This window comes from Lonchura striata, chromosome 1 (assembly GCF_046129695.1).
Source record: "Lonchura striata isolate bLonStr1 chromosome 1, bLonStr1.mat, whole genome shotgun sequence".
Classification (NCBI taxonomy): Eukaryota; Metazoa; Chordata; class Aves; order Passeriformes; family Estrildidae; genus Lonchura; species Lonchura striata.
Window position 1 is genome coordinate 129,345,410 of NC_134603.1, and position 140,048 is coordinate 129,485,457.

At 38.9% G+C, this 140,048-nt stretch overlaps 2 protein-coding genes and 1 long non-coding RNA gene across 3 annotated transcripts; all 3 read right to left on the reverse strand.

The window, feature by feature from the left end:
- Window positions 1–22,923: 22,923 nt before the first annotated feature.
- On the reverse strand, window positions 22,924–25,803 carry ARL4A (ARF like GTPase 4A). Its single transcript, XM_021538332.3, has 2 exons — window positions 25,655–25,803; window positions 22,924–25,456 (listed from the first exon to the last, which is right to left on the reverse strand). Exon 2 carries the CDS (start codon window positions 25,388–25,390, stop codon window positions 24,788–24,790), a length of 603 nt encoding a protein of 200 aa, XP_021394007.1. The 5' UTR covers window positions 25,391–25,456; window positions 25,655–25,803; the 3' UTR covers window positions 22,924–24,787.
- A 15,677-nt stretch (window positions 25,804–41,480) lies between these two features.
- SCIN (scinderin) lies at window positions 41,481–87,768 on the reverse strand. The gene is made up of 16 exons (XM_021538334.3): window positions 87,550–87,768; window positions 83,765–83,919; window positions 82,158–82,319; window positions 71,869–72,018; window positions 56,619–56,711; window positions 54,742–54,874; window positions 52,950–53,038; window positions 52,552–52,767; window positions 51,373–51,494; window positions 51,100–51,190; window positions 48,511–48,681; window positions 47,843–48,020; window positions 47,237–47,358; window positions 45,479–45,556; window positions 44,147–44,207; window positions 41,481–43,196 (listed from the first exon to the last, which is right to left on the reverse strand). Exons 1-16 carry the CDS (start codon window positions 87,746–87,748, stop codon window positions 43,063–43,065), a joined length of 2,154 nt encoding a protein of 717 aa, XP_021394009.2. The 5' UTR covers window positions 87,749–87,768; the 3' UTR covers window positions 41,481–43,062.
- Window positions 87,769–102,866: 15,098 nt separating this feature from the next.
- Window positions 102,867–107,782, reverse strand: LOC110474707 (uncharacterized). The gene is made up of 2 exons (XR_002466149.2): window positions 107,611–107,782; window positions 102,867–104,492 (listed from the first exon to the last, which is right to left on the reverse strand). It is a non-coding gene; the product is annotated as an uncharacterized LOC110474707 (long non-coding RNA).
- Between the last annotated feature and the right edge of the window lie 32,266 nt (window positions 107,783–140,048).

The window sequence follows — 140,048 nt, forward strand, 5'->3', positions numbered from 1 at the left end:
TAACTTCATAAAGATTAGTGTTCATTAAATCTTACTCTGAAACTGTTTAAGGCAGTCATTGCTTGTACACATGCCACCACATATTCAAAATCCATTTCCCACAACTCAGAAATACAGTGGTCAGAAGTACAATAGATAAAAACCATCTTTCGCTTTTGTTAAACTTGCTGAGATGCCACTATGAAAATAAAAAGGTAGGAAAAAGATTAATCAAAAGCCACAGTTGGTGGCTGAAACTTAATTTAGGTTTTCAAATGGAGGTCCAGAATATGACCTAGGTTTGAAAAAAAAATAAAAAAGAAGGAAAAAAAAGCTCTGGACAATAAATCTTTTGTTTGAGGAATCCTTAATGAAGAATTTTTCTTTGGTTTTGACAGTGTTCACAGGGCTCACAGCGTTGAGCCCCAAATTACATCTTCACTAAGCATTACACCCTTAAGTTGTACCCTTCCTCTAAGATTTCTAGTTTGTTATCCTACAAGGGATGACAAAGCAGGTCAGCAGGCATGACTAAGGGCAGCACATGCTAGACATAATACACTCCTGGCTAGAAACTGCCATAAATTTAAGTAATAGGCACACACCAATGTTTAATAAAAATATTGCTTCAACATTGGAAAGTACAACACTAAACTAACATGACTTTAAATTAACAAAGCCATACACTGCAAACACTTTCACTATAGCTCATATGAGATGGGTAAAGTTCACATGAACTTTTTCAGTGGTTTCATCCATTCTGTGTTGAAGTAACATCTCTCTGAGAGCAGGTTAATTATAGCAGGATTTGACAAGATTAAAAAAAGGACAGAAGACAATGAGCATAAAACAATTTAAACCAAACACCACCCAACCTACACACTGCAGGGAGACCTGTGTAGACAAGAACCCATGGAACCAGATGTCAAGTACCAGTCCAGGACAATAAGCCAGTTTAAAACAAATCTGACTGCATCCACTTATTTTAGCTCCAAACTAACATTGTGTGTGACCAATTCATTATCGCATGCTGTTTTTAGTTCACTGTTTTTCAGAATTAATGTGAAATGGAAAGATTCTCCCACAAGCCCAGTAGCCATCTGGTGCTATTGCTATACTTCATGAAAAATTCATTGCCTTTTTATCATAGTCAGCTATTTCAGCGATTGTAGAGATTTATGTTTTTAAGTAGAATATTTTATTCACTATTGATGTTTGCAAATCTGCTTCAGCATCACAGTTCAACAGATTATGTTCTTTCTGGCTTCATCCTGGGGATTTCTAGTAGCCTTGAAGGCAACAGAAGCTATAAAAAAGTCAGTTTTAGTAATAGATTTATAAAATGGACATCATAGTGTTGCCTGTGTTCCCAAGCTAAATAAAGCTAAACTCAGAGCCAGTGAAACATGCTCAAGCACTAAGAGCCTCCTTACAGCTCCAAGCTCTCATTCAGCCATTCATCTCCAACAGAGCTATCTGTCAAGTAACACACAACTGAGTCTGATAGCCATTCTAGCTCAGAGAAATTTTATATTTTTCCTTCATGCTCTACTTGCAAGAGATGCTGCAGCCAGAAGAGTTTCAGCAGGCTGTACAGAGACCAAAATCGAGTTAGTGGGTTAAGGAGTGCACAGGCTAAACTCCTCCTGCTGAGTGCTGAGAGAAGCATCAGCAGTGCAGTCATTGCTTCCTGGGCTTGTAACCTGTCCTTGGGAGCTTAGCTGTGACACCCTACCTTGATCCTGTCCTGTACAACACCAGAAGGAGCTGCCTGTGCTGTGGCTTTTGAAGCCTTTAAAATTTGGCTTTTCCTTCCCTCCTCCTTCAGGCTAACATGAATAAGGCCAAAAGAATTCAGATAATAAAACCTGGCAATTCCTTTAATCAGAAGGAATGCTTCTGAGAGTTGGCAACACCTGAAGAGTAGGTATAGAACACCCCCAGCAATTCAATACACAACAGGCTGCAATAGGAAATAGCTACTAAAACTGAAAAGGAAGCACGTGAATATTCATAGGTTCTCATCGAAAATAAGATCACCTTTAGCAGTCCCTTTACATACCTACAAATATTTTATCAGCCAACACAATACTTCTGTCTCAAGCACTGCAAGTTACCTCAGCCCTGGGCATTCATATATGCTGTCAGGGTACTATTTCTGAGTTTTAATCTTAAAAATATTTCTTTTACTCAAGCAAAGATCCAAGCAGGTATTTTACTTTGTTCCCTTTGAAAAAAAAACTAAACTCATCCCTGAATTAGTTGATGAGATGTCACAAAAGCGTACCAAAAGCAGAAATGTACAGGGAGGGTCCCAGAGAAGCTGAAGCTGCCTCAGAGCCAAAATTAATAAAAAAGTGTAAGAGGAAGTAACAAGGTCTTCTCCTAGTACAGAGCCACAAAAAGCAATTTTATAGAAAACATGGTTCTGCTGCTGAGTGGGGTTGGTGTAGCAGAAGCAGAAAAGGCCTTTACTGGTGAGGTTTGATCTCAGGCCTTTCTGGCTCCTCTGCCCCAGCGAAGTGCCTGGGAGAGCAGACTGAATATCTGTCTGGTCCTGTGGGCTCATGTGACAAATGAGGCCAGTGAGACTGCTGGCCAGCACCACTGAGATGCCATTCTCAATAGTTTTTAAAAGGCCATGGCACTTTCAGGAGGGCCCAATTACTTTAGAAATACAAAAGGGTCAGATTCTTCCTCAAGGATTATTTTGGGAAATCACAGACTGAATCACATTCACTGGAAAGACTCTGAAGCAAGTCTTCAAAGCCATTTCTAAGCACAATAAAAGGAGAACTGGCAACTGGGGAGTAACCAAAAGGAAATAGTCCTCAGCTGATATGATCTTTCTATGAGGAAAAAGGTGACTTTGAACAAAGAGCAGTAGATATCCTTTAGCTTGGTTCTCTCGAAGCTTTCCCAACAGTCTCCCATCAGCCAGTTCAGACCTATGGATGAATGGTTGGCATGTAAGGAAAGTAGAGAGCAGCAGCCCATTAACTGGGCTGAGCCAGTCATCAGAAGCCCTTGAGTCTCATGCAAAGGGGTCAAAACAAAGATGACCAAATACCAGGTTGCCCTTTCTATTATCTCAATCCCTTGAGATTACAAAATAGTTGGGATTAGAAGGGATCTCTGGAGATAATTTTGTCCAAACCTCCTGCCAAGGTAGGGTCATCTAGAGCAGGTTACAAGGGAACGCATCCAGGTGGGTTATAAATATCTCCAGAAAAGAAGATTCCATAACCTCGCTGGGCAGCCTTTTCCAGTGCTCTGCCATCCTCAGTGTAAAGTAGCTCTTTCTCATGTTACAATGGAACTTCTTGTGTTTTATTTGTTTTGTATTTTAGAAACCTTCACAACTTGACTGGGCAAGGCTCTGAGCAGCTATACCCAACTACAGAGATGGCTGTGCTTTTGGGAACTGAACTGTGCTCCTGCAAGAGTTTGAGTCAAGGATCATGAATGCCAAGATCCTGGCTTTTTTTTGTCCAAAGATCAAGAAGATACCCTTGCACAACCTCACATTAAATTTCTTTGACCTAAAGAAGGGAAGAAACAACTTGAAGTAAGGCTTTCAGAGGCACTCTGTTCTCCCTACTACTCATTTATTTTTTGAGACAAACTCTAGTGTGTTGGAGATTTTAAGCAGAATCCACAAAAGTGTAGAAGAGATTATACTGCCAAGTTCAAAAGAGTAAACTACACAAACTGCAGAACAGCTTGAACTTTTAGCTTTCCTCCACTACAGATGATTGCACATCCAGGCTCCAGTTGCTCTGTTGAGCTGGCTTTGCAGGAAATACCTACATGCCTAAACAAACACTAATAGTAGAGACGTAAGAACTCTCCTGCCCTGTCATTCCAATAAGATCACCTGACAATGCACTTACAGGGAAACCAGTCAGTCAAATAAATCATTAACTTGAAGTTTCAAGTAGCATGGAAGAGACTTTCTGCTTTCAGCACAGTTCTTTCCTGATCAGGGCAGAAAGAGACCATGGCCTCTCTACGCATATGGCAACCTTCACACAATAACATTACTGTCAACTGCAGTGGCATAAGACAGTGGCTGTTTTAGTTATTGCTTTAGGCTGCTGATAAATCATCTCCCAGAGGAAGGACTGCAGAATGCACCTGCATGAATTCTCACAGCTACTAACGCCTCATTCCAAAGTCAAAAGCATTAGCACAGAAGTGAACATCAATGGAAGTGAATAAAATCTCCCATTTTCTTCCTCTACATCCTCTGTAACTGTCTTATCCACTCCAGCCTCCAAGACAAAACCTATGGGTAAAGAGGCTTCAGCATGGTTGTCTAAGGCATTTTAATTTTGAGATAAAAAATCCAACCCCAAAAAACCAATATAGTATTAAAATCACTTTATTCCCATTAGAATGGGTCTCATTTAGATGTCAGCAATAAGAAACCTCAGAAGGCAGAGTAACCCCATGTTTTGTTTCATTACCAGTGAGGTATAGTTCCATCCCAGTTCTGAAGGATAGTTGTCTTACATGAGTCCATATAGCACACCAGCATCTGCTCACTGCTCTCTTCTTCCCATTCTCCATCATCCCGTATTCCTCTAATTCCTAGTCATCTCATTGAAATTACAAGCTGAGTATTGACGTTTTGGTCTGTGTTTGCATAGCCCTTTGCACAATGATGTGCAGGTCCCTAAGTAGGCCTTAAGTATAATGTTCATACAAATTAGACCAGTTACATCAGCTAACTGGGAGAGCACTGGTCCTGTTAAAAGTTCTAATATATTTGCAGTCTGAATTCTAAGAACAAGGACACCAGTGATTACATGAATTGCAATAAAATCATATTCCCACACTCTGCACCTGAACTTCTGTCTCAAAAAAAGGCAAACAGTGTAGCTTCAAAAAGTGAAACCAAATACAGTCAGTGGCCAACCAAGGACAAGAGATTTCAGTCAAAAACCCCTCCCAAGAAAAACTAATCTTAGGCCTCGTGAGCCTGAGAGTCCTGTCTCCATCAGTGCCAACCATGGTTGCTCATTAGTATTCCCAGCATTCAACAAGTTTGGTTAATAGCCTAAAGCTCCATCTGTGATAGGCAGTATTTACTTTACAAGGAGATACCCACAGGCTTCAGTGGATTGCTTATTTCTGCTCATGCCGTAGCAAGCCCACAGACTTAATACAGATGGAAGGAAGGAGATAGGATGTGGTTCTCCTTAGCTTACACAAGACAGTCTTTCTGCTAAGAGGGCATAGAATAGGAATCTGAGTCAACATTTGCTGAAAGTGGTGGAAAGGCTCCCATTCTTTTCTGCTCAGTGTTTTTCTCCTTGTCTCCATTTCTAATTCAAGGCTTGGTGCAAGCATATGCAAGTGAGCAAAATACATATTTTTGACCACTTACATTAAATCAGACCCAGAAGTTCAGTTTTGGCTTCTTCAGTTTAGTTCAATCTGTTGTCATATTGCTCTGGTTGAGAAAATCAGTTAAATTGTTTTTATTGCTTGCTGTAGGTAGATATTTCAGGCATCTAGCTCATTTTTAAAAAGAACATTTTTTAGACAACACCCCCTCTGCACACACAATTTGTTCATAATATATTTCTAAGTTTGTCACAAGAGAGCATCTTCCAGTGCAATAAATTTAAACTTTCTCTTTGAAAGGGTCTTAGCTAAATTGAGACTGTTCACAAAAAGATAAATATAGGTTTTAAGATAAACACATTCCTACTAGAACATTCAATCACAGTGTTACTGTAGTAACAGTCATACATACTTGCACCTCCTCACAGCTAAGGAAAAATAGGAGATGGATGACTCTCAGGCAAGTACTGAAGCAAAGATCTCGGATCACATCCAAAAAGCGGTCACATCAGCTGAGGTGGCATCAAGAAGTGTGACTGATATTTCAATAACTCACTTTGGTTTTCATTAAGCAAGGAATGCTGATTAACATAATTCAGCTGCCAGGTTTAGTGAGCTAAGCTACTCCGGCATCATTTCCTCAACCTAGAGCTGCCCCCGCACACAGCGCTGGACACCATTAGTAGTCATTTGCATCAGACAGAGAAAACAGGAGTCCAAGGCTCCTGCTACAAGGAGTCCAGAGCCTACTGCACTTTCAGATACAAAGACAGATTTTCTCAGAATTCAATTTAATTTCAGCAACGAAGACTATATATTATTACCTGTCTGTCTGCAGCAAACTAACCAGAATTAACTGTTTCAAGTACACTGACCAAGGAAGAGTGCAAAGCCCACAGTTTTCCTAGAAGTCCAGCTTCATTGTTTAGTTTTGTTCATGCTCTTTACAGGCCCCATTTGCCTTTGAAACATGCAGTGCTTGGCCTAGGTAGAGCAGACCTGGGCTATTATAGCTGCCTGACCTAGTTCTGGGATACTGATGAAAGGACTTTGCCTCTGCTGTACCCTGGCATGTGCCATTGCATATATAGTATGGGGGTAAAGTGCCCAGCATTTCTTCCCAGGTGTGCCAGAGCCACCCCAAGCACAATCCAGAGGGCAAAAACAGACTTGGTCAACAATTGAGTCTTGGAGGCAAGTCCCAAGCCCACAGTACACAGCCAGGAAGGCATGTGGTGGAGGTAGAGCAGGGACATCAGGACAGTAACACATCGAGGAAGCAATGCGTCACCATGGCAGATGACAGGCTGAGCATGTTGGAAGGAAAGAGATAACTTTTCAGGCACTGCAAAGGCTTCTCCATACATGCAAGTGGCTATAGCAGTGCTAACAAATGCACCAACATTGGCCCCGTATGCCTTCACAAGCCTTGGAAGGAAAGAGATTTCCAGATAAACATCTAGTTTCAAGCATAAGTGACAATCTTCCCTTTGAAATTAATCTTTTCTAACTGATTATCCCCATTAGTTTATATGATCAGATTCAGATTAGGTAGGATGAGAAAGACCCACCAAGATCACAGACATACCCAAGATAGACTAGTAAAACTGGAAGATCCTTCCTTATCTGCAACTTCACGTTATGAGTAAAGGTTTTTTTATTGTGGTATAATGCTTTAACTTAACTTACCTTCGCAGCAAAATTATACCAGCACAAGCATATTTGTCTGTTGCGATCACATCTACAATACCAGCACATGTAAAAACAATGCCAAAGTGCCATTCTGCATCAATGCTTTGCCAGCTGAAATTTCAAAGACGGAAGCACGAAGTCCAGCATGTAAGAGATATAGCTACATCCTTGTTGGATCTTCCTTTTTAATACCCATTACCCCCAGCAGAGAATGATTGCTGCAGAAAAGATTACAAAAAGAACAGGTGTATAAAATACTAATAGTGCAATGATAAGACTACTGCTGGGGACAGCAAATAGGCAAGTCTCCCACGAGAAGGAGTGAGGGAGATATTCCCAAAGGCACTACTGATCCCTTACATTTGATCTTATCCCCCACATCACAATCTGCACATTGTTTTTTGGCAAGATGACAGGTAGATGGAGAACAATTTAACTTCTCTATCAGTGGGATGGTTTGGCATGGTACAAGAGGCACGTATCCTCACAACTACAAAGTCAGAGGGCTTAGCAGAACCACCCTGTTTGCTTAACAAAGTGACGTAAGCCACACAACCACGCAAGCACAGCCTTTGTTCTTTCCTCCAGCTATCCCTGTTTTGCCTCAATGCCCTCCCACTAATTTCAAGTCTAGCCCAGTAGTCTGTCAACCTTAAAGCAGGTACTGCATCTTTTTAATGTCCAGGTGTGTTCTAAGTAGGTACCAAGGGTAGCTAATCATAATAAACCTGAATTTAACTGTTGCCAATTAGAATATCCCTAGAAATGCCATGTGTAATATATATATATGGTTTACCATTAATAAATTCTTCTTTAGGAGGCTGAGCATGAAGAAATGATCATGCCTTACGAAGTATAGATGAACATCTATTTATACCAAACCATTAACAGATGGTGTTATACTACCATAACTTCAATTCTTAATAGAGATGGTTCATAGGTAAAAATGATGAAGCCTCCTATTGAAGTGCTTAAGACATGCTACTTGTGTAACAGGATTATGTCAATTTCTATTTGTCAATTCCATTGAGGATAAATTCCTGATTTCTGAAGTGTGACAGGAAAAACAATTACCTCATACAAAATAGACTAAGCAGAACATAACAGATATTTATTTGTGCATCACAAAACATACAATTAAGGTAAGGAGAATCATACCAGTTCTTTTTCTATATATATATCTCAGCAGGCTTGTTTTCAGAAATTTCAAGACCTTTTGTCATTCTGCTATCCAAACAGACACAGAAATCACAATGAAGTCTGCCAGATTTAAAGGCAAACCACATTCCTCAGCTAAGACTGTTTTCACTTTAGATAATAAAGCAGAGCTATATATATACATACAGAATATATCACTATTTTTTTTTTGTTTAAAATTTAGAAAAGGAAAGACTAAGTGAAAGTCTATGAGAGACCAAATATGAGTTGTGATTGTATTTATAAAACAATGAATACATTACGACTATTTTCTTGTGCTGCCTGTATCAGGCCCAGGTGTCTGGCCTGATACAAGCAGCACCACAGAAGGCACATGGGTGAGCCCTAAGCTGACTGGGCAGGGGGTAAAGAGATGCTATGGGTGGCAGACAATTCCCCCGGCCAGCAGCACTGCCAGGGAGGCTAAGGAACACACAGCATCCAATGGGGACGCCCAAGCTCCTAGTGCTGTCACAAGTTGTTAATTTAGAAGAGAATGAAGAAGTTGAAATTTCCCTAAGTACACACCCACACATCTTTAAACCCTAATAAATCCACACACAGGAAGTGAGACGATGGCTCACCACAAGAGAGGGAGCTCCTCTGCGTAAGCTCCAGTCTGCACAGTCACCAGAGATAGAGAGGCCTCCACAGTGAGTCATCAGTTCCCATGGGTCAGATGTGCCCAGCAGGACAGACAGATGCTCTCTCTCTGCCAGAGCACCTCCTCATGCTGGAGTGAGAGCACCCAAACCACTCAAACCACCTGGAAGTGGCAGCTGTTTGACCTGTCCACAAGACCAGACGCAGCAGCCTTGCAGTACACGGCTCTTTTCCAGCCCCAGGAGCAGCCCATGCTGCCCCTCCAGCTGGGGAAGAAAGAGAACAACAAAGCTCTGGTGCCCGGGGAGATCAATTACACCCTCCTCTCCTGGATTACTAGGTAATCAATTACTAATCAAAGAATTTGACAGAGGAACAGTAGTCAACACTGTCATTACTGCATCGTTTAAAGAGTTATTTATATCCATCTAAAAAGAAGCTACAGCTCACCTTCATCTGAAAGGAAAATAAACACCATCTGAGCCAAACAAATGATGTCTCACTTCAAACATTCAATTCAAAAACTTAAGAAAACTGGAAGCAAAAATGACATTTTGCTTTATTATCACCATAAGCTTTCATACATGTCTAAAATTCTCTAGCCAAGAACTGAGTTGAAGGTGTCAGTAGACAATATCTACCAGATTCTACAAATATAACTTCAGAAACTGAATATGAAACTAGAAGAAAAATAATTGCATATCAGAATTTAAGCTGCAATATTACTTAATACTGAAGTCAGGTGTTGTGTATGTTGAACAACCCCACATTAACTGAAGACTAAAAGCATTAAGATAAGGTACCAGCAATGAGTTAAGAAAGCATGACATTTTTAAGGTATCATATTTTTTCCTAACAGAGTGGGTGAGGGAACAAGAAGAGGGAAAGGAACAAGCATAGATACAATTAAGATCATGGTCTGCCTTCCTTATGCACATCAAGAAACAGTCAGGCTGAGGTACCACAGTATGACCCTCAGACAGACAGTTCCTTGTCCTGAACCATCACAATGTCTCCAGGCTTGACTTGCCAGCCTTCAGAAGAGGATCAGGTTCTCAGTCCTTCTGTCCTTGAAGGTTAGGGAAAAAAAAATCCCCAAAACAACCAACCCAAAAAACGAACAAAACCCTACAATTAAACCTCCACACTAAACCCCAAAACATTCCTTAAGTACCACAAAAAATATTTTCCAAATATTTGAGAGTCATCACATGTTGTAATTGGCCTCCTAAACTTCCTGCTAGCTCAAATTTTAAAATGTAATAAGAGCTTTCAACCCCTGATTTTACCCTTTTTGCTTTCCAGACAATTATTTAGAAGCTGAAAAGTGGCTTATAACATATTAGCCTATAAAATTCCTCCTGTTTTGCAGAAACAAGCTCTTAATCTGATAAATTAATCAGAGAGCAAATCACCATAAATAAGTATAGCTATTGTACATTTGCAGTTCTCAAAAACTTAAAATCTTTGCTTTGAGACTGAAAAAAATGCCACCAGTACACTCTACAGTGATATAACAGAAAAAAAAAATCAAAACAATATTTATAAGAAACTGTTTTAGATTAAGGCAGACATTGTTAAGAACCTCTTACTCCTGCTTAAAACAATTCCAGCTCATTACTTCCATGATGACAGCCAGTAAGACCAATACCTGCCTAGGAAGGCTTTCAAGTCAGTAACGTTTTTTCAGCTCTTACAAGTGACATTTCATCGAATTATGTATTGTGCACATTGTTACTGCTTTGCAAACATCAAGGCCCTGATTTCATGACCCAGAATTCTTCTTCAGCAACAGCACTAGTTTAAGGTACTCCCACTATTCAGCCCTATCTTCTCTGCATGACTCCCTCCCTGCAGTTGTGCTGGCATGGAGTCCAGCCAGCTGCAGCCTGAATTGAGAACTGGAAGATAACCCAGGAATTTCGCTGAAGCCAGATCAGATCGCTGTGAGGGCCACAATACAGCTGCACAGGTAACTGTGCCAGCACAGCTATAGCATGCAAATCAACATTTTTATTGAATGCTTCATACCAAAGAGCCAAAGAATCTAGTTATTTACATTTCTGAAAAACTTTGAAACTCTTCTGCCTCATCCTATGCATGTTCACAAGTCAGAGATTCCATTTATAAAATAAAATAAAATCTATCCTTAATACTGAGTTTAAGAAATAAATACAGCATAATCCAAAGATTGAATAAACACCTGAAGTTACTTTTAAAGATCAGTGAAACCATTGATAAGGAAATGCTAGTACTGGAAATAACATTCTTAAAAGACCACAAATTTTGTTCACAGGAAGGCCTTTATCCAGACAATATTCCCTGGGAGAAGCATCTTTCCATTGGATTATATCCCCTTCACTTTATCACAGAGAAGAAATTTAGAGACTGTTAATACCTGGAAGCCACAGACAAGTTTGTAAGAAGAGACACCAAAGTAGCTTGCCACAAAAAACCATGCACACACCACAAACCACAGAAATGGCACTGTGTTGTGTTGAAGCACTAGGAAAAGGTGTCAAGTGCACACTGCCCAGACCGGACCTCTCCACATGCCTTGGATAAGCAGTGAGTAAGAACAGATCCATGACATGCTCTTACAGAGAATGCAGAGCTTGCAGATAAGGTCTGTAAATGTTTCAGTCAGAAGCTGCAATAGGACCCACCGCTCAGGGCAAGGTTTAGCACTGCGTTTCCAAAGGAAGTGCTTTGCTCCCTATTATCATAAGGGCAAAGTACAGGGAGGGGGAAGGGAGGACTGGCCTGTCCCGGCCAGATATCTCTATCCGAAAACCTTCCAAAGTGAGAACGATTTATTGTTCTCACGCCCCGTACACCAAACAGAGTAAGGTATTTGGTGTGGAGCTGGTCTCCAGCCCTGCCTGCAGAAGCATCGCACCAAGCACCTGCTGGCAGCTCGCTGCGGCACCCCAGCCCCTCGGAGCCCCGAGCCCGCCCGGGGCGGGCACCCCGAGGCGCGGCAGCCCCGCGGGAGCAGAGGGCTCCGAGCCTGCAGGGCTCCGGCCAGGACTGCCGCGAGAGCCGCGCTGGGGAGAGGCACGACAGCCTGCGAGGCTGCTGTGCCTGGGACACAGCCCGGGACAGGCGGCACCGCCAGCCCCGTCACCCAGAGGGACTTCCTGAGCATCCCTACTCTCCCCGTTGTCCCATACATCAGTTTGTAACCAATGTCTGTCCAAACACCTGCCAGCCAAAGAATCACCAGTGAATATCCAAAAGGGAATCACAAGGAATAGTCACTGTTTTTTTCTATATTAACTTCAGCAAAAAATAGATCACTTCCCCAAACCAGCACAAACAGAAAGAAAGCACCATGGTACCCAGACAAGTCAGAATCAGCTCAAATCACCAGTAGTGATGCCACCCTACCAATAGTTCATGCCAGAGTGGCTCTAATCCCTTTCCCCAGCAGAGATTGTGAGCGGCATGGCACATTTTGGAGCTCACAGGTCGGATGAAGCCTCTGGGTGCTCAGTCAGAGAGGAGCATTGCTCTGCAGGCCAGAGACACCCACATTGAAAGTCTCTAGCTCTAGACACCCTGAGAGAAGACCAAAGAAATGCAGCAAAAGGCTCTTTAAACACAGTAACAACAAATTAATCACTAAACGCCACATCAAAATGTTTCTCAAGAGATCCTACCCTGGTTTTCCATTCTTTATGGAAGAATAGCAAGGTCACTGCAATACTCTCAGTGATCTCTTTTTAAAGCTTTAGAAGGCAAGAAAGAAAGAGAAAATTCAACAGTCTTCTTGGATGTGGGATTAGGGTTTAAATTAGGGTTTCAGGGTCACAGTACAGTACATAGATGGAAATGCATTAGAGTCCAACATCATCACTGCAGGGGACAGGAGTCTGAGACATAAGGGGGAATACAAAATTGGATTCTCACTCACAGGTGACCTGCTGTTGGCACTGAAAGAGCTTTTAATTGCTCAGAACACACTATTTGGGGGAGTCCCACCACAGAGCTGGGTAAGGCAGACTCACAGAACTCAAGCCATGCCAGAGTTTGTTAAAAGGAGGATTTCTGGCTGCCAGCAACAAGCTCTGGCTTTGCAACAAAAGTAAACTAAACTAACACCTCCATCAGCTCAGCATGCTGAAAAAAGCACAGCTCTCCTGTGCTTGCCACCAAGCTCCCCACCAGCCCTGTTCCAGATTGTATCCACGGAGCTTTACTGCTGAACAAAACAGCTTGATAGAAAGTGTACAACTGTAGTTCACTTTGAACAATGAACAACCAATTCCCTACAAAAAAACACAACCAAAAAAGAAAAAAAAACCTCACCAAAAATGCCCCAGCAAAACCCACACCCCTCACTCTGCAAAATATTACTATTACCAAACAAAAATTTGAGTCAATTGTTAGCTGAAGGGTTTTTCAGGCTTTTAGGGTTTTTTGTGGTGTGGGTGTTTTTTTTTTTGGTTTTTTGGATATTTTTTTGGGGGGAGGAGGGTTTTAAAATTTTTTTATTCGGTTTCTTTTTTTTTTTTTTTTTTGGGGGGGGTGGGTATGGTAAGAGGGGAGGGTTGTTGTTGTTTTGTTTAACAATAGCTCCCAAATATTGTCACATCTTTTTGCAGACTGGTTTTTTTTTTTTTTTTTTTTGGACTGGTTTAAGTCTTTGCTCCCACATCTCTACTTTTCATTTTGCAACAATTAAAACATGCTTAAAACAAAAAATCAATGGCCCAACAATCTCCATATTAGTAATGAGCTGAATGGTTGCTGGGTTCCAATCCTAAGAAGAAAAAAAAACTCCTAACCACTCTACCCAAAGCATTTAAGTGCAGCTTTGTTAGTCCTCTAGTTCTCTGCAGAGGTATAACCCCTGCACCATTCTCCTGGAAAACTCTTTGAATGCCGATGAAGCCACTTACTAGTGCTGAATTTGCTATGCTATGCATTATTAATTCACTGCCCCAGGCCTGAGAAGCAATAGATAAAGGTTTTCTAAGCACATCTGCAGTGGAAGAGAGAAGGTGGGCTAACAGGAACAATGCAGGTTTCCAGCAGGAGTCTCAGTTCCAGTTTCGATGTCTTCACAACCCAGTTTAATCCACACAATACACAGAGTGAACAGGATGTTTAGGGAAGCAGATCATATCTGCTTTGGAGACTATGTACAGTTATTTTCTCACTCGAGATAACTGATAGGATGTCATAGCACCTGGTCTCACATCAGAGATAAGCCCCCAGGAGGTACACCCTCACTGTGCTTTCACATGATGATAGGATGATTTAGGGGATGCAGAAATCCCCATAAGCCTGCACAACGGCTTTCTTTTAAGATCAAGCAATTACTTCAACAAAACAAAGTCTCACGCTTTCCCCAAGCCTACAGGAATACATTTAGTCATTTGATAAAACCCAAAGCTCATAACATCATACCCTAAAATCTCTACTTTCAAGGTATCTTTCTCCCTCTACCCAACTTTCAGCATTTCAGCTGCGTTTCCTAAAGAAATGAGTTATATGTAATTCCAGAGTATTATCTATAGTGGATTTTGAACCTTTTAGGCAGCAAGAAGTTTGATCATTATAAGTGCATTAGAAAATATTAAACTATCACAGCTTTCACAACACAGGGACAAGGAAGCTCCCTTTTCATACCTGCTCCAATGTTAGGGATTTCTCATCAGAAAGGTTTTCAGTTACTCGTACCTTATTAGTCAGAAGGAAACCTGAAGGCATCACAGCAGGTTATAATGTCCTCTTCTTATGGGGTTCTCTACTCACACCCTGTTTCTGTGCTCAGGTCAGCCCTAAAGACCAGCTAACAAGCTTTCCCTCAGCAACTCCCTCTCACCCTTTAATAATTTCAGACTGATTGCCAGTAGCCTTTCTGTGGTCACACCAGAGCAATTGCAGCTCCCAACATCTGCAGAAGCAGGTGCTGCTAGACTCAATTACAGTATCAATGAGCTAATGAATAGCTGGGGATCTACTTGCATTTTCAAAAAAAAAAAAAGTAATAAGTTTTTCTTCCTAGACAACAGTTTTGTTGCACAATTACACAGCCTTATCTCCCACCCACTGAATTTGATGGAAAAGCTACCTTTGCATGTACAAGTAGCTTTACTAAGACAATGTAAGAGGAAGTAATTTGGTTTACAATTTCTCTCACAGGAATATCTGGACTGTGAAATGTAGTGTTCATGGTAAATAAAACGTTTCACTGCACTTTGTAAAATAGATGTTATTTAATATCCTGGTCTTTGTACTTTCCTTCTACAAAGAGCATGGCCTTCGACCAACACCTAGAAACACTGGGATGGGTTTGCTAAGGCAAAGCACTACATGAGGCTCTCACCTGCCATAGATTGACACAGATCTCAAATGGCAGATACCTGCATTTTCCAACAGAGGAGCTGGCATGGATTTGGGGCTATCATTTCAGATATAAGTATAGACAGTTGGTGTAAAAGGCAGGTGTCTATATTTGAGTTAATCAGTTTATGTTTTCTGTAGAGCAGAGAGAGAAACAAGCCACAGCACAGAGTGATTTATCTGACCTCCCTCAGCCCTCCTGAACTAATATGAACCACACCCTAGACAAACATGTTTCTTTCCATTAGTTGTAAAAAGAACTAGAGATGCTTAAATTGAAAAAGAATGCCTCATTTTTATAGCTCTAATATTAAGTATGTTGAATCTTGACTGTTGTGCTGCTGTGCCTGTGTTATACTAAAAACACACAGCACTTCTTCTGCAAGGATATTATAGATGTAGTAATCTTCCCACAGGTAAACAAGAGAAAGAAATCAGGCTGAGTGAGATTTTCCAATACAAAGTAGATAATTATGGCCATGCCACTGAAAGTGGGATTTTAATGGAAGGAGAAAAAAAAAAGGTGGTTGTTTTTTTTTTTTTTTTCCAACTCTAAAGGTGTTGTACCCTTTATAAAATTGGCTGGGCAAAGAAAGACTGAAGAGTATGTCTAGTCTTCTGAGCAGATCAATGCTCCTTGGGGAGGAAGAGTGCTTTGTGCAGGCATGTATGTGCAGATGAAATGAATGCAAAGGAAGGATAAAGTGTTGCAGATTCAAACAGTTGGATCCTTTACCCCCTGTGCAGAGGCTTAAGTGCATCCATAAGGAAAGAGCCGGAAGTGATTTAGGTCAGACTAAAGCTATCATTAATACAGGATTTCTGTACTAGTTCTGCCTTTAAGAAAAAATAGACATCTATGCAAGATACTATACCCAGGCAAGCCACACCCTCAGCAACCCTCAGGATAATTTAAGGGTTATCAAAATTCCAGCAAACATCAAAAGATTCAATGCTTCTACTGGGACTAGAGCCTGCTCAATTTTATTTTTTTTTTATTGTTTAGAAATTTCCTGAAAATTTTACAAGCATGGGGTTTTTTTCCCACAAGGTGGACAAAAACCTGCATTTGATTTACTTCAACATCACCACTGTAAATGTATTTTGTTAAGGAGAGGACTTGAAATTATTAATTTTAAAAAAACAAAGGAAAAGATTGTTCCTCATTCTGTCCTCTGTACATGCTCAGTTTTACAACTGTTACTGCACAGAAATAGCGCTACTGACACTGATGAGAGAATTTCACGTGCAGTGAGTGAGCTCTGCAAGTTTGTATGATGTGTGTAGGCCTGATTTGCAAGTGCTAACTATTTTGACTTAAGGAAAAATTTTCAAATGTTTCCATTTGGAGCTGCAAGTTCAAACCTTTTCTTTTCATAAACAAAACTAACTTTGAGATAGAAGAAGCAGCAAAACACAAGCTTCTTTTTTGTTTATTTACATTCCCCTCTAATATACATATATTTTTTATTAAACGTAGTAAAAGGCAAAATGAATACTCTGTGCCAAGTTTCAGATATGTATGAAATTCCAAGGCTCTATTATGTTATTAATCTTCTGAAATAAGGATTTATATTTATAAAAAAAGTGCTGACACACCTGAACTCTGAGCAGTGGTAATGCCACCACCAAGAGCATGGTTCCCATGCAATGTGAACAGCCCAGATTACCTTAGCCTAATAACATGAAAGATTTGAAACAGAGGAAACAATTTCCAAGAATCATATTTCTTGATGCACAGCCACATTTGGGTTTAAAAGATGGGAAAACGTGAACCTATTTATATATTCTCAAGTTACACCCACAAAACAGGATCCCAGAGAAATTCTCACAAACAGGGTTTGCAAGAATACAGCAGAAGTGTGCGTAGGTAGATGTGGGTGACTGCATGGATTATGTATATAATCAACATGTAATGCTCTGTAATACTGAAAATAATAAATTGTTGTGAAGGGGTAAGGGTGGAAAGTGCATTTTACATGGATTATCTGCCCTAGTTCCTGTTCTTATTTTTGGAAAGCAATCAGCTCTTCGTGAGAACTCAGCACCACGCTGAGCCACCCTGGGGCTTTTCATGGCCCAGCCCTTCACTTTGCATTATCATCTGTTAGCAGCCACATCCTGTGCAGACTGATTCATTACAGCCAAGAAAGGCTGCGAGAACAGGAGACCCTCTGAACCCTGAGGTCTGAAATCACACTAACTTACTTCTCTCAATGCACTATATAAAATACAGCTACTTTTTCAAAGGCATTGCCACTCATTTTTGTAATTATTCCACATAAAAGCTTATTTTAAGACAATATGTTATTTTAACTCCAGATCCTTGCAAATCACTGTTACTTGAAAACACTCATATGCCTGATTTGGAAGACCATATGCTCATCCCAAGTTAATTTAGACATAAAACCAAATAATTTTGACCATTTTTGCTTAATAGCTATGGTCAAACAAACAAAAATCAGGTAATCATAAACTGATACAATTTATGAATATTTATTCATTGATGTATATGAAGTACATATTTTCGACAATGGTAATATTTTTGTTTTCTGTGAAGCTGAAGTGCATGAAGAGATACTCCAGTATGTTGAACTCGTATTTTTAAACTCTAAAATACATTACTTTTGAAACAGTATGATTTCCTGATGCATAATTATTGAAGACAAATATGTTGCAAGTCAATTGAAAAATCTGAGTGTCACAGTTTATTACTTTCCATTTCACTATCTTTCTAAATGTCCTAATATCTCACAATAGTTTTAAGCATAAATTTAAATGTAAGAGCAACTACAAGGTTCTTGTTTTACACATAGATGAAGAATCTTCAGAGAAAATGACCAACAAATAGTGGCATGGCTGGATGTACTAATCTTCAGTCCTAAGCTTTCAGTTTCCTGCATTAACTCTGGGACTTTAAATTACATTCTTTGATGTATCTGTTTTAAAGTTGCAATGTACACCTGAGTCTTTGCACAGAATTTTTTCTGTCTCCTCTCATGATTACAGCAATAGCAGGACATAAGCAAACTCTGTATATAAGCCAGTTCTATGACAGAGTGGCAGAAACACAATTGCTGAACCATGCAGGAACAGTTTGCTGGTACCAGTATTACCATAGCAAGCAGTGAGGGATGTGTACTGATGTGGCAATAGGAGAGCTGTCAGAAAGCATCAGTGTGGGCGCAGTCCATGAATCCCATTTGTCTCCTGTGTAACATGACTGATTACAGCTAAATTACAGTGACTTTAAATGTACAAGTCAAATTTCTAGGCTAATTAAAATCAGGGAGGCTAGCACTTCTAAGGTTAGCAAAATTCAGCTCCTGTACAACATACATCATAATCAAGAACAATGGGATATATATATTTTAAATAGAAATTCATTGGCTGGAGTTCAAAGGAAGCAGTGCTACTAATAAACCACAGACTGCCATTTTACTCTATTCCTTATAACAGGAACCAAATAGGCATAAACTGTGTTTGCAGAGATATGGATATGTTTCCCAAAGAATCAAGGTTCTATTAGAAACTAAATTGACTTACAGAAACACCTCAAGACAACTGAAAACATACATCATAGATATATACATATATTCAGAAATACTGTGGAGAATTTACATCTTTTGTCTGCAATCTGTTGAAGGCACTTTAGAGGTCATCATGCAACTGGTGTCAAGAGAACAGCAGCCCATGCTTCAACAACATACAAAAATTCTAAGATCAGCATAGTTCCGCTAATGTTAGAAACAAGAGGATATTTTTAGAAAATTTCCCTTTTTAAGGTTATCTTCATCCTGTTAAGCCTACTTTACAAAAAGACTGGCTTTACCTAACCAAGTCACTAAAGCACATGTGAACACTCTTCCTGATCCTCTCTATTCACAAACTGATCATTTTGACACCCAATTAATTGATGTTCTACTATAAAAAGTATCTGTTAAAGCTTTCAAGGCAAATGACACTGAAACAGGAAAGGGATGAAAATGTTATGCTCCAAAGGAAATAATCCTAAATTATCATTCATAAACTGGTAACAGAAGATAAGTGGTTACAGGGTTGATGGTACCTCTGGACTACATGTAGGGCCTGAGGTATCAGGCTTCACACCTTTACTTTGTCTGACCTAAATTCTACCATTTGGGTATTTTTAGAAAGAACCTTGAGATATGGCAGCTTGTGAGCCAGCCAGGAGCCCTCAGCACATTCAACAAGGCTCAATAACCCTGCTAACTTTCTCTTTTGTCATTTGAGATTAATACAGTGATTAGGTGACTTTCTTAAATGAGGTATTGTTTCATTTCAGCAATAGGAAAACTACAACGTATAAAATAATAAAGATTTTGAACCAATTAAGCAGTCTAAAATCATATATATTTTCCTAGGGCTCAATGTATCTTGAAAAGCTAGGAAAACCCAACAGATTCAAATCCTCTCTCCCTTCACACACCCCACAGCCAACAACTGTACTTGACCTTCTCCTTTCTAACTATTCTGTCATCTTTAGCTCCTAATTCTAGTGGAGCAGCTGTGTAAATATAGCTGGAACTAAGAAACCATAATCTTCAAAGCTCAGGGATTATGCTCTCTTACTTTCCTGAGCTTTTTGCAAGCAGGTATTTAGCCTGGAAGTACTATCTAGCCTCCCTGCCCACTTTTTTGCCTTAGATTTTGGGTTGCTTTTGAATAAAATCAGTGTGTGACTACTCAGTCCCGTGGGGAGCAGGCAGGCAGCATCACCCACTCACCCAGAGGTCCTGGGCTCACCCCCAGCCAGCACCAACAGAACAGGACACTGGCAGGAGGAAACTTAAGTCCTTCATTTGCTGTGTGGTTCTTTTGTCATCTAGGTCTACAAGACTTCAATTTGTCTTCTTTACAGATGGTTTAAGACTGACTAATGGTTTAAAGAAGGGCAAGGTACCAGTTATGTATTGGCCCTTTATTTTGTTCTCAGACAGGCAGGATGGCTGTGGGAGCCCACATGACAGCCCCCAGCATCACCCTGCTGTGAAGCCAGGCTGTGTATTTCCCTTCGGTTTATTCACACAACTCTGCAATCTCATACAGCTCCTAAAAATAATCACAGACTGAAGAGCAGCATTAGGGGCAGGCCTTCACATACCTATGTCAGTCAGAATTTAAAAAAAAAAAAAAAAGCTTTCCTCAACCCCCAGACTAAACAAACAGCACCCTACACATCCCTCCCAGCAGCAACAAAGATTGTTTTGGCTTGGGGACACAAATCTATCAGTGTGGGCTGTAAACTGTGACCCTCTCAAAAGATGAGTCACCCACCAGTAAAGTGAAAACACGATCCTAAAAGCACTGATTCATGCCTAGATTTCTCTCTCAGAAGTTAGGCAGCATTGCGAACACACATTTGCCAGCCTTCATGCACTGCAATCTGACAGCTGATTCACGACTGCATGTTAGGACTAGTGCCCTATATATGGTGGATGCAGGTCGACTATGTTTTACACACTGTGCCTTACCAAGTCCTTCGTAGCACCCATTTGTAGTATCTAAATCCTCCCTCCACGTCAAGAATGACACTTCTCAACAAGTTTCAGCCAGACACTAATTAACACTCTGCTATTAGTAAACAAATGATCCAAGGTACAGATAACATCCCCCCAAGGAGACAAAACTGCTTCACTAGGACCTGCTGAGGTCCAGAAGGGCTTAGCTAGCCCCCACCTGACTGCTTCCAGCTCCTTGCTGGTCTGTGACCACAAAGTCCTGGATAATGACCTCCTGCAGGCCCAGAGTGCTCCGTCAAAGGGTACAGAAGCACTCAAGTCAGACTGGGAAGCATGGGCTGGCTGTGGGTATTGCTTTCCACAAAAAGGATCAATACCGTCTCACTAAAACATGAAAATTTGAAGAGCAAAATGTTTCACTTTTTTCCAAATATAAATACACGTTCAGTACAATGCAACTTAAAAGTGATCTGAGAACCTGGAGCCTCATCATCTCGCAGTATTTCTCCTAGTTGAAACAGCCTGATGCTAACACACAGCTATGCAGCTAGAAAACAGATCCTGAAAGCTGGTTAACTGTGATTGTATGTGCATAAATAAATAGCTGAGGCAATGCTATGCAAACTCTCATAAGCTAAAACAAGTGATAAGGTGACAAGACCTTATAGCCTGTTGAATAACACCAATCCAGATGCAATTCCTTACCTCCTTAGAGAAGGAGGTTAGATAGTCACCTGAAATCTTGAAGAACAGTGTTCATGTGTAGACCTTAGAGCAAAAAGTATCTTCAATTTGAGATTTCTAACTCTAGCATTGTAACAAAATGACACCTGCTTATTCAGTTACTCTGAAGATTTTCTTACATACCAGTATCTAGGCCACAACTGACAATTTGTCATATAGAAAAATGTGATCCATGCCTGGCAGGACCGTGCCAGCAGGAACTCAATCAGTTCAGATACTGAATGCTCTCCTGCAATCGTCGTTTTGTTCATAGTTGGAAGACTGTCATAGTAATACAAAACAGTTTCAGAGGTAAAGCTGCATTTGTACACTGTACTCTCACAACTGTCACTGTAAAATTACAGCAAAACAGTTCTAATACAGATAAAGGCATAGCTTGAATTTAAAAATCACCCTCTAGAGTCTTGTACTTCCAAGTCAGTATTAACACAGTAAGAACCATGACATTTTAGAAACAGTACTCTCCACCTTCTCTCACTTTTCCCTCCAGAATGCTAGAGTACAGATCTGTCAAGTCTTTGTAATTAAAATCATTCACTGTTGTTTTTATGCATAGAAGAATTGAGGGAGACTGCCACGAGATAAAACACTAGCATGTTTAATATGCAGAACAAAACAGTTGCTTTTTTCCAAGCAGTATGTCTTTTCAACTATTCCCAATAGAAGCCTAATGAGTACTGAAAATGAAGCAATTAGTATTTGGTATCAGTTTGTTTACCTGGTACAAAGAGCCAGCCTGCCATCTCACCTTACTTAGCCTAGGAGTACATTGCATTCAATAGGAAGGAAAGTATTAACTAGAATATACCAGTTATACACCAAATTCATAGGACCCAGCATCACTAATAGAGCTTTTTCCCCAGGACTAAGAGCAACCTACATTTTGATGTGCCACCAGTTACATAAACAAAAATGAAAATATCAGGGTTTTGAGAAAGAGTATTCTGGTATTTGAGTATTCTGGTTCAAACTTAGCCATTTTCATTTGCAGGCTAAACAGTTTTTCTTGCCTATGCTTGGGTCCTGAAACCAATCAGAAGCTTGCCATATCAATACATTCTACTCATTGCTGTAACATCCCAGAAGAAAATTCACCCAAGGCTTAACTGCAGATGAATCCCTCGGACAGCTTCAGATACACAAGGCTAAAGACATTAAATCAAGTACCACCTGAGAGTACATGTGATATATGCCCAACATTGCCTATTAAGTGTTGTACGTAACACAAAACAGGCTGTAATATACAAGATGTTTCAAATCATGCAAGAGCCATAACTTTGGAAAAGACTCATGGCAGCAGATATTTCTTCCATGAATATAAAGACATACCATTGATCCGAAGTTTTCAATGAAATACCTCCAATTTCTAACACTGTGACATTTATAAGCCTCACCACATTTTAAGACTTTGGTTATTCAACAGAAATACTGATTTGAGTAAGAGCAGAACTATGTGCACAGAGGTTGATTAGAATGTACCACTGCAGCACAACAAGTCACACACCTTCTCTCTGCAGGCTTGTTTTCAATTGTTTATTGAGGTTTAAGAAGTCATCCACATTTCTATAAATATAGACATTACTTGAATAAGTGACTTACAATGTCACCAGTGCAGGTACATATATAACCAACATACAAAAGCTCCACTGGAAGCTACTTCAGTTTATTCAAAAAGGACCAAGATGTCATAAAAAAAACAAACAGCTGTCACTTTCAGTTATCAAAGACACTAAAGTGCATTTTTGGTTATCTCCTGGTCGAACAGCTGCTGGTTAAAAAGCTTGAATTTTTTTTTCAACATAGCTAAATTACATCAATTGACATTCGGTTTGTAGCTGTCATCCTTCTGATACATGGCAGCAGGTAAGAAAAATGTATTACTTTACTGGTTGAGAGGAGGAAATTGATTTCGCTAGTTTTTACCTTTTTTTTTTTTTTAGTCTGGTGTTTTCAACAAAAGTTTAAAGATATTCTAACATTCTGATTAATTTCTACAGCACCACTAAAGTTAGTCTTAAAAATCCAGGCTCTGCTTTAGCCCTTTTAATTGCTAACCAAGTATCTAAAGAGTCACTTGAAGCTCTGTACCAGTAAGAAAAACTACCCTCCCTTTTCTGTCAAGCACTATCCTGCCCAGTTAACACTGTTTGCACACTCTGTAAACAAGAACAGCTTAAAGCATAATTAAAGCAGAACACAGGCCCATCTTGAAAATCTTCTTCCCCCTTTCCCTCCCCCCCCACCCCCGCCCCGGTAGTGTCTAATGTTTGAGTGTATAAAGCATTATTACATTCCTAACCACAAAATACTGTAAGAGTCACAACAGAAAAGCATACGTTGAAAGTGACATAGCAATACCGCTTTAATAAAATGGGGTATTTTGGGGAGATACAAGATGTGCTCCTCTAATTTTAACTCCATCTTTACCTTGTTATAAGTATGTTGTATTGCCAGGAAAGTCACCAATAGGGCAAAGAATGCTGCACTGGTTAGAACCGCAGCACCCATAGTTGTTCTTTATAGATCCTTTACTGCAATTCATTGACTTTCGATACTAGGAGAACATAGAATTCACCATTCAGAAATAAATTACTAATTTTGAGTAACAGTTTAAACCTGATTAGCACTGTATAATGATGAACGGCTACTTCTAAAAAACAAAAACCTTATAGACCAAAAAACATGCTATATGTTGAGAAACCACTTTTTCATGCTCCATCGTGTTGTTTACAGTTTTTACTTGTCAAAGTCTTTCTTTTACCAGTTGAAGAATCCACGGCACTTAAACTTTGAAGTGTTTGAACTGAACATGATTCAATTTCAAAAAGTGCCAAATTAAAAAAACCTACTCATGTAGCCAAGCTTTCATAAAAATCCTCAAACAAGGTAGAAAAACCAGCCTCAACAAAATTATGGGTTACTAGCTTCATACATGTTTTTTAAAGCTGTATAATGTTCACCTAAGCACTCCACTTACGAGCATCGGAAGTTTAAAAACACAAAACACCTTCAATGCAAATTGCTTGCAGAGGGCACCCTCAAACATATGACTACAACACTAAGCAGAAAACCCTCGTTTTATTTGGCTATTTAGACATCCATGTCACATATACCCACCCATCCATTTCCTGATAGCATTACATCATCTATTAGGGCTTCTGAAATAATACAGAGCCAAAAAAACTCAGAAGAGACTAGTTAAAAAAAAAAAAAAAAAATTCCACAACTGCACAGCCTTCCTGCACACAGCAAGGTTGTGCAACTGATTGTTCAACGTAACTAAGCTTAACGGCATCCAAACAGGCAGGCCTGGGTTTGGAAGCTGTCTTACGTCAAATTTTGACCATGTAACTACTCTAAAATAGAAAGGTCAAAAAAAGAACTCATCTCTTCTTTTTCTGCTGCCTCAACATTTTCCTTCGCTTAATTATCATATCATGTAGTTTCTCCAGTCCCTCTTTAAGTCCGTCTCCAATGATTGCACAGGTAGGCTGCAAATGCCAGGGTGTTGAAGAACTCAGCTCGCTCATTGCTAACATTTTCTCTATTTCAGAAAGGGAGAGGGAGTTCCTCAGGTCCTGCTTGTTAGCAATGATAAGGACAGGCACTCCTTGATTCTCAGATATCCTAGTAATCTTATGTAGTTCTGTTTTGGCCTCCTCCATCCTCTCAACGTCGACAGAGTCCACCACAAACACGATGCCATCGGTGCACCTTGTGTACGACTTCCACAGCGGCCTCAGCTTCTCCTGGCCGCCGACATCCCAGAAGTGGAAAGTGACCGTCTTCGAGTTGCCCAGCGTCACTTTGATTTTCTCCGTATTAAATCCTTTAGTGGGGACAGTGTTGACGAACTCATTGAACTGCAGTCTGTAGAGCACCGTCGTCTTCCCAGCGCAGTCCAGCCCCAGGATGACGATGTGAAAGCTCTGGAAGGAAGGCAGGCTGGAGAGGATCGGCGTCTGGTCCGAGAGTCCATTCCCCATTGCCAGAAGGGAAGGTGACAGCAGGCTGCCACGAGCAGAGGCGGCTCCCGCGGCTGCGCTCGGCTCCTGCCAACGACACAGGCGGCGTTAGGGCCCGCTCCGCCAGCGCCGGCCAAGGCGCCGCCGCCCGACTGCGGGGGCGGCCGCGGGCAGCGCCGCGGAGCGCCGCACGTCCCCCGCCCCGCCCGGCGGCCGCGGCCGCTCCCGGCACTGCGGCTCGCCCGGCACCTGCGCCCCGCCGCCCCTCGCCGCGCCCAAGCCTACCGCTGCTCCCTCAGCGCGGCGAGGGGCGCGCTGCCCGCGACCCCATGTCCAGGCGCCGCCGCTGCTCCCGCTGCTGCCCCCGCAGTCGCTCCCGCTGCGGCTCCGGCTCCCGCAGTCGCTGCTGCCGCTGCCGCTCCGCCCGCGCCACTCTCCGCTGCATCTGCTGGTGGGGCGCCTCCCAGCGCGCGCCTAGCCCCGCGCGCCCCTCCCCGCGCTCTCCCATTGGCCGAGCCGCGCGCGGGGGGCGGGGAGCGAGCCGCGCTCCGCCTCGCCCATTGGCCGAGTACCGCACCGGCCGCGGCCCAGCGCTCCCCGCACACGCCCTGCCTCGAGCGGCCCCCGCTCCTCCTTCGCCCCCCCGGGAGGCGGAGCCGCTGCCTCACGCGGGCCGCTCGGGGCACGGCCGCGCCCTCCGCCTACGACAGCCCCCCCGGCCCGCGGCGGGCGGCAGCGCCCCTCCGGCGGCCCAGCGCCCCGCCCCTTCTGGGGACAGCGCGCGCCCATTGGGCGCCGGTGCCGTCACTCCCCCGCGGCCCGGCGCTGGGGCTGGCCCTGCGCTGCCCTGCCGCTCTCCGGGGAGCGCGCTCATTGGGCGCGGCTGCTGTCACTCTAGCGCGCCCCCTGCCGGCCCGGGCGGGGCCTCCCGCGCCCTGCGCCGCTGCGGGCCCGGGCGCGCCCGCGGCACGGGCGGGCTCGGGGGCGCTGCTGGAGTGAAGGGGCGCCGGGCCCGGCCCCGGCCCTGGCCCTGGCCCTGGCCCTGTGCTCTCATCGTACGTGCTCTATCTGCCTTCGTCCGTCCCCACAAAACCGGGGACAGACCGGGAGGGGCCGGGAATAGCGTAGCGAATGGCACCGTTCTGACGGACGCTTGGCGCGCAGGGATGGCAGCGGTGCCCGGCTCTGAGTGAGCACGCAGTGGTACCTGGCGAGGTTGCAGCAAATGTTTCCCACAGCACAGAGATATGATAAGTAATCCTGCATTTTCATATCTCAGGCTGATTTGAGCAGTGAAATGTTTCCCGGAACTAATAACGTGTGTTTGATAACACATTGACTACATGTTCTGTTTCCAGAGCAGTATTTTGTCTCGGCTCTCCTTGCTGCCCTGCCATGGTTCTGTTCCTTCCCACTGCTCTGTTCCCGTGGCACCTTTGCCACTGCCGTTTACTGCGCTTTACCTGGCTGCTGCTGCTGCCCGTGTCGGATGTACCCCGGACCGCGGTAAAACAGCACGCAGAAGGATCAGAGCGGAGCAAGCTACCAAAACCTTCCTCTATAGCCCCTAGATAAAAATTTTATTCCATCAGTCCTTATGATAAAAGCATATGTTTAACTGTTAGCTAAAGCTATTGCGCTACTCTAGTCTACCTGTCCAAATGTACGTTTTTCTCTACTCAGTATCATATGGTTGGGGCTGGAAGGGCCTTTAAAGATCATCGAGTTACAGTCCCACTGCTGCGGGCAGATACACATTTCATTAGACCAAGTGGCTCAGAGCTCCATCCAACCTGGCCTTGATCACTTCTAGGGATGGGGCATCCACAGCTTCTCTGGGCAACCACCCAAATCTTTGAGCAGCTGGGCCTCAGTAAAAGAGAAGTGTCATTTTCAATATTAGTCTTGCCTTTTTGTCTAGAGGACTTTAAGATTTCTTGATGTGGCTGCTGAAAAGTGTTAATTTACAAAAATATTCAGACAATCATATTTCTTTTTTTTCCCTTTGAAAGCATTGTAGTCCATATTTTAAATCACAGATTATTTTATGTAAAAGAGAAGTAAATGAATAGTAAAAATACATATAATAGCAAAAAAAAAAAAAATCCATCATGTGCTGTAGGCAATGTTTCATGTTATTAAAGTGTTAAATTATCCATTCTAGTCCTACTAAAAATAGCAAAATTCTAATTTGTTTATATCTGAGATTAATATTTCACTGCTTTTATCTTTGTTCATTATTTGCATCCTGATCTTGCAGCTGATTCTTTTTGAGGAAGTGGCCTGTTTGTATAGGAAAGTGATTTTACATCTGTGGAAAGGAGTTGTAAGTTACTACCCCTAAGGCCAGCTGGTATGGTTTTTGATTTGGCAGTATTTTACAGCATTTTTGCATAACATAAAGAACTGCATAGCATACAATGTAATAGGAAAGCATCTATAGTGACAGGAAAAGTGGGCCTTAATTATATAATAGATGGTTTTCAGTCATTCAAAATGGGGCAGAAACGAACTGGTATTTGGAGGTACAAATACCTCCAAAAACAATGTATTTGTATTCCTTAACAAATGCCTTAAGGAATATTACTTCCAATAATAGATTTATTAATAAAGTTTGCAAGCTGAAATAAATAAAATTGACCTTTATCTCCCCCTACAAAATTAGCTATCCCCAATTTTTAATGGATAAATATGCCTATTAGATATTACGGTATCCTAAACCTTCATGTCTGATTGTTACCAATAACTGTTCAAAACACAGCTTCCTAATAATACATTTTAAAACTAACTCCATGAGAATGGATATTGGCTAGCTCATAACTTCATGGAAGGTATTTTGATTTTAAACATAAGATGCATAAGGCTTGTTTTTATCTCTTGTTCTGCTGAAAAGCAATCAATACATAGTATTTTATTGAAAAGGGAGGGATAAAGAACTGATTTTTTTTTCTAAGGTATAGTATATACAACACAGTAGGTGGAGAAGGAATCCCATAAATCTTGGAAAAAGAGTTTTATGACATCAGGGATGTCATTTTAAGATTAGGCAGAAATTAATATCTTCAACAACATGAGCATACCTGTATTTGTATATATATACATGGAAATAATCTGTGCTCTCCAGAAAATGCTTGGACACTCCCTACAGTTAATTTATCACGTTTACCTGTTGTAACTTGCTATGAAGTGAATTATGATCTCTCTGGGGCTGAGACTATTTTTCACTGTAAGTCTTCTTTGCACCTTGATCTTAATTAATGCCTGTAGGCACTTCTGCAAAACAGCTATTAAATAACAATCCAAGTGGATCAGTTCCTCCCATACACTTCATGCTGCTTTAGAAGTCAAACGAGCAGACTGGGCAGGTGTTGTGGAGTAATGGTATCTAAATTAGTAGGAGTGTAGAAGAGTTGACACATTCAACCTCTGATAATTGGAGGTAAGGGTAAAGCAAGGCTCTGATTATCCTGTAGAAGTCTTGAATGAAGGTGTACAGAAAGAACATCTTTCACACTTTTCAAGTGTGTAGCTAAATGGGAGGAGTGGGCTGTTCTTAGATGACAGCTGAAAATAACTGCAAAATACATGTAAGAGGAAACAATGGTGAAAGGCTCAAGCCACATGCAGAATTTTCAATGCAAAATAAGGATGAGCCTAATATCTGTGTTGGGGTAATTTCACATATTGATACTGTTCTCATTTCCTGTCTAATCTCTGCAGATCTGAGTTCTTTCTTCTCAGAATTCTTTAGCTTCTGAAAACAACTGCAGCTTCAGCCTCTATGGGCTAAAAAACTTCTCTCCTTTCCTGTTTATACAGTGTATGAATGTAAATAGTAATATATTATTTTCTATATATGTTTCTTACATATATGCTATAAATATTTTCCACATAGAAGAGGGCAGGGCCAGGGACAAATCACTGTGTCTCAAGAAAAAGAAGCAGTACCTGCATAACATGCAGCTTCTTCACTATGATAAAGTAGTTGGTTTTGGGTGTTTTGTTTGTTTTTTTTTTTACATTCTCTAATGGCCCAGGGATAATTTTGGTTCAGAGCAGTTTGAGGGGCCCAGGGATCCAGTGGTGCAATTATTAACTGCTTCTGAGAAACTTAGATAGTCCTTACTAGGGATATGGACCATGAAATTGGTTGAAGTGTTGCCAAGAAAGAATTGGTTTACAGTAGAAAGATAAGATTCTTGGAAATTTTAACATTATTGCCCAGCAGAGACTTAGGTTACCTTTTAATACATATCACTTCCTTCACTGCAGGAGCTGTCTCACAGTGCCAAGATAATAAAAATGCAAAGGATCATCAAACATCTACTTGCCAGGTTGTGGGTATTCTTCACAAAAAATCGTCTTTCATATGGAAATAGCAATTCATGGAAATTAAATCTAGCAGTTCATGAGAGGTTCACTGTAGCAGGACATGAAATCAGAGCTTTCATTAGTGCTGGTCATTTTAAAGTTAAATTCCACTCACATCTAGTGATGCAGCAGATGAGAAATTCCTTCCAAAGAAAAGATAGTAGGCTTGAATTTCCATGGCCAGATATGTACATTATTCCTTTTGTTTTCATTAAATATCTTAATTCTGAAGAACAAGCTAATGGCATTTATTATCATATAATAGGTAAATAGTTAATCACCTTAGAGTTATTTTTCAATAGCACCACATAGTGTAGCAAATTTGATTCAAATAAAATGAAAAATGAATAATCATGATGCCATGTACTGCAGATGCAGGGGGATATGGCCAGAACTAAAGAACAGTAAAAGACAGAAGCAAATATGAGCAAATGTTGAAGGAGGGATAGGAAGGAACCAGCTGCATCACAGAGCTGAATTAGTTGTCAGACACAAAGGAATGAAGTCCTAAGAAGAATGGAATTATTGCAAGGACTGTGCACTGTCAAATACAGGTAGCTGGCCTATAGCAATGGGATCCCAACCCCCCATCTTCATGAGAGAGATGTGTTAGGAACCTCACACCACCAGTTATTGCTGCTCCATGTGGAAATCAAGCAGATTTCTCAATGTGTATGAAAGAGAAAATAAGTTACATTTCATATAATGACACGGCAGATCTAGGCTGGGGTAATATTTATTAATGTTTGTGTAATAGCAATAATGTTTATTATTACAGTAACCAACTCTAGCTCAGTTGTACATTCAAAAACTGAAGTTGGTTCTCTTCAACTATAGCCTACATCTCAGAACTAAAAAAGTACTGCTTTGAATTATTACACAGTTCTGAAAGTATTGCTTTGAGTTGTTATGTGGCTCATAAAATATTACAGTAGTTTCACCATGAATTTTGAGAACCCTCTTGAATATGAGCACTAAGAATGAAATAGCTGACAAATTGCAACACATGAGGTTTTGCTCTTAAGACTGTCTCTTAAATTGATGTACAAAATGTTTTGCACAAAGAAGCCTTTTATCATCTTCGCTATGTCTGCTGGATTCTTTTATGATAACTTACATGCTGCACGAATTACTTTGCTTTGATTATTAAAAAGTAGTTGGTGGTAGAAAATCTATTTCCTCACAATAAATAAGCTTAGAGCAGTTGGAGATGGAGTTGCTGTGTGTAGACCAGTTAATTAAACTTACTGTCATTTCATATGTACCTTCACGTGAAGTCTAACATCTATGTTTTGCTACTTTTGTTTTCATAAATAAACATAATGCCACATAGCAGGCTAACAAACAAAAAGCCTCTTCTGATACTGAGTGTTGCATCTTCAATTCTATTCAGATGTGTTAGCTGAAAGAAAGCTGTACTGACTAATTAATGTTCTTAGTCACACTGAGCAAGTGTTGGCTCAGGGTAACTGAAGATTTAACCTCCACCTTCCAAGCTCCATGAATTTTGGTTGTTTCATCCTCTGATGGGATGGCTGGAATGGTGGTGACTCCATGTTTATGGAACACAGGGAACAGACTGATCATTTTGTACATGTGCACCTTCTGTGATAGGGTGGGACAGCAGAAGGGTTGTCTTTGTGTTAAGGACTTGTATCACAAAACTCTCAGCCACACTGAGTGTTCGTTTAATAGCAAAGTGTAATTAATAAGGGTTTAACATAGATCCCCTCTTCATATGATACAAAGTTTTTAGTCACAAAATTCAAACCTGGACATAGGACTTGCTATGGGGTAGTTTTAAAGACTAGAAAAAAGCTTTTTTTTTACAGCAACCCCTGGTTTCCACCCCTACTTCACCAAGAAGCTGGTGCTAGAAAAACCCCAGAAAATATGTTTATTTAATAAATGGACAAAATACCTTCTACTTTAATTCTTCCTTACATAAGGTAAGACTTCATCATGAGCAATTCCAGTGTTCAATGTGTGATACTACACATGAGCAAGCCTTGGCTTGCATGTTTTCTTCAATGGTTGTATACTGATCAAAGACTTACATTCACCTCAGCAACAGGTTCCCCACCTCCTACCCTAGCTTTGTGACAGCACTTTTGCTTTTATAGGGTTTTTTCTCCTCTGGAACTAGTGACTTGAGTCACACTCTTTTGCTGAGAATGTAGTGCTAACTCAGTGACTCAATGCTAAGTTGAAAATCTTACCAGTTAAGAGAATGGCTTCCAATATCTTTTTTATTCCCCAGTATTTTTTCCTCCAGAAAAGCCATGGGCACTTTAGGGTTGTTTTTGGGATTGTTTTGTTTGGTTGGTTTTTTTTCTATGCCAGAGTCATTCTGAACAGTTTAAAATTCTATCAAGCTGAGATTTCAATATCAGCTGCAATCTTCTCATATTGCTTCCTTTGAAAAGGGTCGCAGAGTTTTTAAATATAATGCTTTAATATTATGGGAGCAATTTGCAAGGAGATTAAAAGTACTACAATTACAAATATAAGAGCAGCATATTTTATTTTCCCCCTGTATAGATGGATTTAATAGGTGAAGATATTTTCCCAGCTTCAGAATAATAATGGAAATGTTGGTAATATAACTACTGCTGTTTGAAATATTGCTAGCACAGAGTAACAATGAAGGAAAGAAAAAACTGCTATTAAGTATTTTTCTTTTCTGAAGAACTTTATAAATATTGTATAACTATTTAACATGTATAAAGCTGCTGACATTTGCTGGTATTGTAATAGATAGGAAAAAACAAACAGACCTTGGACATCAGGACAAAGAAGGCTTTTCTTTGATAAATTTATATCTTAGTTGATTTACTGTAGTGGGAAAAAAAAAGTTACAAGTTCTGACTGAAGCTTCTGACTAAGTGTTTATAGGATAAAACACTAATTTAAGCCAGTTCTTTCCTAACAATTCATCTGCTTGCAACAGTTACTTATTTAAAAGCTATGCTTTGTTCTTCAGTGCCAGGACAGGAAGAAGCACACAGCACTCAGTTCACAGAGTCAGAGTTAGCATATAGTTAACGAAATGCTTAAATGACAAATATAGCACACAGAAACCTGCCATGAGAGCATTTCAAAGACAGTCACAAAAGACAAAGCACTGAAGCTCCACTAATTTTTAGGGACTGGCCTGTTCCTGTGGCTGGCTGGAGCAGGGAGCCTGTGCCTGTGTGGTGTGCACAGCTGGATCTTGGATGTGTTCCCACCATTTTTGGCAACAACTGAGAGGTGATGCCCATCCAATATACAGGGTTCACTGTGAGAATGGGCAGGCTGTTGTTCTGTAGTAACTGTGTAAATCAAGTTAAGTACACACCTTGAAGAGGAAATTCAGTTGCTCATCTCTCCTAAAAAGGCACAGCAGCAATAGAAACAGATTTCACAGAGATTGCACTGTATGGAAATAAAATTTTATGGGAGATATGCCTAAGCTCCCAGGAGGGCTGTGAAAAATCTAGTCTCCGCTTTAGTGTATAATAATGTAGGTAGTACAATGATAATGTCATAGCTCCTTGAGCCTGGTGCTCAGAGGCAACAGCTAAGAGAAGTCCCCGCTGAGACAATGAAATGGACCCAAACAATTTGTTTGATGTTCTCCAACCACTGTTTGGTCATTTATCAGTGCTCCTAATAATAGGAGCTTGTGAGTGCTGCTTATAACTCCTGGTCACATACAGAACAATAGTATGGAATATAACTACTCTTCGGCTTTCTGAAAGCATCTCTTTCTTAGATGAGTGAAAAGAGAGACCTGCTGGCTCCCTAGATAGAGGGGAGGGGTTTATTTTTATTTTTTTTAAGAAAGAAACAATTTATTATTAATTTTAGTCAGATAACTGACCTCAAAGGTATGTTGTAATATCTTTAATGAGGTAATTAATTAACAATGTTCCTGAATAAAAAGACCGAATACATGCTTTAACAGATAAATTAACTTGGTCTTTTTAAACCACAGAAGACTGGTAAAGCCTACTGAGCATCTGTGCAGTCCACTGGTCTCATTCTCTGCAGTGCTTGCTTCACTTCCTACTAGAAGTCTTTCCCAGGCACTTCATTTTAGCTCTATAGATGTGAGGCATTTGTGAGTTTTCAAAAACTGTGTCACTGGCTGGACATGCATCTGAAGTGCACAGTGAAATACTTAATATAGCCCAGCAAAATAAAACATAATTTTGCACTCAGAATTCTATATGATCCAATTCTTCACTTGCAAATAAGGTCATATTTCTGAGTGGCTTTTTATTTGGAGATTCCCAGGAACTAGGAGTTTTGAGCTAAGACTTACTCATGTTAGCCCCTATTCTGACACAACAGCACTCCCAAGTGCAGTATGTGCAAACCCTGATATAGCAGGTCCTACAGCTTTGCCAGCTGTGTGGCAACTGCATCCAGACCCTGTGCATATTTGGATTTTGACCAATATATCAAATTTTGTTTTGAAGCAAGAGGGTGTTAAAAATCAGCTTTCCATGAGGGAATGGAAAGAGTAAATACTCCTTTGCTTTGATTTTTGGTATGAAAAGTAAACTTCAGTCAGCAGAATATGAATGAGAGCAAAGCATTCTAGATTGGATTTTCCTCAAGCCCAAACAGAGTTGTTTGGCTGCCAGTGATACAGAGTTTCAGTGCCTCAAAAGGATCTCTTTCCCCCCAGGGCCATGGATAGTTTCACCAGTTAGCCTGAAGTGTGGCATGAAGGTTTCAGTCTCTTCCACTGAGAAATGATGGGCATCTTATACTTAAGTACTGGATGTTTGCTGTAGTTTCTAAAACTTAAGCCAAATAAAAAAAATATATATAATTCTTCTTCTCAGAAGACAATACATAAGAGTTTCAATGTGAAATTTGAGCCTATTACAGTGTACTGTAGTAAAAGGAAAACCAACCCTTATCCTAGGGAACTCCCAGGTTTGTATTTATGATTAGATGAAAAAGGGAAGAAGAAACAAACCAAAGAGAGGACGATGAAAGAATAAGGTTTCAGGGAAGACAAACACTGTGTGGGTGGGGAGGAGTAATTTCATCTCCTTGCTCAGCTGTAGTCAAGATTTTTAAAATCTTATCAGCTCACCATGTCTTCTTTTTAAGTTAACGATAAATCTTAAAATTACTTCAGTGCATGAAAGATTAGGCCTACTGCTTGCTAAATGTTAAAAGCTAAGTCCCTTGAAAATTGATTTGAAAGCTAATCATGGGGGTGCTAGGTAGAAATCTTTCTTTCACATCTTAGGTTTCAATTCTTGAAGGCAAACAACAATAAACTCACTTTGAAGACCTTATAAAACCTGTCCCTGCAAAATTGTTTCTGCTTTCCTCTCCCAGGGAATATAATTCAAAAAAACCACATCATACATTCTAATTCCATAATATTGAAAAAGAGAAGCCTTTCAGAGAATTCAGCACAGCTTCTGCCACTAGAATTTGTAAACTCACAGAAAACCCTGCCAAAATACTAATTTTTAAATGCATACTTTTTAAAGCCTTTTGTTGACATCATAGCATTTTATCAGAATATAGGTTTACCATTCTCTGGCTCTCATGGCCACACCACACTACTTAGCAAGCTTTAAACAAAATAAGTAAGGCAAATAAACAAACTTGTGGAGGAACTGATTGTTTAGCTGAGATTTTAACTGAACTCCAGTGAATGGAGGCAATACTGCAAGAGGCAGTAGTTGAAGTGCTGCAATGGTAAACTGGGCAGTTTTCATCTCTCTGAAACCTTCCTCTTCACCTCTACCAGAACTGATCATAGAAGACTAAGAGTCCAGGCAGGACTCTAGTGAGCAGAAGCAGCAGTGGAATACTATGAATATAATAAATTCTTGTTCTAATTGAATTATTTTTTTCAAGACCTCTCTACCACTCAAAAAGAAAAACCAAACAAATAATACCTCCTTATGTAAGGAAAAAATAACCATGGACATACTGTAAACAGAAAGAAAGGAAGCCTTCATGCTTTGAAGATTTTGTATTTCAAATGAATATATGATGCATTCAGTACATGAGTAGATGTAACCCCAAACTGAATCTTCAGAGGAAGCATGATAAAGCTTTAAAGAGGTTATAAACGCTTATATCCCTTCCTCCTGGTTTAAGGATGGAAGACCTCTGAAGACATACATCATTCTGTGAAAGCCTGTTACTAAATCTGAGAGATTCTGCCTGCTGAGGGTCACTTTAAAAAGCCCTGCCCTTCTGCTTAAGGACACTGATATCTGCACAGTCTTTCACCTCAGCACAGCACAACTGTAGATACAGGGATTTTCAAGTTGGCATCACAGCACTCTCTGCAAATCATTCATCTTTGAGTCCTTGCTGAGGATTGATTGAAGGCACAGCAGTCTGGCACATAAAGCATATATGTGTATCTGTGTTTTTCAGACCTGTGATAAGTCAGACTTGAGATAAAACAATAGCCATCAGTAGTCACCACAGAAGCCCTAACTCCAAGCTTTCACTGGACCAGTGTGATGAAATTGTGTGAAACCAATAGTAGCAGCCAGCAGACATTTGTTGAAGAGCCAGGACAACATTTAAATGCAAAACCAAAGCTTCAAAATGAATAAGAAATTTGGTAATCTTCATCCCTCCATCTGTAGTCAGTGAGCATTTTTGTTTCTCTCAGTTCATGCCCTCGACTGTGGACAAGACTCCTCATGCTCAGTCTCTGGATTGAAGCCACGTCTGTTACCCAGTATAAGTCAGTAATAATGAAAGAAAGATCCAGTATATTATCAACACTCTCAGTCCTTAAGTCAACCACAAAACACCACTTGCCAGAAACAAAATGAGCTGTACTGCAGAGAGGCTTCACGTTTTAACAACAGCAGCAGAAAAGTTTCAGGACATGGGAGATCAGACAAGATGCCATCCCTTTTAAAAGCAAATCTCTTCACTCTCTTCATTCTCTACATGGAAGTAAAGAAGCACCTGAGGATTTAGCTATTTCTTTGTGAACACGGCAGAGCTTTGTCTTTGCTTCATACTTAAAATCCCCAGAGCAGTTGCTCCCAATCTGGAGAGGAATTTTTATGGACTTGATGCAGATACACCCTTAATGAAGTGTCAAGGCTGAACAGGTGAGGTTGAGAGATCTATTTTAGCTTATATTTTGTTTTAACATAAAAACTTTTGAGCCTCTGCCCTTCCTCTGCTGCCCTAATGCCTCAGCTGGTGGAACTGCAGGCATTCTTCAGCAAGTCTCTGAGGCATCACACTCATTTTGTCTAATCCTGCTCTGAGCAAGTTGTGCAGCCTGGCACCCGTAACCCAGACAGCTGTCTGGATTATGAGCAGCACCTACAAGATGACAGTATTGACAAGTGACTTGACTAGATCAAACATTGTACAAACACATGGTAAGAGACAGCAGCTTAAATAAACAGGGAAAGGGTTGAGGAAATCTTCATTTATTAGGTAGAGAATAGGACAGTGAATTCAGTGATTCACTTTTCACAAACAGGAAATACAGGTACCAGAATCCCTGTTTGCTGCTTTGAAGATCAGACAAATTTTCATCACCTATCCTCAAACAATCTTAAAAAAAGATCACTTTGAGTTTTGGGAATTCACACATGGGATTATTTGGATGCTGAAGTGCATCTGCAAATGCTAGGATGGGACAGAGTCTGGCAGCAGAAGGCTGCCTGGGCCTATCCAGAAAGAGAGTAGGGGATTTTTAGGGTGAGTTTCTTGCTGTTCTTGGTGGTAGGACATTCACTGTCACTTCTTACCCTAGTAGGAGAATAGCTGGTTAGTGTTGGGAATCTTAGCAATCAGCAATCTTTGGTGCCATTAGAGATATCTGCAGCCCTCTCAGCTGGCTAAATGGGGACTCTGATGTGCTGCAAGGCCAACTACAGGAAACCTGTGACCTTTCTGAGAGCCTCTGTGAAAATCTAAGCCTTGAGGGTAATCTGTAATCTTCCAATCAGCGGTCTGTTTTAATCACAATTGTTTTTGCACCTGCCTCTTCTGTAGCAAGTGTATGAGACAACACAAAGCATGGTGAACTGTTGGGCAAGTGATACTAAAATCACCTGATTGCATCCAGCCTTGATGTTAGTATTGCCAAATGCTGGGAAATCACCCTGAGCCACCTCTGTGATATCTGTTGAAGAGCAACAAAGAGCTGTGCTCTTATAGCACTGTTAAGAGGCATTTTTAAAGTAATCAAAGCATTGTTGCTGCCTGTGCCTCTGGGCCTTTCAGTGGGATACTGTTCAGATTGTTCCAGTCTCCCCTGCTTGCCTCTATGCAGCTAATTTTTGAGGCAATGATCTGCAGTCTAACAAACAATAAAAATCAATGCTTTCACTTGATGCTTTTAATTCATGTGCACGGAGGGCAAAATTTCACTGCTGGCTGATTAAATGTTGTAGTAAAATGTACAGTGTTGTGGTTCTCAGTACTCTCTTAACCCTCTGAGAACACTCACAGGGTGGAAGTGTGAATGCGTTTAGGAAGAAGCCTGATACAGACTGTTTCACCTTCCACTTGCTCCCCTGGAATAACTCTGTCTGCTATTATTAAAAAAATCAGCTTACATATTCTGTTCTGTAGGGAATTTTTTTTTTCCTCTGAAATGCAAATATGCTTTAATATCAAGAAGAAAATGACAAGCAGAGGGAGAAGGGCCAAAATAATCACCTGTTAATGTTATGCCATGGTGGGCCTCCCAGTTCCCATTGGTAAGCCCTTCTCCTTGCATCTTGGAAGTTTTAATTGAAGTGAGTGTAGTATATTCATTTGTAGCATAAGGTAATGGGCTAAAAGGAAGAGAAGGTCAAAGTAACTTGATGCCAGCCAAGATAGGATGTAACTAGTTATTAAGGACATGTAGTAGATTACAGATCTGATTGTGTTTTCAGAAGTTCCTTTGATTTTACCATCAGACCTCCTTGACGTAAGAAGGGAAGAGTATATTACTTCTTTATCTAAAGACAAAATTATTGTATTTAAAAATTAAAATGCAAGAATTTGTAGAGTCAGCACAACAAAGTATTATATAGCTCTGATTTTGTTAGGTAATAATTTTTTGGTTTATATACTCGCATTTGGCTCAATTAAGTTATAAAGGTAGAACCAGTGAGATGCTGGTGAAGCAGCTGTATCCTAGAGCAAAATTTGAAGGTTTTTTCTCAAGCTTTCCTATAGAGAAGTCAACTCTGAAGAAGTATTTCAGTCATTGAAAATAATAACTTTGGGCCAACTTTTTTTCTTTTTAATTCTTTTACATTCAGTAAAAATGAAGACTACAAGAAGATTACAAGATTCATAACAAGAACTGTTCCTGTAGAACATTTCTAAAGATGTCTACATGTCTGGGAGCATCTCCTGCTATAGTCTAGTGAGCAAAACATTTTCTGTGTGATTCCTCAGTTCTCCTGTGAGAGAGAGCACCATAATCCTACTGTCTACCACCTCCCATCATGAGCATTTTCTTCCTGCTGTTGAAGCCTGTGTGAGTCTGCACTGGCAATGAATCAAATCATTCAACTGAATTTAGCTGCATTTAACATAATAATTTACAGCAGATCTAATTCTATATAGCACCATGTGCTATGGTCAAAATTGTGGGAACTCAAAATGTCTCTCAGACATTTTTAGAGGTTCCAGGCCTTGGTCAGAAGCATTCTAGACCCTGGCAGACAGCTGAAAAACAACTGTGATTTTGAGTTTGAGCCATGGAATGAATTACCAACTTTGGAGGTGGAACAAGCAATCACAAAAGGTTAGATAGTATAGTATAAGTAGTTACGAAGTAGAGGGGAAATTTTTTTAGTATTGTACAGGGGGGTTTTAGCACATGTACAGGGGGGTTTTCACTTTGTACATGAGGGTCAGAAGTTCTAAGATGGAGGAAAGTGGGCTGATCCCATCCTTCTTCCTTCTTCTTCCTTACCTCCATGTTCTTGGTGATGTTGGCACTCATAGATTGGTTTAGAGTAGAAAAACACTTGGCAACGTAGGTAGTAGGTATTGGGGAATAATTGTAAACATGTTATACGTAATATATCTTATAAAAGATAGCAGCAACCCTGGGCGGAGAGAGAGACGAAGAAGACAGCAGATAGAGAGGATGTCAGGGTGTGTGTGTGCCTCTACCCAGGCCACTGATCAAATAGCTGCAGTCCAAGAACATAATCTGTTAGATAACTAGCAATAAACTGCCTTGAGACCAAACAGCTAAGCCTGCGGAGTTTTTCTTTGGAAGCACGGGTTGGAGGAGGAATTTCACCACCACATGTGGCCCCAAAACAAGGCTGGGGTTCCCACACAAAATGGGTATTTACAACAATGATATCAGAAGCTGACTCCTGTCCTGTGCATAATCTGTAGTTATACTCTATGATTATGGTATTTTATGTAATATAAATACTACATAGTGCTATAATGTCCTGATAGTTCTAAGGATTCCTAACACCTTTCTGTTGCAATGAAATAAAGATGAAAAAATGATGCTGTGTGTACAACCAATAGAACATGAATGCTTTCTGTTTGGTAGTAGCATAATAAAACTCCTAAATCAGGGTCTAATTTTGCCATTGCAAGTAAGGTGAACATACTATTACTGTGTGATAATACTGCAAGACATAGTTTATTCTTGACTGAACTTGACTGTATATAGATCTGCAACATTTTTTCTACAATGAAAACAAGGCAGATTTGATATGTGTATTCATAAAGTTAGGTGATTAAATATTTTCTAGAAAACAGCTTAATATTTCTTTATCATTTTCAAGCACTCTTAGTCCATCCTGTCTTGTCCTCCCTCATTCTTTTCTTCTTAAGAAATAAATAACATCTTTGTGTGTACTGCACATATATTATGAAAAATAAACTTCCTCTCTGGCAAGCAAACCCAAGAACAATGTTGCTAGCAGCTGTTGTGCTTGAAGCCCAATGGAGAATACTGTTCCCTTATGAGCTCTCAATGCCCTTCTCAACATCAGCAATCAACATGCCAGAACAATGTATTACAAACTCAAAAGCCCAGGCCAGGAGACCACAAAAGCTCCTCTGTCTTGTGTGAGGGAACTGAAAGGAGGCTTTCACAGTGCTGGAGAATATGCTGGCAGACTGTGCCAGTTCAGAGCCCTCAGTGTCCCAGAAGATGTTTATGTTCAAGAAGGACAAATCTTGTCTAATCTTTGGTTCAGAAGCTACTATAACTGTTATTTTTTTAAAATTGAGAAGAATCATATGTATTTGTTGAAGATGACAACCAGATAATTACAGGCTGCTTAATGGCTGAGGCACTGAAAAGGTCTTTGTGCATCTTCCAGCAGGAGAAGGACATCTTATCTACTCTCAAAAATAAGAAGCAAGATGTATCCTTTAAAAACAAACATAAACCTATTTCCTTATATTTTATAAAGTAGTTATTTATGTACTCAATAATTTTTGCAAGCAAAAAGTTATAAAACCAGAGAGTTTGATTAACAACAATGGTGTTTTTTCTTAAAGATGAAAATAACAACCTAATAAACACATAGTTCTTTGATTTTCATTTAGGTTTGTAATTGTCAAGTTGCTGAGAAGAGTTAAGCTTCCATTAGGTAAAATGGCACCAAAATCAAAACAAGTAACTTCTCACTGCATTGTCCATTTAAAAGGAAGGTGCCTACTTAGGTTTTCAGGAAATCTTGGTAGATGCCAGTGAAAGCATTGCGCTACAATATCTCAGAGAGAGGAAGATCAGCCTGGCATATAGAATACTGGTTTTTATAACTTTATTTTAAATGAAATCACATTCAGATACAGCCCAGCTACATTAGCAGATATTTAAACAAATGTTTAAAGCTAACTCCTATAATTAATTTCTTAGCTTCACAATTCTTTTGTCATTGACATTATGAGCTTAGACTAAATTCACTCTTTTGCATTACCCTGATTTAAAATCCCAAGCATGTTAAAAAAATACAAAAATGTGTAAAATTTCACTTTCCAACATAACTTACAAGAATAATAAATCTGCTGAAATGCTATCATTAAAAAGCCACATCAGTATGATTTGCAGCTGTATTAATTGTTGTTTAAAATAAGCATTACTGGATAAGTGATCAAAGGAGTGCTAAAGATCTGAAGAAGTTTTCCCACTGCCCTTAAGTAGATTTTTTTTTCTGGCTAAGTTGCAAATAAAAGCCACTTTGAAAATGTACTTTTAAATTCACCAGAATAAAAAAAATCTCAAGTAAGTGTGCCTGAGAGAAAAGAGAAGGCCATATTCATGATGTATACTCACATTCCAAATTCCCAGAAATGCTACTGAAACAAGGGGTTTCCTTGTTTTTGACGTGCTTGATATTTGTCTACCACCTGCACATAAAATTAGAAAGACATCCTGCACCTGACAAGGTGAACAGTCTGCATGCTGAAGAAGAACTGAGTACTGCTGAGTAAGGCAACTGAGGTGAAGTATGGCTTAAGAGCAATCTGGTTAAGGCAGAGTATGTGTTTTCAAAGCTGTTGCTTCTGCTTCCACTTCAAAGCACTAGTGCACTACAATGTGTTTAAGAGCTTTAGTTAAAAAGACCTAGTGGAGCTGGAGCTGCTTGAGAGGTAAATCTAAAGGAATTCATTACTATACACTAGGCAGTCTCTCAAAAGAACCTTTGTCAATTTAATATTCTGATGGTATTCAGTCTAAAGCTCCACACATATATGTATTAACAGGGCAAACAAACATGTTAAGCACAGCCTTCTCCAAATATCCATCCATTATCTGCCCCCTGTGAGCCACAACTCCCATTGTGGATCAGACATTATGTGAATATTTCAATGAATTTAGCAATACATGGGCCTAGTAATTAAATCAGATGCAGCCCTTTCCTCGCAATGGATAGTTTTATTCCTCTGTCAGGCCAAATTCAGCACAGTATTATCCTGACCCTAATCAAAAGGATTAGGCATTGTGGCGTTAGTTTTGATTTTGAAGTGAAGATGGAATTTGGTCAATTTCAGCATATTAAAATAAACTGATCCACAGCTTGTCTTTAAAAGAATCAGTAGATTAAAGAAAATGTATTTCTTTCTTTTAAGATTAAAGACTGCTAGCACTTTCTCTGATTACTACTAGAAGAGCCCCCCTCACCCCATTTGGCCAGTTTACAATTATCATTTATCCTTTCCAGTGCTAAGAAATTCTAGGTTATTCACAGAAATACATCAATTCTCAGGAAAGTGTAACAACAGATGCATCATATTGTTGCATAAGCTTATGCTTAAAAATACTAGAAAGTAGCTGGGCTCTGGTCATTCTTTGGCTTGAAGCTGGAATCTCCTTGGAGAGATCAGTTCTTCCATTTGTTTGAGTCCCAAGCCAGGAACCAGCCTGTGAATGTGGGGGGTTCATGCCCTTGCTTCACAATTACAATGGGGGTTCCCTTATCTCTGCCAGAAGGATCTGTTTCAATATAGCGTTTGGCTAAAAACAGAGAGGAAATAAAACATGGAATAATTAGTTAATTCCTTTGGTATAAAAAAATACATTAAAAGCCATTAAAATAACACAGGGCTGCTATAATGCAGTATTCAATTAATTATTTCAAAGGCAATGAGATGATCAGGTAAAGGCTGATTTTTCCCAGCTGGCAGTGAAGGAATTTTGCATGAAGTTAAAAGAGAGGGATTGCTTTTCTGAGCAGTTTGTTGCCATACAGCTGGGTTTTGGCTCTTAAACAGGAGAAAGCATTTGCTGGTGCTGTGAGGATGCACAAGCTTCATTCCCATTTCGTCCACGTAAAAGCCAGTGAGTGTAGTTTCCCTTGACATCTCAACATGACATCAATACATATGGAAATACAGCCAGGTAACCCCAGTGCTCCAGGGAAACACATGCAAGTGTTTTCAGCATGAAATTTGTCAGAATAGCTCAGCTATATTAAGTCACACCAGGGATGACACATGATTTTTCAAGGAGGTATGTGACACATAAGTTGTCTTGATTTGTTCTGTTTGTTCTCTAATTGGAATTTCCTCCTGCAAATTTCACTGAGTGAAGGATGGCACTACAAGGACTTGCTGGTAATCCTTTCTCTAGATACAGTATTGAGGGTGCAGGTAAGTCGGGACCTCCTTTTAAATTCCTTCTCTCTTCAGTGCAGTTACTTTTCATAGGGCTCTCCTACATATTATTTTAAAAGCTCTGCAGCTCAATAATGCTATCTTGATTAATTTTATCCTTCATAAACTTACAGAGTTTTAAAGTGCATTTAAAGTTAAAAATAGTAATCTCCTGTATTAAATCTTAAAAAACTCAGCAACACTTCGAGACACTGTAAACATAACTAGATTTCTTCTACACCATATTTTCCTCTTAGTTAAGTAACATTGATGCTACTTCACTAAGAAATGTGACAAATTGATTTGATTTACCAGATTTAATGGATTCCTGTCGCTCAGTTTCATTAGCGTCCTTCCCAATCCAGATGAAAACCTGCAAACAGAGGAAAGACATAACTCCCCTGGTGTTATAAGGATGTTGTGTACAGCTGGTAAAGTACAAAATAGTTAATTTCCCTAGGAGAAACAATATATACTATGAAAAGAGCAGATGACAGAGCTCTCACCAACCACAACTGATGTTTTTTTCTCCCTTGTGAGAAAGTGTAGTTATGCCCTCTGAAATCTCACTGCTCTCTATGACACTGGAAGGCCCGACCTTTATTCATTCTGATGAAAGGATCTCTAATTACCTTTTCCATAGGTATCTTTTACATTTTTACAAGGAAATTGCTCTTTAGGTGCAGGTAGTAATACTGTCTCTGGTTTGAACTCTGTGTACACATCAACATTTGTGCCCTGGGTGACTGCTAGACAACCAACTGAAAACCACAAAAACTAGAGCTTGATCTGCAATCCCCCGCACTCCTTTTTCTTTCTCTCCAGGATTTGCTCGGAAACAAACTATATGTCCCAAGACTTCTTATCTGACTTGGTAAGCCCCAACTACTTTCCATCCAGCTCTTCCTCACCACCCCTTCATCACTCCTTTACATAGGAACCATGGACATTCCCTCTTATTTCCAAAATTCTCAGCCTTTTTTTCCTTAAGAGTTAGGCTGAAGAAGACAAATAGGGTATGGGCCTTCTCCTCTTTCCCTCCAAGAGGAGAGGAATGGTAGAGAGAATGCATTTCTATGAGGAACAGATGTGTTCTCTAAATCTGCAGTGAGTTTGCCTGTCATTCAAAAACTTCTCTACATTTTCAGTGAACTGGGCAATGCTGGAGATTATTTCTGTCACCCTCCATTCACTTTCTAGTATGAGGAAATTTTTGTAAGGGTCTGTCTAGTGTTGTTCCCTTTCTCTACTAGGACTTTTTGTAGGTGGCTCCTGCTACAAGAATTTAGTGGATTCTAAATACATTCAATGAAATAACATTTTTTAATTAATACATTTTTGTGATGAAGTCATGAACAACACTATTGAGAACCTTTTCAGAGCACTGCTGGGGCGTACACTCTTGCAGCCTCCATTGGTTTGAATAAGAAGTGCCTGCCGTGGTCTCACATGCTTAGAAATTCTATGGCATGTGTGAACACCAGCACATCATATAGCTCAGAAAGTGTAGCTCCTTTTGGTATAATTTAAAGAAAACAAAACAACTTCCATTCTGTCAAGGTGATTGTTCCTCCCATCTTACAAACTAAATGATTAAGAATAAATTATCCTTGTTGTCACAAAAAGCAGTGATACACAGCTCACCTGCTCCCAGACATCCAGCAACATGACATCATCTTCAGCCAAATCATCCTGAGTGAATTCTCCTGGGACCTCTTCAATCTAGAAAGGATAATATGTTTTGAGGGTGTTTTTTTGTTTTTGTTTTTAATGATTCATCAAGGCATACAATTTTGCATAGACCTAAACTATTTTAAAAATGTTAAGAGCAGAGGCTGATGAACAGTTCTTTTGGCTTCTAAAGGATCAAACCCTAAACTGATTTGATGAATGCATTAAGGGTGTTTCTCTGAAACAAAACAAATCACGTAATGGCATGTCCTGTAAAATCAGCTCTCAGTTTTTCAGAATTGGTAAGATATCCTCAGGAGAGGCAAAGATCTACATTGTAATTGTTGACTATTGTTAAGTTGGGACTGAGGTCTGCCAGAAGAAGGAGACAAGGAAATTTGAACCTTGATCTAACCAAGCTGATACATTCATGCAGCTTACCTTCCTTAATTAGGAAAAGAAACTGCTTTGGTTTGCAGTGGGTGAGCTCAGAGATGAAATACACACCCAACCAAGCTTCCCAGTCACTTGACAATGGGACGTTATAATTGACTAAGCCATTAAGGATTAGTCCCCAAAGAAAAGGCAGACTGCTTGCTTCTTCCAAGGACATAGGAAGATAGAAAGAAGTTTAATATTATTCTGTATGAGAAGAAGAGATAATAATGTAGCTAATGTTTCCTACTTTTAAAGGACTGTCAAGGGTTTGACTATGTGTGGTCATGTAGGAGTGCCAAAGGGACAACAAGCAGATGGTGAAGAAGACATTCCTTTTGCCCACCCTGTGTTATGGTGGCCAAAAGGTTAGAGTGGTCTCACCTGCCTCTTCTGGGACCTCTAATGGTGGTGACTCAGTTACTAGAGAAAAGCTATAGGAAAGAGGTGATTTCACAGAATTTGGAGGGAATTTAAAATAAAAAGTAAATCTATAGCTCCCAGCAGACTACTGCAGAGAGTTTGGTTCCTATTACTGTATTTCCCAGAAGTAGTTTAGAAGCTTGTTAGAAGAATACACTTTCCTATTCTCCTAAGATTTTGAAGTCCTTATTAAAGGATTCTGTTTGTTTTATCCTTATCCAAATGACTGGGCTGTGCCTTAAGGACATTGCCAGCTATGTCCTTTGTCTAAAAAGGAGTGTGCCCTTGCCAGCTGGTGACACAGCATTGCCCTCCAGAACATGGTAAGTAATTAAGCCTGAATCAGACTTAATACCCAGTGCATAGCTCTGGGCATTTCTGCCACGGAAGTAGGTCTTCCTACCTCCTTGAGCGCAGGCCAATACCTTAAGGGCATAATTACACATCTTAAATATCTATGGAAAATTTCAGACAGCTCAGGATTTTTGGGAAGCAGCATTTATTTTCCTCACCACCACTGTCAAACACGTAAGGGGCAAGGCACTAACCTCCTCTCTCTCAGCAAATTGATAGCAATCTGGTGATGCTCTGCAAGAATTAAATTGCTTTTGACTGGGCAAATACCTCATCTTTTTGCATCTGCAAGCTTCTGTTTCCAGGATGGAGCAGGCTCTGGATACAAACTTCTGCAGTATTAATTGTTCTGTTCATCCATTGCATTTGGGTAGTTTAAAGCATCAAATGTTCACTCTCTAGTTCTTGCCAAGCTGGCTAACTAAGCCAGATCCCCAAATTCATTTAATGACCACTGATTTCCAAGGTAAAATATACTAGAAAATATATAACTAAACAAAGTATCCATAATATACTCACAATAAATCTGCCTGTTTTATTAGAACAGCCATACAAGCGAGGGGGATGATCTTCAGCCTTTGTCAAGAGTTGTGATGAAGTCTGGTATTTTTTTTTACCTCCAAGTGCTTTCCAGAATTCCTCTAAAATACATAATATATAATTTATCCACCAGCTGATTTAACATTTGATGTTTTAGCTTGTTAGACAGCATTTCAGAAATCCCCAGTCTCTTTGCTGTCTCAAAGATGAATGCCTTACTGCCTTTTCTTACAGTACTTCCTGCAGTTTGTCAAAATACCAAAATCAGTTGCATACCTAGGAAGAATCACAGAATTATAGAATGGCCTGAGTTGGAAGGGACCTTAAAAATCGTCTAGTTCCAATGGCCCTGTCATGGGCAGGGACACCTTTCAGTAGATCAGGTTGCACAGAGCTCCATCCAACCCCTCCTTAAACACTTCCAGGGATGAGGCGTCTACCACTTCTCTGGGCAACCTCAGTTCCAGTGCCTCACCACCCTCCTAGTAAAGATTTTTTCCCTAATATCTAATCTAAACCTACTGTATCCATGCAGTGCTGTGTATTCTCAGCTGTCTATTAGCAGCCACATGGCTTCATACAAACCTGGTTCCTGGCCTTCAATAATCTTAGCAGTCTGGCATTTCAGAACAGTGGCAATGTATTGAGCTCCTTGTTCCTCTTCTTTACTTGCTCCTTTTCCTACCCACGTGTACCCAGAGTTGTTTGGCAGTTTCAGAACAAAGACATCATTAGAATTTAGTGACACTGCGTCAACATCAACCTAGATAAGAAAAGAAATTGTTTTATTCCTCAAATCTTCAAATAAAGTAATTACTGTTATGCATGTTTATATAAAATGTGTAGACATGTTAATCTGCTACGCTTTTGGTCTTCAATTCTTCCCTAGCTTTATATTGATACAGATTAGAGAAGGATTTAAGACAGAGAACTGACTTGCAGGGCAAAACTTAGGTTTGCAATAAGAAAGACCATCTCATAGGAGTTGCTGATTTCTTGTCTATTCTTTGTCAACTGACTGTTCACTGTGTTTATTCTTACAGTTCCTCTGAATGATGCAGACTGATTCCAACCAGCTACAGCATATTCTCTTTGGTTTATTGGATGGGTTTATTAAATGTGTGTAATGTGTTGGATTTGGAGTTCAGTGCTCCTACCAGATATGACCACCCAACAAGATTACTCAGAGAAGCTCACAGCAGCTCTCTTATGTCCCACTGGGAATAGCTGCTTTACTTAGCAGGTGACCTTACCTCTGCAATCCTAGTAATGGATGCCAGGTTCCTGCGGATTTGGAAGAGTCGTGTTGGTGGAGCAGGTTTCTGACCTTCCTTCTTGGATGTCCCATCCTTGTAGACAATAAGTAGTTTGTTTTTGAACAAGCTCAGTAAATGTGCAGGCTCTTTGCCTTGACTGACTCGGATCTGTACATATGTAAAGAAATGCAATAAATTAAACAAAAGAACACAAGTAGTTATTTTTGGTCTTTGATGAATAACTATGGGGATCTTAGCAAACAATCCTAAGTATGTTAGCAAAAATGAGAACTGGCAAGCTGAAAAGATCTAAAAATATAGTTCCAGACATACAGAGTTAGAGCATTTGTGAGATTTTTTTTGTCAATCACACTGACACAAAGACAAGATTCAAACTTCCAACACCATATTTAGCTGATTAAAATGGCTGCTATAAAAATCACTCATTTTTAAAAGAACTATCATTTCATAGTGTTTTATAGAGTGACTTAATTCTCTTGAAAAACTGTCTTGGAAGTTTAGGTGTATTTAAGCAGAAGAGAATGGTTATTCATTTTATTCATTATTTCTCTATGTATTTTATCTGCAAGAGGATGAAAAAGAGTAGCAGGAATTTCTCATCCTGCTGAATGGATGATGAAAATGAACTTCCATTACAGATGTAAAAGATGCTACTGCCATCTAAAAAAACCACATTGCACTACAAAGAATGACTATTTTTATGTTATTGTATGATAGAAGTTATTTGTATGCAACCATTTAATTTTCCTTTATAACAGTGCCATTGGCCAAGGTAGGGGGCTGCAAGTCCCTGCCTTTCATTCCCAGAGAGAAAGGGATAAAAGGGAATGAGACACGCTGTGCAGCCAGCAGAGCAGAAGTGGAGAGTCCTCAATGAGGCCTGGGGCAGCTGAGAGCTGGGGTGCCAAGGGGGCAGCTGCAGCTGGGCAGAAGCAGGTGCTTTTACTTATTTCACAGGTGGATAGACTGTGCAATTTTCTGGTAAGGCTAACCTAGGACACATATACTTGTAAGGGACAAACTGCAGCAGGATTTTACAAATGGGAAAACAAAAACCTTAACCCACAAAAAAAACCAAAAACAAAACCAAAAAACCGCCACCAAAACAAACAAACAAAAAACCCCACCCAAATAAGCTCAAAAAACCCCAAATGACCCAAACAGCACAGTGAAACATATTCTTGCAAGCCCAACGTTTTAACTGTCATTGGTACTGTCGTGCCATCTAGTGACCACATAAAATAGCACACTTAAAGCTTTCAAATAATGCTGAGAGACATGCAAGGCATAGGTAATATATTCTACTGTTTGCATAAAAATGCACACATATACATATACATGGATATGTACACATATATATTCCTAACCCATTGCAGGCTGAAAGTACTTAAGTATCAGATCTACTGCAGTGAAATGGAACTCCTTCAGCTTCAATAAAAACACTTCTTTAGCACCTTACGATTGCAGTAGTAATATTGCTAACAATAACAGTAATATTGTTATTACTTTAAGATTAACATTAGCCTTAAGTAGGAGGCAGGACCACATCGTTCTGGACACAGTCCAAATATAGAGCACATGTTAGGAATATTTCAAGTAGTAATTATCTAAATGTATTCTAATCTTTCCTTAATCTAATTTCAATCATAAATTATAACTGATTAGTGGCTAAAAGTATGGGCTGTATTTTTATCTGTACCTTGGTGGGTGGGAAAAGCCTTTTGCTTTTGTAATTAAGAAATGGGAATCACAGAATTATCTCCTGCTGCATAGAAAATCTCTGCTTGTCCCTTGTCATCTTAAAGCTGGCTCTCAGGTCTTCACCTTCCCGTCCCTTCTCAGTAGTGATATAAGGAGAACACACCCAGTCAAGCTAAGGACTAGCTTATCTACTCACACCCTTTAGCTGCCACAGTGTCCTGTGCTTTGCTTTGCACACCCCATTTCTGCACATGAGGATCTGTATCCTGCTTTCACGGAGTGCAAGCACTATGGGATGGGAAAACCCAAGTTATGTTTCTCAACGAGGCAAGGAATAGTCAGACCCTGTTGCACAATTCCAGCAGGCTTTCCTCTTCTGTCTTTCATGTGGCTTTCAGTTCTCCCAGAGTTCTTTGGCCCTCTAAAAGTCAGGTGTCTTGTCTGAGCTAAATATCACAACTTCCTCCATAATCAAAAGGAGATGGGAGCTCCCACACGGCTATTGACTTGTCACACTCTGTTTGGAGTGAGTTGCTCTGGGACAGTCTTATTCAGTCTCCACTGGCTATGCACAGGGTCTGTAAGTGTTAGCAGGACTGAAACTTAATTTTAAAACAGTGTAAATCAAAGGAAACAAAAGGCAGTTTTAGGTTCTGGCATATCTGTGTTCTTTTGGATAACTACATAAAGGACGATTCAAATGGGCAATCTCTGGCAACTTTAACAGGATCCCATGATGCTTGGCTTGATACAGACCTGAGCAATTGGCATTTACAGTCTTTAAATGCTAGCTCCTCCTTTCAATTCTCATCAAAATTTGCATATATCACACGCTCTGATGGATTTTATCCAAAAGCGACTAACCTGTACAGCCTGATCATTTAATGACCGATCCAGCTGAACAGTCAGAAATGCAGAAGCAGTCAGTTCATCTTTTGTAGCATGAGCTCCTTGCCTGAGGAAGACAAGGAGAAAGACAATGGTTAAATTTGGCTTCAAAGTAACCCAGATCTTGTGCTTTATGACAAATGTACAGTGAACAATCTTACATTTATGTATGTTCTACTCAAAAGGACATAAAGTCAACACAAAATAATATCCACACTCTGCAGGGCTGTGCAAAGGCACCAAACATACCATGTATAGATGATCTTCCCTCTAGGGTAGGTGTAGAGGATAATGTAACAGTCACCCCCATAGAACTGTCCATATGTCTCAGGTCCCACAGGAACTCGGCCACTGCTTTCCACACGCCAGATCTGGGAAAATAAGGAAATCATTGGAGATTGCTGAACTTCATTCTGAGACTCTTCACTAAGTGTTTTACAATCTTATCCCTTCAGTGTCCTTTCTGCTCCCAAGTGTTATTGAATAAAACAGGGAGGTAAATACACCCTGTGCCCACTGAATTAATATGGACCATCAACAAGGGGCTGCAATACATTTCTCTTTGTCTTGATGCTTTTTTCACACATGATCACTTCATAATGCTATGTTGAACACCTTAACACCTTAGGGTGACAGTATGACATGGCACAACATTATGATCCATTATAAAACTAGCATCATTTTAGAGAGGCACACTGCAGTCAGATAACAAGGTGTTAGGCAGGTTTCTTCCTATTCCATTCACTACAGCCCAGTTGAGCTAAAAATTCACTGCTCAAGCCTATGGACCATCCCTAGTGTGAGGTCAGAATCTTAGAAAATACACTGATGAGACTGTAGGTATTCATCCCTTCTTTTTCTTTCAGAAGCTCAACATTCAATTTGCATTCAACAGGCCATGTTGATACAATGCCATGCCAGCCCTGTGTAGTTCAGAGACAGTCCTGAAGTGTGATATGGAAAGGTCTAGAACTGTACAGTTATTGTTTTCTCTCCAAATCCAGGCTGAGAGACACACTAGGGACAAAAAAGGTTCCTCTAGAAACCAGATTGGATACCTACATAAAGATATACAACAGATTTCTGATTCCAAGGGCAAGTCTTCCCATTCCAGATTTCAAAAATTTCAAAATTCAAGCTGATATGAGCTTGAAGTTTTTCCTTTAGACTAAGAATCATATTTAAAGTAAATATTTACAAGGTATTGTGTAGAATGGGTAAGATTTCTGGTGTTTGATTTCTCTTGATGACTGGCATAGCTTCTACTTCAAAGTATCTTTTGTGATGCTAGAAGTAACCCTTCTACTAATATACTGCTAATCTAAACAACAGTATGAAAATTAAAACACAGAGTAGCAGTTTAGCCCATTACAAGTAGCAGAATACATTAGATAGGTAAGATAAAATTTATTACAACATGAAAATTACCTCTACTTTCCCGGAACCATCATCTACCATGTTATGCTGGGCAGCCATTTGTGGAGACTCGTGTAACTTGGTAGCATCAAATTCAATCTGCTCAATTTTAGCCACTCTCTCTGTGACATATACTTTGCCAAAGCCATTGCTTTGATCTTTATCCTTCCAGTCTTTGAAAAACTGTTTGAACATTGGCGTTTCACCTCCTTCAGGAAGGACTTGAATCTGAAATTAAGGAAGACACATGAAACAGAAGGAAAACAGAACTGACACAGTTACTCAAACAGAAACTTTTATAGATTGTATGTGGAATTTTGCCCTTAAAAATATTTTTTCTGCTGACTTAAAAACAGTGTCTTTAACAGAGCTCAAGCTCTCCTAGTATCACTTCCATAAATAGATCGCACCTGTGTGTTGGCAGGGTAATTCATCTGCTGTATGAATTGTTCAGCATTCTTCATGGCAGCTCTTCTCTCTTGAGGGTTAGCATTTTTGCCTGATTAAAACAGAAGGATAACAGTACATAGGAAATGGCAATAAGCTCACAGAACCTTCAAAAATAAGTAGTCCTCAAGCCAGGTTCTCTTTCACATTGCTCTTCCCTCAGTCTTGAATAAACACAAATGCTGGACATAGCATGGGCAAGAGGATTCACATGAAGTTGAATGGCCAAAACAGTACTTTGGTAGATTTGAAAATAGTTAATTTAAAGGGAAAAAATAGAAAGAAAGTGTTTCTACAAAAATAAAAAACTGGTTAATAATAACTGCTTGGCTCAAGGTACTCAATGTACCTGGGGTCTTTTCTCTGACTTCCTTTGCTGGGCTGCAATATGGTCAATAAAACTGAATTGCCTCCACTTCTTAAAGTGGTGCAAAAGAGTAAAAGAAACTCCTGTTTTGTCGGTCTGTGCTTTGCAATTTATCCATTTCCCTATCCACTACTCCTTGCTCAGTGTTAGATGAAGTCTGTGTGTTTTACACTGTCTCCAGGGTCTGCATCCCAGCAGGCTGCAGGGACTGCATTCCAAAGACCTCACAGTGTAATCAGGTGCTCTGATAAGGTATTCATTTGTATCCCATTTTGAATGAGAGCATTGCCAAAGTAATTCACACTTCTCAGTTTAGTGGCCTGAAGGTTTCCAGCAGAGATGATAGCTGCTGTCTCCCGTGCAAGGGTGAGACTCACAGTCTAATAGGGGTTTTCCACACATTATTTTTACCAACAGTAGCAAAATGAGGATGCACACAGGGCCACACTCAAAGAACCTAAATCATATTTTATTTATTTTATACCTGACCCTGTTGGCTTGGTTCTTCTAGGAGCTGTCATATAGAGTGACAGTTTGGATTCAGGGGTCAGACAGACATAGGCCATCTGAGCACAAAGCTCCCCAGATGTTTTCTCTAAAGGATGTTTCCCTAACTGCAAATAAAATTTTCAAATAAAATGCTTACAATGCTTCCTGGACTGACTTAAGAGACTTGACAAACCCATCAAGTAATTATTTCGTCTTGCATGTGGTAAAACAAAATAAAAATGCCAAAGAGTAATTAATAAGCTGTCTCAGACCAAAAAAAAAAAAAAAAGAAAAAAAAAGGAAATACTCAGCACTGGATTTAAGAGCAGCACTACAGCAATCCAGCTACAAGGTGTTGAGACCTAATTCCACTGCAGTAGTATTCTTCTCCAGGGAAACACTCAGACAATGCAATTGCCTCAAAAAAAAATGATACCTCAGAGAAATATTTGCAAGAAAAAAAGAGATATAAAAATATTTACAAGCTTATGCTTTTAGTTTATGCCCTGGACACGGACCTTTCAATTTCACATCTCCGTGGAGATACCTACCCAAATGGAATGTTCAGTGTCCAGATTTTGTCCCAGAATATAGAGATTTGATGACAATATAGAGAACTCATAGAATTATTTATATTTGCTATGTACTTGCCATTTAGATAAGCATTTCATCACCCAAGCCTACAGATATCTCAAAAATAGGGTCCTTAGACAAGTCTTGGTCTTGAGGTCCTTACACAAGAGAGTAATCCTTGTCTGCAGCCCAAACCAGGGAAGAGCTGTGTACAGGGTAGAGTGTCCAGCCAGCATTAAATTCTTGTTAGTGTTCCAAGGGCTTTGTGTCAGCTCCCTAGGGATCTCTGTGTAGCCTCTGCATTTGCAGTACAAGTAACCTCTTACCTTTCCACACAAAGATCTTCCTGGCAGCACCATTGTCCAAAATGAAGCACTCCTCAGACAACAGCATATCCATAGAGAAGGGGTTTTCCTCTGCTACCAAGGACACTTTCATGGATCCACTTGCATCTGACACCTAAGAAAAAAGTAATTTCAAATTTAGATCAACTCTCACTTTTATAGACAAATTAATTTCTGCTTCTGAAATTAGTGTAAAAATCAGCTGCCATTCCTATATAACTGGCTGTACGATATTGGTGTACTGCTGGGAAATAAAGTAGGTTAATGATTATTTTTTTGTTTCAGTTCATTTTACGTCCAATAGAGGGAGATGTAGTGTTAATTTTAGGGAGTTGGAGCCTTGCCTTGCAGCTTCTTAAAATAAATCAGTTTCTCTTCCACAGGTATGGTCCCTGCTGCCAACCAACTCCAAAGCCAAAGGTACATGTACATGCTGAACAATAGCATTTGGAACCATAATAAAATAGTGCTACACTGACACTAACAGGTGAATTGCCTACATTTATAACCTGCTGTTCTTTAACTGGAGACTGTAATGTAAGACCTGTTTCAGAACCTGCTTTGTAACCTCTATCACCATTATAAGTTCATGTTGACCTTTAAAACCTTTTAAAAATCACTCCTGTATAGCTGAAAAGACCAGTTATTACTAGTGAAAATAGATTATTACTTTCCTATCAGTTTTCCTTTCATAATTAAATATTAATTTTAAACACATCATTGTATCTTGCATTTTAAATTATGGAAGTACAATGAGGAAATTACCACTGCACACAACAAATAAAAATTAACCATTATACCTACTTTGGGGCTCACCCTAGACCTGCCTCCTGCTTTTAACACTCACTGTTATACTGTAACACGCTTAAATCTAGCTAACACAGCTCTGTTAGCAGGACCTGTGTACTGACAATAATTTATCAGATATCTACAGAAATTTCAGAGAGTTCTTAGGATTCAAAAATTCACTTTCCCTTCTCCAGTTATCTTTTACTTTAATGCTCCTGATCATATATATGCAGGCCTTCTTTTGTTCTCCATTTTGTTCCTTTAAACCCCTGCGATGAAAAGAAACATGCACCAGATTTTTAGCATGAAAGGAACGATTAACATGAACTAAACACAACACATAGACAACAATGACTACAAGTGGCTTTGCAACAATGATCACCTCATACAGGCTTCTTGTAAACCCCATGTGCACCTATGGGTATAGAAAACTCATGCAGGAGGCAGTGAGAGAGGTGCCTCTGTCCTGTGGTCTGTGCGGTGCAGGAGCTGCAGAGGGAGGGACTCATCACCTCTCACACTTCAAGCAGCTTCAAAGTTCTTGGAGATGGCACCTACAGGGTCACACACATGGGGATCCAGTAGCACTCCATGCTCTCAGAGTGTGCCACTTGTTAGCCAAATCCTCCTTGTTAAGTGATGATGGGGAAAGGAATAAGGTTATAGATATATAAAATATAATGAAACTTCTAAACTCTGCTAAGAATAGTCCATCTTTTAAACTCTGCTAAGAATAACTAAGTCATATATGACTACTAAAAGTCTCCCTGTTAAAATTAAGAAGACAGGATGATTTAAGAGCAGCTAATTCTTCTTTGATCTGCAATGCATGGTTCATAGGCAATGCTTGTCTCCTGAGTACACAGAAATGTAATCCATTTTTTTCCCCTCAAATTACCTGGACTATCTTGATTGACATCCTTTGAGGAACTTGTCCATTGGCTGAAAATAGACTAAAATAAGAGCAGTTCTGTAAATGAAGCCAGAACTCCATTTATGAGGAAGGAATTAATAAAAGTGTGACTACTGTTGAGAATACCTAATTATAAGTAAATAAATAAATAACTTACCATATATAGTTTAGCACTTCTCCTGTTTGTGATATCAGCCAGCTCATCGTCATCATCATCACACTCAGGAAGCTCTGGCTTGTTCCCTAAAACCTGTATAAGAGAATAACAAATTCAGTGCAGAGCAGGACAGTAGGTGCCGAAGCATAAATATCTGTACAATAATGTATTGTTGCAGTAACCAAGTAATTGGGATCATCTTTATATATAAGAGAAACTAAAACCAAACTCTTAGCTGATACAAACACAGAGATAATTTTTAAAAACTGGGTCAGATCTCTAGCAACTTTATATCTACATGATGTCTTTTCCTCAGGTCAATTTGCTGGTTGTCTCTACACCACAAAATGGACATAGAAAGGTGCATGTGATCCTATTCTATGTGTATGTTTACCTGTCTGACTTCCTTTTTCTTTCCCAATAACTTCTAAACTGTTGCTAAGCACATATTATATTTTTTCTAAAGACATTACTCTTAAAATATTTAAGAATACTAAGATTAAAACTGACAGAATGAAATATATTAGTTGAAATTATAAATTCAATTAACAATAAAATACCATATTATGAGGTCATTAATCTTAAAAATTACAGATTCTTAATCCCATTTTAAGGGAAAAATTTAGCTAGGGTCTTGAAAATAATTTATTGTGTGAGAAAAACATTTTCTTGCTCTACCACTGGAATATCAATTTTAACACTGTGGTAGTTTTACACCATGGGCAATATTATAACAATTATCGCTTATCACTACAAGAAATTTACGGAGGTTCATCAAGCATATGTTAGGTCAGGTAGTCATTATTAAATCCTAGCTACCCTTTCCTGATGATCTTTCCTTAATGACTCATACATGTGGACGGATCCAAAGGTTACATACAGAATGTTATGGATTCCTATGAAATTATGTCCCAGAGTGAAGGTAGTAATTGATATGTCTGAGAGACTAAATATTAACATAAAGTACAAGGGCAGTGCCAGCCTTCCTGTGAACTGGTGCATTATCTGTATAACATGCTGTGCAATATAATGTGGAGTCACAGGCAAAAGCCTTGTAAATATTTGATAACAGGGGAGCCCGACAAAGTATACAGCTGCAAACAATTTGGAAATAAAAACAATATAGAATAATTATTTAATATAAATCTACCATCTGTGGAGTTTTCTTACCTGGAAAAGTCAGTAAAATAGTAAAGTAAAATAAAATAAAATGAAAATAGCCTTTTCAAGTATGATTGCTGCCATTTAACCTAGGCAATTTTATCTGTGACTCATTGAAGACAAGAAAGCAATGTCCTGTTTAAGAAAGATGTTGCCCATAGCTCTTCACTACCTATCAGTCAGCATTTCCAGAATTTACACTACATGGCTGCAGATTTACTACTCTATAGGCCAAGTTGGGCTCCATGTCCACAACAGAGTGCCACTGTGCTGGTGAACAGCTACAACAGTGGGCATATGCAGTTTACTGGCACCAGGTTTCTAAAAATGTTTCCCTTCCTTCCTACCTGTCTTTGTAATGCTAGAGTCACAAAATTGCCAAATAACAGGCATACATCTTTACCTGAACAGACACTAATGAACAGGTTTGAGGGTTTTGTAACATTTAACTTTCAGTAACCAATAAGAGGGTAAAAGATTCTTGTTAATAAAACTCTCAGAAGTTTGTACTCACTAGTGCTCTGCTTAATTAGGTATTTACAGTAAAGGGAAAAACAAAACCCAAAAACCCTCCAAAACAAAAAACCAAAAGACCCAAAAAAACCCATTAAAAATTTGGCTTCTGACACAGTTCAAGTCACTGTTTTCCCTTGCTGTGCATATAGAATACCTGTGGCACCACAATTATTTTGCAGCATCTTTGTAAGTTATGCATGTTGATATAAAATCCCTTTTTCTATTTTAACTATACAAGTGTCATTCTGAATATTTCAAAGCAAATAGAGCCTGTTGGTGTTTATGAAGGCACCTTGACAAAAGCAGCCTCTCTATTTACAGCAAGGTCTGGGTGCTGCATTCTGGAGGCAATAAAAGTAAGCAGCCCCTATAATTTAAATATTGGGATTTAAATTTGGGCCCAGCAGAGGTTAGATTGCTGGCCTGACTTGTTGCTGTCTTAAAACCAAATGCAGAAAAGTTTTTCTGAAGTAGATAATTATTGTCAGAATCACAAAGTTGGTCTTAGGAAATCTCAGTTCATGGGTACTAACAAAGGGAGAGGGGTTAGAGCCCCCTTTGTGCAGGAGCAGTTAAAGATAGAAGATATTCTGGTTGCAGGGAAACCCCTCCACAACTCATTAAACAGCAGCTTGCACAGTAGCTTCTCTGGCCAAAGAGAGTTTCTCTGCCTAGGTTCTCAAGCCCTGTGCTTGTTTGCACAGGAAAACAGAAAATACAAATTACTAATTTCTGTAATTTTTTTTTCTCCGAAGAGCCCAAGAACAAATGGAGAAGGACCTTGAGAGTGTCCCATTCTCCTGCATTTTAAGTCACTAGATCCTGGCATTTTGGTGACCCTTGTTAAGAAGGACATGATGTGCTTCTCCTCCCACCAGGTAAGAAAAGCCAGGACTTATGAGGAGGGCTGTGCAGCCAACACAACTGTCAGAAAATGCCTTGAGCTGAATCACTAGTGGTACCTGCACATGTTGGTATCAAAACCAGAAGATAATATAAGGTTAAATGACCTAAGGCCTCTGAAGACATGAAGCATACATATAATACACTCACTGTATGAAGGGATATTGTATGAAATATATATAGTCAGTGCACATCTGTATTGCTAGAAACAGTTTATTCAGCTTCTAACATGCATTTGTTGCCAATTTGTCTTATAGGCTGGAGGATGAGACAGATCATGGAAGGAAAAATTCCACACTTAAACACAGGGCATGAAACAATGCCAAAATAATGTTCTTTCCCAAAGAAATGCCTTCCAGAGAAGTTATCTTTATTCCTCCTAAGGCAGGTTCCCATGCTATGACTCCACATGTATATGTCTGCATGTTATGAGAATTAATAGTTTTATCAGTAAGATTACAACAGTATTTAAACAACAGCTAGCTGCTATTCTGAAATTGGGTTGTATCATTACATAAGCACTTGCTGGCTGAGTTGTAGCTCTCCAGGGCACCACCCTTTTCACAGATAATTCTCATGTCATGGATCAAAAAGAAAACAAATCACTCCAGCTGAGACTACAGTCACAGGCTCCCAAAGCAAGGTACCCCAATAAAATTATTGATACTATTTGAAGACACTTAGTCTTCTGACACTTAAATACATACTTTTAGTTTCACACAAATCCTATGGCAGTGATTTACACAGGACTGTGTTTGTATTATCCTCTGTGTACGGCCAGGCTGTTCCTCTGGGTCTTGACACCGTACACCCAGTGTGCTGACAGCCCCAGGCTGGCTCTCCTGTGTGCTCTGAGGTGCAAGACCATGACTCACAAACCAAGAGCTCAAATCCAAAAATCCACCCTACACACCTGGAAAGAGCAATGCTCTCTTGGGCACACAAGACAACCTAGCCACACTACTCCCCAGATGTCCAAACATCCTGGCAAACTTCCCATCTTAAATCTCATAAATACACTGGCCTTGAAAGTGCTTTTTAAATAATCATAATTATTATTATGTTTATCATATTATCATTATTCACTACTGCAGTAACAGTAACATAAAGAGTAATCAGGGGCCCTGAAAACATATCCATGCCCCTTCTTCATTCTTTGGGCTTAACATTGTTTTAGCAGCAGTATTCATTAACTTCCTACCTTTAGATCTTGTCTGAAGGCATTTAACAGGAAGTCAGCCTGCATTAATCATAAAATGTTGGAGTTTTAAGTTCTGTTAGACTTCTGTGTTGACACTCTTAGGTTAGTAAAAGACTACCATTATGCAAACCAACAGAACATCAGTTCCTCTACAATTGCTCAAGTTCACTCTTGTGGTAAATGCAACATAGCTTTTCCTGCCTGCAAAACCTGTTTCATATTTGCATGTGCACAAGCTCATCTCTGTAAATATCTGCACCCCTTCAGATAAGTGCAGAATATTGAGCCAATGCTTTTACTCAGAAGTGAAACTCCACCCTTAAAAAAGGAGCAGAAAAAATACAGACAAGAAGTTTTTAATCTGAAGGTATGTGACAAGGTAAATAACTTAAAGTCATTAAAAGAAACTTGGCAAATACTTTCTTCATAACTGGAGAAGCCAGCTCTGCATCATAAAATAGTTGATATTGATTTAATGGCAGCAAGAAGTTTAAGGAGTTCAGTGAGGCTGAAAATCCACCTAGGAAAACAATACCTGAACATGTCAAGTGAAGGTCAATTAAGAGAAAAAAACAGTTTTATAAAGTTTAACTTGTGTATACTATCATTGTGTTTGATTTTCTTCTTCATATACACACTTTGGGTTAAGTTTCTGTATCTGAAAAGGAACTGTTTGCTGTGGTTGTGATTCAAAGATCAGATGTCAAAACCACTCAAACTCCCATCTTTACATGCTAAGAGCAGTAGATAGAAAAGCAAGAAACTGACATAGCTTGAAGCTGCCTAAATGACATTTTATTACTTAATACTTTTGGGAAACAGGGAAGTAGCTCACCAATTACTTTCCTGTATGCTTTGACACAAGCAAGTATATCCTGCTCCACAAATTCAAGGTACACATGTAGGTTGTGACAGAATAAAGCTACTGTGCAGGATTACAGGTTTCAACAGACACAGTATGAATTCATTGGTAGATAAAGGCTTAGATTTTTATTAACCTTCAAAGCAGAGAATATTACAAGAAACATCTCTCTGAAATAAGTATTCTCTCAAATAAGTATCTGAGCAGGAAAAAAATCTGCCAGAGAAAGGAAGGGATGAACATGATGCAGGCTAGTAACCACCTGTCTGACCTTGAGTACCAGCAGAAAGGATCATCAGGCAAAGGTGGCTTTAGGGCTTCACTGCTAAAGTAAATAGCAACAGTTTAGCTTCTAATTGTTTGGGGTTACTGGTTCCTCTGACAGAGTACAACCACTGCCGAGGATATTCTGGACCAGACCAAAATGACTTTTGACATTTCTCAGATTATGAATAATCAAATATGCTTATTTTACTGCTAATGTGACCTGGAACTCTTCCCATCAATTTGAGCAAACATTCATTTCTTATAAAAAATTACACTCCCAACAGGAAAAACTTATCCCTTCACTAAACTGCTCAGGGTTTCTGCCTGAAATGGCCTCTCACTAGCAATTTCAGCAACAACAGATCTCATCATATGCTCACCTTGAGCAGGCAACCTCCTACCTCCTGAACACAGATTGAAAATAACATGGAAAACCACCCATAATGCACTGAGAAGTGGGCAAAAGGATGGTTTATGTTAACAAATATGTTCTGGCATGCTGTTAGTTTCTGGGCATTTACCATGTAATTTATCAAAGGGGCTTTCTGGCATTAAGGTCTAAATCTGATCTGTATGAATTCAAATTGCTATAAAACAGCAAAACACATTAGCTGCTCATGGCACTTTTGATGCATAAATTAGAGCCTACATTTTTATCCAGTTTCTATTGTATCAGGAATTTCAAATGCACATTCATATTTTTTTCAAAGCTCTGTGCTTAACTGCCTAAAATAGGGCATTATGCTTTGGCAGCTTTTAATAAAATATTTGCAACTCTACATATCTACCTGAGATATTTTGAATATAAAGCCTTTACTCACATGATAACAATAGTCTAACATTAATTGTCTGTTCTGTGAAACTGGCCATGGATAACATGCTCACAAAAAGGTGTCTAGATCAGTCAAATAAAAATTTGATTTTTTTTTTGATAGTTTGGCTGTGAGGTAAAACAGGCTGCTTTCTGTCCTGCTGGGACTGCACAGCTGGCATTATCTAAGCCAGTTATTTACTTGGAGACTGGATGTGCATGAAATGAGGAAATCCCCAGCCTACATTATCTTCAAATATCTGTTTCTCAAGATGCCTCCAAGATGAACAGTGATCCCATGCCAAAGAAACCAGGAGGGTGAATGGCAGTAACAATGAAATGCAGCAGTCTTTTTCTAACCATTACTGTTGCTGAATGAACATGGGAGAATTGAGCTGTTCAGCACCTGCCCATCTGCAGCAAAATTAAAAATGAACTAATCAATCACTTCCACATCTTTTTTTTGCATTTATACTAAATCTTTCTAAATTTTTAATCTCACTCCTTTGTTAACAGCATCTTCTGATATCAGAAGTAGTATTAAATATGGGACCCAAAGTCTGCAGACACTTGCACATGTACTTGAGTTGCCCATTTTTTTCTGCTTTATTGGAACATAAATTGAGGCACACACTGAAGCCTTTGCAGCTTTGTAGATCTCTGAAGGCCTTGTGAATAAAATATGTTATGTGCTGCGTGACAGTGCATGCTTATGTGTTGGATAATAATGAAATAAATCAGTAACTAATGCCAACAGGGAGCCTTATCCATAAAGAATATTTATCTGATAAAATCCACAACACTCTCAGATTTTCATTCCTTAAGTGCCTCCAGTTTTGCAGCTGGTCCCAAGGCTGTGGCTGGACCATACCAATATGGAGTGAAAAGAGGATTGTGGTTGAGCTGGAGGCAGCAGCCCATGATTGGCAGGCAGAGACCCTGCTAGAAAATCAGTTTCCCAGGAGAAAATCAGTCTTCCCAGTAGCTGGAAGAGCAGCAAGCAGCCGTGACACAGGGTGAGCAGAGGAGCTGCAGCAAGGTGTTTTAGTACTTAGACCATGAGAGGGGAAGGTGGAAAAAGCTACTCAAGGCACTGGAATATTTTTGCAGTGCAATACTGGCTGTATTCACAAGTTCAGCATTTCCAGTCCCATATAGTAAACAGACCAGATATGACAGAGAATCCTCTCTGGTATGACACCAAACTCTGTGGTCCAAGATAGAGCACAGATTGGACTCTAATGTTTAAGAAAGCAATTCAGAGAGTATTTTAACAGATATTCACTAATGACTTCTGCTGATGCTTGAAATAAATTAAATATTTATTAGTACAGAGAGACCAAGAATGCTCCTTTCACCTGGTTGTCTAGGAGATATATCCTGCCTAGCTCTTTGAAAATAATTTCCTCCTGCTAGTTTAGGTGCCCTTCACTAACTGATTTATGTCTTTCAGTTCCTACAAGTCCTAAAATTCTGTGTAAAGGAGTCAAAATGTTCAGCTATGATTTACAGTTCTTCAGAGTTAGAAGCTGCTGCACTCATTATTGCAATATTTAAATCCATCTTAATTTACCTACTTTTGTTTTTACAGGTAAAGCCAGACAGTATCAAAGTCATAGGCAGTAGTGTAAGCAGAAGACCTGCCCTAACAGCCTACTCTGCAGTACCTGCAATAATTGTATTTACAGATTTCTTCAGCATCACACAGTGTGGTGGTGAAAATACTGAACTGATCCCCCAACACATGGGATGCTTTTTTCCATACATCTATGCTTCACCTTGGCCCAAAGAGAGGATTCTTATTCCAGGTTTACATGGCCTGGACAGGGAACAGCAATCTGTGCACATGTGGATTTCTTTTAAAAAACCCAACAAAACAATCTACAAAGCTTTTCCTCCCTAAGCCCTTCCTGCACTGAAGAACTTTCACTAAGGAAAATTCAAAGGCAACCTTGCACACAGGTGCCAGCTGCTCTGCAAGGAGCTGGGAGGAAGCAAACCTGAAGAAAAAAAAAAAAAAAAAAAGGAAAAAAAGTCTCTTCAAGATGTATTTCTGTTAGGGAGATGCAGGATTCCAGGAAGAAACTATCTCAGAGCTTTTTATACAGCAAAGAAAATCTGCCCTTTCAGGTCTTCTCCATGAAATTCCTTTGTTGCAAGAAAGTACCTTGAAATAAGAGCTAACAATCCCTTGTGGAGGTAAGTGCTACCATCCCTTGTTTTTTGCCTTCTCTTAATTATGCTCATTTAATAACTGAAAATTATAGTACTTTTTCACCAATAGATTTATTGATAGTATAGGGCAGAAAGGAAAAAAGCTATTACAAACTCTATTCATATTCTAGCATGTAATTATAAGATTATAATTGACTTATGTGGTAGCCCTGCGAGCACTACAGCTGCTAAAGAAGGAAACATAACAAAGATGTTATGCAAGAATGCAAATGAGACACATTTTAATTTGATTGCAAGCCCTTCCAGAAAATCATTAGGATCTTAGAAATTCCCTAGAATACCTAGTTTAGAGGCAACTTTACTAGCATAAGAAAATAGGTTTTCAACCACCTGCTGGTAGAGCTGTTCATAAAGAATTTAGGTCCCATGCAGTGTGATACACCTGAACATTTTCTTTTCTGAAATTAAATTTCTAATGCAGGCATTGAAATCTATATTCAGAGACTTAATTAGAAGCCTGGCTTACAGATGTGTTTGCCACCTGCAGCTCCTATTCAGTTCCCTGTCATTTAAGTACCTGGCTTCAGGTAGCCAAGACTGAAAACTGCACCTTGAGGAAAATTATGGGCAACTCCCAACATTTAGGAAGATTCTTCCTTACCAGCCTCTGCCATTCTCTGGCCAAACCCTTCTTGATCTACATGGGTCTGGGGAAAAGCCCGAGCCAAATGTTCAGCTGGTGCAAAGCAGATAAGCTGTACTGGAAGCCAGGCCATGCAAGTTTTGTCCAAGTTGTGTAATTTAGTAATTTAAATGTAAATTTGCATCAAGAAAAGGGACTGTCCTTAATGAAGGAGATAGGCTCCATTACTATAAAGAACACAGAATTCCCGGTTTTGACAGTTTGAAACTGGTACCCTGAAGGGCAAGGGGTTTGCACTTTGTACCTACTTTCACAGCCCATCATAAAGTTTAATTAAACACTGCAATGTTTGGTAAACTGCCACTCCTCAGACTGAACAGGTGCTGCTATGAAAGGTGCACAGTCATGTGCAAGGTTTTTACCCCTGTAGGTTTATTCCCCTGGACTATTTTGAGATGTACCCAACAAACTGCTACTGCTCAAAATGACAGGATCCAAATTCTTGCTAGTACCTACCTATACCCAAAATCACTCCAGTGAAGCAGCATATTAGTCTTCCTGAGGGGTAAATTTGACCCATAGATTCAAAGCAGCCTGAGAAAGCTGTTTATTTGAGTGCCAATGCAACTACTAATACAAACTACAGCTAGTAGTTCTGCTATTTTCTGTCATTAGCTTTCTTAAGTCTTTTTATTCTCATGAAAATGTAGTTGACTGCTCTGTGTACCTGTGTTACTGAGTCTTTGCACTGGGGTCTGGTAGAACTTCCATTGTTCTCATCCCTCAGTGCATTAATTTTCCTTTGTACATGACTGTTCAATACTGCCTCTACCCTAGAACTGAAATTACTTTCCAGTATTTATTTCACAAAATTCATTGGAATAATGTATATTTTTTTCCCACCTCTCTCAATTTAGATGATAATAGACATTATTTTGTTTTACATATTTCCAAAACGATAGAACTTCATTACTTTTCATATTGGACATTTTTTTTCATTGTGAACAGGTCATGCTGGACCCTGACAGTTACATGCAATTCAGAGCATATGAACATACAGCATTTGAGTAAAACTGTGTACAAGCTACACCATTAAACAATTGTTTAATCCCTAACAAATGCCTGGAGTTTGTAGTCCACAAAAAGTTAGAATAGAATATTATTCTTAAAAGTTACCCTCTTCCTCCTCTTCCATCACCCACCCCACTGTTCCTTCACTCCTCTGTATACAAAACAAACAAGCCCCTCCCCCCCCACTTAGCATGACTTGAGTTCATCATACAACAAAAAGCAAGGGAACAAGAAGGAACACGAATGTTTGAGAGCAGCAAGAGCAGTTTTTGCTTCTGTAGAGTTGTGCAGACAGATCCTGCTCTTGCTGGCTCTGGGAAAGGAGCAGGTACCAAGCCCATACCTTTGCCAGTGGGGCACATGCTGCTCTCCAGCCTTACATCATGATCCCTGTGACAAGGGCCAGGGACTGCAGGAACCTGCACAGCTCCTTCAGAGCAACATGGCCTTGCCCTCTCACACCCACTTACGTGTCAAGGCAAGCCTCACTTTCCCCCAGCTACTTTACTGTGCACCATGTGTCCTTGGAAAAGATCTTTGGTTTGTATAAAATAATTTTAAGGGCTTGAATTTAATAAGAAATGAAGAAGTGATCCTGTTCTTCTATCCATATGGGCAGACATCTATCCAATTAATTTAAGGGTTACTGGAGCTTCATGTTTTCAACATGTTTGCATTATCTGGGTGTCTAGAGTCTAGAGCCTCTGTGACTTGCATTTGCAATGTCTTTATTGTCTGTGCTCTTGGGACTGTATTCATAGAGCTGCACAGTGCTGCCAGTCCCTTTCCAGCTACAAAGGTAGGAAGGTGTGACTGGCTGTAATATGATCAGACCATTCACCCATAGGCAGAAACAATCATCACTGAATACAATGGTATTCAGCAATTCTCATGATTAATCATTGCTTAGGGGCTTTAAAGAAAGATCAGGGACTAGAAAAGCTGCTTTACTAGCAAGGAGGAAGAGGTTCTCCCTATTGCTTGATATTCACACTAGCTGAATCTTTACACAAGTATTTTATGAGAGGTTTGGACCTACCTGTTGTAAAGGCTCTAGACTGCTCACAAAACCACACACATGACATCTGCAAATGCTGAGTAAATAAAGTGTCAGAGCTTTATGTTTAAAGGCTGAGGAGTGATTCCAAAGATGCATATTAACAAGATTATGCATTTTCTTGTGGTTTTGAACCTCAGCTGTCACATTTCTTAGGTTTCATTGTTTTTAATAATGAAAATCAAAAACCTTTACAAAACCACAACAAAAAGTCTCAGCAATAAAAACCACGGCAACATATAGTACCAAGGGTTGCAGTTTTAAGGGAGTGATTTGTAGGGGAACAATAAATTCTATGAATCAGACAGGCTCAGAGAAAACAGAAGCATCTTGAAAAGCGATAGCTGAACATGGCATATTAAGTAGAGGGGGCAGGCGCAGGTTTAGCACTTAGTTTAGGTAAAACTCAGTCCAACCTACTTTTTAATTGGCTCTCATACCCTACAGAGTGACACAGCTGCCCAACATACTTGAAATGTACCACAGGGAGATGAGCCTATGTACACAGAAAGTACTATCAACATAAACATATTTTAGGGTGTCTAATATTTCAAATTACATAGAGGAAAACAAATATACTAAGACTTTCTCCTCCCCTCGACTTCATCTCTAGAGTTATGATATCAGATCAAGAGATTGCTGCACAACAAATGGAGGATTGGATGCTTTGCTTCTTTGAGTGACTCAGAACTGAATGCTTCTGTGTGTGCTTCCTGCATTACTGCAAGCACCTTCAGCTTGCTGGCTGGCTAGAAACCTTCACAAATACACTAATTTCGGATTCCTTGTTTCTCCAGTTTTCCATTACTGCACAATATTAAATAACAATATTATGGGAAACTTTTTTTAAAATACAACCTCTCCAATTTTGTTCTCTCTTCAAAATTAGAGCAAAGATTCAAACTAGAGTTAAGAAAATGGCCTGTCCTGAGCATGGTTGCCAATTACTTTGGCTGCTCTCAGTCCTGAGTGATCTTTTGGGCAACTAAAAGCAGTGCTGTGTGATCTCTGCTTACCAATGCAAGCAGTGAGAAGGATGAGTATCAGTGTCAGCACACTGGGTCCAAGGGGGCAGATAGGGCTAGCAACAGACACTAGAAGATTTTGGTCTTAGGTTATCTTTGAAATAATATATTTAATCTTCCTTCTTTAAAAAAAATGTAGATAGCTCTAATCCTAGCCATGGTCATTCTGCAGCTACCAAACTCAGTCAAGCTCTGTTTTTGGATTGGTCTCATGAAGGCAAAAAAATTGCTGCAACACAATTTGAACATCCGAGATTCCGCAGAATGGGCAACTATTCAGCTGTTTACATGAGAAAATCAGAGCAGAGTTGGCATCTGGTAATTTTTTTAATGTTCTGTTGAGACTGGTGACCAGTCACAGCAACAGCAGCAATTTGTCCAAGGTGGTCTGTTTCTCTTTTAATTTTCCAAGGTAGCAACCCTATACAACACTGCTTCTTTAAACCTGCCAGTTACTACCTCACCTAAATCTGGCACCTAAAGCCAGATTTATGTAACTACCTTCACCTTCCAAACATGGAGGTGAAGCCAGATAACATAAATATCTCTGATGTGCTCACACAGAAAGCTTCTGCCTTTTCTTCACAGTCAGAGTTCTAGTGATCCCTGAAGCATCTTATGAGAACTTCTGCACACCCGCTGCAAGTCTGAGCTTTCCAGAGTGTGTGTCACACTGTGTTTGCAGGGTGCAAGAACAGGATGGCCACTGTGTGGCCTGTGGTGGCAGATGAAAAAGGGCTTACTGCTGTCAAAACTACTCACATATCAAGTTTCTAGTAATGCTCGTTTCCCAGGGCAAGCAAGCTGTGTCTTGCTGGTCTGCCACAGCAATTCATCCAGTCTTACAGCAGCTCTAGACAGTTCTCTCCCATGGGCAAATTCAAGCAGTGCAGCCTGTTCCCATTGCTAAAAATGGAAGCTGGGAGCAGGTAACTGCCCTTATCAGACAAGTTCAGCTCACCCACAGCACCACAGCTCCTGGCAGGACAGTGGGCTGGCCAGGAAACACCTCCTCATCACAGCACTGCTGCCTCTGCTAATCCTACAGCAGGACTGAAGTGTGGCAGGGTTAGTTCAGCCAGCCTGGGTCTTGCCTCTGTGATGGGGTGCAGGCACAGAAGTCCTGCTTTTCTGGCAGGGAGTAACAGCTCTACTTATGGAACAGGAATAAGATCAGTATTGGTTCTTTCTGCTAGTACTCATGGTGGGTATGTCAGCCTCTGCCTGAAGCCTCTACTAGCACTGCATGAGCAAGTTTGGCCACTGATATGGAAGCAGATTTCTAGCTCACAGGAAGGGGAATAATTTGTCAGAGGATATAATTTTAGGAAATCTCTTTCTGATTCCAGTGGCATACTGACAAAATGAATATTTAAAAGCAATTACTTTCCCTAGAAAATAAATCAACCTTTTTCTAAGAACACTGGAGATGTCAAAATCTACCCTTCCTGATGTGGAGGGAAGAAACACAATGTTAGCTCAACAGAAGTTAGCCTGGGAGAATGTAATAGGAAGTTAAGAGACAATTTTTTGGAAGCAAGGAGAAATCCAAAGAGTACGAGGAACTTGATACAATTTCAGCAGGAATAAGGATTAATTAATTTTTAGATGTTTGTTAGTTTAACTACCCTCATGACTTATTAGTAGCACATTTCAGAGTGGACTGGGGCAGCCACAGACCCTGTTATGGAAGTAGCACTTACAAAACAAGGCTAGCACAATGCAGACTAGAAGACAAACCCTGACTGCAGACACACTCACTCAAACTGGGCTCATCACAGTGGCATCAATGAAAGCAGTTAATCTGATTGCATTGAACTACCCATATCCCTTCCCTCTATATTCAGAATCCTAAAAGAAAAGCAGAAACCTCTTTATATATTGCTGTGCAAATGAAGAAAAAAATTTATTCCCTGATACAATAAAATGCACTACAGGATCAAAATGCCACCTTGGTGTTTCCTGCTCTTAATCATGTGTTGAGGTTGCTACAAAACAGCAGTTGCACACAAATGAAAGTCTGGCAAAGAGATGCAGGGGCAAGGGCAGCATATCCCTTCTCCTCAGAGTCTATGGAGGGGGATAGCAGGGAGGCAGCCTGCAGCTGGCCCATGTCCTTGCCAGGGTAGCACTAAAGTCCAACTTAACTGCACCTGCACCTTAACCAGATAAGAGGAGCAAAGGGAGCTGCTCTGATCAATGCTCCCAAGTCACACATGAATGTACCAGAAGCTCCATTCAGAGCCTCCAGAGGTAACACCAGGATGGGCTTGGCAGCAGCAGCTGTGGCCAGAGGCAGGGTCCCAGTGCCACCCAGACACAGCTGCAGCAGGATGCAACCCAACGCTGTGATTCACATCAGGAGCAGGAGGTTGTTCTCTGTCAATTTGTGCTCTTTTCAAAAGAGCTATACGTGTAAAATATGTGCCACATCAGAGTCAGTGTGGAAAGTCTGTACAAGGAAGTAAAAAAACAGACAAAGCATTGTATGCTTGGATTTTTTCCCTCTTCAAAAATCTCCACTACACTGGGTGCTACCTCCCTTACTTCTGAACACAACCACATCTTACACCCATAGGAAAAAAGGTTTTTGCAAGCATATGGACAGTCCACCAAAGGGGTCCCCGCATGGCCACAGGCTGGTGGCTCAGCACGTGTTTTGCTCCCAGGCAGTAACTAGTTATGCTGCATATGACCACACTGAATGAAAACACCACAAAAAAATAATTGCACTCCTGCAGGCACCATTAGCTTTACTTCCTGAACTTAATATGGACTATATCCCAGCTGTACATATTCCATTATTGAAAGACTGCTTTGTGACCCTGCTTCCCTCTTCCTTCTTTTTAGAGAATGAATGGAAGAAGCTTAATTTAGGACACCTATGCCAAGTGCCAATGCCTTTATTAGTAAGCAGCCTGTAAAATCACATGAGTGTTTGTTATTTTTTCAAGATCTGAAAAATCCATAAATTGGGAATTTTTTTCCCATTCTACTTTGATCAGCTCAGTTATGCTATCTGAAATCTGGGGATTTTAAGTAAATTGTTAAACTTTCTAAACATATGAGGAACAGGCTTACTGGGGTTACTAGAGGCTAGGTACATATGATCTTGAAATAGAAGCAGAAGTATGCAAAATATCATTCTTGGCCCCCTGCATCAATATGCAATTTGCTACATTCTTTTACTTTTTACACACAGTAATTCTGTGTCTTTCCTTGTTTGGTGCTGTCCCAGATGGATGCTCCTTCCTCACAGAGCTGATGGTGTGCTTCACTGTGAGCCATGCTTTACATACAGTCACTGTACAGCTAACTCAATAAAGCAAACATTTGTTCTTGTAAAAGTATTCTCAGATGATTAATAATCTCAGACTGTAATGCCCAATTAACTACCACTGCCTGGATAAGGAAGGAAGGAAGGAAAAGGTATAAACTGGCCTACTATACCCTTTATCCAGCATCATTCCTAGCATCAGCCCAATCTGATTTAGCTCCTGAGGTACAAAAACTTTTTATTCACAGCTATGTCAGCAACAAGTTTGCACATTACAATACCTCTATGAGCCGGTCCGGCTCACTCCCTTCTTCCACAGTAATTAATTTAGACCTTCCATTTCGTTCATTGTCCCGAATGCCAACAGCAACCTGTGTAGCCTTCAGCCTCTCGTACTTATTGCATGACGAGCCACACCACTGATAGATCTCCTGAAATAATGAAAAGAATATACACTTTAACAATAGGATTCAACACAGCAAAATTATTAAATTAATTTCATTAATAATTATCCTACTGGATCTAAACCACCAGAACATCAGTGAATCTACATATTTCAAAAGTACTTCCTAGAAGAGGGTTGCTCAATCTCATAGATATTTGCAGTATCTATAACATAGTCTTGAACAGCACCAGGAGAGATTTTGGTTGGATATTAGAAGAAATTTCCTCATGGAAAGGGCAAATAAACATTGGAATGGGCTGTCCAGGGAGGTGGCTGAGTCACAGCCCTGGAGGTGTTTAAGAAAAGACAGGATGTGGCATTTAGTAATGTGGTCTGGTTGACAAGGTGCTGTTCAGTCAAAAGTTGGACTCTGAGGTCTTTTCCAATGTATTTCATTCTGTGATGCTGTAATATGCAAGATATTTACATAATATAATTTAGCTTCCACATATTAGGAGATCACTAGAGCTCAGAATAGTCAGAGTTTTGGTTTGACTGAGTTTTATCCCAATTACATACAGAGCTTTAGCTAATTAAAGAACCAGAAACTCCTAAATTTGCTACTACAAATTGTATATATGTCAGTTCTTCTTCTACGGTACTTCAGCAGGGCTGGTACTCACCTGTGTCAAGAACCAAATTTGCTTCAAAATCTCAAGAAAGATCCTGATTGTATGTGTTAATAAAGTACATAGATCTTTCAATCAAGATCTTATTTGCTGACATTTTGCAGAATGCAGCATGTTCCCAGGGCACTTCTCAGGAAAGGGAGACACCAGAACCAGCCTAAGATATGTCACCTGATTCAGCCACACAGACTAAGGACCCCTAGTTTTGGCAATCCCCATTATTCATGCAGAACTTAAAGCATTTTCATTAATGAAAATTACTAACAAAAGGCATAACATAAGCTGCAGGGATGCTAGAGGCTGGGCTGGAAGGAGCCAGTCCAAGGAAATTACAAATTTTGGCTGGTTGGCTCCCCCACCTTCTCCTGGAAGAAGGTAATTTGATTCTTCACATGATTATGTCAAATAACTTAAATAGTACAGCAATAATGGTACACAGTCCTTTTCAGTTTTAATAAAGTTCAACTGGTTTCTGTTCATCTGCAATGCAAATTTTCATCAGAGCCCTCACTGAATAAATTACTTGGGCTTAGTTTTATGTTGTATATGCAACTGTATAAAACTTAGATTTGAGATGAAAATATATTTCATTTAAAAAATCAACCACAACACAGACCCCTTAGCATCATTCTCATCTTGGCCGACATCCCACTAATTGAGCTGATTTGCAATTATGTGAGAAACAGGAGTCACTAGAGATACTGCAGCAGGAATTCTTTCTTTCCTATAGGAAATAGGGAAAGAGGTAAGGCATCTATTGCCTTATTTCAGTGTTGATGTGGCAATTGGTGGAGATTGCTCATTCAGAAAGGTGGGAACTGCAGCTTCAGTTGTACCCATTGGCCTGCTCTTGGCTTTTTTGGTAACTTGTGATGGAACCTCAAACAAGTAGTTGCATCTACAAAATAAATATTTTTGCTGTACTGACCACAAAGGATATTGTGAGACTTAAACTGCCACTGCAGTGCCACTTGCACTTCTTGGGCAATAAATTCACATTTTCTTTTCTTAGCATCTCCTAAAGGCCCCACTGCACCCAAGTTACTCACATTCAGAGTTTATTCTCCCTGTCTGCCTTCAGCCAGCAAGTGACTAAACTGAGCTCTCCTACAGTCTACAGGCTCTAAGCTTCAAAGGAGCCTGAGGAAGGAGAAGGATCTTTAAAATCTACAGTAATGGATTTCAGATTTTTAAATTTTCAGGTTTTATTATTTTCCTTATGGGGTCCATATTCCAGGTTTTCTTCTACTGCATAAACCATCACTTGAATCAACAAGCAGTGTCTGAAAACATTCTTGATCTGGAGATTCACAAGCTCTATTTTACATGATTATTTGAACAATACTGATTTTAAAAGAGAGAGAGAAAAGAATCTGCTTCTTTTTAGTACTATAGAATAAAGATACTATTCTTCATTAAAAGCCTGAAAGTTAAACTTCATGTACTTTATAATCAAATAGAAGGATGTGAGCAGCCACAGGCCATGAAAATGTCCCAAAACATATAATATGGTAATGTATTTACTATGATCCCTAAAATATCTTAAGCACTCAGTGCTAGAAGTTTCAGAAGCTTGGATTTAATTAATTTTCTCTTCTGAACTCAAATAATCTCATTTTCAATCTAATTTTGAGGCCTCACAGTAGAGAAGCTGAATATCTACAAATTTGCCTTCTTGATATAACTTATCCATTTCAACCTCTAGATAAATTCAGTTTTTCAACAATTTAAAACCTGAAAGAATTTTAGAAGTTAAAGCCACTTCTTGAGAAGGCTAATATTTAGATCTGGATTCTCCTGAAATACAGTCAATTAGTTATCTAACCATATCCAACAAATCATTGAGCTTTTGGGTCATATTTTGTTATTCATGTATCTATTTTTTTTGACACATAACGTGCTCAGCTAGGGGCAAAATATGGTATTTAGCTTCACCTCACTCACTACTTTCAGAATTTCCTAGCTGTACTACACCTTCACTATTTTTAGGTTTGTTTGGCTAACTTTATTTGGAATTGGCAGGTTGACAAAAAATGTTTCCATTAAAATGAAAACAGACTTCAAGTGTTCACTCCCTTCAAAATAAAAGAGCTTCATTCATCAGTAATTCCGGTGCCAAGCCTAGTTTATTTTCAGAAGTTTGCACTAGCAGTGTTTACTTTTTTAAACCTCTTAAACAGAATTCTGAGAGAGATCCCCTATATTAATGTACATTGATATCAATATAGTTATCACATCATGGTGGGACAGTTAGCAGCTGAAAACATTGTCATGAATAATGTTGTAATGGAACGTTATAATGAAAAAGGTTATAATGAATAACAACGACCACCCTAGAGCTCCTGAGTGAGGCTGGGAAGGCAAGCTGGGTCCGTGCCATGTACACTGTGGTCAGAACGAGCTCTCCCCTCAAATGTACATTTTGGAGAAACAGCTTGGTCTTCCACCCACAGAGTGTCAGAATTCACTGCTCTTAGTCTGAATAGCTTCTGGCCTGCAGAGTGACCTTTTGCAAGTCACATGAGATTTCTACAGCACATTAAAAACGACCCAACATTTAGCTTCTACACAAAAGTTGTGCATCAGGATGACTATGCATGGATCATGTGCAACCCTGAGCAAGAGCACCTTGGCACTTTTCCCCGTATGGAGGGGGACTGTGAAAGTACACCTCCTGCTTCCTGCTCCAGCCCCAAATGGCACGCAGAGTAAGAGAAGGAAAAAACAAACGAACAAAAAAATCACTTATTTCAGAAGTGAAATAAAACCCGTTTTTTTCCCTTCCAACACACATCCATCTCTGTATTCAACTGGCAGCCTCCTTAGTCTGGAGGCACATGAGAATATACTCTCTTTTTGTGGGAAAAATAACAAAAACAATTGTAATGCAGAGCTTTTTGTCAGTTCACTGACATCCAGCTTTTTTTAAGGAACTAAATATATTTATTAAGACGAATGTTTGGATTCAACCAGATTAATATAGATTGTTGAATGCATTTTTCTCCTTAAATTATTCACTTTTTTACTTTGTTGACTGTTGAATTCCTGACAGAGGCAAAGGAAAAAACCTCTCATTTCACATATCCATAAAATCTTTGTTGAAACTGCAATACAGTGAACCATTGAAAGTTGTGGAGTTCTGATAATCCAAAACAAACTCAAAATTCATTCAGCCAGAATACCTCTGAGGCCACCATGAGCTAAAAAAAATTAAAATTACTAGTAAAATTACAATACTGTCTTTGTAAGCAGTCTTTGGAGTCTCCCATTTGACTCAAACTGAACAAATTTTCAGACTAAAAATAAGTCAGATAGAGCAGAGTCATGCACTTCGGACATTCATTTTTCCTCTCACACTTGTTTTGCTAGTATGCACTAGGAATAGCTTTTGCTATATCACAGTGGATTAAGGGGTCAATACCAGGATAATCTTAATTCTAAACAACAGCAGCTCAGGCAGTAAAGCATCTGGATTTCCTACATCAGGAAGAAAACTAACTTAACTGAATTCTTGTGGATACATGTGTGCTCAGTCCATCTGAAGCTTAAACAATGATCTCTGGTTCAGCTACTTTTCTGTGTACAAGTTGGGGGTGAGAGGAAACTTTCCAGTCCATAGAGTATGAAGGAAAGTCCATAAAATCCATACTCTGAATACTTTAACAGAAGTGGGGGCCAAAAGGACTTTTTTTCCCTTCCATCTAATGACTTTGAGATTATAGCAACTTCCTGAATGCTGGCATTTAAACTGCTGGAATAACTGGTTCACAGAATTACAGAAAAATTAAGATGCTTGCTTACCAAGATACACATTTTATAGTTAGAACAACATTTTAATGCTGTTAATAAGTTAATAAAGAACCTAATCACTTTAGTTCTTCAAGCTCAGCTACTTGTTTGGCAGCTCCCTGCTGCAGTATGAGCAATAGTTTACCTCTCAGCTGGGGAAAACTGGGGAAGAGGTTAGTTGTGAGGGGAAATATGTGAATGGAAAACCTACATGAGTCAGTTGTTAGAGCCAGGGAAACCAACTAAAAATGCACAGTGATGAATGGCAAAACGCAAGAATCTGCTCTTCCAACCCTATTTATACCTTAACAGTGACTTTGCTTATTAAAGCAATTAATATGCCTGTTGTGAACTGCTTTATCCAATGGAAGAGAAGAAAAGCCACCTAAAAGAAGTAGTGAGGAAAGATTACAGAAGCTACCAAGACAACTGTGCTTAAGGTTGCAATGTGATGCTGAATCATACCCCATGGTCATAACCATAAAGCAAGCTTCTGTTATCTTGCTCTTCGAAAAGGAGAAGTTACTTTTCTTTTTGTAAACATAAGTTAATCTACACCAAGTTAAGAGTTGTTATGAAGAGCAGCTGTCATAAGCAGCTAGCCTTTTTGCCTGATATATTTCTATTGTATTTGTTGCAAGGTAGCAATTTTTCTTCTTCTAACATTCTTATTGTGTGTTCTATCAGGAACATAATGACAGATACATGATGACAACAACTCTGTTCAGTCTCATACTTTTGAGTTCTAACTTCAAAATTTTCATTTGGATTCATGAAGCCCTTGAGAAATGCATACATTGATTGCTAGATAGCACAAGTTGTTTCTAAGAATATTGTGGGCTTTCATATTTCAAACCAGCAACCTCTTGGCTGTTTATCAGCACCACTATAGAAATAGGAAGAATGAACAACTGAGTACAGTTTACCTTCAAACTTCATTTAGCTTCAGTTGTAGTTATCACCTCACCCATCTGCACTCTTCCTTTGGGAGAAGGGTGATGTTCCACCTGCAGAACTTTTATTACACCGACAAAACTTTCCAGCTGCAATCAGGCCCAAGCTGAAACCTCATGGCAGTTATCACACACTGCCCTTCACCCTCTTATTTTAACAACTGTCTCTTCATTTCTTTGAGAGGGCTGAAAAGTGCACAGCTTTCTGCCTGCCCTTTGCAGTCACCTAGCTCATGGCATTGCTGCTGTCTCCCATCAAGAGATTAATCAGACAGAGAGAGTCAAGTCTTTTATTTCACAAAGCTCTAGCCAAACACACACGAAGAATATTTTTGCTGGTAACTAAGGATACAACTTCAGACAGCCTTCATTCAGCAGGGCTTCCCAAAGTGAGTTGGGAAGTATTCAGTAAAATCAGCTGATCAATTAATCAATTAATTATTTTATTGTTACTCACATTATTTCTGCTCCATATTTTGATAACTACCCAAATTATTGACACATCTCAACATTCTAGTTTTATAAACAACCAGCATACATCAACATACACAGGGTTAATTTCACAATACTGACAAGTTTCCTTCCCACTTTAAATCAGGAAAATTGACAAAAGACATCAAAGTCTTTAGCACACCTTATTAGAAATATACACATATACAGTATGTTTACATATGCATCTAGATAAATACTAAAAAATAACCTCAAAAACTGTATGCATGTTATTAACTAAATGGTAGAGTGATTAATCTTTCCCCCTTCCTTCTGTGATCATTTTCCATGTCCTCCTGCTACTTGCTGTTTTAAGAATTGTCTTGGTGATGAAGGAAGAAAAAGGATTGTGTCTAAGGGGAGGTGGCTGGAGAATGGGATGAAACAGAGCTACATCTGGAGCTAAAGGGCAGCACAGAACAAGGCCAGGCAGTTTAAGGCCACCAAGAAATGCCAAACCCACCTTGGTGCCTCTCAGGTGGGATACCAGCAATAGTTCAGGACAGGACTGGAATGGCCTTGAGGGGAAGCTGCATGAGGATCAGCTGAGGTCACTTGGACTGCTCAGCCTGGAAAAGAGGAGACTGAGGGAAGACCTCATTGCAGTTACAACTTCCTCCAGGAGGGGAAGAGGAGGGGCAGGCACCGATCTCTTCTCTCTGGTGTCCAGTTGGACCTGAGTGAGCGGCCTGAAGTTGTATCACAGGAGTTTAGGTTGGATATTAGAAAAAGTTCTCCATCCAGACAGTGGTTGGGTACTAGAATGGGCTCCTCAGGGACATGGTTGCAGCATCAAGCCTGTCAGAGTTCAAGAGGAAATTGGACAATGCTCCCAGGCACACAGTTTGACTCTTGGGGCTGTCTTCTGTGGGACCAGGAGTTTGACTTTATGATCCTTGCAGGTCCCTTCCATATTCAGTAATTGTGTGGCAGAAAATAGCAGCTCCTGGGAGGCCTTGGGCAGAGCTATGCCTGGACAAGATGCACTAAGCAGCGCCTGACAAAGGAAGGTGTGCTCCACTCCAGGCCCTCCAGCAACTGCCCTGCACTTGTCTTGCCTGCCCAAGGGCTCCCTTAACAGAGAGATTCCCGAGTTCACCAAAGAGGTATCATGGAAATCTCATTAGAAAAAACACCCCAAATTAAATCAGGGTCTGGCATCCCAGCACTCTCCTGGATCACTCACTCTGAGGAGGATCAGTACAGTCACAGCCCTCACCTCATGCTGTTACTGCTTGACTAGAAGGTCTCCACACATTTCCCACAGAAAACAATTCCCTTCATAGCACAGACAGTGCTTTCTCTGCCTTCTGCAGCTATTTTCTCTTCCAGCCAAGAGTTCAAGTAGGCAAGATGACACCTGGGCAGGGTATTTGAAGTGCTGTAAATGTTTAGCAACAGATCAGCCAAGGTGCCGTGTCGGTTGTGCACATGAGATCCTGACCACTTTTAAGAGAGACTGTCAGGAGGCAGGCAGTTACAACTCTGTTTTTTTTGATCTTACTTCCAGCCAAGGTTTTACTCCAATGACTTAGACAGCTGGATCAAGATAGAATAACCTTCATTCAAGGTCAGGTTGAACAGGGCTCAGAGCAACCTTAGCTTGTTGAAGATGTCCCTGCCCATTGCAGGAGGAGTTGATCTAGATCCCTTCCAACCAAAACCATTCTATGATCTAGGTATGAGATAAACATCAGAACTTGAACTGTAAATATGTGAACCTAGCTTGAAAGGTCCACACATACTTTCTGCTTAAAGCACTATCCCTGTAAAGGAAATCCTAGTGATAAGTAATGATTTTATTCCTATTCATTATTATCTTCCATAATTTTCCCTTATCTGTTCAAACCATAAGTTTAAAATACTGCAGTAATTGAGAATAACAGGAAAACTTAAATTATTTATTATATTAGATAAGCGGCTAGATAAAATATAGCAGGAAATGGACAGCACAAGCAATTTTTCAGTGCCATAGAGACCATCCTTCTGGTAAGCTAAGAGACTTGGGAAAGTAAATCTTGGAAATTCATCTTGACATGCTACAATAATTGGATATTAAAAGCACTGACCATAAACTCATTATTTTATGCAATTACTGTGCATTATTCTTTGACAATAAGTCTGCAGTGGTCTGCAATAAACACCAAAACTCAGAAGCAACCCTATTTAAGACTAATTTTATTTCAATTGTCAAGTAATGGAATCTACTTTAGTGAAAATACTTTTCTCTTTTCAAAGGAACCTTAAATTCAATTAAGAGCTCCTATAAAGACTCAAAGCATTTCCCATTTACAATGGGCCTCTAGTCATGGAAAATTTCAATCTGAAGTATAATTATTTCTTATAAAACTTAAGCAAGGTTTCTCCTATGACATTGTATTTTCTATCACACCCCTTTAATTAGAGGCACCTTACTAGACTTGTATATCATCATCCTGAACTATGTCACCCATTTTCATCTCCCACAGGCATGGTCTGGTTTATGCAATAACCTGTGACTATGAATATCTAGATGCTAAAACACTCTTTTCCTTATCTTGTCAGTACATCCAGAAAACCCATCTCTCTTCCACAACTGATATGACAAGACCAAGAACTTTTGTTAGACATGTCATTTGACTGTCATTTCCCATAGAATGGCAAAAAAAGAGGGATCTAGGCATTGTTCATATCTAATCTTTCTTCCTGCAAAGGCACAGTGTTGCATTGCTGCTTGATCTCTGTCTTGTCAAACAGTGAGTAAGAAACCAGTGATGTCACACTGTAAAAAAGTAAAAAGGTCCCAATGTACATTCAGTATCAGGTAAAGACTCTAACACTATATTACATTTAAATTGCTTAGTGAGAGCACTCTCACTGAAAGGGATGGGCCCCAAGCTATACATGTAACACTGCAACACATCCATAGTGTATTTCATCAGTGTCACTGCCATGGCATGCAGTGTGGCCTGAATAATTACTCAAGGAGTAATCTGGGTAACTGCAGCACAATAAGGGTCAGAAAAAGTTAAATCCATGGAGTACACCCAGTCCCACAGCATGTCCATAGAAGGTTAACTCTAGAAAACTCAAACCCAATTACAGCCTTACTGCAAAAGCAGCAGTTTCTAGCAATGTTTAGTTCCAAACTTTCCATCTCCCATGGGTTAACTCTGGAAGGGAATGATTTGGGTTTCCTATGCAAAGTGACATTGAGAGATTACTTTGGATACTGATCACCAGGCTGCTCTAGATGATTAAGCCACATTGACATAAGAGGAATGGGATAATAGTCAAAAAACACTATTTGGTGTTCCATGTGAAACATAATAAAAATCAAACATATATTGGTGTCAAGTAGCTATATTGATTATCTTCAACTGTCACACTTGGGGATGCTTTCAGAGAAAAAAGAAACCATGAATTTTCTTATTTCAGAGAAAATGCACACTGTCAATTCAGAAGAGCCCATTTTTCAATAGGTCAGGGGAACTCTTGAGATCTTGAAGCTGACCACTTCCTTGTTAAACACCACAGTTAAAATCAACTGCAGATAAACTATTTCCTTTCACATGCTTTCCATTTTACACGAGCATAATTACAAATGGGTAGCTAGAATCCAGTTAGTGTAGACTACATCCCAGCTGCTACTTTTAGAATCAGAGTCTTAGCATGTATTGAGGTGACAGCACTACACTTTAAGCCATTTGAAGCAAGCAGAATGATCTTCTCTTATGTGTTGATATTTTTCCACGCTGTCTCTACTTGTTTTCAGCAGAAAGCCTTGAAGCACAGGATTGCTTCTCAAGTGATCTATTGAAATATTCAAGTAGTTTTATAATCACTTTTGCAGCTATTTCTTTAGGGTTTACTGTCACTATCAAAGTTTGATGACTATGAAGAAATACTCTTAAGAGAATGGTTGCATCTGTGTTCTGCTCTGAACTAGCACTGATCCCATTCATCTGGTAGAGAGTGCCAAAGTCCAACTGGACTTAGAGTGAACTGTTTAAGCTGTTCAAACACCAGTACTGAAAAACCTCAATGCCTTTCCTCTCTGTGAAAGAGAACTGTTTCTTGACAGATAATATGTGCACACTTCAGGAAACATTTAGGGCAGTTTGCAACCTTTCAAGTGGTATGACACTAAAGCTAATTTTCTAAAGCAGACTATTTCTGCTGGTTCACATGAGTGACAAAATCAGTTTTGCATTTTACGGCATGACTCAAACCTTAGAAGGGACGTAACTCTTACTTTTCAGTGTTTTGCTCTAGAAAATACTTACATTTCCAAGGTCGATAATGAAACAATCTCCTTTGTTGAAGCTGGTCCAAGCCAAGGGGACTTCTGTGGCTCTCACAACTCTCCGACCCTTGATATGCAGCAGCCTCTGGGCACTCAAATCATTAGTAACAACATGATTAAATCCAGAGGCAACACCCCCTGCCTGAATAAAACAAAACAAAGCAGTCAGCTTTATTTCAGCTTAATTTCTGCAAAGTTACTTTTTTTTTTTCGCTACAGCTGAGGAGCTGGGTGGAAAAAAAAATTTATGTAGTGAGAAGCAAGGCAAAGTAATGTACCATTTAAGAGTGCTGAACACAGACATCACTGCTGCTGGACTCCCAGGTGTGAACCTTTAGCCAAGGGAGCAGATGTCACCCTCCTTCCAAGGGTTTTCAGATACACAGCAAAAGTGAAAACACAGAATTTACAGCACCCTCCAGCCTCCTTCAGAGGATGAAGTAATACTGAACCCTATCGTTAGGACAAAAGTCAAGGACTGAGGAAAATCAGAGAAATACACAGCTCCTTTTGAAGTTTTTCAAACTTGAATCTCAGAGGTCCAGGTGGTTTTAGTCCCTGGTTACATGTAGATTGGACAGATAATTCCACAGCAGCTCTGTAATTTTATGAAAGAAATATTTGAAATTTGAGTCAACCCAGCAAGGAGTACTAAACTAGGGGAAGTGAGAGCAAACTGTTGATTTACAATCTGAGTGTAAACATAAGCATAATCTTGTAAACTGGCATCCTCCACTCCTCTGGGAGACCCAGACCTTGTATTGGAACAGAGAGTGGCTCTTGAAATTACAAAAAAAAAAAAAAATTAAATGTAAAATTTTGGGTGTGTCACTGCCAACATCACTTATGCAGGGTTAGAAGCTTAGTTGTGTAGACAGAGAAGTTACAAACCTTCATAAGGCGGGGAGAAAGGCTCAATGAGCCATGGGTCCCAGTGCTTCTACTATGGAGATATTCTCTGAAGATACGTTACTATATTCTTTAAAAAAATCCCACAGATGTTGCAAAAGAAAGTTACTTTTCAATTACTCAGCTTCTGAAAGTGACACAAGAACACGGACACTACAGCTTTCCAAAAGCTAAATTTTTTTCAAAATAATTGGGAGATTGTTTTATCTAATTCAGAAAGAAACTGCAAAAGCATAATTTTTAGATTCAAGTGAAGTTCTGGTCTTTTCCACTCTATTCATGTTTCTAATCACTTGAGCACACTGGGTTCTGCATTTGAACAAAAATATTTGTTCTGCAAGACAAATTATTTCAGTGAGATTTAACACCTCACAGACACAGAGAGTCCCTACTGTGGGCTCTCTTAGACACACAAGTATGAAATTCCAGGACAGCTTTATTTTGGGGGAAAAAAAATAGGAAAGGTTTTCATATATCAGAAGAGGCACTGACAAACAAGCTGCTGCTTTCTGTACAAACACTGGACTTCTACAGTTTAAGATGGGTGGTTCAGCTCTAAACCCACAAAGCACTAATAAACTATTTTTAAAATCTCCATTTAGAAAGAAAAACATTTGATCTTTATGTAGGGAAAAATGTTGCATACAGTTTCAGAATGTATTTTGACAGACTCTTTACCTTGTATTTAATTCCTCCTTTGAAGTAACCCACAAACTCAGTAGACTCATATCCTTGAATTTCTCTACTCTGCACAGGCTTTCCTCCTAGATAGTCATCCATTTGAACAGCAAAGATAGCTGCAGCTGTGCTTTCATCCTGGGTGCATTCTTTCCCTGAAAGAAGGGGAAATATGTCACTAAAACATTAATATAATTTTGGATTCTGTTGGAGAAATTATTTCTGCAACAACTGCACTCTGCCTTCAGCAGGTTGTATAACCCATATTTATGTGTAAACAAAGCACTGAATCACAACCTTGTTCACCACCAAATAACATGATCATCCAGATAATTTCTTGACTACTTGTAGAACTGCATTCATAAGGGAAAAAAAAGAGTGGAAAATAGTGAAGTTCATCTTCTCTTAGAATCTTCAAACAAAAATAAAATTAAACTGAGTTTAGCATGGTAAGTGTCAGCTGTAATGATTTTTGGGCTTTTAGCTGAAGTTCAAAGAAAGAAAGAGCATGTGACAGGACTGTCTGGATAGTAAAACATATATTTATTCTAGGAACAACTCACCAATCCATAAAGCCAAAATATTTCAAAAGCAGTACTCTTGACACTATAATGCAAGCAAGTTATTTTGCCTGGTACAGCTGGGAGAAAGAAAAGCAGCTTTGGGGCTCAGGTATTTGCTTCATGAGGTCACACTTTGTTTTGTACCTTACAGAGAGTAGCCTATTCCCAAGGCTGTGGCATCTTGACCTAATGTGCTGATGCCTGTACATGCCAAAACCAGGCTATATATTAAACCAAAGATTTTAATGTGTGCCCAAACATTTTGGATGAACATTTTCAGCAGTTTTTATTGTTTCAAGAAAAGCACAAATAGAATCAAGTCTAAAAGAACAGGCTTCTCAGTAACTACAGAAGGAAAAGGAAAGGGGAGGTCTTTCATTTGATTCCCAGTCACTCCATGACAGAACTTGCTATGTTCCAATATGCATTCTCAGAACTGGGTACCACCTTAAAGTTGGTGGTAAAGTTTTGGAGGTTTTAGGGGTGTTTTTTGTTCTTTTTCTAAAATCATATCCATTAAGACTAGATCTTTCTAAATTACTATTTGCAATGACATAACAGGGTTCAGGGTTAAATAAAAATTATTTTTGAACAGTCAGAGATAAGAACTACTATCAGACTTCTTCTCATAGCTGTTATGCAATAATATACTTGGCAAAATTCCATTAAAAAAAAAAAATCAAATGAGCATCAGTCCAAGCATAAGTTACTCAAGCTTGTATGAAAATGAGATTTACCTTACAGTCTAAAGCACAAATACCTATAAATAAGCCAGAGCATAAAAAGATAAAGAAATATTTTTTACCAAACAGATCCTGGTTCACACTGACAGATCTTATGACTTCTTCTCTTGGACAAGGGTTAAAAAACAGTTAAAAACGCCATGCATGATTTTATTAAAGATAGTAAGTGGGGTATAGCCAATCTCACTCACACAAGTATTTTCATACTGGCACAGTGCATGTTGTTTCCATTAAGGATAGTTTCAAGTCCAGACAGGTCCCTTAAGATTACTACAGCTACTAAGGCATCCCTCAAGTGCCAATAGAGACAACTGAGTCAGAATGTCTGAGTAACATTCAGAGTGGATACAGCTGCAGCAAAACAGATCCACATTGATTGCTTGGCCATGCCATCAATGTTGATACACCCAGGTTAACTTGCACAGAAATCATCCAACCTCAACAGCATCTCGGTGCACGTGAGATACTTGGTAAAACAGTGACTTTCCCATTGGAAGCTTCAGTATGGCAGAACAACTGTAGGTTCACTTTACCCCACTGATGCCAGTGAAGATTGATGACAGCTAAAGACTGTCAGCACATTGAGGTCACAGACCATCCTCCTATGGTCTAGACCTTCTTTTAACCCCTTGAGTGTACCTAAACAAGGAATTCGGAGGATCTTTGCCACTATGTAATAGGAAAATTTGATGTTGGGGGTCTTTTTTTGCTGGTTAGAATCTGTGTACATTCACAGCCACCGTACATGGCTGCCACAATCACATACCACAGATGGCAAGCAGGAGTAGGACTGCGTCACCAAACAAGGCCTTTGTAAGTACCTAAGACCAAAGTCTGCACTGTTTCCCTCATCACAAGAATTCTTTCTTTGCATCCCAAAGTCTGAGTGATAGTGACTGCTGCAGCTGTCCAGAGACACTTACAGGAAGTCTTCAGAAAGACCCTATTGTGATCTTCCTGGCCCACAGATTTGCTTACAAGGGAAAAATTTGGTGTACATAACAGCAGTGTGAATCAGTTAAAAATACCAACATGATTCTATGGTTTTTGCCCTGAGTGTGACTGGCCTCCCAATGCACCTTATTTGAAGTCCTGGTCTCCTGTTGCTATTAAGTGTGCAACAGTGTTTGAGATTATTCCACCCTGCTGCTGAAGCATCTCGCAAGCAGGGAGGGATATGCCAGCACTGAGCCTCCCTGCTGCCACCTTGCCAGCTGCACAACAGTGGGTGCTCAGATCACCTGAAGCCATTTAGACTATCTAGATAGCACCACATCAGCACAACATGTGCATCAATATGTACAACTCAAGCTCTTCAGCCACCAGCAATGAGGTTTTAATTGCTGCAAATGTCAGTCACTGTTCTACCTTCCCTTCCCAAGAGCTGCAAACAGCCCTTACTTCACTCTCTGTGATGTGTCTACTAGACCTTCACTAATACACAAGTAGTTCCAGCTTCATTAACAAAGGTCTATACAGCCAAACCCTGCTACTAATTAGCAGCACTGCTGACAGAAAAGCCTCTGCCAGAAATTCATTCACGCTGCCATCTCTGATTATACCCTTACCAGACACAGACACTAAGATGCTTGCCAGCTGGAAAACTCCGAAGACATGCAAAATTCAATGCTCAAACATTTATGCAGAAACAATCGAAGCTTTATCTGCAATTATTTTTCAATGCAAGCAAAAGTACAATGAGAACCGCAGCAACTCAAGCACGTTAATGTTAATACACCTATCTTTAGGTGCATTCATTGAGATTGCCTACAAACACAAACTTGTTGAAACAAGAAAAAGGTAGTAAGTTTCAGGCAGCTAAACAGCAGTCACTGTGGCAGGATGACTCTGTCGCCAGATGGGGAAGTCACATGAAACCTCCAGGAGATGAGGAAGTCTGGTAGAACACAACTTTGATGCAAAGTGGGCTAGTCAAGGTGGAAGGCAAAAGACTGGTTCCAATCCCAGTAGTCTGTCAGACTGATATTAACGAGATTTTAAAGAAAATCTGGTGTCTTTGCACTTGCTGTCTGTACCATCAGAAAGCAAAATTAATCTAGCTGAAAAAGGCACACCCAGACAATGACACCACAGGGAGATGGCCAAGAGGACATTTTCATCCAGATGAAATAAAGGCAAGAACACTACTCATGTGAGTGAAGGCATGATTTCACTCCAGAACCTCTGTCGGGTGCAGCCAAGATTTGACTTTAACCCTTCAGTACTTTTCCAAACTATCACCACAAAGCGAGCAAGCTTTCACCTTTCTGCCGTACCCCACCGTCCCATCACTCTGTCCCTCAGCATCGGAGGAGATGACGCTTGGCACCACCCCGATCCTTGGTGGCAGCCCCACTTCTGCCTCGAGTACCCCTGTTGGTAGCCTGGCAGCTTACAGAGAAGGGCGGGAAGGCCGTGCCCCGGATGCCCCGGAGCCCTCCGGCCCCGGGCGGGCACCGCGGGCTCCCCTCGCTCCTACCGAGCCAGTAGTGCAGGCGGTAGGCGACGCCGTCCGCGCGGCGCTCCGTGCGCAGCACCAGGTACGCGTCCCCAACGAAGAAGTCGCCGTGGCGGCTCGGGGGCACCGGCACCAGCTCCAGCCGCTCGACACGCCACACCTGCAGCCCGCTCTGCTGCCCGGCCTCGGCGAACGCCGGCGGGTACCGCTCGGGAGCCATGGCTGGAGTGGAGGAGCGGCGGAGGCTCCGCACCGCCCGTTTATAGCGCCGGGCGGGCGGGGCGGGGCCGGCCTGGGCGGCTGCGGAGGGATGCTCCTGTCCCACCCCTTCCAGCGGCGCCCGGGGCCGGCTCAGCTGCCTTTAGTTACTGGTTTTTAACACGCCCGCAAAACAAACTCACTCGAAATCTCTTTTGTGTGTGTGCCCAGCGCCGTAGCAAGGGTGTCATAAAAAAAAATCAGCCACCCTCACTGAAAACAGAGAACATTTCTCTGTCCTAAAACAATAAGAGAAAACCACAGCAAAGACAAAAAGAAAAGTACAAGTGGGGTAATCCAGTGTCTGCGGATGTTGTAGCATTGTGCTGTTTGCTTCTATAATTATCACATCTGCCTTGTATGAACTGCTCATAACGAATACAAAGAGTTTCTATAGCTTGCACTTGCGGAGGAGAACTTTTTCATCCCCGGCTGGAATGGCAGAGCACAGCTCTCATACACCCAGTAATCTCATTTCTTTTGTTCAATAGGAATCTTTCAGGGGGTGAGGGGTGGGGGTGGGGGGGGAATCTTTCTTCTGGGATTCCAGATGAAGCCCAGAATTTATATAAATTTATCTTTCTCAGAAAATTTAAAAGAGTTCTGCGGGTGTTTTTCCAAAACTGTGCAGCAGCTCAAAAGGTTTTAAACCCACTTCCTACTTGTCTGTTTCCTTTATAAATGCCTAGTATATCAACATGACAATTGCAGTTTTCATTGCAATATGAAAATTATAGCAAGTCACTGTTTTCCATCTAATATTGATAGACAGATCAGTCTGGGTACAATATAAGCAGATGCAGTGCAAGCTGTCAGTACATCAAAAGATACATTTCAGAAAGGGTTTTGTTTAGCTTCATTATCTTATCCACCTGGATGAGTTTCGAAGCTCTTAATTTCCCCACTGGGTTGCTTTATCAAGTTAATACAAGAAGAGTGCAAGTATCCACCTGCAGGCAGTACAGGGGTCCCTCAGCAAGTGGGAGAGGCAGTGCTAAATGCAACAAAGCAGCTGGAGAGCATCTTTGCTGGGAAAAAAAAAAAAAAAAGTTTAGAAAAGAACACCATAACTAAGAATTTTGTGTAACTATCTTCATATCTTCTCTTTATATTGCCTTGAGAAAAAGAGTATCTTACATTGTGTGTACCCACTATCATCTCCCATTTTGGTGGGCACTCTGTCATCAGTTTGCCAGAGGTGCACAGGCACCCTCAGCTTTATCCTCACTGTTTAAAAAAGCAAACTCTGTGCTCTGTTTTCTCTAATGTCCAGCTGAACGTGGTGCAGCTCGCCTTCGCAAGTTCACAGCCAAGCATTTTATCCCTCATTCTGCCAGGGCTGCAATAAGTCTGCTTGATAACAAATGAAACACCTTTCTCAAGATGCTCATCATGTGAGGAAGAAAAAAAAGAAAAATTGAAGAGTAGCCAAAAATTCCAGCAGTTCTAGTTTCAATATGGTATTGAAAATCCCATTCAAAAGTTATTTCAATATGGTGTTTATGGTATTAATAATCACATTTAAAATTGATTTCTTAAATTTGTCCTCACATTTATGCCAGTTCTTCTGTTCACTTTTACTCACTTAATTACACTAAGCAGTTTTTCTAATTGTATGACTTTTTGCATTGTTTTACATTAGTTTGCTTTAGTCAGCAAGGGTAGAACTTACCACATACTCTATAATTGCATGGGTTTGCTATTTCTTCTGAAGTTGTCCAGGTGAACTCGCTTTGCAATTGTGCTGTTTTGCCCACACAGGAGCTCAAACCAGCCCAGTGTTATGCAGTTTCATGTCCCCTTGTTCTACTGTTCTACTTGTCTTGCCAAGATAAAATTGTTCATGCACAGATTGCACAGAATAGGTTGGTTACATTTATATCTCCTTATTACAACTTTAAATTTTAAATCTCCAGACTAAATAATGCTCTAAGCAGAATGCCTCTTGCTGGCATGAGATGCATGCTGTTTCTTTAGCGTTGTCTGTGGCACTACTCAGACACAAAGGATGTTAGTACTGACAGCAGAGTTTTCTCATGCCTGAGTTTGTCTTACTAGGATTATGTAATCACTTACTGGCTGCTGGTAAAGAAAAACTTGGATAGAAGTTTGTATCATAAGTGCCAGGATACTTGTTCGTATTCTTCATTGTTAATTTTTGACTGTTTGCAAATCTTGCTTTTGCTATCTCACTTCTAATGAAAGTTGTACTGTCTTCTGTTGTAATCCATCCTTTTTTTTGTAGCAAAAGTAAGAATTAGCATTGTTAATATGACAGATTTTCATAAATTTTTAAATAATCAAGAACTTTATCACACGGTTAATGAAAAGTGAAATTTTGGAGTAATTTTGGAGTATCTCAAAAGTTGCACATTCAGAAAGAATATTTTCAATTACTTTGTATGTGCTTTTGAATGTCCTTTGACATAGCAATTGAAGTGGCGAGGACCAAAAATAACATTGTTTTTGTGACTCAGAAGACTTTGGTATAATAGTAATTACTATGCTCATTAGAAATTGCACTGTAATGGAATTTTAGACTACCTTAATATTTTAAATAACATTTTTCTAATTTACTGAAGATTGTATCTTGCTGATAAAATATGGCTTTCTGAGAAGGATGGCAAAGGCCTAGCACTGTTTTAGCTTTGTAGTAGCAAAGAGAAATAATTTTGTGTCACACCTTTTCCTTGGGGGGAAGTCCAGATGTAGCAGTTGGCTTCTGTCATGGGCCATGAATACAGTTATGGGGTAAAGATGCAGCTTTCTGTCTGCTCAACTGCACTGTTTGAGGTATGGCCATCTTTAAATGCCTGTCTTTTTTCAAGTCCTGATAGATCACACAGGAGTGTTAGATGTCTGTGCTTCTCATCTAGTCCTTGAAAAAGCAGATTCAAATATATTGAATTTAAAGCTTTAGTATGACTCAGAGAATTCAAGGATTTAAGAAAAAAATTTACTATTTAATTTTGCTCACTTATTTCCTAAGTATTTTGTTATATTGAATGAGGGATCTTTTCCCCTCAAAGCACTGTTGTCATATATTGCATATATGCAGAGCATGTGTGCATATACCAGAATACCAGCATGCAATGTCCTGAGTTCTGGTTTTTACCCTAGTCAGGGGAAAGGTTCAAAAAAACACAAGGTGGTGTTTCCAGGTGACATCCACGAGGAACCCAGAAGGGCTCCCAGAAGGTAAGCCCCAGCATCTTTCCCAGCAGGAATAACTTTCAGTTTATACAAAGTCTAAGATTTAAGTTCTTCTACAAAGTCTGACTTACAGTTAGTTCCATGAGCCAACAATGGAAGGAGTGAAAAGGAATGAAAGGGGAGAGAATATTTTGAAATGTCTCATGTGTTTCCTTCTACAAAGCATTTCTTCCTCATCACAATTGGCAAATGCCCTCCTGACCTTTATAACCCTACCTAAACAAGAGGATTACAGATGTTTGGTTTTGCCTCTAGTTTCACATGACAAAGTTTGCTGTACGTGGAGTATGTGTCAAAAGCACACTCGTCCAAACAGTCACAGAAGTCAACTTCTGTTCTCATCTGTTCTCTTCCTGAATTACAAATCAATAGTTATCTCACATTTACCCTAAATACAGTAAGTCAGTTCAAAAATCTAAGCTAAATTCTTATTCCAAAATTCATCTAAAAAATTATGCTGACTGATAATGTAAGAGCTGAAGGAGAATTTGACTGTACACCTTTAAAAGTCGTGTTATCAAAACAAGCTGTAGAATTATGTTACCACTTGATAATTCTCTCAATTATCTCATCATCCTTCCATCCTGTGTGGTAACTCAGCTTCAACTGGGGAGAACATGCTGAAGAAACACTGAAAGCTAACATTCCTCCTTATTGGCAAGGTTTGAGTTATGAGGCTGCCAGGTGAGAGATATGAAAAACCTGGCATAAAGGAATGAAGTCCTCCTTTACCTTCAAGACAGGAATCTAGTTTTAATCCTTCAAGTCCAAAGCAAATAAAGGGCCTTAGTGTGTGGCTTTGAGGCATGTATTTAAGGCATAGAGAGGGCAGGATCACAGCTACATCATGTGCACCACTTGGCTCCTACATGCTTAGTGAGAGCAAAGAAGTGAATGAGGGATTCTTCAGTGGCACCCACCACTCTCACTTAAACAGGCAAGGACATTACATGCCCAGCAGCTGAGAAGCTCTGACTCTCCAAATTCATCATTCAGCAATGGGACTAAGTAGGGCATGTAAAGAAAGCGATCTGAGTGTTGGCTTAGGTCAGAGAATCTAGGCAAACATTCTTGTCATGGGGATAGTGAGAAGTGAAGTGCTAATTATTAAGTATGTTACAGCTTCCTGAATTTTTCCTATTTCTTCTTCCCTTGAAATATTCAATGAGCAGCACAAATGTTTAATCAAGAAATTCAGATCTTATGCTCACCTTAAGCCACAGTATTATAGCATTATATATTATATTTCAAGAAGTCAGAGAGAGGGAATTGAAGCACTCTTTCAAAAATCACCTATCTTCCGAAAGACAGAAGGTCTCCTTTATGTTCCTGTGACATGTGACATCACATTTAATGTGATGATCATGAGATTAGATAAGATTTAGAAAAATATATTCTCAGGCTCATAATTTTACCCATTTTGACTATCTAGATAATGTTGCCATGATTCCCATCAATGATTAAGCATCCTGTGCACATTACATGCTCATTTGGTCTACCAAAGGAATAAATCATGCTGTTCTCTATGGGGCCCAGTAACTTTCCCAAGATCATGCCACTGGTCGTTTTCTTTCTTATATTTAGATATAGTAGTCTCAAGTTCCATGGGGAAAATATCCAGCCCTTTTCAAAAAGTTCAAATTTTAGTGAATCAGTGTATGTTTATTTAAACTAGAAAAATGAAAAGGCCATTCTTTATTGAGAAATATTCAGAAGTACTGATCAGAAGGTATTAGTCAGAAATGTAATTAAAACAAGGCTATTTTATATCAGGTGATACCTTTGATTATTGCTACAAAGCCTCTTTCAGACATCTTTATCCATTTCCACAGTATTGATGGGACTCATGTGCACACAGCTTTGTGAAAACATAATGCAAAAGATAGATGGGAAATTAAAACCAAACTAACTCCACAAAGTGAGCAAGCTTTCACTTTTCTGCCATACCCCACTGTCCCACCACTTAGTCCCTCAGCATCAGAGGAGATGATGTTTGGCACCACCCTGATCCTTGGTGGCAGTCCCACTTCTGCCTCCACCTCAAGTACCCACCCCTCTTGGAAGCCTCACACCCTCAGTCTTACTGTGGTTATGCCTCAGATTTATTTTTTTTTTTTTTAAGCACAGGTGTACTGTTATACTTTCATTAATTAAAGTGGTTTTAAACTCTCCAAGGATAACACATTTGAGAATTATGAACTTTGTTACTGTGTGTCAGCATTTATGTATTAGCCAAGCTGCCAACACAACACCAAGATCACTAATAAAAGTCCTGTCACAGCATTTTAGAGTTAATATTCTCAGCACTGCTTCAGTTTCAACAGGGCAGCAGAGTTTTCCTGATCAGCCCTCCCCAACTAAATGAGTAGTTTATTGGGATCAACCCATTGAATCTAACAGATCTGAAAGCAAAGTTCTCTGAAGAACAAAGGCTTCCATACATCTGTTTCTACATCAGAGGCACTAGGTTTATAAAATTAACTTCTTCCTTTTCTCTGAGGTATTGAAAGTATACTAATTTCCCCAAAAGCTGCTGAACATTTGCAATCCTGCTGAAGGCAGCTTCTAAAATAATTATCTCATGGTAGCCCATGTTCAAGATGGGATCTTGATACTGCTCAAGAGGTCTACAGAAAGATCTATTTTAAATCAAATTCCTGTTTCAAGTGTCTGAGACATACTTACTGGAAAAGGAACTAATCTCTGTTTTCTGATTAGCACTATACCAAGAAAGCAAGGAGGTGCCTTGATATTAAATGTTGAGCTGCCAACACAACATTTATTTTGAAGTTGCTTTCATAAGTGTAAGTGACAAGAAAAGGCATGGAGGAATATATTGTTAGGCTTTTTTCCCACTCATCGGGAACAAGAGAGAAAGTCTGAAGAACACACATTTCCTATCAACTGAAATCTGATTAGTAAATCATACATGTCCCTCAGCCTCAGTGCAAATGCAAAAGTTAATCTTATAGGAATCAATACACTTTCTTAGTGCCTTGTTTTCAGGAGCCTATTATCCTAGAGAAGTCATGTCCTCAGGGACACAGTGCATTATCTTTGCATTATCTGTTCTCCTGATTCCTCTTCCTATTTAATTGTCCACTGACAAAGGGTAGATACTAAACAAAATAAAAGAGGGTAAAATGCATAACCGATTTGAAACAGTGAAATGTTACACATTCTCAATCCTACCTAGTATTAGGCATAACTCCCAGAATAAATTAATTTTCTCACTAAAAACAGACTTAAAACCTAATGTCTCTGATATTCATCATCATCCCCTTATTTCCTTCATGTTAATAATATATGAGAGAGCGGAATGTTAATGGTAATGACTCAAAACAATTGGCCATTTGCAAAAGCCACGAGTGCTCTGCTGACCTGGGGCAAAGAAACACCTGAATGCAGAGGGGGTGCACCTCCACCACTGGGGCTACAAGCTGGGGTTTGAGCCAGATAAAGGAAGTTGCCAACAACAAGCACATCCTGCATGGTGAGATAGTGCTTTTTATCATGCCAATGTTCTCTTAGATAATTGGCTCAGAAAACTCTCTGGGGAAGTAGGGCACATTCACACATAGGCCACAATTCACTCAACTATGCTGATGAGAGGCAGCTGTAATGTCTTAGAAGGGGCTATAAACCATACAAGACCCCCAGAGTGCCCCATGATCCACAGTGTTACATCATAAAAACTCCTAATTTCTCCTTTGTAAAACTCCTCACCCCAAGAGGAGGTACCTAGGCATTCCCACCAAATCTGACAGTATGTTAACCCATTCAGCTGTGTTTTGTGGGCTTTCCCCAGCCCCAGTGGATCAGGACTGCTGCCATCACTCATCAAAATTGCAAACAAATCTTGCTGCTAGACCTACCTATATATCTTTCTACTCTTATCCTTTCTCTCTTTTCCCTTATATATTGTCTTAAGTGTTATTTTTATGTTTTTTTTATTATTATAGATAATAACCAAAATATATATACATACTACATAGTACTTTCCATTGCAACCAAATTGTTCTAAAATAAACCCTACAGATATAAATATTTATGAACATTGGTCATTCAGTGTCATTTCACTCTAATACACCCCAAGGGATCTATTATCAAGTTCCTGGCTTGCCCTCCCCTTCTGGGGCAGGTTATAACAAATACTGTATATATATGTGCTCCCAAACACATCTGCAGCATTCACTACTTCCAGAATAAAATTGTTGAACAGATACCAAGCAGCCTTTAGCTTTTCTTCCAGATCAGTAGTTTAGGTCTTTTCCCTGGGTCTTCAGTTTATCTTGCTAACTTAAATCCCATCACACCCCCTCTGTGCAATGACCTGAAGTCTCTGACGTTTTCCTGTCCATGTTTCCAAGCCTTCTTGACTAGACCTGCTAGAAGCCAAACATAAATGTAATCTGTATCCCAACCATTCCCCCTTCCTATATGACTTCTGAGAGTACATTTCACAAATTTCTATTTCTAAAAATAAAATCCTAAACAGTACCAAAAAGAATGGTTGATGCCCAGTCCTATAAGACCTACAATGTTCTGAAACTGTGATATACTGTGTGATGCTAGGAAAAAAAGAAACCAAAACAAACAAAATAAGCAAACATAAATCCCCCAATCCCCATCACAATAAAGTCAATAAATAAGTTTATAAACTTTGGGTTCTTTTTTGTTCAACAACATTGCAACAGAAGACTATGTGCATGGACAGTGTGCTTGAAATTGCAGATATGGAAGACACTTAAGGCTTTGTCCTTCCTGGATTTAAGAGAAGTATTTTACTTGGCCAATCCAAGGTAGCCAACATGACACACTCACACAGCTCCTGCATGGTAGGGTTCCCATTGTGCATAGGCCATGCCAGCCAGCTTTTGAAGGCATAATCAGAGGAACCTAATCAGAAGGATGGGTGCATATTTTAACATTTATTCCAGTACAGACATTTATATCCCTTTTCCTTCCTTGCCTTTTCCACAAGGTCAGAACATTTCCTCTGTTTGGAACAGAAAAATCTCTTTGTTATCCTTTGATTTTCTCTGTTTATAGTTATTTTCAATAGTAACATTTTGTTATTTACTTTCAAAACTACATAACAGTCAACAAGAGCAATTATGCTCACAGGAAAAACACACAGGAATACACCTTTTTATGACTCCCCTGTTTTGACATTCCACTGGCTGTCAGGTGATTGCTGTTTTCCTATCTATCTCTTGAGATGCATATTCAAGAAATAACCATCACTGCTTGACTACCATTTTCTTCAAATAAGCAAGTAAGAAGCAAGTGAAAATAACCTGTTTATGAAGTAAAAACTGACAGGCAGAGTCAGTTTAATATGTTATTACAGATAAGTTTAATTTTCCAAAGCATAATTTTAGTACAACCTGCATGACAGACACTTCCTTGATTTACTTTTTGCAGCTAAGAAAAGGCCTCTGTGGAGGAAAAGCAGTGCTCCAATGTTATAAAGCTTGATGTTTTAAGCAGTTGTAGAATAGAGTTTCTGTGTTTCACACACTGTCTATTGGTTTGTAACTTGAGGAAATCCCAGGGTACTAAAACTAAACTGACTCTTTATGAAAATCGCTATGTACTGGCAGCCTGCAACCACAGCTGCCTTTCCAGCTATGCACATCCCACTGCCTTTTCCAAAGCCCTCTCCTCACGACTCCACAGCTCCCTCTTCTTTTCCCAGTCTCATCCCTGCTCGTTGTAATTCACCATTGTGTGCACAAAATTCAGCCAGAACAGTCTCAGGACTTCCTGAGCTGTTACAGCAGTTGGTGTCAAAGGAAAAGAGGGCATTATTCTTATCTAAGTGAAAGAAGGAATCCCATAATATTTTTCATTTGGCTTCACTCCTTTATTTAGCATTGCACAGGTGTCTACATGTCTTTTGGGATGAAGTTAGTGCCTTGTTAAGGACAGTCCCTTATTTAAAACAATATCTTTCTTCCTTACATGAACTAAATATCGCAGTGTTACCTAACTGCAGTTGTGTTAGTAAGGTAATAATAAAATTACACAACTGCTATCAGCACAACATGATAAGGTATAATTGCTCAAAGCAATACTCAATGGAGCAGAGAAGTATCTAGCAGAATTTTTTTTCCATTTTTCCAGTATATTAATTTTAATTACAGTCAATACAAGATTTATTTTATTGCAAACCAACCTGCTACTTTTACTATCTTTTGTAAATCAAGTCTCAGAAAGATTTTAATAAGTAATTATTTAAATGTAAGATTTTTAGTACACTGTTAAGTTGATTATTTCACATCTTTTTATGATTTTGTTCCACAGGAAAGGCATAAAGTTTGGTATTTCAAAGGCTCAGTGTGACAAAGATATGAACACTTTCAACAGTACTTAAAATTTGATGACCACCTGAATAGTCTGTGTGTGTGTGCGCTAACATTTTCAAATGCATGGGTTTGTCATGCATTTGTAAGAACCCAGAACAAAAAGAATATCCCCCTGTCTGCCCTGGAGTGCTCTGACTCCCAAGAAAACACTAACTTTGACCCTCATTCATAGAGAAAACTTCCAAAACCTCAAAGTAAACTAGAAACCACAAAAGTGTGAAATAGATTATAGAAATTGTAGAGAGTAGTATAGTATGTCACATAGGTGAGAAAATTAGGTTTTAAGATTTTTAGTATGTTATAAATGAGTTCAAGATAGAAGATATAGGGTATTATCTCGAGTTCCTTTCTTCTCTCCTTCCTCTTTCTTCTTTGGTTTAAGTAGTATCTTGTAATTGGGTAGAAAAATCTGCATTGTGGGTCTTTAGGGGTCAGTTATTAAGTTAGAAAAGAAAATAATTTAAGTGTCACTTCTTAACTGGCTAGTTTAGTTTTTGATTAGACTTAAAAATAAGAACCTTAGTTAAAAGGTTAATTAAACTTTAGTTAAAAGTTAAAAAGAACCTTGCAGCATGAAGTTGTTAGCCATTTTTGTGCTGTTTTCACACATGCAAGGTCTGGAGAGAGACAGTGTGATGTGTGCCATAGGGTGCCATAGGGTGCCATAGCTGTCAGCAGTATTTACAGTATATTTTCACCCCCACAATGAGCATGCAAAAGTAAAAAGAATGAATAGATTTTGCCTGTATCTCTAACTGCTGAGGCATGAGAAAATCCCTTTTGCCAGTCCTTGATACAAAAACCACACTCCGCTTCTTCTGAAGTTTGAGTTTTGTAAAGAGTGTCAGAGGAGATGGAAATCAGCCTGAATAGCAAGCATGTCTGCAGGGCAGTCTCAGGCCCCTTTGGACTCTGAATTTGAGTATGTAACAGGAGAACAAGCTGATGCTAATCTGAGGCCAACATGAAGAGCTGTCAGAGCACTCTGCTTGGGTGCTGCATTTCTTCCACATGTACCTATAAAACAGAGCAATGATGCAGAGACACAGCAGAATGCACTCCTGCTGGGCTCTGCTGGATGCTGCTGCCATGCACCAAGCCAACATTGCAGTGCAATCAGAACTGCTCTCTGGAGTCTCTCAATCTCCTTGTTGTAAAGCAACATCATCAGCATTTTCAGATCAAGCCACTGCACTGTATTGGTAAGCCTGGGAGGGTAATGGGGGCTTCTGTCTGCACAGCTGGGTAACAGCACTGCAGCTGCCTTTCACAACAGCTACAGCTTAGTGTCACACCCCTGTAGGAATTTGGAAGCAAGGTATCTGTCCTGCCAGTAGCAGTAATGCTCTTAAAGCTGCTTTCTTGCAAGGATGTGCTGTGTGAATAAAAGAAAACTTTATATTTCTTCACAGTGTTCTTAACAGGAATAGTTTGATTTGTCTTACTTATATCACATATGGTAAAGGTATTTGGCATAAACAAAGAAGGTAAACAAAACAAGCCAGCATTTTTAAAAAACTTTCACTTTATATTCTTAGGATGTTTCTTACTGTATATTTGGGAATGCAGAGACTTCCTATAGGTACCTTTGTTTCCTTAGTAACCTTTGTACCCCAGGGTCTCCAGCAGTTGCACTCTCCTCACTGCAGAGCAGATCTGTTTTTTTCCTGACTCTTCTAAGTGAAAGAGTAAAGCTGCCTAAGCCAGGAAATGAGTGTCTGTAACATGTCCGTGTGTCTCTCTCCACTGCAGACTAGCGCAAGGGGCTACCTCCATCTTGTTGGTCATGATGAAGACACCCACATTTTTAAAGAAGAGGTGTCATGCACAGAGGTTAAAGACAAGTTCATTCTTCTTTTCCTCAGGAGCACTAGAAATGCATTCACATGTGTTCACATGATCTATTATGATCAAATTTACTTTCAGGACTTTGTCTGAAATTGACTTTTCCCTCAGGCTTTTGGGGCAATTAATTTACCTGCTCTGTGCCCTCTTTTCTCCATCTGTCAAAAGACCAAGTCAAAATCACTCCTTTGAAGGACTTCCATGTGTGTCATTAGATACTGTCACTCCTATCACTATGGGGGGGACCAGCTAAAACTTCATCATAATCCATGGTTAGTACAGATACAATATTATTATTTTATGATTATGTCTACTGAGCACTAACAAGAGCTCCAGATCATAACAACCTCTGAATTTTAATTTGTCCCAAGCTTTTCATTTGCCATGCACAGTGAAATCACCTTTTACTGGGCTGGGTATGTGTGGCATTCAGGAAATGAGTAATTTACAAGCAGACTGGGGACTTTATCCTTTCCAGATTGAAAATTGGGGAAGTGCAAATTTCAAACAATGTCTGGAGATTCATTGAAATTGACAGGAAGCTCTCTTGAACAAAAAATATGCACTTTTTTATTGTCAATATCTTGCACAAATTTTATTTTCAAGTGCTGCATCTGGGAAATCCTGGAGAAATGCCAACCTCCACAAAAGTGCACACAGGGCCAGAAGATCTTCACATAAAGGATTCTTACTAGTGTCCCTAGCTTTCCACAGTGGTATATAGTTCACTGTCTTTGGAAAAGACAAAATGATCCAATATGAAATTTTCTATGCTAAATCACTTCCTGGGGTGTATTTACCATGCAGCTTTATAGACAGTTTAAGTCTAGAGATTTGTGTCCAAGTATGGCTCTGGATATATCTCCAAAGCCCTCAGCAATGCAGACTATGACTAAAAAGTGTTTCCCCCTGTTGCACACAACACCCACACACACTGCTTAGAAAAGGAATTGAAACTACCTGACTGTGTGGAGCTTTCATCAGTCCATTCCTGGTAATCAGAGTCAAGAGGAAAGCAGATGTGTCTATTGAAGGAAGAGGGAATTGAATGAGGGTTTATTTTGGCACAGCCTGCTGATCCCCAGCTCCTGGGTGCAAAGGACAGGCAGTTTCCAAAGCTCATGATGGCACTCAGCATCTGTAGTTACCAGGAGTCTGATGGGCTGTGCCCTTTCATTTATCGCCAGATAATTGAGGGGCTGATTATAGAAAAGAATTAGTGAGTTGGATGTGCTGGTAAGTAATTTTTAGCAATAGTGGAGGGAATTAGGGAGGAATTTTTTAAGTAGAAAGATATAATAATTTTGATTTCCATGCTATTTCAGAAACTGGGGCCTAAGGGAAAGAGGTCAAATACTCACTAATATACCAGACAAAGTACATTTAGTGTATTTCTGCTCCGTGCTGGTATTTGCAGTTATATATATGTTATTTTCCCCTCAATGCTCTATTTGTTAATCTTCAGTGATGTAAACTGGAGCTGTTTTATAAGCATTCTGGTTTGGAGAGCTCTACATTTAAGAGTTTGGTGTGTATATAAAAAAAATAAAAACACCCATCCAGCATCTGCTTATTCTGAAATAGTCTGTGTCTTTGAATAATCTAATATGGACATCTTGATTCCTAAAAGTGAATTATCACATGCAATACTGTGTAATTTTCTGCTAAAGGTTGAAATAAGAAAATTTTCTACAACAGACTATCTTTTCAAGTACATTAAAGCTCTGAACAAGAGCTAGAGAAAGAATCACACTCTTGGAAAGCTAGAGGCAACGAATGGTCCATGTCCCTAGACCTCCAATACAGTGACATTTCCCTTAGGATATGCCAGATATCCTCTCAAGACTGGGTATTAAAAATATATTCAAAATATTCAAAATATTTGAATGTATTTTGTATATTCAAAATATTCTGATTTAAAATATACTTGGTAGCAGTTGTGGGTCCCACTTCCTTTCATGAGGCTTGTATGTAAGAAATCTCCTGCCAGAGTGCTTTCAACCACCTGTCAGTGATTCAAGTTCAGGATCTGAAAATATCAACCAAACAGTATTTATAAGCTATAGGAAAAACTGTCTGGATTCTAGGATTTGAAAAGCTATGCTAATTGTTAATCAGCTAGGATCTAGAGAAAGGCGCACTCATACATATATAGCAAACATTATAAACAAAAAATATTCTGTCCTTGGCCTTGCTGTGAACACAGCCTTGCCTTTGCCTTTGTCTACAAAGAAAGCAGTGTTTTATGCTACATGGTATGTATGTGTGTGTGCTTTAATTTATGTGTAGTTAATTATTTTCAAAGAAGCTGTCCTTATAGGAGGTGAAGCTATAGAAACACTATAGAGGGCAGGCACCCCATTCTGGACCATCCACCACAGTAGGAATGCAGGTATGGACTATTGTATCTACAATGAGTACAGCAGACATTGGACTTGAATCAGTTGCCTGGGAATGACCCCCATTACAAGGCTGAAATTGCAGTCTTATCAGAAAAATCAACATTAACAAGCAGTTTTCAGCTAGTAATGCTGCTTGTATCAGGTGTCCCTGAATCTAAGTGTCTTTACCTGAGTGAACTAGAGTACTTTCTGTGATTTGAGTCTATTATTTACAACTTGGAAGTGGAATTTCTCTGATATTCAAACTTAGGGGAAAAGCTACTCTTTGATCTTCAAGTTTCATCTAAGACCACTTAAGACAGGTTTGAGGGTCCTGTGCTCTTATTCCTGCTCCCTACTGTTGAAGTAGTGTTCCTAAATTCTCAAACACAATAAATGTGCACGTTGTGAAAATTCACCTATGCTACGTCAAATGCTGTGGTTTTAACTTCAGATTGCAAAGATCTCTGGCGTAACCTGTCACAGAATGTAGTAAATTAGGTTCACACTGCATTTGTAAAGGAAAATACATTTTAACATCAGAAAAACCACCATACCTAGAACTAAGACCATTGAAGTTAGCTGTAGAATAAACTTTACACATTGCTTTTAGGTAAGATAAAAATACACCAGCCCTAACCATACCTGGGCACCACAAAAAGGATGCTGCTTTAGGGTTAGGGTTAGGGGCTAGGGTTCTGTCTGTGGGGAATTTCCATTCGTGAAAGGAAATAAAATCTTGAAATAAGTGCAGGAAGTCAAACAAACAGTCTGGAAAGGACAAATTATAAAATCAAGTGCAATTGGGAAAAAAATAAAGAAAATATGAAAAAGGAATTACTAAAACCAAATTGGGTGGGATGAAATGAGGTGGAGTGAAAAGGACTGAAATTTGCCAAAATTATCCGCAATGAAATCTTGAAATCAGGAATCCAAGTGAACTGAAGGGACAAAAGAAATTGAAGAAATAAACACCATTAAAAAATAATTAATCAAAGTGAAAACAATCAATGGAAAGGTGCACATTGAAGTGGAGGGAAATGGACTAAACCTTGTCAAATTAATACCCACTGAAATCGCAAGGTTTCATTTTCTTTCATGAAATGAAAGGAAATTAAATCTTGAAATCAGAGAACATAGTGGACAAAGAGAACACTCTGGAATGGAGATACAATAAAATCAAATGGAATTAAAAAAAGAAAAGGAAATTTGGAAATGGAGCAAATACAATGAAATGGACTGGGATACTAGGATAACATGGAGTGCAGTGTGATGGACCAAACCTTGCCAAATTTATTCTCATTGAAATCACAAGATTGAAATTCTTCATTTCATCAAAGGAATTGAAATATTGAAATCAGAAAACAAAGTGTAACATCTTTCTGGAAAGGAGATTTTGAATTAGTCTTGTAAATAGCAATTTCAGAAGCAGTTACCTTACTAAATACAATTCTTACAGCTTTAGGGTGTGTTACACCACTGGTATCCCCTACATAGCATTTTAAAATATATTTTTTAAACAGGAACGGAGGAACGCCTAGTACTTTGTATATCCTAAAACAGGTGGCACTATTAAAGGGATTTAATATATTTAAAGAAATTAAGACTAAATATTTTATTTATTTAAGAATATAGACCACAGGCCTGTTGGTTGTTGGTTGTTGGTTGTTTTTCCCACAGTTCTGAAAATGGAAATGTTTCCTGGTTTTAGGTTGAGCTGTTTCTTATTTTTAGAGTTAAGTTGTACATTTGTAACTGCCAAGTTGTTTCCTGTGTTAGAGCTAAGTTGTAAGTTTGTAAGTGTTGGGCTATAAGCATGCAACATGCCACATTGATAACTTGTATTGCTAATGGTCCCACCTGACGGCTCCCTAGAGTGAATGTCACAAATTCTAGAATATATGGGATCCATCACCAACTAGAAAGGGCCTGGGCCTGTTGAATTGAGGTGGAGGCCGAAAGGGTGGTGGTCTACAGCTGGCCTGTAGGCCTCAGAGTATAAATAATTACAAATTTATAGCAGAAATATGTGATCCATTACATAATTACCTTACTTGCATCATTTGACCGGCGGGAGCAGGCCCAGGCCGGGGGCTCAGGCTCCACCGGGCTGGCTGGCCAGGAAGGGACTGGCTCAGCCAGGTATAAAAGGAGGTGAGCTCAGTGAGGAGAACTTTCTGCATGAACTCAGTGTGTCCGGGCTCTGGTCTGCCTCCAAAATTGTGACACTTTTCTCCTGGGAAGCCAGTGATCTACCTCATCTGCAAGGGGGAAGCCCTTGAAGACAGAGTGTGGGAATTTTTCTCCCCTCGTTGTCTGTCAAACGAAGCTGCCAGAGGACTGAGCTTTCTATCGTGTCAGTACAACACATAAAGAAAGTTTGCATATCATGCATAACAAATGTTGAGGCATAAATAAAAATCAGGTTAGACCCTCCATACGTGGGTGGTGCCAAGGAGAAAGGTGTGGAGGGAGCAATGTTGGGGCAGTGCTGTGCCCCCCTTGGCATGCCTTTGTAGTGTCATTGTCTCTGAAATCCTTGGTTTGTGGTTTTCCCAACCCTAAGTGTAGCTCTGGCATGACTGTGGCCTCAGGCGTCTTTTTTGACTTCAGTTCCCCTTTTCCCTTTCCTTGTGGCTTCTGAGGAAGGTTGGATGACTTATAGAGCTGGTGTCTAAAATCAGGAGGTTGTTTCAGCCATAAATCTGTGTTGGCTTTGGATTGCTTCACTGCAGTTTGTTGTTGTAAAAAAGGGCAGTCAAGACTTGCAGAAAAATTTCCTTGAATTTTAAAGAAAAAAATTTCCTTGAATTTTAAAGAAAAAAATTCTCGCTTCTTGGAGGAGGATGAACATAATGGCCTGATTTAATTTTTTTCTTCTCAAATATTGCAGTCCCTGGCAAAAAGAAAAAGAAAAACCCAACACACATGTCAGAATCTATGATATTTAAATGATCCCGAGATTATAGAAAGTCTCTGCCTTTCAGCCCCACTGCCAAAGAAGAAGCCATAATTTGTCTGTGCTGGTTTTCAAGGTTGTTTATTCTTGCTTATCTATAACATGTTCTGCTGCCCTGCCACAGGTCTGTCCTGCAGGACAGCGTGTGGGGCTCTGCCCCTCAGTGGGATGTTACAAGCATTATATACCAGAAACTACATGTGCTATATTTACAATAACATGCCAGTATCTATCACCTACATTGAATAGTGTGTCCCCAGCCTAAACCAATAGAAAAATGCCAACACTACAGTGAAACAAGGAGGGCATGAAGAAAAAGAAAAAGGACAAGACACACCCAGTTTCCTCCATCTTGCCCCCTTTGAACCCCTTATCTAGAATCCTAAAATTCTACTTTTGCACCCATGCCACACTAATTATAACTTTATCAAACACTCAGAGCTATTAATTCATCCTGTAAAATTGAAAACTTTTCCCATGGACAGAGATCAGAGACAGTGTCTCTCGGGGCTCTGTACAGGGGGGTTCCTGACCCCCTGACAGGGTCCCAGACCTTCCAGGGCAGCCAGAGGTATGCCCTGGATTCCCCCCCAACCCCCCCCCCCCCCACCCAATATATACAACAATACATTTATTATTGATTGCTACTTTCACTCTAACTATACTTGTCTGCACAACCCAGCACATTCAATGAAGATAAATATATGGTTGTACTTTAATATTATTTTGTACTTGTGCTTAGATGAAGAAGTACTGCTTTTGGTTCTGTCATTCACTTCTGCAAAGTAACCTGATGAAGGAAACTCCTGAGCCTAGGGAAAGCCCATATGAAGTCACAAAAGCATGAATGTTAGAAATTAACACATTCATACCAGCCTCTAGGAATAGGAACTGAATTTTATTTTACCTAAAAAACTCATCACTATGTAACAACACAAATACACCCCTTTTTACACCCCTTTTTCATATTTTAATTCTTGACTCATTAAGCAGTACATCCTCACAGGAGACTAAACCTCTGCACATGCAGGGCACCACAGCAGGGTTTTGGGGTTATATAGGGGCACAACTGGGTTTACATGAATCTCGCTTTGTACAAGTAGAAGTGACAAAAAGAAGTTCAAAAGAGGGAAATGTTGAAGCTCTGCTCTCCATTCCTATTAATGCATTTTCATCTTTCTCTGCATTCCTGGGCAAACCCAGGACACAGTGTTAATTAGAGCTACCCCCTTGCTATATACTCCACCCTAATACGTGCCCAAATGTTATGTCCTGCCATGGGTTTTCTGGTAGCCAGTGCCATGAGCTTCATCTTTTTGCTCAGAAGTGGAGGAAGGCTGTTTCCCGAGGATGCCTCTAGGTAGGATGAAGGGCCACAGGAGCAGCATTAACACCCTCAATAGTCAGTAAAGTATTTAGCTCTGTGCACAAACTCGACGCAGATACTACCTTATCCATGTTTTCTGTTTTATCTCCGTGATCTAAAAGCCACTCCCATACTGTTATCTTTCTTACACAGGAGCTCTTTTTATGCCCTGAAAATCTGAAAGAAAGACATAGATCATACGAGTATTGCAGCAGGCCCAAACAAAATAAAAACAATTTTTTTTCCTACTGTAATAACTCGATGATCAGGAAACCTGAAGGAAAGCCCTAACATTACAACTTTCTTTTCTTTGTGTTTATTCATTCTGATAACAGAATGGGTTTTTTTATAAAAAGGTCATGGTCCATTGAAGGATAAGGGCATATGGAAGTATGTCCTTACCACCAAAGATGTGTTTCTGAACAAAGATTTGGGTGGGCAGCTTACTGGAGATAAATCAAGCACCCATAAATTACTTCTGGAAGGTCACATTTCAGTGCTCTTTTTTTCATGTGATTTTGGTTCCCAGCTCATGCTCTGCTGTGCTGTGCTGCCAAGACAGGTTCTTTCCAGCCCAGGACCACACGGCTGGAAAACTTCCAGCTGCAACAGATCCCTGATGCAGGATAGCCTTTGGAAAGGGGCCAAAACTCAGTCTCTACTTCACATATTATACTCAGGCTGTCCAAACACTGAAGCACAACCTGGCCCCGTTCCTGCTTAGGATGAGGTGAGTAAACTTGAGTGGGCACTTTGCTTCTGTGTTCAAAGGTAGCCTAGGCTTCCCATGAAGTGTGTGTGGGCAGTCTACAGGCAAGCCAGCTGTCCCACCATAGCCAGCTGCTGTGTTTACCTTGTGATTGAAAAAATTTTGGAAAGAATTTGACAGTTGATTCTTTACACATGTAAAACAGCCTTTTCTTGTTTTGCAACTAAACTGAGATACTGGCAGACTGACTAGGCCAGCTCTAGGTCCAGGTAAAACAGGTACTTGCCAAGGTCATGGGGATGAATAGCACAAGTGCTTCTGTTCTTCCACTCTGTGCTAAAATTGTACTATCTGAAACTTAGCATTGCTGCTGTTGCCATCATGAAAAGATGATGTATGCACCTGCCCCTCCACAGGTATCAGGAGCAGAAATGTTCAGCTATGCAGAGCTGTGTGTTCTTCTCTTCCCCTTTTCCTCTCCCTTGTATTCCTCCCTCTACATGGTTATGTTAGTCCCACAGTCTGAAGGCAGCAAAATTCAGAATTTGCCTATGTTCCCAAAATTACTCAAAACTGCCTAACACTTTGCAGAGATTATGTTAAAAGGATAACTTTTCTCCATTTCAAACACAGGTAACAGACTACTAAGATGTTAGTTGCATGAATGCACATTTCCTCCTTACCTCTTAATCACTACCTATTTTCTCTAGCCCTAATTTCCTTCCTAAAATCAAGGGTTTGCACCCAGATTTTCTAAAGCTATGCAATTTTATGACTCTCCATTAATTTCACCCGAGCAAAAAGTCTATGTACTTTTACACATCCCACTTCTGCCAGCTTTGTTACCTTTGGTTTTGATGCCTGTTTGTATCTTTTAACTGAAATTCACTGATCTGAAGTAGCTACAGATCCATATGCACAGCAGTGAATAAAGACCCCAGAGAGATGCAGAGAACAGAAAAAATAGAGATATGACTCACCACTCTGCAGAGACAGGGACTTCCAGACAAACTTCATCTGCTGTACCACAGAAGACTTCCCTTTCCTCTCTTCTCCAGGAGATTAAGTGAAGCAATGGGCTTGCAGCACACACTTACTCAGGGAATTGTTTATTCTTCCATTGTACAAAAGAGCTGGAATATACAGTCTACCCATCTGTGTTGCTAAGAAACAGGGCACTGTTGCCTTGGGACTTGATTCAAAATTCAAAAATGAGAAGAATGTCTCAGTAGACTGCATAAATGCAGCTTGAAACCTAGCAACAAGGCCAGAAGTTCAATATGATTCTCTTATATGCTAGAAAACAAGGGTATTAGAAGGGAAATATATGACTGAGGAAAAGAAAACAGTAATTTGAAAACAAAACAGTGGTGCTTTATCACCAATTATCCTAATGGATGAAACTATGTTTTACTAAACATACTTTTATGACCAGTAAGATCTGATGCTGCCCTGTGCATTAGGCATATTCATATTTACTAAAACAACTGAATAAAAATGAGCAGCAGTATTTACCCCAGTACGTCCTAAATATTCATCTTGTTCAGTATAAGTGGCAACACAAGAGTCAGGGTACCAGAATTTCCATTTGTATTTCAGTTTTCAAGAATTCTTCCAACAGAACAGTGTAATAGTTGCTACATACACCTTGAAATAGTCACCTGAAATGGCCTGGATTGTATAATTGGGTGTGATTATTTAGCCACATACACATAGACTGTTTTCTCTATTTGCTTATGTGCAAATGAAGTATAAATTATAAATCAAAAATACATTATACACACTTTCACCTTAAGAAATGGTCATTATGTGCTGTTGGAAATTACTTTGGTTCAACCAGATATTTCATTATAAAACCTGTTCTCTCAGGTTGCAGAATGTCACTACACCACTGAAATTTTGGCCAGCACTCCGGCCAGGAAGGCCAAGTTTGAATTGAGTTATGGTTCTCAGCTGATTAAACAGAGCTCCTTTGGTTTTTGTTTTTTTTTTGGTTGGTTGGTTGGGGTTTTTTTTGTTGTTGTTGTTTTTCCTTTCTGATGTTCCATTGTGAAATTATAAAGAGGTATTCTTCAGATTATATGACTGTGTACATAATGGATTTAACTGGAGATGAAGTAGGAAGTAAAATTCAGAAGTACAAATCACCTAGAGCCACCCAACAGTTATCCCATTTGTTCCCCTGTTTTTCTTCTTATAAAATATACTACTTCAAAAACAAAGAAAAGAACAAAAGCTTTGATCCTTAAATATTTCTATGCCTACAGCACTTCCATGCAGGTCCTTTAAGATAAATATTTTTAAAATTTTCAGAGTTAGGACCAAAAGACTATCTGGGAAAATACATTTTTGTTTGGTCGGCTTTAAAGAACATTCAAAATCCTATGAAAGGGTATACCTTCTTCTCTGTCTTTAAGGAAATTTACTTTTTTTCCAGGCTTTTAGCTGAAAAGGAGTTTGGAGTTTGTAGTTTAGCTTTGTGATAGGACTTCGTTCAAGTAAGAAGGATTTCACAGGGATCCTGAAGTAAATTATAAATTATAATTGAATGGTCCTTTGCAAGTTTATGTTGTTCAGATACCTACAGTTTTACTGAAGAGAAAATAACATCAAACAAACTTCCTTAAGAATTTGAAAACGTATTCACCAAGTCATTTGAAGTAATAAAATAATTTCTTATTGCCAGCAGATGGCAGCATGTTACTTACTTTGGAAAATAAATGAGTTTTAAAACCCAGGAAAGCCGAAGAGTAAGCCGTTTTGCTCTACCATAGAATAGCAAGAGGGCTTGACATTTTCCTACACAAAACCACCTCATCTTTTCAGCTAAATATAAGCTGTTTGTAGACGTAAATAAGATTCAGGAGATCTTAAGAGTTCAAGCTGGATAAAGCAGTAAATCTAGCCAGGATCCTAGTCTGAGCTGCAGAATTGTCTTAGGGAAAACAAAGCACAAATAAAATATCATACCCAGATTTAACCTTGAAAGCTGGAGCTATAGCCAATAGTATCTATACTTTTTACCTTGAGAGAAGGTATTTCAGGGGGAAAAAAAAGAGAGAAAAACATCCAGGAAGAAAGAGCAAAAGAAAATCCAGGAATAAAGAACAAAAAGTATTTAAAATCTTCCCATTTATTGTTTCTAAATAGTGAAAAAAAAGCGGGGGGGGGGGGGGGGTGGGGAGGGTGAAATATATTTTTTCAATCACATTATCAGTCAAACCAAGACTATTAGAAAAACACATCACTTGACAATGCCATAAGCATGACCTTTGGAGCATGTTGTGTTCTTTGAATTTTAGGGGTTTTTTAAACTTTAATTGTTCTATGCTGTATTGATTCCAAAGAATCAACTACAACAAGAAGAAGAGAAAGAAATAAAGAGAAAAAGAAGTTTACTTTTGATTTTGAAAACAGATAATTCTTATCACCACTTTCCAGACTCTGTTAGAAGTGGAATATTTTCTTTCCTTTAGGAAAGCTTCTCAGCTTCTTGGGGTAGTGACCTACTTTTTTCCTGTATTTCTGTGTCAGCTAAGACAAAAAATTTCAGGGCCCTTGTTTAGGATACATCCTAGCAATGCTCAAAAAAATCAGAAAGAAGACACTAGTGTTTCTGATTAAGTCCTTGCACTCATGCAAAATCTGAGTATGTCCATTGAAGTCAGTGTAGTGGTAATGAGAATCAGAATTAATTATTGAAAACCACTGCTGGAGCAACAGGAAGAAGAATTACATTACAGCAGTTTGCATTCTGTATAAAATGCTGATCAGTATGTGATAACAGGATAATATTTCATTGTTCCTTAACTAGGATATACAGCGGTGTTTGAGGTTAAATGGGGGCTTAGTGCTCCCTTGCTATAACTCATTTAAGTAAGGAACAAGCCTACAGATTTCATAAATCCACTTCTTACTTCTCAAATCTTATTAGAGACTGAGTAGAGTAAATCCCGGTTTACACTAAAATAACTGTTTCATTTCCCTCACTGAGTACTTGTTCATCAAACCAGGGAATGCAAGTCTGAAATATCCCAGCTGACTCCAGGATCAATGTCTACAGGTCCAGGACAAGGGGACACATACATTGTTGCTAATTACTCTTCTTATTCAATGCCATGCAAACATAGCTCTTTTGCATTTCAGTGATGGAGTTGAGAAATGAAGGCCAGCTCAGAGCTATTTTAGGCTCTTCTGCACTGCACAAGGAGTTGTGAGGATAATTCCTTATCATCATTCCTTTCACAGAGATGAAGGGAAAATAGAACAGTCTCAAAGTCTTGGCAGGAGCAATTCCTATTTCTTGAAAATGTAATAAACATGAAAAACAGCTAGGATACCTAGAATAACAAACCAAACAATAGCAAAACCTGAAACATTAAAACTAGCATTGACACTTGTCCAATTTGAGTCCTTGTAAATTTATCTTTTTATCTGGGTGTGCCTTCAAACATCTCAATTATAGTTGAGATATTGTATGACACAAAAATAAAAGTCTCATCAGGTTTGACTGTGAGAATTACCACAGGATTATTTATAATGGAAAATTTAGAAAGTGACTCATTAAAATCATAAGAAAAATTATTTTGTTTTTCTAATGCATTGTGATAGCAGTCTTTTATTCTGCTGTTTCCAAATGACAAAGAACTGAAAAAATAAATACACAATAAGTCAGCAGTAGAAATAGCAAAAAATAGCAAAAAAATTCTCTTATGATTTGTAATACCCTTCTACAGCTATATTAAACTGGACAGCAATTTTCTTCCCATTGTACTTCTCCTCTCCAGTAAGAGGAACAAATACATAAAATCAGATTGTATATATTTGGTATTTTTACACCTTAAAATAGTTATAACCTGTATATATTTAGTATTCCTACACCTTGAAACAATTATTACCCCATAATCTTCATCTAAGAGAAGCTATGGCCTTAGCTTTTATCACCAAGTTCTAAATCCCTCATGAATAGGATTTAATTTCAAATTACAAAACCAAAACAGGGAATCTACATTGCTGTGGCTTGAAGTTAATGCATTAGTTGCTGATTAAATGTTCTTTTTTCTGAGTTGGAGATCAGTGGGATTGGCTTCTCTGAATTTTGAAATAATAAAAAGCTAGACACTATAACAGATAGGCACAGTGATTCAGAATTTATAATTTATATTTATTTGGTTAAATAATTTGACAGATAGGATATCCACAACTACTCTGGGCTGCCTGTTTAAGTGCCTTACATTCATGATGCACCACAGAGTTTAAGCACAACATATGAACTATGTATAAAATATAATAAATGTTCTGAAAAGCTACTAGACTGTGAGGGTTTTATAGTAGTCAAAATTACAATGCCATTCCCACCCACTGGAATAAGTAGGGGAAGGGAGGGAAATATCTGTAAATACCTGGGAAAACAAGGGTTTGACCTCTCTTTCCAGACCTTGTCTTCTTTAAACCTCACAGAAGTGCCTATATGTATCAGATATTTATGACTCAGACCAACTTATATAAATTAAGAGCAATGTGTAAAAATAAAATCTCATGGAAATATAGCCAAGAATGATATATCTTTTTAAAACAAGAAACAGGACACCAGAAGAAATCCTATTTCTTGATTTAGGTGCTCCTACAGCCAACTGGATTGTTGCAAATTGGATCCTGGGAATCCAACTGTCCCTATTCAGTATTTCTGTCTCAGTCATATGAATCGCTTCTGTCCCCAGGCTCCTAACCTGAAGGCATGACAGCACTATGCAGTATAGCTCTTAAAATATTCTTTTGGATACATCCTGGTGATTCTTCACACACCAGTATGTTTAACAGGCTGTAAACGGGGCAGAGGAGAGAGTGAATTGCAAGAAAGACAAGAGGGAATGGCCAAGTCCCAGAGAATATCATAAGCATACACTTGATATAGGAGGAGGAACTGAGACATGTTTTGGCTAGCTCTACCTTCAGACTTGCAGACAGTGAACAAGAGACTACCTTGTGGCATTCTTCACAGTGGTTCTGTCCACTGTGAATAAGTAGGGACCTAATAAATGTTCTATGCAATTGTCTTTGAAAGACAGTTTCAGTCATTGCTTTGTTGTCATTCGCTAACTATAGATAATTTTCAGTAGGAAACTAATTTCTTAAACAGCAGACAAAATTTTGTTTTACTAGAATTCAATAATTTCTTAATGAAGTTAATTCTTTAATTATATAACTCATTTCCTCTTACAAATTATTTTCCAGTAATCCCCATATTTCTGTAATAGATGAAAATTATTATATTGGCTCTGCTGAAAAACTTTCAGTCATTAAAGTCTTTCAGCTAAGCATAGTTTTATGAAACAGCCAAATGAACACTGTCTTTGTTATGAAGATCTGCAATCCTGAATGCTTTACAGTATAAACACAAAATTCTACTATTAGAGGTTAGATATATCAGCCAGGACTCTTTCATGTAAATTGACTAATGATTTTCCAGCACACTAAATTGTAAACTGCACAATAAGGAGTTAAAAGTTCTAAATTCACAAGAGTCTTTGTTCCATATTTCAGAAGCCAAATCAAGTCTAATTTGCATTACTGCAAAGGTGTTAATAAATATACACTGCTTCCAAAGGCTGAATATAAACTTAAATAGATTGTGTATATGCACAGCTCTAAATCAGATTAATTTGTAAATGGAAATAATATATTCAACCACTATATTATGTTAATATGTCACATTGTCTGACCTGTTATATATTCACATCAAGGTGGATGGAGTTTGTTTTCATTATTCAATATGCTTAGCCTTCAAAAATAAATAAAAAACAATAGTGAGTCAGATTGATGTGAGCAGATCAGTACATAAAAAAGCCAGGCTTTTATTTATTTAGCAATAAAATAAATTTCAAAAGAAAATACTTATCTAACAACACCTAGATATTACTTTTGTTCTTGTAAAATATCTCTCTGACAAGCTTTTCTTGTTGGTGAAAGCACTCTCTCACTTATGAACTAAACCTTTGTTATTAGAGTTCCCTTGTGACAGAACCATGAAAACATATAGCCTTCACCACCATTTGCTGAACTGAAACTTCAACATGTTCTTCTATTAATTCTTTACAGTTTTATTTCTCCTTCTGTCTCTGTTTTAGTCCCTTGGGTTTTGTCTTCTTTTACTCTATTCTTTCCCACCACATGGGTGGTAGGATGGTATCACGTATGTTGGTGGCTCTGCAGAGGTTGGACACCTTTTCTCTTAACTCAGCTGAATGTTGAGATATTAGAGGAACAGCATTTTTTAGTGAACTGCTCCAGAATTCGTGTCCTTATTGCCCATTATACAGGGACTGGTGCAGATGCAGGAAAGGAAAGCAAGAAGCTGTTCTTCCTAACACATTTGTACTTTGTTATATCAAATGCAGGTTTTTTTCAGAGAAAATACCAGATTCTACAAATCTTGGTGAACATTTTCTGTGTCTACAATGGTTCATTTTCAATATTTCCTTGTATCATCTCAAAGATGTTGGTGTCACGTGGAGCTGGTGCACACTACTGTGTACATGAAACTGTGCATCTACTGGAGCTTCACCTTGCATCCACCTGACTTTTCTCTATCAAATGTCTCACATCAGCTGCATGGTTCTCACTGAAAGGAGCTACCACTTGTTAGAATGATCTGCAATTTGAGTATAACAGCAACACACTCAAAAAATTTTCTTACTAGCTACTGTTTTATCTTGCAGCTAGCTCATTCAGCAATTAGGCACTAATTTGAGAATGTCAACCCCATTGCTTGGTCAAATGCAACCATGTACTTAAAAGATTCTCTGAATAAATATAAGAATAATTACACAGATAAGGGTCTTACTGAATTTAGATGCTTGTCCTAAAACATGAACCTGTGTGACATATGATTAAAACCTGCCAGGGCCCAGTACTTGCTGTGTCAAATCTGATAACAGTGTTCTGTACCTGGCACATGTGTATGTGCTCTGGTTCCAAATGCAAGTCTTGTAATGCAAGTGCAACACCCTATACTAGGGTTTGAGTCTCAGTTGTCTTGGCAAAAAGGTAGTGAAAAATTCAGAAGGAAGAGCTGCCCAGTGAGCATGTTTATTTCTGTGACTTTATGAATGCCATCTGTATAAAAATAAAACAGGGCAGCATCTTTGGCACTCACAATGCTGCAACTTTACAGCAAAAAAAGTAAAATTAAAATCTTACACTTCAAAACAAATTATGATACATGCTCACATTAATAGAGATCAAATAAATCCAAGTTCCTATTGTAACAGGAAGGTATGGATCTTGTATGGTTGGCTGACAGACAAACTCCCTTTAGTAAGGGCTGATACAGATGGTTAGACAGTGAAAGCCAGGTCAGTGAAGCAAAGTTCAGTGGAAGCTTATGAGTGAAGCCACAAGGAGTAACCCCTAAATCCAGCTTGGGATGTGTCATCTGTCAGGCAAGGCTTATCCTGGTGTGTATCACTCACTAGACACAATTTGAGCTGCTGTTCCTTAAGAAAGAGATCATCTCCAAATATCCCTTACTTTTAAAAGACAGGCAATTAATGGTCTGGGAGGCTTCAAATCATGTCCCTTGGTTATAGATATTCTGGAATATTTCCCCAATGCTGCATCTCAAAAAAATAGGTGGTACTAATGAATGCTAACAATGAATCATAGCAATCAATGAATCTCCTAGCAATGAGTGAAGTTACTACATATTAATAATCACCTGGAAATTCATAATAGACTTTATGCAGAGCTTCTGTAACAGTGATTGATATGGCAGAAAATCAAAAGCCTCTCTGAGTTCAAATTGCTTTGAATTGGGACAGTTGAATGTACAGATGAATCAGCTATTAACAGAGCTTTGAAGAAAAACAGCTAGACACTCTATTTTGAAATTGAGTGGAAACACAATCATTGTCATAAAGTAAAAGGGAAAATAGAAATTAGCAGAGGTGAAATTGGTCTTTTATGTGCTTCTGTGCTGAGATCTCTTCACCTGGATGAACTACATATGCACAGGATGCCTACAGAGACAGCTGGCTAAAAAGAGCTGTGTGTATAGCCATGTAGATAAGTGTTGTTGCTGGAATAAATAATAATGCCTGAAAACCTCATTTTTATTGCTAGTTCACTTTCCCAAGGATAATAGTGTTTGGTTTCTGGGAGGAAAAATGCATTGTATAATGAAGGGGAAATGGACACAGAAGTAGAGACACCAGAAAGTTAGAAATTAGAAATGTTTATGAAAGACACTACATGGATCATGGGTCTGAAGGATGCAGAAAGGTCCAAAGTTCTTTTGGATTATAACTTTGGAGAACATAGGTATAATATAAATATTCATAATAAACACTGTGCCTAAATTGTCTGCCATGATGAGGTCATAGGGGAAAAACTACAATACCTCAGGAAAGCAAGGATAAAGATGCAGGAAAATCTTTTTTGTCTCCTAATCCCACTCATAATGACAATCATAACTCATAATGACAATAAATTAATTTGCTGACAGACTGATATTGACTTAATTTAAGGATGTTGAGATAGATCATATTTCCACCTCAGAAAATTCCTTTTATTTTTTGGTCAATGTAGTATTCCTGAGGATCTACTTCAGACTGAGACTTTGAGCTGAATGGTATTACTCTGTCTCAAGCTGCCACTAAGGGTTACTGCTGGCCTTACAAGGAAAAACAGAGATGTTTTTCCTAATCTGTAAATACTGAAAAACAAACTATAGATGGACTGTTTCTAAATCAGCTGTTATCATTTCAAAAGAGACACAAGAAATACCTTGTAGTGAATTCTCATTTCAGTCTGTTGATAGTAAAATACCTGCTTTCTGTCCAATTTCCAGCTTTGGTGTCTAGGTCCCACAATATAATTCTGACCTCTAACAAAACTGAAAAAAGTCAACAGATTCAAACAAGTTATACTTCCTTTTGGGGTAGGGGTATTCTCTCACTTCCTCACCTCATATATGTTCCAGCATGCACAGGTCTGAAGATATTTTATTGATATGATGACATATGTGAAGAGGATTGTAACAGAGTGGTTAAGCCTCTGGAAAGGTCAGAACCTTCATCTTGCTTAATTAATGCCTGGCTCCATGCCAGGTTCAGCTCAGGACACAAGTGCAGTTGCAGATATGATGTTGACTTACACGTACAGAGCAGAGGCAGCATCCACCAAAGAACTTGTGCATCCTCACCCTGTGAAGGAAGGAAAGAAGGGTGGAGCTGAAGCCATACTTCCTAATTCTTAGAGAAGTGCTGCAAAGGCAGGCAGCAGAAGAGCTCTTTGTTACTTCTCCTAGTGAAGCACAACCACCAAGAAATCATCTCTCCTGGAAGAACCAGGAATATGAGAATGAATAATGGGCTGACTCCATGGTTCAGCAAAGGTCATTGTCCTGGAAGATGGAATTTTGGATCCTCTTATGGAGGCTGTGTCTCCATGAGTCATTGTAGTAATCTGTTTCCTGTGCCCTTTACTCAGCCTCATTAGAGGCCACAACTTCCCTTGTGCTCTTCCTGTCATGTCTGCCCCAACCAGGCATTCAAGTGCAGTAAAAATAGCATGGGTTACATCTGAAGACTGAAAGAACTTTATAGATTTGTGCTTTAGTGAAATCAATGTGTTCCCAGTCCACGTCTTCAGAATTTGTGTTACATCCGAGTCAAATATGCTTCCCATGTGTTTACTCAGTGATGGACAGGAATCAAACAAGATAGTCTTCCAGATCCCACAAACATCTGTCTCGACACATCTGAATAGAAAAGAGCTTCTTAAGCCAACCTATCAGAAAATTATGGTTTACCAAGTGAGGACTGAATAGGCTTACTCAAAAAAAGAGCACAACTTGTTTCCTATCACACAGGTCTTGCAGCTTCCTTTCTATTGACTAATAAATCCAGAATTTCACACAATGTATTTCAGTTGAATACTCTTAAGGACAAGTTGCATACATAGAGCTGGTAGGATCATGGTTTTCAGTTCTGTGGCAAAACAGAGGTCCTGAAAAATATCTAGAAAACACAATGCAAGCTTTATGTTCCTTTAAAATGCACCACAATGTGAATTGTGTAATTTTGAAATAGACAGCTGTCTGTTCCTTTCAAAGTTAGAAAGTTTTCTTGTATCACTGGAAAAGTCAAACCCTCCCTATGTCAGAGATCTTAAAATCAATTAATTTTGGTAAAAGATTTATGATAGGTCACTGGTTCAAAACTAAATTCAGTTCACATCTGAATAATTCCTGATATTACCTATCTATGAATGCAGCTGAAATCCACATAAGTAAGCCTTGTGAACATCAGAAAAAGCTTTTTACTGCTCCATGGCAAAGGGCGCTTCAAAAATTACTCCCCAGTAACCAAGAGCAGTGTTTGGTCTGATATCAGACACCTGCTAAAAGAGAACTTAATTTGTGACAATAATGATGTGTCCAAGATTTGCTTTTTCAACTTCCTGAGGCCACTTTTTGACTTGTTAGCAAAGTTACAGGCATACAGTATGCCAAGAACAGTACATAAACTAGCAATATTTAGTTTTGTATAAAAGAAGTTGTGATATACTGAATCACAAATTCAGTATGTATATTATAATCTGAATAAGGATATATCTTTGATATGTCCTTAATGCTAGTTTAATTATGTAGTGAAACAATATACGTTGCTTTTTCTAATGACTATTTTTCCAACTTGGTTTACAAAATTTAATTGCATGTATTTTAATGCAAGGAAAAGCCATTCTGATTTGACCTCTGATGTAAATAGTCTCAAGAGCCTTATTTTTTCTTGCTACCTATTTGAGCTAAGGGTTAATACAATTATTTTATACTGTTTGTAATTTTCTGTTTGAGAATTTTTGGTTTGCTATGGTGAGCTCTCTTAAGAAAAAGTATTCTCTTTTACAAATGGAGTAAATAAAATAAATAAAATACATATAGGATTAAAACAATATTGTATCGTAAGTCTGAGACAAAAATGGAAATGTTATATTTTGTTTCCAAATTGAAAGCAGCTGGGTTTTTTTATGAGGAAACGTAGAGGGACCACAGGTTGACATATAGCAGTAATAATTTAGATTGAGCAGAGCATCATACTAATGGCACTACAGGGTTTCCAGAACTAGACTCACTGGTTTTCAGTTGTCTTTAATACTTCAACACATGGACATTTCTAATGTCTCAGTAAGACATTTCCTATCAAATATCATTGAGATTAAAATCTGTACTTTTTCACCAAAGCTCATCTTAAACAAAGTCTGGATCCCTGTCAGCATAAAATTGTAACAGCAACTTTGTGGCTCATTCACTTTGGTGTTTCCACCTGTAATATCTGACTGTTTTACATCTTACTGTAATTAGGCACCCCAAAGTCAGGGTGTAGCTGCCTGCATTTTATTTTAAAGTATTTGTGACACAGAATGTCTTGGTCAGGCTATGTAAGTGGAAGCATACATTTAGGTGAGGTCTAAAGCTTTCAGGAAAATTAGGAATATATGCATAAAAGTCTTGTTTCTAGCAGGAGTAATATGCTGCATTAAGAAAAAATGAGATGAATTTAAACTGACACTTTCCTTGGTATATCCTTCTACTTTTGTCAGTCCTAACATGAGGTGTAGCAGCTATTTCAAATCTCCCTTTCTAATAGTGCTCAGATGGCTTTCTCTGCTGAATTTCTAGAATTTATTTTTTAACTATTTAAGTCTGGTAAACCAAGTATTTGTTTTAATTACATAGCTTGAAAAAAAAAAACCACTTTTTTTTTTTTTTTTTTTTAACTGGAAACTTGATCTTTTGACCAAATGCTCTCTAGTCCTTGTTTTCTGAGAATTTTTTCCTATTTTTTTTTTCTTCACCCCACTCAAGTTTGATGAATCCCTAGCATGTTTCTCACCTGAGTTACTTCATTTCCAAGCATTAGAGTCCTGCTGAAGTCAAAAAGTAACGCAAAGTCCAGGGCAAGTGCCAGGTGCTTTCAAGTGAGCCCTACCATAAACATCAGCTGGAAACCCATGCTTGCACCTAATCCCTAGAACCATAGGGTTTTCAGGCAAAGTCTTGTTTTCAGTGTTTCTCAGTGTCTCTAAGCTCAATGCATGTCTCCTACACAGAAGACTCTACACATGATTTTTGCCTTTAGATGTGTGCAGGCACAGTGCCACAGACAGCACTGTAACAGCATTCAGCAGCACCCCAGGGTTCCCTCCCTGGGTTACTCTGTTGATTTCCAGCAGTTAAGTCTATACCTTCTACCTGTATTCCATTAAGAAAGGGAAATATTTTTGATGGAAGCAGAGGTATTTCTGCTCTCTCACTGGCATCATACTAACTGAAACACAAAACCAATACTGAAGTGATGAGGAATAGAAATTGTCAAAGTTCCAAGGGGCTGTTTTTTATTAAATGTTCCCAAAAATATTTTAAAAATCTGATTTCCATTTCAGATATTTACATTTTGCATCGGATGAGCCTGATGCAGTGAAACAAACGCTGTTTGTCTAACAGGATGTAGGCACTTGTAAAGTGCCCTGGTAAAACAAACCCATTATCTGAGAACCATGGGGTCCATCTCCTTTGTTAATCCCTCATTCTTTCATCTTCAACCAAAGACAATGCTTCTGTCCCAGCAAACACTACTTATTCAATGAGTCTTTTCTTTTAGAAAGAGGTTATACAAAAGGATAAAACACCTTAATCCAAACCAAACATTCTTAATCTATCAAATTCCTTCCTGCCATTGGTGTCAATGTCTGTTTTCACTAAATAAAGATTAAATATTACTTACATAGGGTAAATGCAAAATTACAGAGACATTGTCAATAAAGCCAGTGTATTTGCATCTCAGGAAAGAAACTTATTCTGCATCCCACTTCTGTACAACTCTTCCAACTAAATTGGTGGAGTTGGGGAGCCAAGATGTGCTATATACCTGAGGCACTATCAAAACTTTTCAGCTTGTACATAATACATACAATTTGTGTATCAGCTTTTCTAACATATAAGAAAAATGACAAATATGGCAGAAGCTCTAGAGAATTTAGTGATCAGTAACAAAACAACAAAGATTTAAAAATTAGGTGCTGTGAGTCCAGGATTGTTCTGTCTTGGTTCCAGGACACCTACCAAGTCTTTGGGTCCCAGTGAGAGGAAATGAGCTCTGCAAGGTAGCTCATTATTTGTAAAGATGGCACATAAATGCCATTATAACTTCTCTGTAGTTGTAGTTTGTAATGACATGTGATTATGATGCATTTCAGGAAGTGCGTATTAGCAAATACAGGAAAACACTTTCTGTTGGAAAAGAAAGCTGGTCAATTGCAATTACAGAAATCCAGCCATGAAGGAAATTATTCTAGCTTAGGTGTTCCTGACTCAGACATAATTATTGTGTAACAGGCCAGAAACAGCTGCTACTCTGGAGTCAGAAAATTGGACAGATCAGCTCTGATGCACTGCTTGGCTGGGGTTTCCTTGCCATGTCTCTAGCTACCATCCTCACTGCGCTATGCACTGGCCCTTCATCCCCTACTGTTTTTTTTTTTAACAAAATACAACAGTCCCTCCCTTCCCTGCAGTAGTAGCCCGGCTGCCCCTTTACCCTTCATCTACAGAGGTGCCTTGGCTCTGGAGCCTGCTTGTCATGCAGAGACAGGGACAGAGCTGAGCCTGCCTCTCAGCAGTGCCCGAACAGCAGCGCACTCCCTGCCAGCCAGTCCTGCCTCTGTTACCTGCTGAGAGTGGCGAGGGAGAGAAAATGCTCAGCAGGTCACATGAGGCCCATCTGCTGCATACCCTGTAGATATATTCTAAAGGAATGTGTAAAACTGAAAAGTATACATACAAACAAGAATAATTCCTCCTAGGTGGCTCTCCATAGTTTCAAAATCCTTATGATTTTGGGGTTTGGTTTTAATTTTTTTTCTCAGTCTCTTTGCAAGACAAAACCTGTAAAAGTATAAGAACTTCAGAAATAGACTAAAGTGCAAAGAAAACTTTGAAAGCAATTTCTCAGTGGTAATTGCAAAGCTGAGGAGTCCTCTTCATAATTTCTTGTTTATCCTGTAAATGAAATATAGTATCTTAGGTTTTATTCTCCATATACAAACAAAAATGTTTCCATAGCTTAAAGACTAGAATAGGACATTTGAATTAACATCTACTTGGAAAAATGTAAAGCCTGTCATTCAGCTTTTGTTTATAAATAGTGCCAATATAATATGTATTTCTTCATTTTCACATATTGTCCCATACCTGTTTTGAATTAATCTTATATTTTCTGATTCTTTGTAAAGAGGAAGAAAATTTAGAAGGCATTGCACATATCTAGCAGTACAGAGCCATGCTCCAACACTTTTACTTAGATTTATTAAGATTTTATTCTATATGAATGTGTAGTAGAAATTAGTTCTTTGTGTTTGACCAATCACACACAAGCATCATCTACAATTACAGTTATAAAGAAGTATTTGCAAAAGCATGGAAAAAAATGAGGAATAAAAAAATTCCATGGGAAAAATTATAAAGTAAGTCCTTGAGCATCTCCAAAAATAAAATTTCTCTCTTTATGAAAAAGTGATGACATGAAGCATAGGCCTTTCACATTACTGTCCTTAAGAATGATAGAATTATAAAATCATAGAATGGTTTGGGTTGGAAGGGACTTTGAAACCTCCAAACCCTCCTGTCATGGGCACCTTCCATTAATCCAGGTTGCTCAAGGTTTGTAATCCATGTGAGATGTAATCCAAAAGGCTTTTATGCTCCATATGCAGGATCAATGCACTTCCCCAGGAGCTGCACAATGTGCACACCTGCTATATAACCAACAAAACACACGACCACCTCAAAGTTCACCAGGCAGGCACCAATCTCCCTTATGGCACAGAGCCATTCTTCTTTCCCAACCCAAATCACATTTTACTGGTTTTCAGTTTTTCAGTACAACAAAGACAGTCCCTATCTTGCATATTCCAGTGAACTCCACTACTTGTAGGTCTGTGCCAATGCCAGACCTACTACCCATCAAGAACTTTTCTGATTTTTTACCTCTGAAATGTTCACCTCAGCTAATTAAGGACTTCATCAGTCTTTTAGTAGGGATCTATGATGAAATTTTTGAAAAAGGTAAAAAACTTAATAATTTTTAAAAGCAACCTGTCCTGACACTCACTCTAGTCCTTCCTGCAGTCTGTAGTAAAACTTGCTTGAATGTTAATGTGCCCAAATTTGTCTTGTCACAATTTGAGAGATATAAAAGAAAATAGCAGGAAGGGTTTGAAGTGATCCAATGTTTAAGAAAACTGAAAAGTCATACAGAGTGGCTGAGATAAGGGGTACTGGAACTGATGTTCTCTCTAAATAGGAGCTTGTCACTACCTGCAACTGAGAATAACTACAAATAGTAATTTCTCCCATTAATTTTAGAAAAGCCTTGCACTGTTTTTAATTCTGTGAGAAACTGCCTAGTCAACAAAAGAGATTGTGACAGAAATCTCATGCTTAAAGAGATAATAGATGAGCTATTTAACATGCACAGCACTTGGGATCCAGTTAAATGAGGAATGTAGGCTGCAAATGCTCAAGGGGATCTATTAGCAACAATGTCCTGCAGTGAGAGTACCCAGCCAGGTAACAAAATAATTTGTAATAAGGGTATTCCTCAGAAAGAATAAATCATTAATGTGATCCCGCTGTGCTGGGAGTATTCATGACTTATGGAGAGACAGCAGTGGTAACTGGGCTGGAGGAGTAAAACAAGGAGTCCTTTTTACAAGATCGATGGTGTTATTTTATACCAACCAGGTATGGGGGGGAGTAAAACCAATATGTCTAATGACAGCTCACTAGAGAGTTTATTTATGCTGTGCCAGAAGATTTCAGATGCTGATCTTAAGCAGCCACCTAGTAAGGCAGCATGAAGAAAGAGCAATAAGACTTGAGACTTAGTTCAGTTTCCAGGCTAAAAAGGTGTTTCATTATTTTATATAAACAGGGAGATTTGATGGGTGTTTGATTTTTGAGTTTCTTTTAATCAATGTCTGATCATACGGTAAAGAATAGAGTTCATCAGGGGCTTGACACATGACCCAGAAATCTCAAAATTTTGGAAGGGTTCTGCCTCAGTCACTACTCCACTGTATGTGACCAAGGGTGAGAATTCAGTTGAAGATTCAAAAAATGCCATGATTTCAGATATTTTTTTCTTAATTTTTAGGCCATATTTCAGAAATCTTTCTGAGTATGGGAGTCAAGTCCTTGAAGATGAATGAGAGAATTCTTATCATCACTAGTGAGCATTTAATCAGAACTTAAAAGGAAATAAACTAACTGCATACATCAGCTCTTTCACAAGTTATACTCTTTGGACAGTAAGAGTCTGTGTAATCTGTGACTGACTGTCTTCTAACATACTCAATTTTTCATTGGCTTACTGAGGGATGATGCCCTTTGATAACAGAGAGTTAATGGATTTCCCGGCACTTACAGACTTTTGAAAATTCTATCTCCTTTGCAGAGAATTAAATTTGCTAATGCTGACTGAATGTTTTTGAATTCTCTGAAGGAAAAATTTAGATAAGGTGTTTGCTTTTGTCTCTGATAGCTTAACTCAGGATTTGTCTTGATGCTGAACAGAGCATTCAAGGGAAAGCTGGAAATCTTCTGGACTTTGGATGATTCAATCTTAGTCCTTAAGCAAGAGAGAGAAAAAAACCCTTTCTACTTGTTATTTTTCTTCCCTGATGACGTATGCAGTTATAAAGAGTTTAATTTGTAAATTCTGGGAAAACAAACAAAAATTTGACAGCATCTCTCACTAGTGTCCTTTAAAAATGGTCCTGGAAGGGAAAAAAAAATATTTTTTATGTATTCCAGAAGCTCAGAATTAACATGAACAGGAAATATATCCCATGATGGTCTATCACAAGCAACTTCTGAAGGCCAGGAAATGGAATGTATTACTTCAAGCTTTTCAACATGGGCTTTAGGAATTTAGAGAGAGCGACTCTCTTTATGAAAAACATGAAAATTTCTCTTTTCCAGTACCTCTTGAGATTTGGGTTTCCTTTTTTGCCAATGTAATAGTGTTGTGTTTTTCCTGTTCCATTAATTCATAATTCATTCTGTCAGTTATATCAAAATAAATTATTATCTTTTTAAAAAATTATTAACAGAATGAAAAGACAGACACTTCTGGCATATTCATGAACTAGTCTAGTAAGTCCATTTTATTCTTCTTTCAGGTTTTCCTTCCTGGTGTACAGTAGGTTACCTATTGTCTTCACTCCTCAACCACTGCATGTGGAAAAGGGAAATTACTGAGATGAAAATTGATTAAAATAGTATTTTGCAGCACCACAACAGCATAAAATAATTACTAAACCTTTCTGCTGCAAAAATATCCAAAATATCCAAAGTAAATTTCTGGTCTGCATTGATTTCTCCTAAAAATACTCACAGTTATTTCATATTACTAGAAGCTACTTGTGTGTAAGTTTTTCAGCCCTTGAAACAACAGCTCTGGTTTACTGATTTTGGTGGTGATGTGGTCATTTTGAAAAGTTGCTTTGGAGGTTCTGTTTTATTTGCCTTCCTATGTACCTTCTAATCATTGGTGCTGTAGCAGCCCAGTGTCTGCTTATGAGCTCCTCCATACAGAAGAGTCATGGACACTCAGGAGCAAGTCCAGTGAAGGGCCATGGAGATGATTAAGAGGCTGGAGGATCCACTGAGAAGAGGCTGAGAGCTGGGACTGCTTAGCCTGGAGAAGGAGCTCAGGCAGCTCATACCAGTGTGTAGAAAATAGATTTCTTCTCCATGCCGTTTCAATGTTTCTTGCATCAGGGCTCCAGGGCTGCTTGCATCAGTTAAAAAGCTTAGTGCAGTTCTGAAGTTTCTAAAACAGTATCCCATCAATGCTTTCTTCTATTTTTTTGACTCTTTGTTTAGTCACTCTTCCACTCTGAGAAGTCCAAGACTCTGCATCAAGATAGTCACACTGAAAATGTAATATACTCATTTAGTCACAAACAAAGCTAACTCTTCTCCATGAGACAGTGTCCTGAGGAATGTCTCTGAGCTGTGCCCCTAAGGTTCTGCAAATCCCAGAATAAGAGATAGAGTGGAGATTAATGTAATTGGACCTTATAGACTGGGGTGGGGGGAAGCAAGCAAGCAGGCAAGTAAGCTGTATGATTCTTATCATACAGGAACCTGTGATCAGATGAAAACCTGTAGGCTTGTATGACTTTTTTTAGGGAACCATTGTTTATAGCTGTATTTGCAATCATATTTCAACAGACTTTTTCTGTAACCTGAATGCATGTTCAGGGACTTAAATGGGAAATTTTTTCTGAAGCAATTGTAGCACTAAGTCCTTAATGATAAAGTTGGAGCACAGCTATCAAAAATAATTACAGTTACATACAGAGATGAGACTGAATTCTGTACTGCCTTGTACTGTGCAAGGCTTAAACCAGACTGCAAAATAATTGATATCTCTGAACCTATCCAAGTTATCTACTATTCATTTTTCATCTGAATTTGGTTTAATTTCTTAATACTTCTGTTAGGAGAGCTGTCTGATAATATGCTGAAGAAGTAACTAATGATCTATACTGGAACAGTTATAAGGGCAATTTCAGTTCTACATGAAAGATTCTGCAACAAACTGTTTATGAAAGCTTTAAAATGGCACCACGGGTACTACTGCAGAAACAAGAGAAAAAAAGGAAAGTGCAGAATGCTATGAACAAGAAAAGAGGATTAAAAACATCTGTGTAAATAAGTACCATCTCTAAAAATAATATTTTTAATGTCATTTTCCAATTCCTTTAATGCTATCTGCTTGAGGCAGTGCAGAAGGGTGAGAATGAATATATCCTCAGCATGCCAGCTGTTGCTCTGCAGATATATAGGCTATTTTATGCCAGGCAATATTTAGGTTTATAAGAAACCTCTGCACATGATTTTGGAGTAGGTGACTCAATGGGATTCCATTGCCAGGAGCAGCAAGATCAAATATACTATCTCAGATTACAATTACCAACTCATTGCACAAGGAGGAATTAAATTTAGTCAAGAACATCAGGATGCAGAGGCAATAATCCCACCCTATGAAGCCACCCCGCTGGTTTTTCTTAAGCAAACATAAATGGGTAGATATCCATTAAACTGTTTGGAAAGTGGTAACCTGCCAGCTCCACTGACCACACTTGATTTGGGTGGGTGGGCACCTCGGTGAGAAATCTGATTAGCAGGAGATAGAGCAAAAGCCTCAGTGAAATGTTTTGTGAAAAGAGACAGCCCTGCTGTGCAATATTGTTGTGTCTCAGCCATGCCCTGCTGGGATAACAGATAAAGCAGGAGTACTTATAGCTATAAAAATTTACCATATGACTGCAAAGCAGCAAAAGGATCAGACTTCTTTTAGTGACAGCACTCAACTTTAATTGTATCAACATCACCAGAAGGGGAAATTCTGCTGAACAGAGAAAAGAGCCATAATTTTCACAGTTTTCAGTGCTGCTAACAAATACACAGCCCAACTGCGGCGCAACCAAGTTCTTGGCCATTTTCACTTTTTATATCTGAGAAAATATTTGTTGCACATGCAAATGGTTATCTGATTGGTATGACAAAATTCAGACTGTGAAGGAGTATAAACTTTTGAATACACACACTAGCATGCTGATGTAAAAGTATGTCTTGTGTACTTCCATCCGCATTGTACTTTTTTCCTAAAATAGGGTATATTATGGTGAAAAAGAACAATTTTAACTCATTTTTTCAAGTACTTTGGCTCAATCTCTTTGAACAAAGCCACTTGTTCTCCTGAACTGTCAAACCTTTGGGCTTTCGACACACATTTGAAAAGAAATTTGAAGAAAAAATATAGAAATGCCTTTATGACTACCTATTTAAAATCTCTGAGTGTTTCTACTGCTACTGCTCATATGCCAGTAATAAAGACAAAGGAATAACCAAGAAAGACAGAGCCTTAAGCTCCTATAATGAATTTTACCTGTTGACACTCAGCATTCTGGGAGTATGAGTAACTTGGTGGGCTCTGCCTGAGTGTCCTTCCTCCTATAATTGGCAATGCATTGTGACATTTACTCCCAAATTAGATTCAGACTAAATAGGAGCAATTTTATAGTCATACTTTGTTAGGTTCACTCTGAGCAAACCTAAGCTTGAGTGAACACTACTTTATTGTAGAAATCCAAAGTGTTGCATCAAGGCAAAAACTACAGCAGGCAGAAAATACTCTCTTAGCCATATCCATAATTCAGTAGAGTCAAAAAGGAATACATCATTCATTAAAGTGCTGGGACTTTAGTTGCCTGAGCTCAAGAAAAACTGATGAGAAAATCCTTGCTGCCTATGTTTGTCCACCTTCTTGTTCTTACTATTTTTGGAAATGTTTTACCAGGATGACTGGCTTCACCACCTTCCCAAGGTTCAAGATGAAGCTATCAGCCTACAGCTTATGGATCCTCCTTCCTGTACTTCTTGGAGACAGGGGAGACATTTGATTTCTTCCCAAACTCAGGAACCTCTCCTGAGGGCCATGACATTTCAAAGATAATTGAGACTTTGGCCAGCTCCCTCAGCACATCTGGCTGCTTTCCACGAAGTCCCAAAAAATTTATGTCCAGTTTGTTTAGATGTTCCCTAGACTAATCTTCCTTCTACTAAACAGAGTTAATGTTGAATGATTCAACCAGCTTTCTTAGATTTCAAAAATGCAGTATCTTCAGTACTTTCTTAATTTATTTCTGGACCTCATAGCAGCTTGAGTAAAGCATTATCAGTTGCTGCAAAGCAATCTTACTAATGTTCTACAAAAATGTTCAGATTTCTACAAAAATATTCAAAATTTCAAACACTGCAGTTTCATTGCTACTGGAATAAAAACATTAAACCTGTTGATCCAGAGTCCTTTCACCTGTGATTTCACATTGGATGTATTCTTTGTACAGTAAATATTAAGACTACTTTTCCAATCTGTGAAAATTTATCTAAGTAAAAATAAAATGCATTTAACAAGGTATTGCTGGTCTAATAGGGCAAAATAGTGACTTAAAATTTTGAAAAACATTGCTATGTGTAAATGCAATAATCAAGTTTCATGTATGAGGCCTTGTGTCTCATTCTATGGAAAAATTCACATCTTTTAATAAACACAATGAATTGGTTATGGTTTTCTGTGAGCTTTATGTGAAAGTGTAAATTCATTTTAATTTTAACAGTGTATATAAATTTGATTTTTCTTAAATCTTGAAGAACATCTATAACTGTCTAGGCAGATCTTTGTGAAAGAAAATGAGGTAGTAGAATATACCTGCTTGTACTTAAATAAGTTGATTATAAATCTGTAGGTAAGTGTTTTACAGGTTTGCACTAATATTTGTACACAGAATATATTGTTTTACCTTCTCATGAAGTTTTTGTAACTGTAGTCCACGGGCTCTAGAGGGGTCAAGGGATTAATAGATAGCATCAAAACTATGTGGAAGAACATCGCAGCTGCTTGGGAGCGGCACGTTCTGTCAGCAGCTCGGCACGAAGACGTGTTTCTGTCCTTGGCTGTGTGTCCACCTTGCACTCTGCAGCACAACCATTTGGCACTGTGGCTGTGAGTGGAGATGTCCCACACTGTAACTGCAGACATGTGTACTTGCTCGTTGTTATTTCAGTGCTGGCTGAAGGCAATTCTCAGTAAAAAAAAGAGTTCCATAAAAGCTTACTGGATAAGCATTCAAGAAAATTTAGATGAGATAGCTGTAAGCCACTGAGACTCATTTGTACTAGAAAATAAAAACATCTGCTTATTTCTTTAAAAGCTCTGCTATCACAGGTTTCTCAAGCATATGGTCCAGAAAAACATAATAAAACAATAGAAACCAAAAACCCTGGATAACTGCCATTTCTCATAGCAGTACATTAATGAAATAAAAGAGACATTTTTGTTATTGGTAAGATAGCATTCTTTTCCTTTTAAAATGTTTTTTTGTTTTGTATGTTGTTCTGTAAAAAAAATGTAGGAGATAAAAAAGCCTTTCAGTCAGAAAGGTTAGTTGTCTCTAGAAGTATTTGCAAACAAAATATCATGAGGATAATTGTGTCATATTTTCTCAAGTATGTAGAGTGCTTTAGGCCAGAATTCTACAAAAATATAAGAAAAACCATTTTGACTACAAACATTCCAGTTCACGTAAATTGTATGTACAGAGCTGCAGCAACATCCTGCAATGAAAAATTCTCCCTTCCATACACACTATCTTCTGAAGAATCTGCAGGCTCTTTAAGAGCTGCCACAAGCCTGGAAGAGTATCAACATGTTTCATGCACACACCCCTCAGTATTTAGATTATTTCACTGTAAACAATCACAGAGTAAAGTATTATCATCATTTAAGAAATGGGATATTTGAAAGACTCTTGTAGACTAAAAATAATATTAAATAAAAATCTTGCATTAAATATATAAGACCTTTTTTTCAATCTTGTGACTCAGCTTAAAGGCAAGTTTTTCAGACAAGAATTCTTTTATTATATGTATAAAAATCACTCTAATTTTGTGTGACTTTCTAAACTAGATCTAAGTGACAGCAATGACTGAACATGGAGGTAACCCCACACAGTGATTTCTTTTTCCTAGAAAGCAAAACCATAATTACTTTAATTGGAAGTTGCTTTAATAAAATTCTGAATACTTGGAAGATATGAAAACCATTCCTTAGATATTATAGTATTTTTTTTTGCTTAGATGTCAGTATTTAACTGCTTGAAAACCTTATTCTTAAAAAAAGAAAGTAACGTTCTCTGACAACTTTTCACATATCTCAAAAGTTCCTTCTAAATAGGACTAAACAGAAATGCAGGAAGCATGAAGAATGCTGTGAGGATTTGGGGCACAAGTAGTTTTTTGTGAAGGATGCAATTAAAAGACAACTTTAATGATGATCTTTAGACAGTAATGCTGGCTTTGAAACTGGCTTGCTTTCTTAACCAATTCAAATGCAGAATGTTGCTCCAGGGTACAGGTTTTCCTGACCATCTCTTTTTTGGCCATGAGAGTACAATCAGATTAAACGGCAGTTTACTTGCAGGACTGACTAAAAACAGTGTGCTGATGGAGGATTGCAGCACAGGGCTCAAAAAATGGGCAAACCTGCTTGCTGAATGAAAAATGTGTTACTTCACAGCTTATCTTGCTCTTCAGATCTTATTATTCAAAAGGAAGTGCATCTCCTAGTCACTGCTTGTCATTATGACAATGCCAGCAGCAACTGCATTTACTGGGAAGAAAATTTTGTTCAGCCTCTGGTGCCCTTGTAAACAGATTTTGCATGTTGTAGTAATCTTTGCCTCTTCATTTTATGAGGTCCTTTAAAAAGAAAACCTTTCTTCTGTTGTGCCATTCAAGGACATGATAGGCTTAGTTTGAATTTTTCAGCAAATATAACCTTAAAAATATCAATAGGCAAGTCAAGTCTTTAATCTGCTTCATGAGTCTAGCTTTTACCTATATATATATATATGAGGCAAAAGCACACAAACACATAGATGTAAGAAAAGGCAAAGTTGTACAAAATGCTCTTCACCTATTTTATACATGCTAAAAAAAAAACCCAAAAAACCAGACAAACAAACAAACAAACAAAAAACCCCCCAAAAAACAAATGAAAAAAACAAACAAAAAAAAAAACCCAAAAAAACAAACAAACAAACAAAAAAAAACTACAAACTTGGCTCAGGAGTGAAACTGGAAATGGCTGAAGGGTTAGAAACAGCTATACACTCAGCCAAACCTCTCTGGCTTTAAATCCTGTGGCAAAATAAAATATTATGGAAAACTGATTTGTACCTTTGTTTGTAGATAGCTGTATACTTCTATGTCTCTGAAATATTTTGGTTTTATTCCTGACCTCAGTTTTGGATATACATATTTCAATTCCATTCGGCCATCTTAAACATGCATCAGTTGTCATATTCATTGGCAATGAATGTATATTCTCATGTACATTTCTCTTTGAAAATGATCTCCATTAATTGTTGCTGCATGTGATTCATGGGGAGAATCCTTTGTTGGAACTGTTATTGACTTTCATATCCAGAAATGGGTGGAAGGGGAAAAGTCAGACCACAGCTCATCACTGCATGTGCCTTCTTATCTGGTGTGGGTAGGATGGCAGTAGGCTCAGAATTTTATTAGCCATAAAGCCAGATAAAATATTCGGAGGGAATGACATTGAAGTCCAGTGACATGAAATTCCAGTGAGGTAGAGATAACTATGTTGTATTCCTTCTAAGGTTTCCCAAAATATCAACATGGACAGGTCTGTAATTATGCTGTAATTAGGTCCCCAACTGTGCCTGTTTTAAACTCCTTCCATTTCCTACCAGGAGGTCTGTGAACACATGGAACAAGAAAAATCCAGCCCAAATTAGAGCAGGTTGGCAAAACTTCCAACAAAACACTTTTCCCTGATGAAAAATACCTTAATTCCTGTGAAATTTCAGTGAAGCAATAATCTGGGTTTTTGTCAGGTAGACTGCTTAGGAGACCAGGTCTGCTAAGTCTGTCTTGCCAACAATTCCATCATGATTTATTCTGAGGCTAAGAATCCCAAACAGTTAAACAGTGAAGCTAGAAGCACAGAACTCTTTTAGCTAAGTGTAGAGGGTTAACTCCAAATGGCAGAGAAGCCCTTCCCTAGTAGGATGAGGGAGAGAATCAGAAAACAGAAATAAGAAAACTTGAGAGTAGAGATAGATTAACAGGAGAAGGGGGAAGAGAAGTGGAAAAAAGCAAGTGAAGGAAAAGCAAATTACTCACTATCAGCTGACTGATGCTCAGTCTCTGAACAAAGGCTACTTTGGAAAAACTCCCACCACATTTTATTGGTGAATATGACATTATGTAGACTCTCTCAGCTGGGGAGAGCTGTCCCAGCTATGTTCCCTCACAACCTTTTGCCCATCCCCAGCCTACTGGCCTTTGGTGGTGTAGCAGGAGAGAGCCTTGACACTGTGCAAGTGCTGTTCAGTAGCAGCTGATTGTGCCAACATTGATGTGCCAATGACATTGTTTTGGTCACAAATCCAGAACACAGCTCCATATGGGCTTCTATAAAGAAAATTAACTCAACCCAATGAGACTCTGTACATTAAGATTTTTAATAAATTTTTGGCCTTGAATTCCACAAAACCAATGCCATTTCAGTTATAACTGTTTTCTAAGGGAGAAAGAGTGTTTTTGTTAACATCCTAAATTCCTAGGAATTTTTCAGGATGTTACATAAAAACACTTTTGCTAATCTGCCCAGTTTTCAGAAGGAAGTGGTGATTGCTTGAAAACATTGATGGCTTCATATTTCTTAGTTATAACCTCCCCTTCTCATGCATGTTTGCCAAAGAAGAGAGAAGTTAGGAAAACATTCCTATATTTACAACTTTTAGATTGAGATGTTTATTGCTATTTGCTATTTTCTGCTTGCCTGTATTGCCAAATCACTTTTTTGCATATTTTTGAGGTTTGGCACTGGCCAAACAACAGGCACCCACAAAAGCTGTTCATTCACCCTCCCCTACTGCAGCTGGGCAGAGAAGAAGTTCTCACCTCCTCTTCTTCTCTGGCTAGCAAAAACTGCACCCACTTTGTTTTGATTTATTCCTTAAATATGTTATCACAGATGCATTGCCAACATCTCCAATCAGTCCAGCTTTGGCCAGCAGCATGTCCATCATCAGAGGCATCAGTAATTAGTTCTGCCAGACTTGGTGGAAGCTTCTGGCATCTTTTCACAGAAGCCATCTCTGTGGCCCAACCTGCTACCAAAACCAACAGATAGATTCAACGTGTACCTGAATAATTTGGTAGTGTAGAAATGGAAGGAACACAGCATGAGTTGTTTCTGCAAAAGTCACCATGAGGCTTTTATATCATGGTTTCATAGGACTTAAGTGATGCACTGGTTTTCGTAAAGTGGGGACAGTGGGTCAGACTCTTAAAATTATAAATCCCTAGCAAAATATAAATACCTAGCTCTTCACTGGAAGTAAAACAGCTTCTGGGGAATTTAGCATCTTATTTATTTTTATATGTCCTTACTATCTGGTATCATGTGGCTTTCAGATTTGGGATGTTAAGATTATTCTTTTCTTATCTTAAAGCTGAATTAATCCCCCTTGAGATCTGGGGAAGGCAGTGGTGGCTATCTAATTTGTAGTTAATTCTCCTGTAGGGTCAGTCCTTAAGGGTTCTTTTACTTTCCTGAATTAAGGGCTATTGCACTATGTACCTTCTATGTAACATATTCTATACAACAACAACAACAACAACAAAAGATTATTTGTGTTATTAAAGACTATTTTGTTAGAGAAATAATGTTGACAAATGTGTCACAAAAGTGTCACAAATATAGCCTTCAGATAAAAAGTTTTGTGTCAGCTACAGATGCATTGCCATGTGAGCAGCCAATGGCATGGGAAGAACTGATAGGTGGTAAAGTTAGTTGCTGCCTTACATACCAGCTCAGTTTTTAATTCTCTTTATAATTATATATGAGAACACATTATACAAGCAATCAGGCTCAGGGGAACTCCTCTTATTTCTTATCTGAATAAGTACATTGACATTAACTAACTATCATGAGGAAGAAAGTCATTGTCTCCCACAGGAGACCTGTTCTTTTATCTTGTCTCAGAGATTGATCATTTAAGAGCCCACAGACAGGTCTCATCTTCTTTACCATGTTTTTCCATTTACATATGCTAATGGCTACTCTGTAGATGGCACCACTTTCCTAAAGCCATTCTTACAGAAAATTAAATTTCCCTGAATTGATTGATTACACAGTTAAAAATGTAACTTTATTATAAGGTAGAATTACTAATATGTGAGCTAACCTTGACAGAAAAAGTATAGCATAAGGAGTAGACTTAAATAAGTGCTATCAAAAAAATAAGCAATACAATACATTTATTTTGATCCCTCAGATCCCATACCCAATAAAAAAACAGCTATTCTGCTACTGTAAAGATTAGCAGTTATTCTCCTCAAGGAAATAAAATTAGTCCTTGATTCTTGTAAGTGGAAACATAACTGCCTACTTCAAGTTTTATAAGGGTATTTTAAGCTTTCTAGTGTAGTAGTCATAGATGCCAATACAATTTATGTTGTTGAATGAGGAGGAAAGAAACATATTATGCAGAAATGCCTCCTTCACTACTGTGTAATTTAATGTCATGTTTATTTTCTGTGAAAACTGCTGTGCACTAGGGTTTAAATTTCTCATATACACATCAAAGAGGAGGGAAAGAAGAAAGTAGTGTCTCTGTGTACAGCTGAATCTTTTACTGAAACTTGTGTGACACATACATGAATTTCCAGAATCCAAAGAACCTGTTGGCATGGAGAAGATAAAGTGGCACTACACCTCTTCTATCTGTGATGATTTGCTGTCTACAGTTCCTATCTTCAAAGCTCTCCAGTTGCCCAGCTCTACAGTTGTGCAGAGTTCAGTAACAGATTCAGCAAAGTTTCCCTCTCGGCTTTGCCAAATGCCAGCTCAGTGACAAACCACAATCATATTTTATTTATGTTCAAAAGCTGAAGTTGAATTTAGAAGCAAATAGATACCACATTACAAGAGATGGGGAAGAGAATGTCCTTAGGAACAACTGGATAGCATTTTTTAAGTCTGCAGTGGCTAGAAGGAAAAGAAGATAGGTTTTAATCTATGTCTAGGGCTTCTACCTATCTGTCATTACATCTATATGTAAACGGTATAAATATATTTGAATTAATCAATACTGAAATGGAATTGCTCAGACAAGGTACTTAGTGAGGCTGGCCTTCATGTTCCAAAGGAACATGTCAGTAAGTTTTAATCTTAGAATTATAGAATTGTAGAATGGCCTGGGTTGGAAGTGACCTTACAGATCATCTAGTTCTAACCCCCGTGCCATGAACAAGGAAATGAAGATTGGACTGTTTCCATGGTCCTTCATCTGTTCTGTCATAAAATTGGACAGTACTTTCCAGAACTATCCATGTAATCTTTTTGTGATTCATAAGGGCTACACAAAGAAAAAATACCCAGAAATTATATTACAGAAGATTTTGAAGATCTTAGCAGAGAATTGATAGTATCAGGTCCTGAATGTAAAAAAACACCCCATATATATTGAAATTTATTGTCTGTAATGTGACTTGCGTTTAACACAAAACTATGGTATCATGCAGTAAAAATTGTGCATAGTTGTTTTAGGCAGATTTACAGTTAAATGATAGGACAAAAAAATAAACCCATTATATCCACTATTATCATTAAGTATATTTTATATGTGAAAGGTACATGTGTATGCAGTTACACAGACATGCACAAGTATATTCTTTATATGAACTTATATATACACACATGTAAGTTATGATGAACTGCTTCAGACCAGCAGTTCATCATAACTTGAATGGAGGCACAGAGACGTAGAGATGGAATTTAAGATGAGAAGAAAAAAAGAAAAGGAATATTTGGTGGATTTAACTGTTTTCTAATTTGTAAACTAAATCCTAGTCAATAGTTTGGAATATTGAAAATTGCCTGGAGGTTTGCTAGGCAGACTAGAATAAAAGGAAGCAGTGGAAAGTTTACAGAGATGGACAGAAAACAAAATGTTTTAAAATTTCCACAGAATGGGGGAAATGTTCTAAGAAATATTTGGCAATTCCTTTCTCTGTTTGCTTTTTTCCCCAGCAAGCTTATTCTTGTCATTACCATGTCTACATATGTAAATTCATGAGTACACACATAGGAGATTACACACTAAGGAGATTAGATCACTCAAACAAGATGATAAATCCCAGATGCAAGCCATGGATGTTCTCCATTTATACATAAAAGACAACCCCTTGGGGAATCTAGCCACTCTTGAACTGCAAAACATTTAATGGTGCAGGGAAGATGTGGATCTTGATCCTGCAAACACTTAAACATGTGCTGCAGTGTAAGCTGTTAAATAGTCTGAAGAAGTCAAGTGTGTAAAAAGCTAAGTACATAATTTAGTTGCAAATTGAAGGTTTTAAAACACAGCAGAATGTATTGCTTTTAAAAATGCTAGTATTTTTTTCTTTAGCAATACCACACAAAGCAGGAAAAGATAATTACAGTTTGAAAATCTTTTAGTAGAATTCTTGTAAAACCAAAGATTACAGTCAGAAGGGGCAACTGTCATAACCTTTATGCTCACAGATGCCAAAAAGATGCTGGTGGTCTAGGGATTATCTTCAAATACACAGTGCTAAGACTCCAGTTAAACAGCAGGATGTCTGTTCTTAGCATTGCAGCAAGTCTGGAAACAAGGAGGTAAGAGCATCACAAAGAGTCACAGATCTGTAAAAGCAGAATTCCTAGTTCTGCAAAAGAGCAAATGTGAAAGCTCTAGATTTAAGTCTGTATCATCAAAGAAAAAAGATGTCAGAAAGGTCTGACTGATTAGATTGCCTTTGCAGAGAGGGCTTAAAGACTGAATGTTTTAACGTCATTAAACATGCTGTTAATGGGTTGTGAAGTTTAAAATGACCCTTCATCCTTAAAATGAGACTGAAGCTGAGCTTCAGATGAGCTGCTTCTACATATGCAGCAGTATTCTGAAAAGAGAAGCCAAAGAGGTTATTAAGGACTGTGTGGGAAAGAAATGCTACAGAAGACTTTTGCTTAAAAATATATTCTTAGTTCTAAAACTGCCACTCAATGCAGGACAAATAACAATCTTTTAGCCTCCACTACATTATATGTCTTCTTCTTGACTGACAGTCCCTTTTTCTATGAACAAGTAGAGAAAAATGAACACATTTTAAACCCTGTTCCTTTGTAATATATGTAAGCATAGACCAGTCTATATACAGCTGAATTAAAGGAAATATTTCATTGTATTAATTGCTTTTACTTCTAAGCATCTTCAATTCTGAGTGATAATCACATTAGACTAGTAATTAAACAAATTGCATTTGCTTTACAACAGTTAAAGAACAGCATTGACTAGGGTAATTATTCTTTTCATTGGAATGCAGAGGGCATCAGCTTGGAATAGTCCTGGTGGGACACAGTAGATGTGTTTGAGATACATTTTATCCATCAATCTGTAGGTGAAGCTTTAAACTCTGATATTTTACATTCTCACAAGGGACTCGTAAGCATTCATTTCCATCACATCTCAAGCAGGTTACAAACCAAATTTTTAACAGGTGTTTGAGGGCTGTTGAAGATATGGGAACTTTTATTATCCAGTGCTTTTCATTACCTTGTTTTTTGTAATTATATTCAAAGAGTATATTTTAAATTCACAATAGCGGATTCTGTGAAAGTATTATATGCAATAGAGAGTTAAAAAAGCAGAACTGAAAGAAAACCCATTTAATGCAAATTCTTTTCCCTAATTTCTGGAACTGCATAAAAAAAATGAGATAAATCCAGCAGCCAAATTTTATCAGCACAAAGTCATGTAGTTCTGTGGGGCCCACCAGTGTAACAGGGACTATTACAACAACCAACATTTTCCATTATTTTCAAGCTTTTTCCCTCAACTTGCAATCAGACATTTATGCAGTTTAACAGTATAATTTGGCTTTGATTTTTGCAGGTTTTTTCTGGTATCTTTTATGTTGACTTCATGTGACAGTTTCAGCAATGACATGCTGAAAGTATTCTCCAAGCCCCTGGGTGGTCTCTGAGCCATACAGAAAAGGAGTTGAAAACTGAACAGCATTATAGAGCAATAGGCCTAACAGGAGATTATTATTAACAGAGCACATTTATTTAATTTTATATTTTCATAGCTCAGGCCTGTAAAGATGAAGATTTAGAATCCCAATGGCAGTAGGATGCTACAGTAACAGTAATTCTGTCTCTCCTTAAAGCACTGCAGCGCCAACCTCTTCCAGGTGATTAATTTTATTTGAATTTAAATTGAGATATGGCAGGAAATAGGTCTGTTTTTTAGCAGCACTAGCCTTTTCACTGCTAACAGAAGAAACATAAGGGCTTATGGCTTTGCTCTAGTCACCTATCAAAACCCTCAGGTATTTGTCAAAATCACATTTCCTCATAAGAATGATCACAAGTTGCTGACACCTTCTGAATATTTTCAAGTTTGAAGGAGTTTTGTATGATACCACGTATATGATGCCTTGACATTAGCAATTATGCAACACCTATGAACTCAGGTTAAGAATATTATCTTTTTTACAGCAAGGGAGGTAAGTTGCTCCAATAGGCTGGAGAAAATCTTTGCTTAAGGAACACAAAGAAGGAGTTCACTCTTAACTCAGCTGCTTATGTGTTTTCTCAAACACAACAGCACTCTACCAAATGTAATGTCAGCCATGATTTCCCTTTGTCAGGACCACAGATGTCGCAGCTCTGAAGCCAGACAGGTATGGTACAGAAAGGATGTACTGTTAACTGGAAAAAAAACCCAAGAAATTTTGTCATGAGCATAGGTTTGGGGAAGGATTAAAGCAAAGATAAATGTCTACACATAGTTTTTGTAGGTGACACAGTTTGGGGGAAGCAGATTCAATATAGCCTTGTGCTAGCTGGAGAAATGAAGTAGCTGGTTTGTTGGGTTTTTTAAGTACTGGTAATATCTCAGTCTAGATTTTATTGATGAAGTTATTGTTTTATTCATTCTTGCCCTGTATAGTCTTTGGAACAAAATTTGTATAATAAAAAAAAAAAAAAAAAGAAGCCATAAGGATTTATTTGTTCCCCCACTGATCATCTAGCTTTCATTCTCAGATTTACTTATGATCTATTGTTAAAATGACAAAATGGAGATAAATAACAATATTAAATTTCAGAATACAGAAGTTAATTTTTTTATCCTTACTCAAAATTCTGTCTCCATAACCCATTTAATTACCAGGTTCTGTCCAGTCCCATCTGGGTGCCAGACTAACATTACATTTAATACAGTTCATATCAAAATTCCTAACTATAGAGGAAGAAAGCTAGTGAAACAAAATCTTCATGTTAAAGTAACATTGAGTTGCCCAAAAGATATACAATTAAAAAAAATACATATAATTAATTAGCATTTGCCATAGTTACACTGCCAATAAAATGAGAATTAATATTTTAAACTAACATAATTTTTTTCTGTATCTCTCAGTATAGCTTTTCCTACATTTCTGCTCCTTCCTATTGCTAGCTTAAGAACCTGAGGTATAGGTTCACAAGACAGCTAAGATTCCCCATTTAAGTCTGGCAATGGTTAGGCAGCTCTTTACCTCATAATTTTATGTAACTCTTTTTCTGCATTTTTGCTCTTTACTAAAGATTAAGAGCATTAAAAAAAAAAAAAATCAAGCAACATATTGCTCAATACCAGTGTCTCAGAGAGACCAGTACCA

Coding starts and splice junctions, on each gene's coding strand:
- ARL4A (XM_021538332.3), bottom strand. CDS start 25,390: ATGGGGAATGGACTCTCGGACCAGACGCCGATCCTCTCCAGCCTGCCT.
- SCIN (XM_021538334.3), bottom strand. CDS start 87,748: ATGGCTCCCGAGCGGTACCCGCCGGCGTTCGCCGAGGCCGGGCAGCAG. Junction 82,320..83,764: donor AAGGAGGAATTAAATACAAG/GTAAAGAGTCTG, acceptor TGTTTTATTCAG/GCAGGGGGTGTTGCCTCTGG. Junction 48,021..48,510: donor CCATTACTAGGATTGCAGAG/GTAAGGTCACCT, acceptor TTTCTTATCTAG/GTTGATGTTGACGCAGTGTC.